A 144,179-nucleotide genomic window follows, 5' to 3' on the forward strand; every position below is an offset into this window, starting at 1 on the left:
ACGACGTAAGAGAATTAGACGGCCGCGCGTACCTTCGTGGATCGTCGTAAAAAGCTAATTTGCATACCCGACGTGGAAAACGATGCGAACTCCACCCAGCGGGCGGCGAAGTTTGCACCTACGATACGAAGCCGTACGCCTGTCGGATCGAAGCCAGAAGCCGTCGTATCTTGGTTTGAGGATTCAAACTAAAGATACGACGCGGGAAATTTGAAGGTACGCCGGAGTATCAGTAGATACGCCGGCGTACTCTCTTTCTGGATCTGGCCCTCGATTTTTAGCAAAGGGTTATGACAGTGCAAGTCTTGATCTTACCATAAAGGAGGTGGGGACAAGAGATCGTCAAACTCTTCTCCGTGAAAGATTACCCAATAGGGATACTAGAGAGGACTTTGGTTTGGCCCTTTTAACCATCTTTTCAAGCCAACATTGGGCCATCAAGCGTATCATCAAGAGACACTGGCCGGTGATTAAAAACGATAACATTTTGGGGCCACTCTTATCAGATAACCCTAGAGTTCTATTTAGGGGTGCCCCAAATCTTAGACATTCAATTGCACCGAATGTCCTAGATCCACCTTCACGCCCTGTCTTCTGTGGTGATCTCCAAGGGTTCTATCCTTGTAGGAAATGCAGGGCTTGTAAAATAAATGTTCCTCATGGTAGAAGGTTTACAGATTTTACCTCTACTAAGACAGGAGTGACGTACCCGATTACATCGTTTATCACATGCAGTACTAAATGTGCTGTATACTTTTTAAGGTGCCCCCGTGGGCTCGAATATGTTGGACGTACTCTCCGCAAACTTCAGGTCTGATGGGGTGAGCATATTTCTAACATCATAGCCGGTTTTGACAAACACAAAGGCCCGGATTCACAAAGCACTTACGCCGACGTATAACAAGTTACGCCGACGTAAGTGCAAATGTGCGCCGTCGTATCTGTGCGCCAGACCCACAAACAGACATGCGCCTAAAACCAGGCTACACCCCGCCGACGTAGCTTGCTCACGCCGGCGTAGGCTGGGCGCACATTTAGGCTGGGCGCATGTTTAGCCATTCAAATATGCAAATGAGGGAAATACGGCGATTCACGAACGTGCGTGTGCCCGGCGCATGCTACGCGAGATGCACGTAAGTTTTACATCCGGCGTAAAGTTATTCCCCATAAAGGAGGTGCAACCCGGCAACAGACATGCACAGGTCTGCACCAGGGAACACAAGCCGGCGTATTGTGCGTTGGACCTGTGTCTGGCTGGGCGTACGTTCTGTTCACGGCGTACAAAGTGATCCAGGGTAGCTTAGGCAGTTTTGCCGGCGTGGTTGTGGGCAGGCGCATGGCGGTGCGTCACGGCGCATTCACAGTTCGTGATACGTACCTGTCTGGCGCTTGGCCCATCATTTGCATTGGGTCACGCCTCATTTGCATGGGTTCACGCCCACTACCACCTACGCCGACGTGCGCCTTCGAAACCCACGCCACACTGGCGCAGCGTTGGGAGCACTGGCTTGCTGAACGCATTGCTTGCCTCTCTGCGCTGCGTTGGCGTAGCGTACAGTGTTTGCTCTACGGCGGCGTAATGTGCGCCCTGCTCTCTGTGAATCTGGGCCTATGTGTCCAAACATTATAACCTGAAGCACAATAGAGACCCAAAGGGTACGGTCTTTATAGCCCTGGAAAACGATGTGCCCCACTGGCGTGGAGGCAATGGCAAAAGGACTATTTCCAGGTCTGAAACCAGTTGGATTTATAGACTTGGGTGCCGCGTCCCAGGAGGCCTTAACCACTTAAGCCCTGGACCATTTTGTTGCTAAATGCCCAGGCCAGGTTTTGCGATTCGGCACTGCGTCGCTTTAACAGACAATTGCGCGGTCGTGCGACGTGGCTCCCAAACAAAATTGGCGTCCTTTTTGCCACAAATAGAGCTTTCTTTTGGTGGTATTTGATCACCTCTGCGGTTTTTATTTTTTGCGCTATAAACAAAAATAGAGCGACAATTTTGAAAAAATTCAATATTTTTTACTTTTTGCTATAATAAATATCCCCCAAAAACATACATATACATTTTGTTTTCCTCAGTTTAGGGCGATACGTATTCTTCTACCTATTTTTGGTAAAAAAATCGCAATAAGCGTTTATCGATTGGTTTGCGCAAAATTTATAGTGTTTACAAAATAGGGGATAGTTTTTTTTTTTTTTTTTTTTTTTTACTACTAATGGCGGCGATCAGCGATTTTCTCCGTGGCTGCGACATTATGGCGGACACTTTGGACAATTTTGACACATTTTTGGGACCATTGTCATTTTCACAGCAAAAAATGCATTTAAATTGCATTGTTTATTGTGAAAATGACAATTGCAGTTTGGGAGTTAACCACAGGTGGCGCTGTAGGAGTTAGGGTTCACCTAGTGTGTGTTTACAACTGTAGGGGGGTGTGGCTGTAGGAGTGACATCATCGATCGAGTCTCCCCTATTAAAGGGATCACACGATCGATACGCCGCCACAGTGAAGCACGGGGAAGCCGTGTTTACATATGGCTCTCCCCGTTCTTCAGCTGTAAGATGTAAGCCGCGCCCTCGTCCCGGATCGCCCCCCCCGCGGGTTACCGACCGCCGCATGTACCAGGGGGGTTCCCGATCGGACCCGCGGAAAGGCGGGGACGTACATGTACGCCCATATGCCTGTACGTGCCATTCTGTGGACGTATATGTACATGCGGCGGGCGTTAACCAGTTAATGTGGAATGGGACATCAACTGCTTTATTACCAATGGGTGATGTCCCCCCTTAGTAACGGTGTCTCCATTTTTTTCCCTTTTAACTTTCTAATGAATAATTAAAAAAAAATATCTTCTTAATAGGAATTTTTTGTTTATGGAATTCCTTATTTCTCCTCTTCATTTAGCAGCATTCTGCTATCTATCCACAAGATGTCACATGTGCTTCAGATCACTGATCAGCACTCTGGGCCCCATTCACGTACATCCGCGCAATTTTGTGCGGGCGTAACGTATCTAATTTACGTTACGCCTCCGCAACTTAGACGGGCAAGTGCAGTATTCTCAAAGCACTTGCTCCGTAAGTTGCGGCGGCCTAGCGTAAATCGTCCGGCGTAAGACCGCCTAATTCAAATTTGGATCGGGGGGGGCGTGTTTTATGTAAATCTACTATGACCCGACGTGATTGACGTTTTTCCCGAACGGCGCATGCGCCGTCCGTGGAATTTCCCAGTGTGCATTGCTCCAAAGTACGCCGCAAGGACGTCATTGGTTTCGACGTGAATGTAAATGACGTCCAGCCCCATTTTCAAATTTCGACGCGGGAACGACGGCCATACTTAACATTGTTACGCCGCACTTATGCCTCATATAGCAGGGGCAACTATACGCCAGGAAAAGCCTAACGTAAACGTCGTAACTTTACTGCGTCGGTCGGGCGTACGTTCGTGAATTCGCGTATCTAGCTGATTTACATATTTTGTACGCGTAAATCAGCTTACAAGCCCCTAGCGGTCAGCGGAAAAATGCAGTTACGATCCGACGGCGTAAGAGACTTACGCCTGTCGGATCTAATGGATATCTATGCGTAACTGATTCTAAGAATCAGGCGCATAGATACGACGGGTCGGATTAGAACTTACGACGGCGTACATGGCGCTGCACCCTGTCGTAAGTCCTTTCAGAATCTGGGCCTGTGTGTACATTTTCTATCTAGCTCCGTGGTTGGTCTGCTGTAGAACCAATGGATATGTTCCATTGGTGTCTTGGACTGCATAAAAGGCGCGTGCGCGGTCGCGTGTGCATGCCCCTGATGACGTCAGTGTGACGAAACGATCGTCGGGCATCACGCATGCGCAAATTTCCCTTAGGCTGACTGGCCTGGATTCAAGAAGCAATTGCGCCTGTGTAACCATAGGTTACACAGCGCAATTGCTTACTTGCCCCGGCGTAACGAATGCTCCTGATTCAGGAACCTCGTTACGCCGACTGCAGCCTAAGATATGCGCGGCATAAGGCTCTTATGCCCGCATATCTTAGGCTGCATTCTTGCGATGGCCGCTAGGTGGCGTTCCCGTTGTGCTCAGCGTATAGTATGCAAATTGCATACTAACACCGATTCACAACGTTGCGCGAGCCCTGCGTACGCAATTTACGTTGTTTCCGTACTGTGGTTTTTGCGTAAGGCTGCCCCTGCTATTAGCAGGGGCAGCCAATGTTACGTATACCCGTCGTTCCCGCGTCGCGAAATTTGAAATTTACGTAGTTTGCGGAAGTGAATCGTGAATGGCGCTGGACGCCATTCACATTCACTTTGAAGCAAATGACGTCCTTGCAACGTCATTTGCCGCAATGCACGTCGGGAAAGTTTCCCGACGGAGCATGCGCTCTATGATCGGCGCGGGAATGCGCCTAATTTAAATGATTCCCGCCCCCTACGGGATCATTTAAATTGCGCGTGCTTGCGCCGGGGAAATTTTGCCGGCGCGCCCGCGCAATTTACGGAGCTTCTGCTCCGTGAATCGAGGGCAGCGCAAAAAAATTGTGGGGGCGCAGGGCAAAAACGTTGCCCTGCGCCTCTGTAAAAAAAAGCGCAATTGTTACTGAATCCGGGCCACTGACGCCAAACAGAGCTGTTGTTTTTCTCCTTGCAAGGATTATTTTATCTCTCTTTTGCAGAGAGTGTCTGTATTTTAATATTGTTATAAATAACCCCTCCTCTTTTTTTGAACGCCTGCACTATGGGAATATTTTATTTTATTATCTCCATTGCGGCTTATTTACCATCACACTTTTGAGTGTACGCTCCATGGGGCAGATTCAGAAAGAGGTACGATGGTGTATCTCCTGATACGCCGTCGTATCTCTGAGTTCCGTCGGTCGGATCTATGCGCCTGATTCATAGAATCAGTTCCGCATAGATCTCCCTAAGATCCGCCAGGTGTAAGTAACTTACACCGTCGGATCTTAGGCTGCAATCTCACGCTGGCCGCTAGGTGGCGCTTCCGTTTGTATACGCGAGGAATATGCAAATGAGGAGTTATGCCGATTCAGAAACGAACGGCCGCCCGGCGCATTTTTTTTACGTCGTTTGCGTTCGGCTTTTTCCGGCGTATACTTACCCCTGCTATATGCGGCGTATCCTATGTTAAGTATGGCCGTCGTTCCCGGGTCGAATTTTTAATTTTTTACGTTGTTTGCGTAAGTCGTTCGCGAATACGGATGGACGTAATTTACGTTTCACGTCTAAACCAATGACGTCCTAGCGACGTCATTTGGAGCAATGCGCGCTGGGAAATTTAGCGGACGGCGCATGCGCCGTTCGTTCGGCGCGGGGACGCGAGCGCGCTCCCGTGATACATCGGCGGCCATAGCCGCCGACAGTATCACTCGGCCTGCCCCGCGGCGCGCCACGTCATCCGCATAGGTTGCATTAAGGTGAAAAAACTTTTACCTTTACAACCCCTTTAAGGTGTAATTTAATTTCCAGCGCTACACTGTTTTTACACATTATTCAAAGTGATAACACCAAAGACACCAACACGAAGTCACATAGACGCGTTTCACACAAACATCTTGTGCTTAATCATTAGGCTGCATTCACATCTAGACGGACGAAATCGCGGCGTTTTGTCGCCTCAAATCGCGGTAAAAATAGCGGCGTTTTGTACCGCGATTTGCGGCGACAAAACGCGGGTATTGTCCGCCTAGATGTGCCCCAAGATGACCCCCTCTATGGAGATGATTGCCATCTCCTAGCCGAACGCTCGAAGACGCCTGAAAAAAAGGTCCGGGACCTTTTTTCACGCCGCAGGCGACAGGCGTCCGGCGTTCGGCGTGGAGATGTGAACCATCTCCATAGAGGGACATGTATTTCCAGCCCTCTGGCGGCAGAGGCGTAGCGCTACAGGCGTAAAAACGCCTAGATGTGAATGGGGTCTTAAGCACAAGATGTTTGTGTGAAACGCGTCTACGTGACTTTGTGTTGGTGTCTTTGGTGTTATCACTTTGAACAATAAATAGCAAATCGGAATTCCTGGATGTGCAGCCATTTCTTTTCTTACAAGTTTCCCACGGAGGCGGGCCGGGGCTGGCACTCTATGAGATATTCCACCTCAGGTTATCAGCATACACCTGGAGCAGCGGCTCTTTTTCTTTGTATATTAGTGCACGTCACTGCTAGTCTATTTGAATGTATACATGTCTCTGATTGGTTCTTTTGTTGAATTCATGTATTGTATTGTATTAGCTGTATTTAATATATCCTTATATGGTCATCTGCTGGGTGGAGCTCACACCCTGTGAGCTCACTTCCTATGGAGGAGGTCACATGCTGTGACATCATTTCCTGCTGGGATTTTAATAAAAGATCGAGAGAGACGTCTCCCGGGCAGGTGATGCTGGGATGCTGAGAACATAACAGTCTGGTGATGATGTCTCTTTACTTAAACGAATGGTGAGTGAATTTTAGCCCAAGATGCATTATTGCATTAAGATGAAGTGTGTGCTTATTTGGAGAAATGGCGGTGTGCTCTGCAAACAAGCAATTCTTCCACATCAATGCTCAAGAGGGTTTAGGTCTGGAGACATGCTTGGCCAGTCCATCACCTTTACCCTCAGCTTCTTTGTTGCCAGCGGTTTAGACATGAATGGCTGTGTTGAGATATTTTGAGGGACAGCAAATTTACACTGTTATATTATACAAGCTGTACACTCACTACACAACATTGTAGCAAAGTGTAATTTATTCAGTGTTGTCACATGAAAAGATAGAATAAAATATTTACAAAAATGTGACTGAGGGGTGTACTTACTTTTGTGAGACCCTGTATTATCTGTGTTCCTCTGTATAAGGATTCCTATCACTCAATCTCAGCCCCTCCCATGTATTATCTGTGTTCCTCTGTATAAGGATTCCTATGACTACGTGTCTCAGTCTCAGCCCCTCCCATGTATTATCTGTGTTCCTCTGTATAAGGATTCCTATCACTCAGTCTCAGCCCCTCCCATGTATTATCTGTGTTCCTCTGTATAAGGATTCCTATGACTATGTGTCTCAGTCTCAGCCCCTCCCATGTATTATCTGTGTTCCTCTGTATAAGGATTCCTATGACTACGTGTCTCAGTCTCATCCCCTCCCATGTATTATCTGTGTTCCTGTGTATAAGGACTCCTATGACTATGTGTCTCAGTCTCAGCCCCTCCCTGTGTATAAGGATTCCTATGACTACGTGTCTCAGTCTCAGCCCCTCCCATGTATTATCTGTGTTCCTGTGTATAAGGACTCCTATGACTACGTGTCTCAGTCTCAGCCCCTCCCATGTATTATCTGTGTTCCTCTGTATGAGGATTCCTATGACTACGTGTCTCAGTCTCAGCCCCTCCCTGTGTAGGAATGTACAGAACTGGTTAATGAGTGTCAGAGACTTTAGTGTCATTTCTCTCTTCTGCTCTCAGCGATGGCGTCTGCTGATCTGAGGAAGGAGCTGGAATGTTCCGTCTGTCTGAACATTTATACAGATCCTGTGACCCTGAAATGTGGTCACAACTTCTGCCGGGACTGTATTGGTCGTGTGTGGGATACACAGGAGGGGTCTGGAGGTTATTCCTGTCCTGAATGTAGAGAAGAGTTCCAGGATCGGCCTGCACTGCACAGGAACATAACACTGCGTAACATAGTGGAGAATTTCCTGTCCACCCATCCAGATCAGGAGGAGTCCGGGGTCTTCTGTACTTACTGTATTCACACTCCTGTACCTGCTGTCATATCCTGTCTGCATTGTGAAGCTTCTCTGTGTGACAATCACCTGAGAGTCCACAGCAAGTCACCAGAACACGTCTTATGTGACCCCACCACCACTTCCCTGGAGAACAGGAAATGCTCCGTCCATAAGAAGATCCTGGAGTATTACTGCACTGAGGACTCCTCCTGTATCTGTGTGTCCTGCAGTTTGGCGGGAGAACATCGGGGACACCAGGTGGAGACTCTGGATGAGGCCTCTGAGATGAAGAAGAAGAAACTGAGGAATGTTCTGCAGAAACTGATGACAGAGAGAGAGGAGATGGAGAAAAGAGTCCAGAGTCTGGAGGAGCACAGGAGGAAAGTACAAGGAAAAGCAGATGATGAAACAGAGAGAGTCACTGTCCTGTTCAGAGACCTCAGGAGACGTCTGGAAGACCTGGAGAAGAGAGTCCTGAGGGAGATCTCCGGGCAGGCAGAGCGGATCTCCGTGTTAATCAATGATCTGCTCCAGGATCTGGAAATAAAGAAGGAGGAGCTGTCCAGGAAGATTGGGGACATTGAGGAGCTGTGTAACATGACGGATCCACTGACTGTCCTCCAGGAATCAGACACAGGTGACTTGTGTGATACTGAGGATGATGAGGAGAGAGAGAGACGTGATAATCTCCTCCATGATGGAGGGGATCTGGATGTGGCGGGGATCTCACACACATTACACACAGGTTTATCTGATATCATGTCTGGGGGAAATGTAGAGAAATGTACAGGCACACATGTCTATCCACACTCTACTACAGGGGGCAAAGGTCACACCAATGCTGAACCATGCAGACCACACCCCCAACCCTACACCACCATACAACCATCCGGGCCACACCCCCAACCCTCCTCCACCATACAACCATTCAGACCAGACCCCCAACCCTCCCCCACCATACAACCATCCAGACCACAGACCCAACCCTCCCCCACCATACAACCATCCAGACCACACCCCCAACCCTCCCCCACCATACAACCATCCAGACCACACCCCCAACCCTCCCCCACCATACAACCATCCAGGCCACACCCCCAACCCTCCCCCACCATACAACACTCACACCTCCAGGCTGGAGGACCAAATATTGGGGCTGTACAGCAAACATCGGGGGTGTCGGGGGTTACAGACATATTACTGGATGTGAGGACAGCTGGTAATTTTCTCCATATATCAGATGACAGGAAAACTGCATCCAAATCATCATCACATCAGAATCGCCCAGAAACACCAGAGAGATTTGAGTATTCTCAGGTGATGAGCAGTCAGAGGTTCTCCTCAGGGAGACATTACTGGGAAGTGGATGTCGGGGGGTCATTGTTCTGGAGAGTCGGGATGTGTTACCCCAGTATAGACAGGAGAGGAGATCAGACACTGATTGGATATAATAAGAAGTCCTGGGGTGTGGAGAGGTGGGGGGGTAATCAGTACTCAGTGATACATGACAGTAATCAGATCCCATTACCCGGCGGTGTCTCCAGTAAGAGAGTCAGGATAGATCTGGATTATGAGGCCGGGCGGATCTCCTTTTATGATCTGTGTGACCCGATCCGACATCTCCACACCTTCACCACCACCTTCACTGAGCCCCTCCATGCTGGGGTATATGTAGGGGGATGGGGATGGGAAGGTTCCTGTATAAAGATATGTGGGGGGAATCAGAAGTGAGAGATCTGCCCGGAGACATCACAAGGGGGATTATCTGATTGGTGATTGGTGCAATACTCATCCAATAGGAGGAAGCAGAGGACAGGAAACATGACTGATTTATTTATAAAGCTGCAGGTTCCGGGGCCGTCATCTTCATCCTAAACCTCACTTCACTACCTAGTGTGTCACTGACCAGGAACAAGCATGCAGGAGGGCAGATTGTTCAGCCTTCACTGGCTGCATGCTTGTTCTGGGTCAGTGACACACTACATAGTGTAGCCAGGATCAGGAGGACGGCCCTGGGGTCTCCACCATCACTGTGTATCTATAGAAGAAAGGTTTGTTTTCAGCTTTGGATGGAGTGGGGGAGGATTAGAACCTCTGTCAGATTTATTTCCTGCTATCTGGGGCTCCTTTATAGAGATTCCCCCTCACTTCCTGTCCTGATGACAACATTTCACCAGACAGGAAGTGAGGTGAACTCTCCAACAGCAACACAGACAGAAATAAAAATCCTTTTCTGTAGTAGAGTAGGGGAAGGATTAGAACCCCTGTCAGGTCTTTATTTCTGTCTGTGTCCCTGGTGTAGATTTTCCTTCATTTCCTGTCTGATAAAACGTTGTCACCAGGACAGGAAGTGAGGAGAAATCTCTCTAATGGAGTCCCGGATGGCAGTAAAAACCTGACAGGGGTTCTAATCCTCCCCCACTCCATCCAAATCTAGAACAATAGGATTTGTCTAGACACACACTTTAACCACTTCAGCCCCGGAAGATTTTACCCCCTTCCTGACCAGGCCATTTTTAGCGATTCGGCACTGCGTCGCTCTAACTGACAATTGCGCGGTCGTGCGACGTTGTACCCAAACAAAATTGATGTCCTTTTTCCCCACAAATAGAGATTTCTTTTGGTGGCATTTGATCACCTTTCAATTTTTTGCGCTATAAATAAAAAAATATATATTTTTTAACTTTTTGCTACAATAAATGTCCCAATTTTTTTTAAAAGACATTTTTTTCCTCAGTTTAGGCCGATATTTATTTTTCTACATATTTTTGGTTAAAAAAAAAATCTCAATAATTTTTGTATTTTCAAATTTTTTAATTTCCGAATTTTACTATTTCCAAATTTCAGAAATTCAGATTTTCGTAAATTTTTTATTTTTCAAATATTTAAATTTCTGAATTTTTAAAATTTCAATTTTTAAAATTTTCAAAATTCCGAATTTCTGAATAAAAAAAAATCGAAAATTCCGAATTTCGAAAATTCGGAATATTGGAATTTTGAAAATTCGAAAACTGAAAAATTGAAAAATTCGGAAAATGAAAAAATCGAAAATTCTGAATTTTTTCATTTTCACATTTTTTAATTTTCAAATATTTAATTTTTTAATTTTTAGAAATTCCGAATTTTCAAAATTACAAATTACGAACTTTCAATTTGTTAAATTTTCAAATTTTTTAATTTTCAATTTTTTAAAAAAACTTGAAAATTAAAAAATTAGAAATTTCAAAATCTGAAATTTCTGAATCTGAATTAGAATAGTATCGAATTTAAATGAATCAGAAATAATGAAATTCTAATTCAGACAAAATTTGATTTTGAATCGTTTTAAATAACTTTTGAATACTTTTTGGAATCGTATAGTTTTCTAATTTCCAAAGTGAATAAAATAGAAAAGAAAAGAAAGGAATAGAGTAGAAAAAAAATCTATTCTATTCCTTTATTTTCTATTCTATATTATTATTTTTGGAAATTGGAAAACTATTTGAATCCGAAAACTATTCCAAATCGATTTGAAAACGAATTCTGAAAAGGAATGAAACAAATTGATGTAAATAACGTAACAAAACAAATGATTGGGTTCTGCACATGTCTCCCTGGAGTCCACATGGTCGGTCCTCACGGTGTCCTGTATGTTGTGTTGCCACCTGCAGTATCAGTCATCTTCTGTACATGTTGTCTGTGTCTTGGATCCTCAGATGTACTTTCTGTGTGTCTTCGGGAGGCGGGGCCAGAGGTCCCCCAGCCTAATCAGGAGCCAGGACCCCACAAAGAACATCCTTGGTGTTTCAGGTATTCTCCCAGGGATATCACAGCCCTCAGGACGGGTCTTACTCCTCCAGGAACAAGAGAGAGACGTTCCAAGCCCCGGCCTATTTATACCCCTCTCAGCCCCCTGCTGGTCACTCACTCTCCTGACCAGGGATTGGCTGAAGAGGTATGAATATGCCGGCCAGGGTCAAAGTTCCTCCACCCCCTATATCCCAGAATTCAGTGGGATGTGGGGAAAGTAGTTGATCCTGCACCAGCTGACTATTAGATGTACGGTGTGACATGGGGGAGGAGTCCAATAATTAGAGCTGTTAGATGAACCCTGGTGTGCTTCTATACCTCTGTTTATTGGTGGCCACCTATGTATTTCTCACCTGTCTTGAACAGCTCCCTATCTGGATACTACAGGCACATCCACATTAGGTGGTCTCAGTGTATGCTGAACTGACCCCCGCTTGGTTGAGGCTCCACCCACCCCGCCTGCTCCACATCCAGGTGGGAATATGGGGGGGGTTATGGATGTGATGACAGTTGTACAACTTTGATGTTTTTACTGGTGTGACAGTTTGGGGGCAGTTTACTATATCCACACTATCTGCAGAGCTATCCCTGAGGGAGGAGCCAAGTGACTCCGAAACGCGTCGGGTATGACTATGCAACCTCTGCATGTAGATCCCAATACTGATACTGTGTGATTTTGTGCCATTGTGTCCCCTTCTTATTACTGTGTACTATTTCTGATAGATTTACTACCTTTTGTATGTAATTCTTTAATAATAAAACTTCAGTTTATAAATCTATGTTTCCTCTCTGAGCCTTTAAAGTCCCATTGAATGGGGGAACCCTCTTTTCTGTAGCAGATATTTACCCTCAAATTTCTGGCAGCAGAACCTAGAACAGGCACTAACAAACGATCACCGATCCCCCTGATTACAGGGAGGCCAAAAACGACATTTACCTAACACTAGTAGCCCACTGAGGGGCGCTACACTCCAATCACTATTGTCCCTTCAGTCCCGGGACCTCTATGATCCTTATGGGGCAGCACAATTGTTACACTTCCTGTATGGACATATTCATTGGATAAAAATAATGATCTGCTTTCCTAATGATGAAATCACATGACTAAGTGCTTATATGCTAATGTGAGGTTCTTTCTATAATAACAGCTTCTCTGTCTAGAATGACTTTACAGAAAGATGTTATTAGAGGAAATTGTTGATCTCCGGATCCTTGGAAGGTCTTGTTGGGGAACATAGAGACAGTTGGTCTCCTTCTTCTACAAGGAGGGATTTGGGAGTCTGGAGGAGGGACAAGCTGATAAGGTGTTCAGAGATAACAGAAATGAATGTCTCTTGTAATGAATTATTATTATTATACACGATTTATAGAGCGCCAACAGTTTTCGCAGCGCTTTGTAATGTAGAGGGGGGGCAACACAATTACAGTTCAGTACAGAAGGGACAGGAGGGCCCGGCTCGTAGAGCTTACATTCTAATGGGAGGGGGTGGTGGTACAAAAGGTAATAGCTGCAGAGAATGATTTGATGGGGTGGCTCGGGGACAGTTGTTAGGTGGGTGTGGCTTCCCTGAATACATGAGTTTTCAAGGATCACCTAAAGCTGGACAGGGTAGGGGCTGATCGGACATACCAGGGCAGGGAGTTCCAGAGGATAAGAGAGGCTCTGGAGAAGTCCTGAAGGCAAGCATGGGAGGAGGTAACAAGGGAGCTAGAGAGCAGGAGGTCCTGGGAGGAGGGGAGGGGACAAGTTGGGTGATATCTGTAGATGAGGTTGGTGATGTAGATGGGGGGCGATGTTGTGAATGGCCTTGTATGTTATGGTTAGCATTTTGAATTTTACACAGTGGGGGAGGGGAAGTCAGTGAAGGGATTGGCAGAGAGGAGCAGCAGTCACGGATCGGTTGGTGAGGTGTATGAGTCTAGCAGCAGAATTCATTATAGACTGAAGGGGGAGGAGCCTGTGTAAGGGTTGGCCATTAAGGAGAGAGTTGCAGTAGTCAAGGTGGGAAATAATCGCGGAGTGAATGAGTTGCTTTGTGGTGTCATTAGTCAGGAAGGTCGGATTCTGGAGATGTTGCGGAGGGTAAGGCGGCAGGATTTAGCCAGTGATTGGATGTGGGGGCTGAAGGAGAGGTCAGAGTCAAGGATTACACCCAGGACCCTCCCATGTGTGGAGGGACCAATGGTTGTGGTGTTGATATTAATGGTGAAGTCCCACTTCACCATTATGATATGTCATTCAGTAAGTTTGAGATCCGTGAGGAGATGGAGGGGGTGAGGTGAGGAGATGGAGGGGGTGAGTTGAGGAGATGGAGGGGGTGTGTTGAGGAGATGGAGGGGGTGAGTTGAGGAGATGGAGGGGGTGAGTTGAGGAGATGGAGGGGGTGAGTTGAGGAGATGGAGGGGGTAAGTTGAGGAGATGGAGGGGGCGAGTTGAGGAGAAGGAGGGGGCGAGTGAAGGAGATGGAGGGGGCGAGTGAAGGAGATGGAGGGGGCGAGTGGAGGAGATGGAGGGGGCGAGTGGAGGAGATGGAGGGGGCGAGTGGAGGAGATGGAGGGGGTGAGTTGAGGAGATGGAGGGGGTGAGTTTTGGAGATGGAGGGGGTGAGTTTTGGAGATGGAGGGGGTGTGTTGAGGAGATGGAGGGGGTGAGTTGAGGATTGGAGAGATAGATCTGGGTGTTGTCGGCATAGAGATGGTATTGGAATCCGTGGGAGGTTATCAACTGGCCCAGGGAAGAGGTATAGATTGAGAATAGGAGGGGCCCAAGGATGGAGCCTGGGGGGACCCCAAAAGAAAGAGGAGCGGAAGAGATGGAGTTGTGACACTGAAAGTGTGCTGAGATAGGTAGGAGGAGAACCAGTATGGAGAGGGAGTATGGAGAGGGAGTATGGAGGGGAGTATGGAGGGGAGTATGGAGAGGGAGTATGGAGAGGGGTATGGAGAGGGAGTATGGAGAGGGGTATGGAGAGGGAGTATGGAGAGGGAGTATGGAGAGGGAGTATGGAGAGGGAGTATGGAGAGGGAGTATGGAGAGGGAGTATGGAGAGGGAGTATGGAGAGGGAGTATGGAGAGAGAGTATGGAGAGGGATGGAGGGGAGTATGGAGAGGGAGTGTGGAGAGGGAGTATGGAGAGGAGTATGGAGAGGAGTATGAAGTAATGGGCATTGGTTTTAAAAAGCTGTCAAAATTCAGCATTGATGTCGGGAGTGGGCGGGACCCACCAGCTATCAAACACCAATCAATGGGATGGGGTCTGGGCGGGCCGCAGCGTGTATGTGGCCATGTCCCTTTCTTAAGCAGCCCAATCATTGGCTGGTGTTTGATAGCTGCTTGGTCCCGCCCACCCCGTCATCGACACAGAATTTTGACAGCTGGTCTCTCTCTGCATGCAGTTACATTACATGACAGTTTCACTAAGTGTCAATATCGGCTCAGTGTGAAACTCCCTCTCCTCTGCCAGTGTCAATCAGTGCCACATGTTAGTGTCACCTCTCAGTGCCAATCATTACCACCTGCCAGTGCCAATCAGTGCCACCTGTCAGTTCCAGTGCCAATCAGTGCCACCTGCAAGAGCCAATCAGTGCCATCTGCCAGTGCCAATCAGTGCCACCTGTTAGTTCCAATCAGTGCCACATGCCAGTGTCAATCAGTGCTACGTACCTGTCAGTGCCAATCAGTGTTTCCAATAAGTTCCACCTGTCAGTGCAAATCAGTGCTTCCAATTAGTGCCATCTGTCAGTGCCACCTGTCAGTACCAGTCAGTGCTAATCAGTGCTTCAAATCAGTGCCACCTACCAGTGCCAATCGGTTCCACCAATCAGTGCCAGTGATTCTAATCAGTGACATCTGTCAGTGCTGCCTATCAGTGCCCAGCGGGCCTGCCAATCAATGCCCATAAGTGCCACCTATCAGTGCCCATCAATGCTGCCAAACAGTGCCACTAAATGCTGCCAATCAGTGCCATTAGTGCTGCCAATCAGGGCCCATCAGCGCTGCCAATCAGTGCTTTCTATTAGTGCCAATCAGTGCCGCCTATCAGTGACAATCATTGCTGTCTGTCAGTGTTGCCTGTCAGTGCAATGAGTGCAGTGATGGGGAACTCTGCAGACAGGCACATTGTTCATGGGGGGGAAGGGCCGCCTTGTGGGGCACAACTGAAATCTGTTGATGTTTATTAACCACTTCAATACCGGGCACTTTCCCCCCTTCCTGCCCAGGACAGTTTTCAGCTTTCAGCACTGTCGCACTTTGAATGACAATTACTCAGTCATACAACACTGCACACAAACTACATTTGTATCATTTTCTTCCCACAAACAGAACTTTATTTCTGTGATATTTCATCACCTCTGCAGTTTTTATTTTTTGGTAAACAAACTAAAAAAGAACAACATTTATGAAAAAAAATAAAGTTTTCTTTGTTTCTGTTATAAAATTTTGCTTTGTCCTTCACTGACAGGCACTGAGGAGGCAGCACCAATGGGCACTGATGAGTCAGCACTGATGAGGAGGAACTGATGGGCACTGATGAGGAGGCACTGATATGTAGAATTGATGTGCACTAATAGGCAGCACTGATGGGCACTGACAGGTGGCATTGATGGACACTTATAGATGGCACTGATGGGCAGAACTGATTGGGCAGGTACTGGACAGGTGTTAATGCTGGATACTGATTGGCACTATGGTGGGCACTGATTTGCACTGTGGTGAGCACTGATTGGCACTGAGAGGGGGTTATGATGGGACACAGACTGGACACTGATGGGTACAATTGATGGGGGCTGTGCTGATAATCAATGTGCTGATTATCAGCACAGACCCCCCCCCTCTGACAAGGAGAGCCGCCAATTGTCTCTCTCTGTCAGTGTGAACCGAGGAATGTTGTTACCCGCACTTCCTGGTTCACGCTGTGATCAGCTGTAGGGATGAGCCGAACACCCCCCTGTTCAGTTCGCACCAGAACCTGCAAACACACCAAACGTTAGTGTGAACTTTAGAACCCTGTTAAAGTCTATGGGACTTGAACATTTGAAATCTAAAGTGCTAATTTTAAAGGCTAATATGCAAGTTATTGTCCTAAAAAGTGTTTGGGGACCCGGGTCCTGCCCCAGGGGAGTGTTTGGGGACCCGGGTCCTGCTCCAGGGGAGTGTTTGGGGACCCGGGTCCTGCCCCAGGGGAGTGTTTGGGGACCCGGGTCCTGCTCCAGGGGAGTGTTTGGGGACCCGGGTCCTGCTCCAGGGGAGTGTTTGGGGACCCGGGTCCTGCTCCAGGGGAGTGTTTGGGGACCCGGGTCCTGCTCCAGGGGAGTGTTTGGGGACCCGGGTCCTGCTCCAGGGGAGTGTTTGGGGACCCGGGTCCTGCCCCAGGGGAGTGTTTGGGGACCCGGGTCCTGCTCCAGGGGAGTGTTTGGGGACCCGGGTCCTGCTCCAGGGGAGTGTTTGGGGACCCGGGTCCTGCTCCAGGGGAGTGTTTGGGGACCCGGGTCCCGACTTCATTCAAAAAAAGTTTTTAAAAACAGACGTTTTTTCGAGAGCAGTGAATTTAATAATGCTAAAAGTGAAACAATAAAAGTGTAATATTACTTTAAATTTCGTACCTAGGGGGGTGTAAAGTCAGCATGTGAAATATCGCATGTTTCCCGTACATAGAACTGTCCCTGCACAAAGTGTCATTTCTGAAGGAAAAAAAGTCATTTAAAAATCACTCGCGGCTATAATGAATTGTCAGCTCTTTGAATTCAGAGAGAATTCATTCATAAAAATAAAAAAAATGACGTGGGGTTCCCCCCAAATTCAATTACCAGGCCCTTCAGGTCTGGTGTGGATTTTAAGGGAAACTCCACCCCAAATTTAAAAAAAAAATGGCGTGGAGTTCCCCCAAAAATCCACACCAGACCCCTTATCCGAGCACGTAAACTGGCCGCCCGCAGAAAAGAGGGGGGACAGAGAGCCCCCCCTCTCCTGAACCGCACCAGGCCACATGCCCTCAACATGGGGAGGATGTCCCCATGTTGATGGGGACAAGGGCCTCACCCCACAACCGTGGCCGGTGGTTGTGGGGGTCTGCGGGCAGGGGGCTTATCAGAATCTGGAAGACCCCTTTAACAAAGGGGACCCCCAGATCCTGCCCCCCCCCTATGTGAATTGGTAATGGGGTACATTGTACCCCTACCATTTCACGAAGGAAGCGTAAATAGTTGTAAAAAACACACACACACCCCATGGAAAAAATTCCTTTATTAAAAAGTAAAAATAAAAAAATCCAGCGGTGGTAATCCACTCTCGGTCCCCGCTCCAACGTTGTCTGTATCCAGCGACGGGTGATCTCCTCTTCGGTCCAGCGATGAGAAGATTGTCCGGGATCCAGAGCGCAGCATAGGAGACAGCCCGGCGAATGACGCTGCTGAAGCTGTGACATTTCTTTTATAGGTGAGGCGGGGCTACCCGCCACGTGACCCCGCCCCCTCTAACGCGAGGGGGAAGCCTGGGCTTCCCCAGTGACGTAGCAGAGGGTGTGTCAGAGGGGGACGGGGTCACGTGACGGGTAGCCCCGCCTCACCTATAAAAGAAATGTCACAGCTTCAGCAGCATCATACACCGGCTGTCCTTGGTGGAGGGAGGCGGCCAGCGATGCTGAGCTCTGGATCCCGGACGATCTTCTCATCGCTGGACCGGAGAGGAGATCACCCGTCGCTGGATCCCGACAACGTTGGAGCTTTATATTAATAAAGGACTTTTTTCCAGGGTGTGTGTGTGTGTGTTTTTTTACAACTATTTACACAATGTACCCCATTACCAATTCACATAGGGGGGGGCAGGATCTGGGGGTCCCCTTTGTTAAAGGGGTCTTCCAGATTCTGATAAGCCCCCCGCAGACCCCCACAACCACCGGCCAGGGTTGTGGGGATGAGGCCCTTGTCTCCATCAACATGGGGACATCCTCCCCATATTGAGGGCATGTGGCCTGGTACGGTTCAGGAGAGGGGGGGGCCGCTCTCTGTCCCCCCCTCTTTTCTGCGGCCGGCCAGGTTAACGTGCTCGGATAAGGGTCTGGTGTGGATTTTTGGGGGAACTCCACGCCATTTTTATTTGGGGTGGAGTTCCCCTTAAAATCCACACCAGACCAGAAGGGTTTGGAATGTATATTTGGGGGGAACCCCACGTCATTTTTTTATTTTTATTAATTCTCTCTGAATTGCCAGAGCCGACAATTCATTATAGCCGCAAGTCCGGTTTAAATGCCTTTTTTTCTTTCAGAAATGACACTGTGTAGAGACAGTTCTATGTACGGGAAACATGCGATATTTCACAGGCATACTTTACACCCCCCCCAAGGTACGAAATTTAAAGGAATATTTCACTTTTAGCATTATTAAAATCACTGCTCCTGAAAAAACAGCCGTTTAAAAAAAAAAAATGTAATTAATACATGGGACAGGACCCGGGTCCCCAAACACTTTTTAGGACAATAAATTGCATATTAGCCTTTAAAATTAACACTTTAGATTTCTCCCATAGACTTTTACAGGGTGTTCCGCGGCTTTTCGAATTTGCCGCGAACACCCCTAATTGTTCGTTGTTCGCCGGACAGGCAATGTTCGACTCGAACTCGAAGCTCATCCCTAATCAGCTGTGATTGGTCACAGCTGTGGTAAGAAGCCTCTGTCAGACTGACACACCGCACTCGCGATCGCCACTCTGCGCGCCCCCACGGGCACACGCCGGCACGTTATCCTGCCGGACATCATCATTTAACTGACTTCATTCATTATTTTCAGGTCATTTTAGCCAATCAGAATTCTGTAAAGAAAACACCAACAAGATGATGTAAGTAAAATTGAAGAGAAAAATGCCGGGACAGCCACACTCCAAAAACGTTCCTTTTATTAAAACTGGTCACAAAAATGACATGCCACAGCAAAAATTAGAACAGAACCTGACGCGTTTCGCACTGTACTTCAGTGCTTATTCATGAATACACACTTTGGGCCAGATTCAGAAAGATCAGCGGATCTTTCTGCGGGCGTAACGTATGTCATTTACGTTACGGCGCCGCAAGTTTTTCAGGCAACTGCTTTATTCACAAAGCACTTGCCTGTAAAGTTGCGGCGGCGTAGCGTAAATCACCCGGCGGAATTCAAATTCGACGGGTAGGGGGCGTGTATCATTTAAATGAAGCGCGTCCCCGCGCCGAACGGACTGCGCATGCGCCGGCCGCGACTGAATCCCAGTGCGCATGCTCCAAATGACGTCGGCAAATCGTCATGCTTTCGACGTGAACGTAAATTACGTCCAGCCGTATTCGCAAACTACGTAAAATTTTAAAACTCGGCGCGGGAACGACAGCCATACTTAACATTAGCTACGCCTCATATAGCAGGGGTAACTATACGCCGGAAAAAGCCGAACGCAAATTACGTAAAAAAAAAAGCGGCGGTCGTTCGTTTCTGAATTGCCGTAAATCCTAATTTGCATATTCCTCGCGTCAAACATATGGAAACGCCACCTGAAATTGCAGCCTAAGATCCGACGGTGTAAGTCACTTACACCTTTCGGGCCAGATTCACAAAGAGATACGACGGTGTATTATCTCCTGATATCTCCTGATCCCCCATCGTATCTCTGACTTACACTGGTCCTATCTATGCGCCTGATTCATAGAATCAGTTACGCATAGATAGGGCTAAGATCTGACAGCGTTACAATGTGTTACACTGTCGGATCTTTTTTTAAATTTAAAAATGGCGCCGGGGGCGTTCTCGCTGATTTACGATAAATAATATGTAAATCAGCGAGATACGCAAATTCACGAACGTACGCGGACCCGTCGCAGTGTTCTTACGTCGTTTCCGTAGCGGTTTTCCGTCGTATACTTACCCCTTCTTTTATCACGCGCAGCCAATGTTAAGTATAGCCGGCGTTCCCGCGTCGAATTTGAATTTTCCTACGTCGTTTGCGTACGCCGATTCACGAACACGGGCGTCGCAAGTCCCGCTCACGTCGCAACCACTGACGTCCTAGTGACGTCAGTGGGAGCAATGCAGGCCGGGAAATTCTACGGACGACGCATGCGCATTTAAATCGGCGCGGGAACGCGCCTGATTTAAATATGACACTCCCCTAGCCGCGGAATTTGAATTCCGCTGGGGGATTTAGGATCCGCCGTCGCAAGTTTGGAGGTAAGTGGTTTGTGAATTAGCCACTTGCCTCCTAAACTTGCGGGAGCGGATCTTAATTCACGTAGATCGAGCGGATCTATAGATCCGCTGAGCTACGTGAATCTGGCCCTTCGGATCTTAGGGAGATCTATGCAGAACCTGATTCTATGAATGTCGCATAGATACGACGGGCCGGACTCAGAGATACGACGGGCCGGACTCAGAGATACGACGGGCCGGACTCAGAGATACGACGGGCCGGACTCAGAGATACGACGGGCCGGACTCTGAGATACGACTGACGGAACTCAGAGATACGACGGCCGGACTCAGAGATACGACGGCCGGACTCAGAGATACGACGGCCGGACTCAGAGATACGACGGCCGGACTCAGAGATACGCCGGCCGGACTCAGAGATACGACGGCCGGACTCAGAGATACGACGGCCGGACTCAGAGATACGACGGCCGGACTCAGAGATACGACCGGCCGGACTCAGAGATACGACGGCGTATCTCTTTCTGAATCCGGCCCTTTGTGTATTGCAGTTCTTTGGGCCATCGCCTTGAACTGGAGATTCCCCTCGCAGTGGCGTAGCGTGGGTTGTCAGCGCCCGGGGCAAGGCAAGTAATTTGCGCCCCCTTAACCTGTGGACTTTTCACACTCCTAGTCCCTTCCCTTCCTACAATGGTACTGACCTACCTGATTCCTATACTGATCACTACACTGACCTCTACACAGACCTACCTGATTCCTACAATCGACCACTAACCTACCTGATTCCTACAATTGACCACTAACCTACCTGATTCCTACAATTGACCACTAACCTACCTGATTCCTACAATTGACCACTAACCTACCTGATTCCTATACTGATCACTACACTGACCTCTACACACACCTACCTGATTCCTATACTGCCCACTACACTATACAATACACTGACCAATCTCATTTCTATACTGACCCTTACACTAACCTACCTGATTCCTACATCGACCACTACACTACACACTGACCTACCTGATTCCTATACTTTTGTTTTCTTCTTTCTTTTTTGCTCTCATCTTTGGTTTACAGATGAAGGATGTATTAGCTCCTGCATATGTACGATCTGTGACTGATGTTTATTTCTTATGTCCTTTATTAGTTTTATGATTGTCTAGGATAGCCTATTGTCTATCTAATGATATTTTTCTGATGTCATTAGACATGTATTATGTTACGCATTCTTATATTGAACAGTAGTAAACCCCTGTGTTTTTATTTGTATCTCAATAAAAACTCTTTCAAGTACAAAAAAAAAAAGTGGAGCGCAGGGCCTGGCAGCCAAAGGGTTAAACTGTACGGAAACTTTCCAGTTTCGGGTTCCTGGAAAAAAACAATCATGTGACTTGTGAGAAATGAGAGCGTCTGATCGGCGAGTTTCATGTTCTCTACGTATGTACTTGTTATCCTGGGATTGGCTACAGTTCAGCCGCCTCCCTCTTGTGTCTTCTGGGGGAGATCTGATCCAGGAGAAGAGACACAAAGGTCTGCGGAAGATTTACCCCCCGGGGTATTATCAGAGGAACCCGACACCTCTGCACTCTAATATACCTTCTTACAGATTTCTACCAAACTTTACATCAACACCGGAATTTATAGTTCCCGACACCCGACCAATCCTGACACTTCTCTCCTACATGGAAAAATCATGAAAATCACACAGAACCTCCAAACACTATGGGCCAGATTCAGAAACAATTTATGGCGGCATATCTCCAGATACGCCGCCGTAATTTCAAATCTGCTCCGTTGTATCTTTACGCCGATTCTCAAAGGCAGATACGTTGCAAACATAGGCTTCCTCCGCCGACGTAACTTTCATACGCCGGTGTATAATTGTGTGCAATTTTACGCTGGCCGCTAGGGGTGCTTCCGTAGATTTTCCGCATCGAATGTGCAAATTACCTAAATACGCCGATTCAGAAACGTACGTGCGCCCGGTGCATTTATTTACGTCGTTTACGTAAGGCTTTTTTCGGCGTAAAGTTACCCCTGCTCTATGAGGCGTAGCCAATGTTAGGTATGGACGTTAGAACAGCGTCAAATTTTTCACGTTTTATGCCGTTTGCGTAAGTCGTCCGTGAATGGGGCTGGGCGTAAGTTACGTTCACGTAGAAAGCATGGAGTATTTGTGGCGTAATTTTGAGCATGCGCACTGGGATACGTCCACGGATGGCGCATGCACCGTTCGTAAGAAGCGTCATTTACGTGGGGTCACGAGTAATTACCATAAAACACGCCCACCTCTTCCACATTTGAATTGGACGGGCTTACGCCGGACAATTTACGCTACGCCACCGTAACTTAGGACGCAAGTGCTTTGTGAATACTGCACTTGCCTCTCTAAGTTGCGGCGGCGTAGCGTAAATAAGATACGCTACGGCCGCACAAAGATCCGCTCATGTCTCTGAATCTGGCGCTATATATGTTTTTTTTTTTTAGCAGAGACCCTAGAGAATACAATGGCGGTCATTTCAACTTTTTGAAGCAGCAATTCCTCAAACGAGTTTCTTTGAAAAAAAAAGTTTCACACTTTAAAAAAAAAAAAACAGTAAAGTTATCCCAATTTTTTGCATAATGTGAAAGATGAAGTTACGCCGAGTAAATAGATACCTAACATGTCACGCTTCAAAATTGCACACGCTCGTGGAATGGCGCCAAACTTCGGTACTTAGAAATCTCCATAGGCGACGCTTTACATTTTTTTCACTGGTTACATGTTTTGAGTTACAGAGGAGGTCTAGGGCTAGAATTATCGCTCTCGCTCTAACGTTCGCGGCGACACCTCACATGTGTGGTTTGAACACCGTTTTCATATGTGGGCGGGACTTACGTATGCGTGCGAGCACACGGGGACAGGGGCACTTTATGTATTTTTTTATTGTTCATTTTACTTAAAAAAAAAATTTTTTTGACACTTTAAAAAAAAAAAAATGTGATCACTTTTATTCCTATTACAAGAAATGTAAAGATCCCTTGTAATAGGAATATGACATGACAGGTCCTCTTTACAGTGAGATGTGGGGGAGGGGTCAGTATGACGTCACATCTCACCTCTAGGCTGGGAAGCCTAAAATAAAATAACGATCCTGGCTTCCCAGCCGAGGCGGCGCAGTTTTTCTGAATGCAGAGGCCGGGCGTGACGTCATAACATCGCACCCGGCCTCCGACGATCATAGAGACTCCGGCAACCATCTGGTCCTCCGGAAATCTCTATGGTCAAGTCGCGGGGCCCGCGGATCCGTTCTCCGACTCGCCGATCGCACAGGTGAGTCGGTAGAAGTGCCGGAACGATCGAGCGGTGGAAGAGCCGCTATGATCATTCCTATGGTGCGCAGAATCGCGGGGTGAAAATGGCGATCTCTGAATGATGCCGGTAGCCGCCCCCCGCCATTCAGATATCACCGCACAAAGCCCAGGCCGATCATTTATGGGCCGCGGTTGTTAAGTGGTTAATTGAGAGAAAATGGGCGGATCTCAGAACTGACAAGCGCTCTCGGGGGCAATAAAACAGATGAGAGAAAAATGAAGACATATAAAAAGTTCTACATAAAAATGAGTCGCCGACACTAATGATGGAAGCCCCTCCCTAAAATAAGATTTGTAAGAAACAAAAAACAAAGATGTATAATATATATAAAGGATGGGAGTGGCTGGCCGGGATGGAGCAGGGATGGGAGTGGCTGGCCGGGATGGAGCAGGGATGGGAGTGGCTGGCCAGGATGGAGCAGGGATGGGAGTGGCTGGCCGGGATGGAGCAGGGATCGGAGTGGCTGGCCGGGATCGAGCAGGGATGGGAGTGGCTGGCCGGGATGGAGCAGGGATGGGAGTGGCTGGCCGGGATCGAGCAGGGATCGGAGTGGCTGGCCGGGATGGAGCAGGGATGGGAGTGGCTGGCCAGGATGGAGCAGGGATGGGAGTGGCTGGCCGGGATGGGAGTGGCTGGCCGGGATGGAGCAGGGATCGGAGTGGCTGGCCGGGATGGAGCAGGGATGGGAGTGGCTGGCCGGGATGGAGCAGGGATGGGAGTGGCTGGCCGGGATGGAGCAGGGATGGGAGTGGCTGGCCGGGATGGAGCAGGGATGGGAGTGGCTGGCCGGGATGGAGCAGGGATCGGAGTGGCTGGCCGGGATGGAGCAGGGATCGGAGTGGCTGGCCGGGATGGAGCAGGGATCGGAGTGGCTAGCCGGGATGGAGCAGGGATGGGAGTGGCTGGCCGGGATGGAGCAGGGATGGGAGTGGCTGGCCGGGATGGAGCAGGGATGGGAGTGGCTGGCCGGGATGGAGCAGGGATCGGAGTGGCTGGCCGGGATGGAGCAGGGATCGGAGTGGCTGGCCGGGATGGAGCAGGGATGGGAGTGGCTGGCCAGGATGGAGCAGGGATGGGAGTGGCTGGCCGGGATCAAGCAGGGATGGGAGTGGCTGGCCGAGATGGAGCAGGGATCGGAGTGGCTGGCCGGGATGGAGCAGGGATGGGAGTGGCTGGCCGGGATCGAGCAGGGATCGGAGTGGCTGGCCGGGATGGGGCAGGGATGGGAGTGGCTGGCCGGGATGGAGCAGGGATGGGAGTGGCTGGCCGGGATGGAGCAGGGATCGGAGTGGCTGGCCGGGATGGAGTAGGGATGGGAGTGGCTGGCCGGGATGGAGCAGGGATGGGAGTGGCTGGCCGGGATGGAGCAGGGATGGGAGTGGCTGGCCGGGATGGAGCAGGGATGGGAGTGGCTGGCCGGGATGGAGCAGGGATCGGAGTGGCTGGCCGGGATGGAGCAGGGATGGGAGTGGCTGGCCGGGATGGAGCAGGGATGGGAGTGGCTGGCCGGGATGGAGCAGGGATCGGAGTGGCTGGCCGGGATGGAGCAGGGATGGGAGTGGCTGGCCGGGATGGAGCAGGGATGGGAGTGGCTGGCCGGGATGGAGCAGGGATTGGAGTGGCTGGCCGGGATGGAGCAGGGATGGGAGTGGCTGGCCGGGATGGAGCAGGGATTGGAGTGGCTGGCCGGGATGGAGCAGGGATGGGAGTGGCTGGCCGGGATGGAGCAGGGATGGGAGTGGCTGGCCGGGATGGAGCAGGGATGGGAGTGGCTGGCCGGGATCGAGCAGGGATCGGAGATACCCGGGGGGATCGCCTTTTCTCCAGTGACACACATGCTGATAACAGAGCTTTCTCTGGGAAGAACCAAGGGGGGATTCCCCTCCCCTCCTTCTCTATAAGTACACGTGTGTGGGGGGTAATTTCCCGGGGTCAGCAGGGTTTCTATCTGAGGGATTTAAGGAGCATTATTAGTTACAAAACGCACCTGTACATTTGTGTCTCCGGACATCACAGGATGGAGATTTATTGATGACATTACATGTGATGTGTGAAGGATTTCATATGTAGAAGCTCTGCCGGGGGGGTCTTATGTCACTTCTTTTATATAACATTACATGTCATAGCTGGAGGATGATGTCATAGTGAGGCTCCAGGCACAGCTCAGAAACCACTGAAACAACATTGGATATAAAATGCTGATATTTTGCGTTTTTCCAGCGTTTTCGCCGTGTTTAGGAGCTGAACAACGAACCCCATTGAAGTCTATGGGACCCAAACTGGAAAAATCTAAAGGGCCCATTTTGAAGTCTTATATGCAAGTTATTGGGCATCCGGCCAGCACCGGTCCATGGAGTCTGTGGACAGACCCGCTCTTTTATCGGTCACAAAACCTCCGCCCTTCAGAAATCACGCTGGATGGAGGGAGGCCCAGCACCTCCATTGCATACTAGACATGTTCTGGCCAGTGGTCTCTTCCCATGACCCAGAAACAGAGAGGATCAGGAACTGGAAAGCTCTCCATGTCTGTTTCCCCCCCTAGATAATCTCCCACCATATGATGCCGACGCTGCCGATGGGATGGGGAAGCTCACAGCCCTGGGTGCCAAGGACTAACAAATATGTAAAAGGCATCACTGAGGCGACCCCCTTTCTCCACCGCGCCTCTCCTACTTGACCAACAGAAGCCCCAAAACCACGTTTCCCACCCGACTGTAACCCACCAGAGTGTGGAAAGGTGTCACATAAACTCCTATTTAAGGTTTCCTCAAGATATTTCCTCCTCTGGTCCCTCTATGGGGACGGGATGACTTCCAAGACTTTCCCCTTGTAATGGGGGTCAAGGAGGGATGCCGACCAATAGAAATCCTTCTCCTGAAATGAGCCCCAAATTCTCAGGTCCTTTCTCAGGCTTTGAAGAATGAGGGAGGCCATGCACTGCTGAGGCATGAGAAGTAAAGTGTGAGGAACCCCGTCCTCCTGAGGAGTATGTCCGCCCGTATTAGCTTCCCTTGCCCGGTACCGGCACCATCCAAGACCCCTCAGAGCCCCCAGTCACTCGCTGTCACTCAGTGCAGGGGGGTGACAGCAGAAGTCTGGAGACCATCCCCCCTCCTTGTTGTCATAGAGACACAGGGTGGGATAAACTTTCCATCCAATCACATCAGGCACAGGAACATTGGACTTATCTACACACGCTATTGGTGCTATTTTTATATTCTACATTTTGGTGATGTTCTTGTAACATTTCTGCTATTTTATTATTAAATACATTTTGGAGTTTTTACACGAGAACTGAACAGATTTTCTTGGAACTTTCCTCATCAATATGAATTATTGATTATCGATTATTAATACAGTAATATATCAATTTTACACAGACTCCAGACATGCAGAAAAAGAGAAAACACCGGCGCCTATGTAATCAGAGACATATGGGTCCAGGGAACCATGCTAACGCCCGTCCAGGCTGTGTGTGACCCGCCCCCGCCTCCCATATCCTATGTAATCAGACACATATGGGTCCAGGGAACCATGCTAACGCCCGTCCAGGCTGTGTGTGACCCGCCCCCCGCCTCCCATATCCTATGTAATCAGAGACATATGGGTCCAGGGAACCATGCTAACGCCCGTCCAGGCTGTGTGTGACCCGCCCCCGCCTCCCGTATCCTATGTAATCAGACACATATGGGTCCAGGGAACCATGCTAACGCCCGTCCAGGCTGTGTGTGACCCGCCCCCGCCTCCCATATCCTATGTAATCAGACACATATGGGTCCAGGGAACCATGCTAACGCCCGTCCAGGCTGTGTGTGACCCGCCCCCGCCTCCCATATCCTATGTAATCAGACACATATGGGTCCAGGGAACCATGCTAACGCCCGTCCAGGCTGTGTGTGACCCGCCCCCGCCCCCCATATCCTATGTAATCAGAGACATATGGGTCCAGGGAACCATGCTAACGCCCGTCCAGGCTGTGTGTGACCCGCCCCCGCCCCCCATATCCTATGTAATCAGACACATATGGGTCCAGGGAACCATGCGAACGCCCATCCAGGCTGTGTGTGACCCGCCCCCGCCCCCCATATCCTATGTAATCAGACACATATGGGTCCAGGGAACCATGCTAACGCCCGTCCAGGCTGTGTGTGACCCGCCCCCGCCTCCCATATCCTATGTAATCAGAGACATATGGGTCCAGGGAACCATGCTAACGCCCGTCCAGGCTGTGTGTGACCCGCCCCCGCCTCCCATATCCTATGTAATCAGACACATACGGGTCCAGGGAACCATGCTAACGCCCGTCCAGGCTGTGTGTGACCCGCCCCCGCCCCCCATATCCTATGTAATCAGACACATATGGGTCCAGGGAACCATGCTAACGCCCGTCCAGGCTGTGTGTGACCCGCCCCCGCCCCCCATATCCTATGTAATCAGACACATATGGGTCCAGGGAACCATGCTAACGCCCGTCCAGGCTGTGTGTGACCCGCCCCCGCCCCCCATATCCTATGTAATCAGAGACATATGGGTCCAGGGAACCATGCTAACGCCCGTCCAGGCTGTGTGTGACCCGCCCCCGCCTCCCATATCCTATGTAATCAGACACATATGGGTCCAGGGAACCATGCTAACGCCCGTCCAGGCTGTGTGTGACCCGCCCCCGCCCCCCATATCCTATGTAATCAGACACATATGGGTCCAGGGAACCATGCTAACGCCCGTCCAGGCTGTGTGTGACCCGCCCCCGCCTCCCATATCCTATGTAATCAGACACATATGGGTCCAGGGAACCATGCTAACGCCCGTCCAGGCTGTGTGTGACCCGCCCCCGCCTCCCATATCCTATGTAATCAGACACATATGGGTCCAGGGAACCATGCTAACGCCAGTCCAGGCTGTGTGTGACCCGCCCCGCCTCCCGTATCCTATGTAATCAGACACATATGGGTCCAGGGAACCATGCTAACGCCCGTCCAGGCTGTGTGTGACCCGCCCCCGCCTCCCATATCCTATGTAATCAGACACATATGGGTCCAGGGAACCATGCTAACGCCCGTCCAGGCTGTGTGTGACCCGCCCCCGTCTCCCATATCCTATGTAATCAGACACATATGGGTCCAGGGAACCATGCTAACGCCCGTCCAGGCTGTGTGTGACCCGCCCCCGCCTCCCATATCCTATGTAATCAGACACATATGGGTCCAGGGAACCATGCTAACGCCCGTCCAGGCTGTGTGTGACCCGCCCCCGCCTCCCATATCCTATGTAATCAGACACATATGGGTCCAGGGTACCATGCTAACGCCCGTCCAGGCTGTGTGTGACCCGCCTCCCATGTCCTATGTAATCAGACACATATGGGTCCAGGGTACCATGCTAACGCCCGTCCAGGCTGTGTGTGACCCGCCCCCGCCCCCCATATCCTATGTAATCAGACACATATGGGTCCAGGGAACCATGCTAACGCCCGTCCAGGCTGTGTGTGACCCGCCCCCCATATCCTATGTAATCAGAGACATATGGGTCCAGGGAACCATGCTAACGCCCGTCCAGGCTGTGTGTGACCCGCCCCCGCCTCCCATATCCTATGTAATCAGAGACATATGGGTCCAGGGAACCATGCTAACGCCCGTCCAGGCTGTGTGTGACCCGCCCCCGCCCCCATATCCTATGTAATCAGACACATACGGGTCCAGGGAACCATGCTAACGCCCGTCCAGGCTGTGTGTGACCCGCCCCCGCCCCCCATATCCTATGTAATCAGACACATATGGGTCCAGGGAACCATGCTAACGCCCGTCCAGGCTGTGTGTGACCCGCCCCCCCCCCCCCATATCCTATGTAATCAGACACATATGGGTCCAGGGAACCATGCTAACGCCCGTCCAGGCTGTGTGTGACCCGCCCCCGCCCCCCATATCCTATGTAATCAGACACATATGGGTCCAGGGAACCATGCTAACGCCCGTCCAGGCTGTGTGTGACCCGCCCCCGCCCCCCATATCCTATGTAATCAGAGACATATGGGTCCAGGGAACCATGCTAACGCCCATCCAGGCTGTGTGTGACCCGCCCCCGCCTCCCATATCCTATGTAATCAGACACATATGGGTCCAGGGAACCATGCTAACGCCCGTCCAGGCTGTGTGTGACCCGCCCCCGCCCCCCATATCCTATGTAATCAGACACATATGGGTCCAGGGAACCATGCTAACGCCCGTCCAGGCTGTGTGTGACCCGCCCCCGCCTCCCATATCCTATGTAATCAGACACATATGGGTCCAGGGAACCATGCTAACGCCCGTCCAGGCTGTGTGTGACCCGCCCCCGCCTCCCATATCCTATGTAATCAGACACATATGGGTCCAGGGAACCATGCTAACGCCAGTCCAGGCTGTGTGTGACCCGCCCCGCCTCCCGTATCCTATGTAATCAGACACATATGGGTCCAGGGAACCATGCTAACGCCCGTCCAGGCTGTGTGTGACCCGCCCCCGCCTCCCATATCCTATGTAATCAGACACATATGGGTCCAGGGAACCATGCTAACGCCCGTCCAGGCTGTGTGTGACCCGCCCCCGTCTCCCATATCCTATCTAATCAGACACATATGGGTCCAGGGAACCATGCTAACGCCCGTCCAGGCTGTGTGTGACCCGCCCCCGCCTCCCATATCCTATGTAATCAGACACATATGGGTCCAGGGAACCATGCTAACGCCCGTCCAGGCTGTGTGTGACCCGCCCCCGCCTCCCATATCCTATGTAATCAGACACATATGGGTCCAGGGTACCATGCTAACGCCCGTCCAGGCTGTGTGTGACCCGCCTCCCATGTCCTATGTAATCAGACACATATGGGTCCAGGGTACCATGCTAACGCCCGTCCAGGCTGTGTGTGACCCGCCCCCCCCCCCCATATCCTATGTAATCAGACACATATGGGTCCAGGGAACCATGCTAACGCCCGTCCAGGCTGTGTGTGACCCGCCCCCCATATCCTATGTAATCAGAGACATATGGGTCCAGGGAACCATGCTAACGCCCGTCCAGGCTGTGTGTGACCCGCCCCCGCCTCCCATATCCTATGTAATCAGAGACATATGGGTCCAGGGAACCATGCTAACGCCCGTCCAGGCTGTGTGTGACCCGCCCCCCATATCCTATGTAATCAGAGACATATGGGTCCAGGGAACCATGCGAACGCCCGTCCAGGCTGTGTGTGACCCGCCCCCGCCCCCCGTATCCTATGTAATCAGACACATATGGGTCCAGGGAACCATGCTAACGCCCGTCCAGGCTGTGTGTGACCCGCCCCCGCCTCCCATATCCTATGTAATCAGACACATATGGGTCCAGGGAACCATGCTAACGCCCGTCCAGGCTGTGTGTGACCCGCCCCCGCCCCCCATATCCTATGTAATCAGACACATATGGGTCCAGGGAACCATGCTAACGCCCGTCCAGGCTGTGTGTGACCCGCCCCAGCCTCCCATATCCTATGTAATCAGACACATACGGGTCCAGGGAACCATGCTAACGCCCGTCCAGGCTGTGTGTGACCCGCCCCCGCCTCCCATATCCTATGTAATCAGACACATATGGGTCCAGGGAACCATGCTAACGCCCGTCCAGGCTGTGTGTGACCCGCCCCCGCCTCCCATATCCTATGTAATCAGACACATATGGGTCCAGGGAACCATGCTAACGCCCGTCCAGGCTGTGTGTGACCCGCCCCCCATATCCTATGTAATCAGAGACATATGGGTCCAGGGAACCATGCGAACGCCCGTCCAGGCTGTGTGTGACCCGCCCCCGCCCCCCGTATCCTATGTAATCAGACACATATGGGTCCAGGGAACCATGCTAACGCCCGTCCAGGCTGTGTGTGACCCGCCCCCGCCTCCCATATCCTATGTAATCAGACACATATGGGTCCAGGGAACCATGCTAACGCCCGTCCAGGCTGTGTGTGACCCGCCCCCGCCCCCCATATCCTATGTAATCAGACACATATGGGTCCAGGGAACCATGCTAACGCCCGTCCAGGCTGTGTGTGACCCGCCCCAGCCTCCCATATCCTATGTAATCAGACACATACGGGTCCAGGGAACCATGCTAACGCCCGTCCAGGCTGTGTGTGACCCGCCCCCGCCTCCCATATCCTATGTAATCAGACACATATGGGTTAGAGTGACCACGTGTCCCGGTCTACCCGGGATCGTCCCGTAATGTACATATTTGTCCCTGGTCCCGGACACCTTCATTGCGGGACAATACAGTGTCCCGCAATAGAAACTGGCAGTCTGGGAACAGGGGAGGACCGAGCCGCCATAGTTCTGGCTCTGCTTCCACCTGATCACTGGTTGCTATAGCCGCTTGGCGTCTGGCAACCAGTGACGTCACTGCCCACGTTGAAAGCAGAGGAGGATTTCACTTCTTCCTCCTCCTCCGCGCTAGTGCTGCTGGGGAGTCACTGCTGGTTCTGTCACCTCCGCTCCAGTGACTGGCTTGCTGCTTCTGTGAGGTGTTTCTGTTCCCACAGCTGTGAGGCATCTCTCCCTCTCACTTCCTCCCCCCTCCTGCCCTGCCCACCTCACACTAACACACGGACTGAAGCCCCCCTTCTCCTTGGCTCGGATGTCAGGAGGGAAGGAGGGGGAGGAGAATGAACACAGCACTCAGGAGGACGGGACATGCTGATCTGAGGTCAGTACACAAAATCTTAATGCTTGGCACTAGCAGGAGAAGGAGACACAGAGACAGGGGGCAAGTTGTCAAAAAATAATACTTGCAGTGATTTTGGGAGATAAGAGCATGCTGTATGTGATAGGGGGGCACTTTAGGAGGGGAGAGAAATTGTTTTTTATTCACCCCCCCCTTCCAGAACAAATTCTCTCCCCTCCCAAAGTGTGCCCCCCCTAGCACATACAGCATGCTCTTATCCCCAAAATCACTGCCAGTATTCTTCTTTGACAACTTGCCCCCTTCCCCATCTTCAAAGACAAGCTGTCTGCTATTCAGGGGGGAAACTTTGCTAGACATTCAGGGCAATTTCTCCAGGTGCCAGTGCCCCCCTGTCAGGCAAGTTAGTGAAGCCAAGTGCCTGACCTTTTTTCAGCAATGGGCTCCAAGACTCAGGACTGGTTCACACCACAAATCACATAGGAACACGCTCTGCGTTTCTTTGCGATTCAAGTGCCTTCCAGATTCTGTGCGATTTCAGCCCTTTCATTTGAATGGGCTGAAACCCATCGGTCTGTACCAAGAGCTGTGCATGCGCTACTTTACAAAACGCACAGCAACTGGATTGCATGGTACTGCTGATCATACAAACACTACATTTGCTACCTGCATTTGGGTAGTCATTAACCCCTTAGTACCAGCCACACACAAATATGCGGCTTCTCTGTGCCTGGGCCTTGGCACAGAGAGGTCACATATTTAAATGAATTGCGATCAGTAGCGCTGTGCCGAGAGCGCACTCCCTGAGCACCCCCTTCACAGTTACCGGCGTCTAAGTGAAAGCTTGCGATCGCTGCAATCGATCAGGAGTTTTTGAATCGTGTGTGCCAGGAGGTAAAGAGGTTAAGTTGACACCCACAACAGATCGCTATGGGACACAAAACGCAGGATTCCCTCACAGCATTCTGGTATAAACAGACCCTTAGTCCGGATACACAGGATTTCATTTGTATCTCAGAAAGGTCCCACCAAAATCTTGCACATGGGCCCGCTGATTTCATACGCCCCTGCCTCAAAAATCGGCAAAAAATATGTCAAAAATCATCTTTTTGTGGGGGGGGGGGGTGTCCCTGAATGGCAGTTTGGAAATGTGGTCACCCTAATATGGGTCCAGGGAACCATGCTAACGCCCGTCCAGGCTGTGTGTGACCCGCCCCCGCCCCCCATATCCTATGTAATCAGACACATACGGGTCCAGGGAACCATGCTAACGCCCGTCCAGGCTGTGTGTGACCCGCCCCCGCCCCCCATATCCTATGTAATCAGACACATATGGGTCCAGGGAACCATGCTAACGCCCGTCCAGGCTGTGTGTGACCCGCCCCCGCCTCCCATATCCTATGTAATCAGAGACATATGGGTCCAGGGAACCATGCTAACGCCCGTCCAGGCTGTGTGTGTGACCCGCCCCGCCCCCCATATCCTATATAATCAGACACATATGGGTCCAGGGAACCATGCTAACGCCCGTCCAGGCTGTGTGTGACCCGCCCCCGCCTCCCGTATCCTATGTAATCAGACACATATGGGTCCAGGGAACCATGCGAACGCCCGTCCAGGCTGTGTGTGACCCGCCCCCGCCTCCCATATCCTATGTAATCAGACACATATGGGTCCAGGGAACCATGCTAACGCCAGTCCAGGCTGTGTGTGACCCGCCCCGCCTCCCGTATCCTATGTAATCAGACACATATGGGTCCAGGGAACCATGCTAACGCCCGTCCAGGCTGTGTGTGACCCGCCCCCGCCTCCCATATCCTATGTAATCAGACACATATGGGTCCAGGGAACCATGCTAACGCCCGTCCAGGCTGTGTGTGACCCGCCCCCGCCTCCCATATCCTATGTAATCAGACACATATGGGTCCAGGGTACCATGCTAACGCCCGTCCAGGCTGTGTGTGACCCGCCCCCGCCCCCCATATCCTATGTAATCAGACACATATGGGTCCAGGGAACCATGCTAACGCCCGTCCAGGCTGTGTGTGACCCGCCCCCCATATCCTATGTAATCAGAGACATATGGGTCCAGGGAACCATGCTAACGCCCGTCCAGGCTGTGTGTGACCCGCCCCCGCCTCCCATATCCTATGTAATCAGAGACATATGGGTCCAGGGAACCATGCTAACGCCCGTCCAGGCTGTGTGTGACCCGCCCCCCATATCCTATGTAATCAGAGACATATGGGTCCAGGGAACCATGCGAACGCCCATCCAGGCTGTGTGTGACCCGCCCCCGCCCCCCGTATCCTATGTAATCAGACACATATGGGTCCAGGGAACCATGCTAACGCCCGTCCAGGCTGTGTGTGACCCGCCCCCGCCTCCCATATCCTATGTAATCAGACACATATGGGTCCAGGGAACCATGCTAACGCCCGTCCAGGCTGTGTGTGACCCGCCCCCGCCCCCCATATCCTATGTAATCAGACACATATGGGTCCAGGGAACCATGCTAACGCCCGTCCAGGCTGTGTGTGACCCGCCCCAGCCTCCCATATCCTATGTAATCAGACACATACGGGTCCAGGGAACCATGCTAACGCCCGTCCAGGCTGTGTGTGACCCGCCCCCGCCTCCCATATCCTATGTAATCAGACACATATGTGTCCAGGGAACCATGCTAACGCCCGTCCAGGCTGTGTGTGACCCGCCCCCGCCTCCCATATCCTATGTAATCAGACACATATGGGTCCAGGGAACCATGCTAACGCCCGTCCAGGCTGTGTGTGACCCGCCCCCGCCCCCCATATCCTATGTAATCAGACACATACGGGTCCAGGGAACCATGCTAACGCCCGTCCAGGCTGTGTGTGACCCGCCCCCCGCCTCCCATATCCTATGTAATCAGACACATATGGGTCCAGGGAACCATGCTAACGCCCGTCCAGGCTGTGTGTGACCCGCCCCCGCCTCCCATATCCTATGTAATCAGAGACATATGGGTCCAGGGAACCATGCTAACGCCCGTCCAGGCTGTGTGTGACCCGCCCCGCCCCCCATATCCTATATAATCAGACACATATGGGTCCAGGGAACCATGCTAACGGCCGTCCAGGCTGTGTGTGACCCGCCCCCGCCTCCCGTATCCTATGTAATCAGACACATATGGGTCCAGGGAACCATGCGAACGCCCGTCCAGGCTGTGTGTGACCCGCCCCCCGCCTCCCATATCCTATGTAATCAGACACATATGGGTCCAGGGAACCATGCTAACGCCCGTCCAGGCTGTGTGTGACCCGCCCCCGCCTCCCGTCTCCTATGTAATCAGACACATATGGGTCCAGGGAACCATGCTAACGCCCGTCCAGGCTGTGTGTGACCCGCCCCCACCTCCCATATCCTATGTAATCAGACACATATGTGTCCAGGGAACCATGCTAACGCCCGTCCAGGCTGTGTGTGACCCGCCCCCGCCCCACGTATCCTATGTAATCAGACACATATGGGTCCAGGGAACCATGCTAACGCCCGTCCAGGCTGTGTGTGACCCGCCCCGCCTCCCATATCCTATGTAATCAGACACATACGGGTCCAGGGAACCATGCTAACGCCCGTCCAGGCTGTGTGTGACCCGCCCCCCCCCCCCCATATCCTATGTAATCAGAGACATATGGGTCCAGGGAACCATGCTAACGCCCGTCCAGGCTGTGTGTGACCTGCCCCCGCCCCCCATATCCTATGTAATCAGACACATATGGGTCCAGGGAACCATGCTAACGCCCGTCCAGGCTGTGTGTGACCCGCCCCCGCCTCCCATATCCTATGTAATCAGAGACATATGGGTCCAGGGAACCATGCTAACGCCCGTCCAGGCTGTGTGTGACCCGCCCCCGCCTCCCATATCCTATGTAATCAGACACATATGGGTCCAGAGAACCATGCTAACGCCCGTCCAGGCTGTGTGTGACCCGCCCCCCGCCTTCCATATCCTATGTAATCAGACACATATGGGTCCAGGGAACCATGCTAACGCCCGTCCAGGCTGTGTGTGACCCGCCCCCGCCTCCCATATCCTATGTAATCAGACACATATGGGTCCAGGGAACCATGCTAACGCCCGTCCAGGCTGTGTGTGACCTGCCCCCGCCCCCCATATCCTATGTAATCAGACACATATGGGTCCAGAGAACCATGCTAACGCCCGTCCAGGCTGTGTGTGACCCGCCCCCGCCTTCCATATCCTATGTAATCAGACACATATGGGTCCAGGGAACCATGCTAACGCCCGTCCAGGCTGTGTGTGACCCGCCCCCGCCCCCCATATCCAGATGGTGGTGTTGGAAGTCCTGCCAGCAGGATAATGTGGCGCTTAAGCGGAATCCAAACCGAGGGTTGGAGAGCAGCTGAGGTCCGATGGAGAAGGCCGGACCGCAGCACTGGGCGTGATGACATCACTGGTGTGCTTGCGACGCGTTTCGGAGCATGCTCACTGGGGAGATGTACACAGTGCGCCCTCCTATGTCAAGCTGGGAACAGCCTTTTATGGGCCTTGTAGACGCTGCCATCTAGTGGAGAGAGTTAGTTTAATAATAATACTAGTATATAAACAATGTGTCCAGATATACAGTATCTGAAAAAAGTAAGTACACCCCTTAGTCACATTTTTCTAAATATTTTCTTCTATCTTTTTTCTTTTCATGTGACAACACTGAAGAAATTACACTTTGTATCTACAATGTTGTGTAGTGAGTGTACAGCTTGTATAACGGTGTAAATTTGCTGTCCCCTCAAAATAACTCAACACACAGCCATTAATGTCTAAACCGCTGGCAACAAAAGTGAGTATTTTGTGTGGCCACCATTATTTTCCAGCACTGCCTTAACCCTCTTGGGCATGGAGGTCACCAGAGCTTCACAGGCTGTCACTGGAGTCCTCTTCCCCTCCTCCATGAAGACATCACAGAGCTGGTGGGTGTTGGAGACCTTGCGCTCCTCCCCCTTCCCCCCCACAGATGATGAATAGGGTTTAGGTCTGGAGACATGATTGGCCAATCCATCACCTTTACCCTCAGCTTCTTTAGCAAGACAGTGGTGGTCTTGGAGGTGTGTTTGGGGTGGTTATCATGTTGGAATACTACCCTGCGGTCCAGTCTCTGAAGGGAAGGGATTATGCTCTGCTTCAGTAGGTCACAGTACATGTTGGCATTCATGGTCCCCTCAATGATCTGTAGCTCCCCAGTGCCGGCAGCACTCATGCAGCCCCAGACCATGACCCTCCCCCCACCATGCCTGACTGTAGGGAAGACACACTTGTCTTTGTCCTCCTCACCTGGTCTCCCCCCCCACACGCCTGACACCATCTGACACCAAATACATTTATCTTGTCTCATCAGACCACAGGACGTGGTTCCAGTAATCCATGTCCTTAGTCTGCTTGTCTTCAGCAAACTGTTTGTGGCTCTTTCTTGTGCATCATCTTTAGAAGAGGCTTCCTTCTGGAGACCAATTTGATGCAGTGTGTGGCGTATGGTCTGAGCACTGACAGGCTGACCCCTCCCACCCCTTCACCCTCTGCAGCAATGCTGGCAGCACTCATACGTCTATTTCCCAAAGACAACCTCTGGATATGACGCTGATCACGTGACCTCAACTTCCTCGGAGGACCATGGCGAGGCGGGGGGAGGGGAACCCGTCCTGTTATACTGCTGGATGGTCTTGGCCCCCGGGCTGCAGATCAGTTTCAGGGTCTTGGCGATCTTCTTATATCCCCGGCCATCTTTATGTAGAGACACAATTCTTTATATCAGATCCTCAGAGAGTTCTTTGCCATGAGGCGCCATGTTGTCCTTCCAGTGACCAGTATGAGAGAGTGAGAGCGATAACACCACATTTATCACACCTGAGACCTTGTAACACTAACCAGTCACATGACACCGGGGGAAGGGAAAATTACTAATTGGGGCCCAATTAGGACCTTTTCAGTTAGGGGTGTACTCACTTTTGTTGCCAGCGGTTTAGACATTAATGGCTGTGTGTTGAGTTATTTTGAGGGGACAGCAAATTTACACCGTTATACAAGCTGTACACTCACTACACAACATTGTAGATACAAAGTGTCATTTCTTCAGTGTTGTCACATGAAAAGATACAAGAAAAGTGACTGAGGGGTGTGCTTACTTTTGTGAGATGGTGTATTATCTGTGTTCCTCTGTATAAGGATTCCTATGACTACGTGTCTCAGTCTCAGCCCCTCCCATGTATTATCTGTGTTCCTCTGTATAAGGATTCCTATGACTACGTGTCTCAGTCTCAGCCCCTCCCATGTATTATCTGTGTTCCTGTGTATAAGGACTCCTATGACTACGTGTCTCAGTCTCAGCCCCTCCCATGTATTATCTGTGTTCCTCTGTATAAGGATTCCTATGACTACGTGTCTCAGTCTCAGCCCCTCCCATGTATTATCTGTGTTCCTCTGTATAAGGATTCCTATGACTACATGTCTCAGTCTCAGCCCCTCCCATGTATTATCTGTGTTCCTGTGTATAAGGATTCCTATGACTACGTGTCTCAGTTTCAGCCCCTCCCATGTATTATCTGTGTTCCTCTGTATAAGGATTCCTATGACTATGTGTCTCAGTCTCAGCCCCTCCCTGTGTAGGAGGATTCCTATGACTACGTGTCTCAGTCTCAGCCCCTCCCATGTATTATCTGTGTTCCTCTGTATAAGGATTCCTATGACTACGTGTCTCAGTCTCAACCCCTCCCATGTATTATCTGTGTTCCTCTGTATAAGGATTCCTATGACTACGTGTCTCAGTCTCAGCCCCTCCCATGTATTATCTGTGTTCCTGTGTATAAGGATTCCTATGACTACGTGTCTCAGTCTCAGCCCCTCCCATGTATTATCTGTATTCCTGTGTATAAGGATTCCTATGACTACGTGTCTCAGTCTCAGCCCCTCCCTGTGTAGGAGGATTCCTATGACTACGTGTCTCAGTCTCAGCCCCTCCCTGTGTAGGAATGTACAGAGCTGGTTAATGAGTGTCAGAGACTTTAGTTTCATTTCTCCCTTCTGCTTTCAGCAATGGCGTCTGCTGATCTGAGGAAGGAGCTGGAATGTTCCGTCTGTCTGAACATTTATACAGATCCTGTGACCCTGAAATGTGGACACAACTTCTGCCGGGACTGTATTGGTCGTGTGTGGGATACACAGGAGGGGTCTGGAGGTTATTCCTGTCCTGAATGTAGAGAAGAGTTCCAGGATCGGCCTGCACTGCACAGGAACATAACACTACGTAACATAGTGGAGAATTTCCTGTCCACCCATCCAGATCAGGAGGAGTCCGGGGTCTTCTGTACTTACTGTATTCACACTCCTGTACCTGCTGTCATATCCTGTCTGCATTGTGAAGCTTCTCTGTGTGACAATCACCTGAGAGTCCACAGCAAGTCACCAGAACACGTCTTATGTGACCCCACCACCACTTCCCTGGAGAACAGGAAATGCTCCGTCCATAAGAAGATCCTGGAGTATTACTGCACTGAGGACTCCTCCTGTATCTGTGTGTCTTGTTGTCTGATTGGAGATCACATCAACCATAAGAAGCAATCATTGGACGAGGCGTCTGAGATGAAGAAGAAGAAACTGAGGAATGTTCTGCAGAAACTGATGACAGAGAGAGAGGAGATGGAGAAAAGAGTCCAGAGTCTGGAGGAGCACAGGAGGAAAGTACAAGGAAAAGCAGATGATGAAACAGAGAGAGTCACTGTCCTGTTCAGAGACCTCAGGAGACGTCTGGAAGACCTGGAGAAGAGAGTCCGGAGGGACATCTCCGGGCAGGCAGAGCGGATCTCCGTGTTAATCAATGATCTGCTCCAGGATCTGGAAATAAAGAAGGAGGAGCTGTCCAGGAAGATGGGGGACATTGAGGAGCTGTGTAACATGACGGATCCACTGACTGTCCTCCAGGAATCAGACACAGGTGACTTGTGTGATACTGAGGATGATGAGGAGGACAGAGAGAGACGTGATAATCTCCTCCATGATGGAGGGGATCTGGATGTGGCGGGGATCTCACACACATTACACACAGGTTTATCTGATATCATGTCTGGGGTAAATGTAGAGAAATGTACAGGCACACATGTCTATCCACACTCTACTACAGGGGGCAAAGGTCACACCAATGCTGAACCATCCAGACCACACCCCCAACCCTACACCACCATACAACCATCCGGGCCACACCCCCAACCCTCCTCCACCATACAACCATTCAGACCAGACCCCCAACCCTCCCCCACCATACAACACTCACACCTCCAGGCTGGAGGACCAAATATTGGGGGTGTACAGCAAACATCGGGGGTGTCGGGGGTTACAGACATATTACTGGATGTGAGGACAGCTGGTAATCTTCTTCATATATCAGATGACAGGAAAACTGCATCCTTATCATTATCATATCAGAATCACCCAGAAACACCAGAGAGATTTCGTTGTTCTCAGGTGATGAGCAGTCAGAGGTTCTCCTCAGGGAGACATTACTGGGAAGTGGATGTCGGGGGGTCATGGAACTGGAGAGTCGGGATGTGTTACCCCAGTATAGACAGGACAGGAGGTCAGTCAGGGATTGGAGATAATAAGAAGTCCTGGGGATTGGAGAGGGGGGCGTGGTGGGGTAATCTGTGCTCAGTGATACATGACAGTAATACGATCCGATTCCCCGGCTGTGTCTCCAGTAAGAGAGTCAGGATAGATCTGGATTATGAGGCCGGGCGGATCTCCTTTTATGATCTGTGTGACCCGATCCGACATCTCCACACCTTCACCACCACCTTCACTGAGCCCCTTCATGCTGGGGTATATATAGGGGGATGGGAAGGTTGTATAAAGATATGTGGGGGGAATCAGAAGTGAGAGATCTGCCCGGAGACATCACAAGGGGGATTATCTGATTGGTGATTGGTGCAATACTCATCCAATAGGAGGAAGCAGAGGGCAGGAAACATGACTGATTTATTTATAAAGCTGCAGGTTCCGGGGCCGTCATCTTCATCCTAAACCTCACTTCACTACCTAGTGTGTCACTGACCAGGAACAAGCATGCAGGAGGTCAGATTGTTCATCCTTCACTGGCTGCATGCTTGTTCTGGGTCAGTGACACACTACATAGTGTAGCCAGGATCAGGAGGACGGCCCTGGGGTCTCCACCATCACTGTGTATCTATAGAAGAAAGAGTGTTTAAGCTTTGGATGGAGTGGGGGAGGGTTAGAACCTCTGTCAGATTTATTTCCTGCTATCTGGGGCTCCTTTATAGAGATTCCCCCTCACTTCCTGTCCTGATGACAACATTTCACCAGACAGGAAGTGAGGGGAACTCTCCAACAGCAACACAGACAGAAATAAAAATCCTTTTCTTTAGTAGAGTAGGGGAAGGATTAGAACCCCTGTCAGATCTTTATTTCTGTCTGTGTCCCTGGTGTAGATTTTCCTTCATTTCCTGTCTGATAAAACGTTGTCACCAGGACAGGAAGTGAGGAGAAATCTCTCTAATGGAGTCCCGGATGGCAGTAAAAACCTGACAGGAGTTCTAATCCTCCCCCACTCCATCCAAATCTAGAACAATAGGATTTGTCTAGACACACACTTTAACCACTTCAGCCCCGGAAGATTTTACCCCCTTCCTGACCAGGCCATTTTTAGCGATTCTGCACTGCGTCGCTCTAACTGACAATTGTGCGGTCGTGCGACGTTGTACCCAAACAAAATTGATGTCCTTTTTTCCCCACAAATAGAGATTTCTTTTGGTGTTATTTGATCACCTTTCTATTTTTTGCGCTATAAACAAAAAAGAGCGACAATTTTTAAAAAAATATATATTTTTTTACTTTTTGCTACAATAAATGTCCCAATTTTTTTAAATACATTTTTTCCTCAGTTTAGGCCGATATTTATTTTTCTACATATTTTTGGTTAAAAAAAAAAATCTCAATAATTTTTGTATTTTCAAATTTTTTAATTTCCGAATTTTACTATTTCCAAATTTCAGAAATTCGGATTTTCGTAAATTTTTTATTTTTCAAATATTTAAATTTCCGAATTTTGAAAATGTCAATTTTTTTAATTTTCAAACTTCCGAATTTCTGAATAAAAAAAAATCTAAAATTTCGAAAATTCGGAATATTGGAATTTTGAAAATTCGAAAACTGAAAAATTGAAAAATTCGGAAAATGAAAAAATCTAAAATTCCGAATTTTTTAATTTTCTAATTTTTTAATTTTCAAACTTCCGAATTTCTGAATAAAAAAAAATCTAAAATTTCGAAAATTCGGAATATTGGAATTTTGAAAATTCGAAAATTGAAAAATTCGAAAACGTAAATTTCCGAATTTTACTATTTCCAAATTTCAGAAATTCGGATTTTCGGAATTTTTTTATTTTTCAAATATTTTAATTTTACGAATTTTGAAAATTTCTATTTTTTTATTTTTCAAACTTCCGAATTTCTGAATAAAAAAAAATCGAAAATTTCGAAAATTCGGAATATTGGAATTTTGAAAATTCGAAACATTTTTTTATTTTTCAAATATTTTAATTTTACGAATTTTTTAATTTTCTATTTTTTTAATTTTCAAAATTCCAAATTTCTGAATACAAAAAAAATCGAAAATTCGGAATATTGGAATTTTTTTTAATTTTCACGTTTTTTAAAAAATTGAAAATTAAAAAATTTGGAAAATGAAAAATTTGAAAATTAAAAAATTCAGATTTTTCGAAATTCTGAATTTTCAAAATGACAAATTACGAACTTTCAAATTGTTAAATTTTCAATTTTTTTAATTTTCAATTTTTTTAAAAAACGTGAAAATTAAAAAATTTGAAATTTCAAAATCTGAAATTTCTGAATCTGAATTAGAATAGTATCGAATTTAAATGAATCAGAAATAATGAAATTCTAATTCAGACAAAATTTGATTTCGAATCGTTTTAAATAACTTTTGAATACTTTTTGGAATCGAATAGTTTTCTAATTTTCAGTGAATAAAATAGAAAATAAAATAAAGGAATAGAGTAGAAAAAAAAATCTATTCTATTCCTTTATCTTCTATATTATTATTTTTGGAAATTGGAAAATTATTTGAATCTGAAAACTATTCCAAATCGATTTGAAAACGAATTCTGAAAAGGAATGAAACAAATTGATGTAAATAACGTAACAAAACAAATGATTGGGTTCTGCACATGTCTCCCTGGAGTCCACATGGTCGCTCCTCACGGTGTCCTGTATGTTGTGTTGCCACCTGCAGTATCAGTCATCTTCTGTACATGTTGTCTGTGTCTTGGATCCTCAGATGTACTTTCTGTGTGTCTTCAGGAGGCGGGGCCAGAGGTCCCCCAGCCCAATCAGGAGCCAGGAGCCCACAAAGAACATCCTTGGTGTTTCAGGTATTCTCCCAGGGATATCACAGCCCTCAGGACGGGTCTTACTCCTCCAGGAACAAGAGAGAGACGTTCCAAGCCCCGGCCTATTTATACCCCTCTCAGCCCCCTGCTGGTCACTCACTCTCCTGACCAGGGATTGGCTGAAGAGGTATGAATATGCCGGCCAGGGTCAAAGTTCCTCCACCCCCTATATCCCAGAATTCAGTGGGATGAGGGGAAAGTAGTGGATCCTGCACCAGCTGACTATTAGATGTACGGTGTGACATGGGGGAGGAGTCCAATAATTAGAGCTGTTAGATGAACCCTGGTGTGCTTCTATACCTCTGTTTATTGGTGGCCACCTATGTATTTCTCACCTGTCTTGAACAGCTCCCTATCTGGATACTACAGGCACATCCACATCAGGTGGTCTCAGTGTATGCTGAACTGACCCCCGCTTGGTTGAGGCTCCACCCACCCCGCCTGCTCCACATCCAGGTGGGAATATGGGGGGGGTTATGGATGTGATGACAGTTGTACAACTTTGATGTTTTTACTGGTGTGACAGTTTGGGGGCACTTTACTATATCCCCACTATCTGCAGAGCTATCCCTGAGGGAGGAGCCAAGTGACTCCGAAACGCGTCGGATATGACTATGCAACCTCTGCATGTAGATACCAATACTGATACTGTGTGATTTTGTGCCATTGTGTACCCTTCTTATTACTGTGTACTATTTCTGATAGATTTACTACCTTTTGTATGTAATTCTTTAATAATAAAACTTCAGTTTATAAATCTATGTTTCCTCTCTGAGCCTTTAAAGTCCCATTGAATGGGGGAAACCTCTTTTCTGTAGCAGATATTTACCCTCAAATTTCTGGCAGCAGAACCTAGAACAGGCACTAACAAACGATCACCGATCCCCCTGATTACAGGGAGGCCAAAAACGACATTTACCTAACACTAGTAGCCCACTGAGGGGCGCTACACTACAATCACTATTGTCCCTTCAGTCCCGGGACCTCTATGATCCTTATGGGGCAGCACAATTGTTACATTTCCTGTATGGACATATTCATTGGATAAAAATAATGATCTGCTTCCTAATGATGAAATCACATGACTAGGACCCCTTTCACACTGGGGTGTTTTTCAGGCGCTTTAGCGCTAAAAAAAGTGCCTGTAAAGCGCCTGAAAGAAGCCTCATCTGCAATCCCAATGTGAAAGCACTGCCAGCGCCCGAAAACGCTGGTAAAGCGCTGCTAAAACTAGCAGTGCTTTACCAGCGTTTTTCGAGAGCTAGCGGGACACTTAACCCCCGCTAGTGGCCTAATAAAGGTTATAAAGCGCCCACAAAGTGCCGCTGCCAAGGCGTTTTGCAGGTGCTTCCCATTGATTTCAATGGGAAGGGGCACTTTAGGGGCGGTGTATTCACAGCTCCTAAAGCGCTGCAAAGAAGCTGCTTGCAGGATTTTTTTTGACGCCCTGCCAGCGCAGCGCCTCAGTGTGAAAGCACTCGGGATTTCACATTGGGATTGCAGATGCAGCTTCTTTCAGGCGCTTTTTTAACGCTAAAGCGCCCTAGTGTGAAAGGGGTATAAGTGTTTGGGGACTTGGGTCCTGCCCCAGGAAACATGTATCAATGCAAAAAAAAGTTTTAAAAACTGAAGTTTTTTCGGGAGCAGTGAATTTAATAATGCTAAAAGTAAAACAATAAAAGTGAAATATTCCTTTAAATTTCGTACCGAGGGGGGGTGGGGTGTAAAGTCAGCATGTGAAAAAGCGCATGTTTCCCGTACATAGAACTGTCCCTGCACAAAGTGTCATTTCTGAGAGAAAAAAAGCCATTTAAAACCGGACTTGTGGCTATAATGAATTGTCGGCTCTGGCAATACAGAGCGAATTCATTCATAAAAAAAAAAAAAAAAAATAGCGTGGGGTTCCCCCCAAATTCAATTACCAGGCCCTTCAGGTCTGGTGTGGATTTTAAGGGGAACTCCACCCCAAATTTAAATAAAAAGTGGCGTGGAGTTCCCCCAAAAATCCACACCAGACCCCTTATCCGAGCACGTTAACCTGGCCGGCCGCAGAAAAGAGGGGGGGACAGAGTGCGGCCCCCCTCCTGAACCGTACCAGGCCACATGCCCTCAACATGGGGAGGATGTCCCCATGTTGATGGGGACAAGGGCCTCATCCCCACAACCCTGGCCGGTGGTTGTGGGGGTCTGCGGGCAGGGGGCTTATCAGAATCTGGAAGACCCCTTTAACAAAGGGGACCCCCAGATCCTGCCCCCTCTATGTGAATTTGTAATGGGGTACATTGTACCCCTACCATTTCACGAAGGAGGTGTAAATAGTTGTAAAAAACACACACACACCCCATGGAAAAAAGTCCTTTATTAAAAAGTAAAAATAAAAAATCCAGCGGTGGTAATCCACTCTCAGTCCGGCTCCAACGTTGTCTGTATCCAGCGACGGGTGATCTCCTCTCCGGTCCAGCGATGAGAAGATTGTCTGGGATCCAGAGCGCAGCATAGGAGACAGCCCGGCGAATGACGCTGCTGAAGCTGTGACATTTCTTTTATAGGTGAGGCGGGGTCACGTGACCCCACCCCCTCTAACGTGAGGGGGAAGCCTGGGCTTCCCCAGTAACGTAGCAGAGGGTGCGTCAGAGGGGGACGGGGTCACGTGACGGGTAGCCTCGCCTCACCTATAAAAGAAATGTCACAGCTTCAGCAGCGTCATTCACCGGCTGTCCTTGGTGGAGGGAGGCGGCCAGCGATGCTGCGCTCTGGATCCCGGACGATCTTCTCATCGCTGGACCGGAGAGGAGATCACCCATCGCTGGATACCGACAACGTTGGAGTTTTATATTAATAATGGACTTTTTTCCACGGTGTGTGTGTGTGTTTTTTTACAACTATTTACACAATGTACCCCATTAACAATTAACATAGGGGGGCAGGATCTGGGGGTCCCCTTTGTTAAAGGGGTCTTCCAGATTCTGATAAGCCCCCTGCCCGCAAACCCCCACAACCACCGGCCAGGGTTGTGGGGATGAGGCCCTTGTCTCCATCAACATGGGGACATCCTCCCCATGTTGAGGGCATGTGGCCCGGTACAGTTCAGGAGAGGGGGGGCGCTCTCTGTCTTCTGTTTTCTGCGGCCGGCCAGGTTAACGTGCTCGGATAAGGGGTCTGGTGTGGATTTTTGGGGGAACTCCACGCCATTTTTTTTTAATTTGGGGTGGAGTTTCCCTTAAAATCCACACCAGACCTGAAGGGTTTGGAATGTATATTTGGGGGGACCCCACGTCATTTTTTTTTGTTTTTTGAATGAATTCTCTCTGAATTGCCAGAGCCGAAAAATTCATTAGAGCCGCAAGTCCGGTTTAAATGCCTTTTTTTCTTTCAGAAATGACACTTTGTGCAGGGACAGTTCTATGTACGGGAAACATGCGCTATTTCACAGGCATACTTTACACCCCCCCTAGGTATGAAATTTAAAGGAATATTACACTTTTATTGTTTCACTTTTAGCATTATTAAATTCACTGCTCCTGAAAAAACGGCCGTTTTTAAAACTTTTTTTTGCATTGATACATGTCCCCTGGGGCAGGACCCAGGTCCCCAAACACTCCCCTGGGACAGGACCCGGGTCCCCAAACACTCCCCTGGGGCAGGACCCGGGTCCCCAAACACTCCCCTGGGACAGGACCCGGGTCCCCAAACACTCCCCTGGGGCAGGACCCGGGTCCCCAAACACTCCCCTGGGACAGGACCCGGGTCCCCAAACACTCCCCTGGGACAGGACCCGGGTCCCCAAACACTTTTTAGGACAATAAATTGCATATTAGCCTTTAAAATTAGTACTTTAGATTTCTCCCATAGACTTTTACACGGTGTTCCGCGGCTTTTCGAATTTGACGCGAACACCCCTAATTATTCGTTGTTCGCTGAACAGGCAATGTTCGACTCGAACTCGCAGCTCATCCCTAATCAGCTGTGATTGGTCACAGCTGTGGTAAGAAGCCTCTGTCAGACTGACACACCGATCAGCGGATCTTTCTGCGGGCGTAACGTATGTCATTTACGTTACGCCGCCGCAAGTTTTTCAGGCAACTGCTTTATTCACAAAGCACTTGCCTGTAAAGTTGCGGCGGCGTAGCGTAAATCACCCGGCGGAATTCAAATTTGACGGGTAGGGGGCGTGTATCATTTAAATGAAGCGCGTCCTTGCGCCGAACGAACTGCGCATGCGCCGGCCGCGACTGAATCCCAGTGCGCATGCTCCAAATGACGTCGGCAAATCGTCATGCTTTCGACGTGAACGTAAGTTACGTCTAGCCGTATTCGCGAACGACTTACGCAAACGACGTAAAATTGTAAAACTCGGCGCGGGAACGACGGCCATACTTAACATTAGCTACGCCTTATATAGCAGGGGTAACTATACACCGGAAAAAGCCGAACGCAAACGACGTAAAAAAAAGCGCCGGGCGGTCGTTCGTTTCTGAATCGGAGTAAATCCTAATTTGCATATTCCTTGCGTCAAACATACGGAAGCGCCACCTAGCGGCCGGCCTGGAATTGCAGCCTAAGATCTGACACTTACACCTGGTGGATCTTAGGTAGATCTATGCGGAACCTGATTCTATGAATCAGACGACGGCCGGACTCAGAGATACGACGGCCGGACTCAGAGATACGACGGCCGGACTCAGAGATACGACGGCCGGACTCAGAGATACGACGGCCGGACTCAGAGATACGACCGGCCGGACTCAGAGATACGACCGGCCGGACTCAGAGATACGACGGCCGGACTCAGAGATACGACGGCCGGACTCAGAGATACGACTGCCGGACTCAGAGATACGACGGCCGGACTCAGAGATACGACCGGCCGGACTCAGAGATACGACCGGCCGGACTCAGAGATACGACGGCCGGACTCAGAGATACGACGGCCGGACTCAGAGATACGACGGCCGGACTCAGAGATACGACGGCCGGACTCAGAGATACGACGGCCGGACTCAGAGATACGACGTCGTATCTCTTTCTGAATCCGGCCCTTTGTGTATTGCAGTTCTTTGGGCCATCGCCTTGAACTGGAGATTCCCCTCGCAGTGGCGTAGCGTGGGTTGTCAGCGCCCGGGGCAAGGCAAGTAATTTGCGCCCCCTTCCCTTCCTACAATGGTACTGACCTACCTGATTCCTATACTGATCACTACACTGACCTCTACACACACCTACCTGATTCCTACAATCGACCACTAACCTACCTGATTCCTATACTGCCCACTACACTATACAATACACTGACCTATCTCATTCCTAGACTGACCCTTACACTAACCTACCTGATTCCTATACTGATCACTACACTACACACTAACCTACCTGATTCCTACACTGACCACTACACTACGCACTGACCTACCTGATTCCTATACTGAGTCTGACCACTAAACTACACAATACACAACACAATACACACTGACCGCTACACAATACACTACCCACAGACCGCTACATACCACACTAACCTACCTGATTCCTATACTGACCACTACACAATACACTACCCACAGACCGCTACACACCACACTACACCACAATAACCTACCTGATTCCTCTACTGACCACTACACAAACTACACAATACACTACCCACAGACCGCTACACACCACACTACACCACAATAACCTACCTGATTCCTATACTGACCACTACACAAACTACACAATACACTACACAATACTCTACCCACAGACCGCTACACACCACACTAATCTACCTTATTCCTATACTGACCACTACACAATACACTACCCACAGACCACTACACAATACACGCTGGCCGCTACACTAACCTACCATCACTCCTATACTGACCACTACACTACACAATACAATACACTACCCACAGACCGCTACACTAACCTACCTGACTCCTATACTGACCACTACACAAACTACACTACCCACTACACTCTACTCTACCTACAGACCAATACACATCACACTGACCACTACACTACACTAACCTACCTGACTCCTATACTGACCACTACACAATACACTGACCATTACACTATACTATACACTACACTAACCTACCTGAATCCTATACTGACCACTAAACTATACACTACACACAATACACTACACACAATACACACTGACCGCTACACAATACTCTACCCACAGTCCAATACACACCACACTACACAATACACCACACTGACCACTACACTAACCACTAAACAATACACTACACAAACTACACTATCCACTACACAATACACTGACCATTACACTATACTATACACTACACTAACCTACCTGAATCCTATACTGACCACTACACAATACCCTACCCACAGACCAATACATACCACACTAACCTACCTGATTCCTATACTGACCACTACACAAACTACACAATACACTACCCACAGACCGCTACACACCACACTACACAATACACCACAATGACCTACCTGATTCCTATACTGACCACTACACAAACTACACAATACACTACCCACAGACCGCTACACACCACACTACACAATACACCAAAATAACTTACCTGATTCCTATACTGACCACTACACGGACTACACTACCTACTACACTACACTCTACCTACAGACCAATACACATCACACTGACCACTACACTACACTAACCTACCTAACTCCTATACTGACCACTACACTACACAAACTACACAATACACTACCCACAGACCGACACTAACCTACCTGACTCCTATACTGACCACTACACTACACAAACTACACAATACACTACCCACAGACCGCTACACAATACATACTGACAGCTACACTAACCGACTTGACTCCTATACTGACCACTACACTACACAATACACACATACCACTACACAATACTCTACCCACAGACCAATACACACACCACACTACACAATACAGTACACTACCCACTACACTATACAATACACACAGACTGCTACACAAAACTCTATGCAGCCTGTAAATTATTAATCCTGCAGCAGTAGGAGGGGGGAGGCTTGGAGGGGGCTTTAGGCATGTAACTGTACTTAGGGACACAGGCATGATGCTGCGTGTGTGCTGGCTGGCAATAGCATAACAACGGCTGGCAATAGCATAACAACGGCTGGCAATAGCATAACAACGGCTGGCAATAGCATAACAACGGCTGGCAATAGCATAACAACGGCTGGCAATAGCATAACAACGGCTGGCAATAGCAAAACAACGGCTGGCAATGGCATTAGCAACAGCAGATGGCTTAAGGAAGCGTGTGTGGCAGGCGGCACTCCAGGAGCAGCCTTCACGCATGCCCCGCCCATGTTCAATGACTGGCCAGCCAGCCGCAGCACATGACCACATTTGCCCGATCCCAGGGCGCAAAATGGCGGCCGGGGTCCCAGTGACACAGTTAATGGAATTTCACAGAATTTCGAAACGTGACACAAACGGGTGCAGGATTTCGCCCCCCCCCCAATGGTTGCGCCCGGGGCCACGGCCCCCCTGGCCCCCCCCCCCACTCTACGCCACTGCCCCCTCGGTCCCTTTTGCTCAGGTGCTTTCCAGGATGGATCAGATCATGCTATCGGAGCAAATTTTCCATAAACTTCATGATACTATCCCTATCCATGATGCCAAATGGAATCCTTGGTGGGTGTTGCGTTTCCAAGAATGACCTGAATTTTTATTTCTTTGGTATTTGCTTTGTCTGAATATGACTGTATAAGTTTTGTTCTTTACACCTTTCCCTCTTTAATTATTTAATTTTGCTCTTTCCTTTACTTCTTCTTTTATTTTTTCTTTTTTCTTTTTTTGCTCTCATCTTTGGTTTACAGATTGAGGGCCAGATTCACAAAAGAGATACGACGGTGTATCTCCTGATCCCCCATCGTATCTCTGACTTACACTGGTCCTATCTATGCGCCTGGTTCATAGAATCAGTTACGCATAGATAGGACTAGATCTGACAGTGTTACACTGTGTTACACTGTCGGATCTTCTTTTCGATTTAAAAATGGCGCCGGGGGCGTTCCCGCTGATTTACCTTGAATAATATGTAAATCAGCGAGATACGCAAATTCACGAACATATGCGGACCCGACGCAGTCTTCTTACGACGTTTCTGTAGCGGCTTTCCCGGCGTATACTTACCCCTGCTTCTATCAGGCGCAGCCAATGTTAAGTATAGCCGGCGTTCCCGCGTCGAATTTTAATTTTCTAACGTCGTTTGCGTACGCCGATTCACAAACACGCGCGTCGCAAGTCACGCTCACGTCGAAACCACTGACGTCCTAGCTACGTCAGTGGGAGCAATGCACGCCGGGAAATTCCCCGGACGGCGCATGCGCATTTAAATCGGCGCGGGAACGCGCCTGATTTAAATAGTACACTCCCCCTAGCCGCGGAATTTAAATTCCGCCGGGGGATTTAGGATCCGCCGCCGCAAGTTTGGAGGTAAGTGGTTTGTGAATTAGCCACTTGCCTCTCAAACTTGCGGGAGCGGATCTTAAATCACGTAGATCGAGCGGATCTATAGATCCGCTGCGCTACGTGAATCTGGCCCGAAGGATGTATTAGCTCCTGCATATGTACGATCTGTGACTGATGTTTATTTCTTATGTCCTTTATTAGTTCAAGTTTTATGATTGTCTAGGATAGCCTATTGTCTATCTAATGATATTTTTCTGATGTCATTAGACATGTATTATGTTACGCATTCTTATATTGAACAGTAGTAAACCCCTGTGTTTTTATTTTTATCTCAATAAAAACTCTTTCAAGTACAAAAAAAAAAGTGGAGCGCAGGGCCTTGCAGCCAAAGGGTTAAACTGTACGGAAACTTTCCAGTTTCGGGTTCCTGGAAAAAAACAATCATGTGACTTGTGAGAAATGAGAGCGTCTGATCGGCGAGTTTCATGTTCTCTACGTATGTACTTGTTATCCTGGGATTGGCTACAGTTCAGCCGCCTCCCTCTTGTGTCTCCTGGGGGAGATCTGATCCAGGAGAAGAGACACAAAGGTCTGCGGAAGATTTACCCCCCGGGGTATTATCAGAGGAACCCGACACCTCTGCACTCTAATATACCTTCTTACAGATTTCTACCAAACTTTACATCAACACCGGAATTTATAGTTCCCGACACCCGGGCCAATCCTGACACTTCTCTCCTACATGGAAAAATCATGAAAATCACACAGAACCCCCAAACACTATATATGTATTTTTAGCAGAGACCCCAGAGAATACAATGGCGGTCATTCCAACTTTTTATCTCGCACGGTATTTGCGCAGCAATTCCTCAAACGAGTTTCTTTGAAAAAAAAAGGTTCACGCTTTAAAAAAAAAACAAAACAGTAAAGTTCGCCCAATGTTTTTGTAAAATGTGAAAGATGAAGTTACGCCGAGTAAATAGATACCTAACATGTCACGCTTCAAAATTGCACACGCTCGTGGAATGGCGCCAAACTTCGGTACTTAGAAATCTCCATAGGCGACGCTTTAATTTTTTTTCACTGGTTACATGTTTTGAGTTACAGAGGAGGTCTGGGGCTAGAATTATCGCTCTCGCTCTAACGTTCGCGGCGACACCTCACATGTGTGGTTTGAACACCGTTTTCATATGTGGGCGGGACTTACGTATGCGTGCGAGCACACGGCGACAGGGGCACTTTATGTATTTTTTTATTGTTCATTTTACTTAAAAAAAAATTTTTTGACACTTTAAAAAAAAAAAATGCGATCACTTTTATTCCTATTACAAGAAATGTAAAGATCCCTTGTAATAGGAATATGACATGACAGGTCCTCTTTACAGTGAGATATGGGGGAGGGGTCAGTGTGACGTCACATCTCACCTCTAGGCTGGGAAGACTAAAATAAAATAACGATCCTGGCTTCCCAGCCGAGGCGGCGCAGTTTTTCTGAATGCAGAGGCCGGGCGTGACGTCATAACATCGCACCCGGCCTCCGACGATCATAGAGACTCCGGCGACCATCTGGTCCTCCGGAAATCTCTATGGTCAAGACGCGGGGCCGGCGGATCCGTTCTCCGACTCGCCGATCGCACAGGTGAGACGGTAGAAGCGCCGGAACGATCGAGCGGTGGAACAGCCTCTATGGTGCGCAGAATCGCGGGGTGAAAATGGCGATCTCTGAATGATGCCGGTAGCCGCCCCCCGTCATTCAGATATCACCGCACAAAGCCCAGGCCGATCATTTATGGGCAGCGGTTGTTAAGTGGTTAATTGAGAGAAAATGGGCGGATCTCAGAACTGACAAGCGCTTTCGGGGGCAATAAAACAGATGAGAGAAAAATGAATACATATAAAAAGTTCTACATAAAAATGAGTCGCCGACACTAATGGCGGAAGCCCCTCCCTAAAATAAGATTTGTAAGAAACAAAAAACAAAGATTTATAATATATATAAAGGATGGGAGTGGCTGGCCGGGATGGAGCAGGGATCGGAGTGGCTGGCCGGGATGGAGCAGGGATCGGAGTGGCTGGCTGGGATGGAGCAGGGATGGGAGTGTCTGGCCGGGATCGAGCAGGGATGGGAGTGGCTGGCCGGGATCGAGCAGGGATGGGAGTGGCTGGCCGGGATCGAGCAGGGATGGGAGTGGCTGGCCGGGATCGAGCAGGGATGGGAGTGTCTGGCCGGGATGGAGCAGGGATCGGAGTGGCTGGCCGGGATGGAGCAGGGATCGGAGTGGCTGGCCGGGATGGAGCAGGGATGGGAGTGGCTGGCCGGGATGGAGCAGGGATGGGAGTGGCTGGCCGGGATGGAGCAGGGATGGGAGTGGCTGGCCGGGATGGAGCAGGGATCGGAGTGGCTGGCCGGGATGGAGCAGGGATGGGAGTGGCTGGCAGGGATGGAGCAGGGATGGGAGTGGCTGGCCGGGATGGAGCAGGGATGGGAGTGGCTGGCCGGGATGGAGCAGGGATGGGAGTGGCTGGCCGGGATGGAGCAGGGATCGGAGTGTCTGGCCGGGATGGAGCAGGGATGGGAGTGGCTGGCCGGGATGGAGCAGGGATCGGAGTGGCTGGCCGGGATGGAGCAGGGATGGGAGTGGCTGGCCGGGATCGAGCAGGGATGGGAGTGGCTGGCCGGGATGGAGCAGGGATTGGAGTGGCTGGCCGGGATGGAGCAGGGATCGGAGTGGCTGGCCGGAATGGAGCAGGGATCGGAGTGGCTGGCCGTGATAGAGCAGGGATCGGAGTGGCTGGCCGGGATGGGGCAGGGATGGGAGTGGCTGGCCGGGATGGAGCAGGGATGGGAGTGGCTGGCCGGGATGGAGCAGGGATGGGAGTGGCTGGCCGGGATCGAGCAGGGATGGGAGTGGCTGGCCGGGATCGAGCAGGGATGGGAGTGGCTGGCCGGGATCGAGCAGGGATGGGAGTGGCTGGCCGGGATCGAGCAGGGATGGGAGTGTCTGGCCGGGATGGAGCAGGGATCGGAGTGGCTGGCCGGGATGGAGCAGGGATTGGAGTGGCTGGCCGGGATGGAGCAGGGATGGGAGTGGCTGGCCGGGATGGAGCAGGGATGGGAGTGGCTGGCCGGGATGGAGCAGGGATGGGAGTGGCTGGCCGGGATGGAGCAGGGATGGGAGTGGCTGGCCGGGATGGAGCAGGGATCGGAGTGGCTGGCCGGGATGGAGCAGGGATGGGAGTGGCTGGCCGGGATGGAGCAGGGATGGGAGTGGCTGGCCGGGATGGAGCAGGGATGGGAGTGGCTGGCCGGGATGGAGCAGGGATGGGAGTGGCTGGCCGGGATGGAGCAGGGATCGGAGTGTCTGGCCGGGATGGAGCAGGGATGGGAGTGGCTGGCCGGGATGGAGCAGGGATCGGAGTGGCTGGCCGGGATGGAGCAGGGATGGGAGTGGCTGGCCGGGATCGAGCAGGGATGGGAGTGGCTGGCCGGGATCGAGCAGGGATTGGAGTGGCTGGCCGGGATGGAGCAGGGATCGGAGTGGCTGGCCGGAATGGAGCAGGGATCGGAGTGGCTGGCCGTGATAGAGCAGGGATCGGAGTGGCTGGCCGGGATGGGGCAGGGATGGGAGTGGCTGGCCGGGATGGAGCAGGGATGGGAGTGGCTGGCCGGGATGGAGCAGGGATGGGAGTGGCTGGCCGGGATGGAGCAGGGATGGGAGTGGCTGGCCGGGATGGAGCAGGGATGGGAGTGGCTGGCCGGGATGGAGCAGGGATGGGAGTGGCTGGCCGGGATGGAGCAGGGATCGGAGTGGCTGGCCGGGATGGGGCAGGGATGGGAGTGGCTGGCTGGGATGGAGCAGGGATTGGAGTGGCTGGCCGGGATGGAGCAGGGATGGGAGTGGCTGGCCGGGATGGAGCAGGGATAGGAGTGGCTGGCCGGGATGGAGCAGGGATGGGAGTGGCTGGCCGGGATGGAGCAGGGATGGGAGTGGCTGGCCGGGATGGAGCAGGGATGGGAGTGGCTGGCCGGGATGGAGCAGGGATGGGAGTGGCTGGCCGGGATGGAGCAGGGATCGGAGATACCCGGGGGGATCGCCTTTTCTCCAGTGACACACATGCTGATAACAGAGCTTTCTCTGGGAAGAACCAAGGGGGGATTCCCCTCCCCTCCTTCTCTATAAGTACACGTGTGGGGGGTAATTTCCCGGGGTCAGCAGGGTTTCTATCTGAGGGATTTAAGGACCATTATTAGTTACAAAACGCACCTGTACATTTGTGTCTCCGGACATCACAGGATGGAGATTTATTGATGACATTACATGTGATGTGTGAAGGATTTCATATGTAGAAGCTCTGCCGGGGGGGTCTTATGTCACTTCTTTTATATAACATTACATGTCATAGCTGGAGGATGATGTCATAGTGAGGCTCCAGGCACAGCTCAGAAACCATTGAAACAACATTGGATATAAAATGCTGATATTTAGCGTTTTTCCAGCGTTTTCGCCGTGTTTAGGAGCTGAACAACGAACCCCATTGAAGTCTATGGGACCCAAACTGGAAAAATCTAAAGGGCCCATTTTGAAGTCTTATATGCAAGTTATTGGGCATCCGGCCAGCACCGGTCCATGGAGTCTGTGGACAGACGCGCTCTTTTATCGGTCACAAAACCTCCGCCCTTCAGAAATCACGCTGGATGGAGGGAGGCCCAGCACCTCCATTGCATACTAGACATGTTCTGGCCAGTGGTCTCTTCTCATGACCCAGAAACAGAGAGGATCAGGAACTGGAAAGCTCTCCATGTCTGTTTCCCCCCCTAGATAATCTCCCACCATATGATGCCGACGCTGCCGATGGGATGGGGAAGCTGACAGCCCTGGGTGCCAAGCAGGGCCGGTGCTAGACTAGGCGAGACCAGCTACTTGCGCCCCCCCCCCCCCAATTTTTTTTTTTAAATGAATTACATTTTAGCACCACAACTGGTCCAGGTGGAGAAGGGGTTCAGCCAGGTGAAGGGATAGAGCCAGGTGGACAGGAGGGGGGGGGGGGGGCTGCAGGTAGGTGGAGAGGAGAGGTGGAGTGGAGAGGAGAGGTGCAGCCAGGTGGAGAGGAGAGGTGCAGCCAGGTGGGTCGGAGTGGAGAGGACAGGTGCAGCCAGGTGGGGTGGAGTGGAGAGGAGAGGTGCAGCCAGGTGGGGTGGAGTGGAGAGGACAGGTGCAGCCAGGTGGGGTGGAGTGGAGAGGAGAGGTGCAGCCAGGTGGGGTGGAGTGGAGAGGAGAGGTGCAGCCAGGTGGGGTGGAGTGGAGAGGAGAGGTGCAGCCAGGTGGAGTGGAGAGGAGAGGAGAGGTGCAGCCAGGTGGAGTGGAGAGGAGAGGTGCAGCCAGGTGGAGTGGAGAGGAGAGGAGAGGTGCAGCCAGGTGGAGAGGAGAGGTGCAGCCAGGTGGGGTGGAGTGGAGAGGAGAGGTGCAGCCAGGTGGGGTGGAGTGGAGAGGAGAGGTGCAGCCAGGTGGGGTGGAGTGGAGAGGAGAGGTGCAGCCAGGTGGGGTGGAGTGGAGAGGAGAGGTGCAGCCAGGTGGAGTGGAGAGGAGAGGAGAGGTGCAGCCAGGTGGAGTGGAGAGGAGAGGTGCAGCCAGGTGGAGTGGAGAGGAGAGGAGAGGTGCAGCCAGGTGGAGAGGAGAGGTGCAGCCAGGTGGGGTGGAGTGGAGAGGACAGGTGCAGCCAGGTGGGGTGGAGTGGAGAGGAGAGGTGCAGCCAGGTGGGGTGGAGTGGAGAGGAGAGGTGCAGCCAGGTGGAGTGGAGAGGAGAGGTGCAGCCAGGTGGAGTGGAGAGGAGAGGAGAGGTGCAGCCAGGTGGAGAGGAGAGGTGCAGCCAGGTGGGGTGGAGTGGAGAGGACAGGTGCAGCCAGGTGGGGTGGAGTGGAGAGGAGAGGTGCAGCCAGGTGGGGTGGAGTGGAGAGGAGAGGTGCAGCCAGGTGGGGTGGAGTGGAGAGGAGAGGTGCAGCCAGGTGGAGTGGAGAGGAGAGGTGCAGCCAGGTGGAGTGGAGAGGAGAGGAGAGGTGCAGCCAGGTGGAGAGGAGAGGGAGGGGGGGTGGAGAGCAGAGGGAGGGGGGGTGGAGAGCAGGGGGGGGTGGAGAGCAGAGGGAGGGGGGGTGGAGAGCAGAGGAGGGGGGGTGGAGAGCAGAGGGAGGGAGGGGGGGTGGAGAGCAGAGGGAGGGAGGGGGGGTGGAGAGCAGAGGAGGGGGGGTGGAGAGCAGAGGGAGGGAGGGGGGGGTGGAGAGCAGAGGGGGGGGTGGAGAGCAGAGGGAGGGGGGGTGGAGAGCAGAGGGGGGGGTGGAGAGCAGAGGGAGGGAGGGGGGGTGGAGAGCAGAGGGAGGGGGGGTGGAGAGCAGAGGAGGGGGGGTGGAGAGCAGAGGGGGGGGGGTGGAGAGCAGAGGAGGGGGGGTGGAGAGCAGAGGGAGGGGGGGTGGAGAGCAGAGGGAGGGGGGGTGGAGAGCAGAGGGGGGGGGTGCAGCGTGGTGGAGGGGGGGTGGAGAGCAGAGGGGGGGGGGGGGGTGGAGAGCAGAGGGAGGGGGGGTGGAGAGCAGAGGGAGGGGGGTGGAGAGCAGAGGAGGGGGGGGTGGAGAGCAGAGGGAGGGGGGGTGGAGAGCAGAGGGAGGGGGGGGTGGAGAGCAGAGGGGGGGGGGGGGAGAGCAGAGGGGGGGGGGTGGAGAGCAGAGGAGGGGGGGGTGGAGAGCAGAGGGAGGGGGGGTGGAGAGCAGAGGGAGGGGGGGTGGAGAGCAGAGGGGGGGGGGGGCAGCGTGGTGGAGGGGGGGTGGAGAGCAGAGGGGGGGGGGGGTGGAGAGCAGAGGGAGGGGGGGTGGAGAGCAGAGGGGGGGGTGCAGCGTGGTGGAGGGGGGGTGGAGAGCAGAGGGAGGGGGGGTGGAGAGCAGAGGGAGGGGGGGTGCAGCGTGGTGGAGAGCAGAGGGAGGGGGGGTGCAGCGTGGTGGTGGGAGAATATAGCAAAGTGGACAGCTAGGTGGATGGGTGCAGCCAAGTGGAGGGGGGGTCACACACCAGTGATAAGATCATCCCCAGCGCTTCCCCCACCACCTGACAAGTTCTTTCCATCTCCCTCCACATGTCACAGGCTGGGGAAGCTGCAGGATCAGCTTTGGGCTCCACACTCCTCCAGGACAAGTGGCTTCGGCCCAGCGTGTGGCCAGTCTAGGCCTGGGTGGATCCATACTGGGTGTCTATGCCCTGCTCCTCCAATGGTTGCACATCACCCAGAGAGGGAGGCGGGGCGGGCAGAGAGCTGACACCCACGGCTGCTGCTGCCTGCTGGACATCAGCATGGTCACCTCTGGCTTAGTGCAGCGAAGGGGACGATCTGTCTGCTTCTTCTCCCTGCCTAGTCACTGTGCAGCCAGCCATATAGAGCCCTTCCGCTGCACTCCGCATCAGTCACCATCGGCTGAGGAGGAACCGATCTTCTGTAGAAGACCCAGCAGCTGTGGCAGCGCTCCCTGGCGGCAGTGCACTCTAGGCGGCTGCCTAGTTCGCCTAGTGGGAGCGCCGGCCCTGGGTGCCAAGGACTAACAAATATGTAAAAGGCATCACTGAGGCGACCCCCTTTCTCCACCGCTCCTCTCCTACTTGACCAACAGAAGCCCCAAAACCACGTTTCCCACCCGACTGTAACCCACCAGAGTGTGGAAAGGGGTCACATAAACTCCTATTTAACCACTTCCCGCCCGGCCTATGGCCGATTTACGTCCGGGAAGTGGTTATGAAATCCTGACAGGACGTTCTAGAACGTCCTGCAGGATTTCATGCCGCGCGCGCCCGTGGGGGCGCGCATCGCGGCGATCGGTGATGCGGGGTGTCAGTCTGACACCCTGCATCTCCGATCTCGGTAAAGAGCTTCCGGCGGAGACTCTTTACCACGTGATCAGCCGTGTCCAATCACGGCTGATCACGATGTAAACAGGAAGAGCCGCCGATGGCTCTTCCTCACTCGCGTCTGACAGACGCGAGTAGAGGATAGCCGATCGGCGGCTCTCCTGACAGGGGGGGGTTCGCGCTGATTGTTTATCAGCGCAGCCCCCCCTCAGATCGCCACACTGGACCACCAGGGATGCCCACCCTGGAGCACCAGGGTGGGCAAAAAAAAAAAAAAGCCAGGAAAAAAAAAAAGTGTAAAAAATTAATAAAAAAAAAAACATAAAGAAAAAATGGGCATTGACTGGCAACAATCAGTGCTGCCACCCCAGTGTCCATCAGCGCCACCCCAGTGTCCATCAGCGCCACCCCAGTGTCCATCAGCGCCACCCCAGTGTCCATCAGTGCCACCCCACAGTGCCCATCCATGCCCAGTGCCCACCTAGCAGTGCCCATCTGTGCCACCCATAAGTATCCATCAGTGCCGCCCATGAGTGCCCATCTGTGCCGCCTATGAGTGCCCAGTGCCGCCCATGAGTGCCCATCAGTGCCGCCTATGTGTGCCCATCAGTGCCGCCTATGTGTGCCCATCAGTGCCGCCTATGTGTGCCCATCAGTGCCGCCTATGTGTGCCCATCAGTGTCGCATACCAGCGCCGCCAATCAGTGCCACCTCATCTGTGCCCGTCAGTACTACCTCATCGATGTCCATCAGTGCCATCTCATCGGTGCCCATTAGTGCCGCCATATCAGTGCCCGTAATTGAAAGAGAAAACTTATTTACAAAAAAATTAACAGAAAAAAATAAAAACGTATTTTTTTTTCCAAATTTTCAGCCTTTTTTTAGTTGTTGCGCAAAAAAAAAAATCGCAGAGGTGATCAAATACCACCAAAAGAAAGCTCTATTTGTGGGGAAAAAAGGACGCCAATTTTGTTTGGGTACAGTGTAGCATGACCGCGCAATTGCCATTCAAAGTGCGACAGTGCTGAAAGCTGAAAATTGGCTTGGGCGGGAAGCTGCGTAAGTGCCTGGTATGGAAGTGGTTAAGGTTTCCTCCAGATATTTCCTCCTCTGGTCCCTCTATGGGGACGGGATGAGTTCCAAGACTTTCCCCTTGTAATGGGGGTCAAGGAGGGATGCCGACCAATAGAAATCCTTCTCCTGAAATGAGCCCCAAATTCTCAGGTCCTTTCTCAGGCTTTGAAGAATGAGGGAGGCCATGCACTGCTGAGGCATGAGAAGTAAAGTGTGAGGAACCCCGTCCTCCTGAGGAGTATGTCCGCCCGTATTAGCTTCCCTTGCCCGGTACCGGCACCATCCAAGACCCCTCAGAGCCCCCAGTCACTCGCTGTCACTCAGTGCAGGGGGGTGACAGCAGAAGTCTGGAGACCATCCCCCCCTCCTTGTTGTCATAGAGACACAGGGTGGGATAAACTTTCCATCCAATCACATCAGGCACAGGAACATTGGACTTATCTACACACGCTATTGGTGCTATTTTTATATTCTACATTTTGGTGATGTTCTTGTAACATTTCTGCTATTTTATTATTAAATACATTTTGGAGTTTTTACACGAGAACTGAACGGATTTTCTTGGAACTTTCCTCATCAATATGAATTATTGATTATCGATTATTAATACAGTAAGATATCAATTTTACACAGACTCCAGACATGCAGAAAAAGAGAAAACACCGGCGCCTATGTAATCAGACACATATGGGTCCAGGGAACCATGCTAACGCCCATCCAGGCTGTGTGTGACCCGCCCCCGCCCCCCATATCCTATGTAATCAGAGACATATGGGTCCAGGGTACCATGCTAACGCCCGTCCAGGCTGTGTGTGACCCGCCCCCGCCTCCCGTATCCTATGTAATCAGACACATATGGGTCCAGGGAACCATGCTAACGCCCGTCCAGGCTGTGTGTGACCTGCCCCCGCCTCCCATATCCTATGTAATCAGACACATATGGGTCCAGGGAACCATGCTAACGCCCGTCCAGGCTGTGTGTGACCCGCCCCCGCCTCCCATATCCTATGTAATCAGACACATATGGGTCCAGGGAACCATGCTAACGCCCGTCCAGGCTGTGTGTGACCCGCCCCCGCCCCCCGTATCCTATGTAATCAGACACATATGGGTCCAGGGAACCATGCTAACGCCCGTCCAGGCTGTGTGTGACCCGCCCCCGCCCCCCATATCCTATGTAATCAGACACATATGGGTCCAGGGAACCATGCTAACGCCCGTCCAGGCTGTGTGTGACCCGCCCCCGCCTCCCATATCCTATGTAATCAGACACATATGGGTCCAGGGAACCATGCTAACGCCCGTCCAGGCTGTGTGTGACCCGCCCCCGCCTCCCATATCCTATGTAATCAGAGACATATGGGTCCAGGGAACCATGCTAACGCCCGTCCAGGCTGTGTGTGACCCGCCCCCGCCTCCCATATCCTATGTAATCAGACACATATGGGTCCAGGGAACCATGCTAACGCCAGTCCAGGCTGTGTGTGACCCGCCCCGCCTCCCGTATCCTATGTAATCAGACACATACGGGTCCAGGGAACCATGCTAACGCCCGTCCAGGCTGTGTGTGACCCGCCCCCGCCTCCCATATCCTATGTAATCAGACACATATGGGTCCAGGGAACCATGCTAACGCCCGTCCAGGCTGTGTGTGACCCGCCCCCCGCCTCCCATATCCTATGTAATCAGACACATATGGGTCCAGGGAACCATGCTAACGCCCGTCCAGGCTGTGTGTGACCCGCCCCCGCCTCCCATATCCTATGTAATCAGACACATATGGGTCCAGGGAACCATGCTAACGCCCATCCAGGCTGTGTGTGACCCGCCCCCGCCTCCCATATCCTATGTAATCAGACACATATGGGTCCAGGGAACCATGCTAACGCCCGTCCAGGCTGTGTGTGACCCGCCCCCGCCTCCCATATCCTATGTAATCAGACACATATGGGTCCAGGGAACCATGCTAACGCCCGTCCAGGCTGTGTGTGACCCGCCCCCGCCTCCCGTATCCTATGTAATCAGACACATATGGGTCCAGGGAACCATGCTAACGCCCGTCCAGGCTGTGTGTGACCCGCCCCCGCCTCCCGTATCCTATGTAATCAGACACATATGGGTCCAGGGAACCATGCTAACGCCCGTCCAGGCTGTGTGTGACCCGCCCCCGCCCCCCATATCCTATGTAATCAGACACATATGGGTCCAGGGAACCATGCTAACGCCCGTCCAGGCTGTGTGTGACCCGCCCCCCGCCCCCCATATCCTATGTAATCAGACACATATGGGTCCAGGGAACCATGCTAACGCCCGTCCAGGCTGTGTGTGACCCGCCCCCGCCTCTCGTATCCTATGTAATCAGACACATATGGGTCCAGGGAACCATGCTAACACCCGTCCAGGCTGTGTGTGACCCGTCCACGCTCCCCATATCCTATGTAATCAGACACATATGGGTCCAGGGAACCATGCTAACGCCCGTCCAGGCTGTGTGTGACCCGCCCCCCGCCCCCCATATCCTATGTAATCAGACACATATGTGTCCAGGGAACCATGCTAACGCCCGTCCAGGCTGTGTGTGACCCGCCCCCGCCCCCCATATCCTATGTAATCAGACACATATGTGTCCAGGGAACCATGCTAACGCCCGTCCAGGCTGTGTGTGACCCGCCCCCGCCTCTCGTATCCTATGTAATCAGACACATATGGGTCCAGGGAACCATGCTAACACCCGTCCAGGCTGTGTGTGACCCGCCCCCGCCCCCCATATCCTATGTAATCAGACACATATGGGTCCAGGGAACCATGCTAACGCCCGTCCAGGCTGTGTGTGACCCGCCCCCGCCTCCCATATCCTATGTAATCAGACACATACGGGTCCAGGGAACCATGCTAACGCCCGTCCAGGCTGTGTGTGACCCGCCCCCGCCTCCCATATCCTATGTAATCAGACACATATGGGTCCAGGGAACCATGCTAACGCCCGTCCAGGCTGTGTGTGTGACCCGCCCCCGCCTCCCATATCCTATGGAATCAGACACATATGGGTCCAGGGAACCATGCTAACGCCCGTCCAGGCTGTGTGTGACCCGCCCCCGCCTCCCGTATCCAGATGGTGGTGTTGGAAGTCGTGGCCAGCAGGATAATGTGGCGCTTAAGCGGGATCCAAACCGAGGGTTGGAGAGCAGCTGAGGTCCAATGGAGAAGGCTGGACCGAAGCGCTGGGCGTGATGGCGTCACTGGTTTGCTCATGACGCGTTTCGGAGCATGCTCACTGGGGAGATGTACACAGTGCGCCCTCCTATGTCAAGCTGGGAACAGCCTTTTATGGGCCTTGTAGACGCTGCCATCTAGTGGAGAGAGTTCATTAATACTAATACTAGTATATAAACAATGTGTCCTTATATACAGTATCTGAAAAAAGTAAGTACACCCCTTAGTCACATTTTTCTAAATTTTTTCTTCTATCTTTTTTCTTTTCATGTGACAACACTGAAGAAATTACACTTTGCTATAATGTTCTGTAAATTTTATGTCCCCTCAAAATAACTCAACACACAGCTATTAATGTCTTAACCGCTGGCAACAAAAGTGAGTATTTTGTGTGGCCACCATTATTTTCCAGCACTGCCTTAACCCTCTTGGGCATGGAGGTCACCAGAGCTTCACAGGTTGTCACTGGAGTCCTCTTCCCCTCCTCCATGATGATATCACAGAGCTGGTGGATGTTGGAGACCTTGCGCTCCTCCCCCTCCCCCCACAGATGATCAATAGGGTTTAGGTCTGGAGACATGATTGGCCAGTCCATCACCTTTACCCTCAGCTTCTTTAGCAAGACAGTGGTGGTCTTGGAGGTGTGTTTGGGGGCGGTTATCATGTTGGAATACTACCCTTTGGTCCAGTCTCTGAAGGGAGGGGATCATGCTCTGCTTCAGTATGTCACAGTACATGTTGGCATTCATGGTCCCCTCAATGATCTGTAGCTCCCCAGTGCCGGAAGCACTCATGCAGCCCGAGACCATGACTCCCCCCCACCATGCCTGACTGTAGGGAAGACACACTTGTCTTTGTCCTCCCCACCTGGCCCCTCCCCCCCACACGCCTGACACCATCTGACACCAAATACGTTTATCTTGTCTCATCACATCAGACCACAGGACGCGGTTCCAGTAATCCATGTCCTTAGTCTGCTTGTCTTTAGCAAACTGTTTGCGGCTCTTTCTTGTGCATCATCTTTAGAAGAGGCTTCCTTCTGGGACGACAGCCATGCAGACCAATTTGATGCAATGTGCGGCGTATGGTCTGAGAACTGACAGGCTGACCCCTCCCCCACCCCTTCACCCTCTGCAGCAATGCTGGCAGCACTCATACGTCTTTTTCCCAAAGACAACCTCTGGATATGACGCTGAGCACGTGACCTCAACTTCTTTGGTGGACCCTGGCGAGGCGGGGGAGGGGAACCCGTCCTGTTATACCGCTGGATGGTCTTGGCCCCCGCGCTGCAGATCAATTTCAGGGTTTTGGCGATCTTCTTATATCCTCGGCCATCTTTATGTAGAGACACAATTCTTTATATCAGATCCTCAGAGAGGTCTTTGCCATGAGGTGCCATGTTGTCCTTCCAGTGACCAGTATGAGAGAGTGAGAGCGATAACACCAAATTTATCACACCTGAGACCTTGTAACACTAACGAGTCACATGACACCGGGGAGGGAAAATGGTAATTGAGTCCAATTAGGACCTTTTCAGTTAGGGGTGTACTCACTTTTGTTGCCAGCGGTTTAGACATTAATGGCTGTGTGTTGAGTTATTTTGAGGGGACAGCAAATTTACACCGTTATACAAGCTGTACACTCACTACACAACATTGTAGATACAAAGTGTCATTTCTTCAGTGTTGTCACATGAAAAGATACAAGAAAAGTGACTGAGGGGTGTACTTACTTTTGTGAGATGGTGTATTATCTGTGTTCCTCTGTATAAGGATTCCTATCACTCAGTCTCAGCCCCTCCCATGTATTATCTGTGTTCCTCTGTATAAGGATTCCTATGACTACGTGTCTCAGTCTCAGCCCCTCCCATGTATTATCTTTGTTCCTCTGTATAAGGATTCCTATGACTACGTGTCTCAGTCTCAGCCCCTCCCATGTATTATCTGTGTTCCTCTGTATGAGGATTCCTATGACTACGTGTCTCAGTCTCAGCCCCTCCCATGTATTATCTGTGTTCCTCTGTATAAGGATTCCTATGACTACGTGTCTCAGTCTCAGCCCCTCCCATGTATTATCTGTGTTCCTCTGTATAAGGATTCCTATGACTACGTGTCTCAGTCTCAGTCCCTCCCATGTATTATCTGTGTTCCTGTGTATGAGGATTCCTATGACTACGTGTCTCAGTCTCAGCCCCTCCCATGTATTATCTGTGTTCCTGTGTATAAGGATTCCTATGACTACGTGTCTCAGTCTCAGCCCCTCCCTGTGTAGGAATGTACAGAGATGGTTAATGAGTGTCAGAGACTTTAGTGTCATTTCTCTCTTCTGCTCTCAGCGATGGCGTCTGCTGATCTGAGGAAGGAGCTGGAATGTTGCGTCTGTCTGAACATTTATACAGATCCTGTGACCCTGAAATGTGGTCACAACTTCTGCCGGGACTGTATTGGTCGTGTGTTGGATACACAGGAGGGGTCTGGAGGTTATTCCTGTCCTGAATGTAGAGAAGAGTTCCAGGATCGGCCTGCACTGCACAAGAACATAACACTACGTAACATAGTGGAGAATTTCCTGTCCACCCATCCAGATCAGGAGGAGTCCGGGGTCTTCTGTACTTACTGTATTCACACTCCTGTACCTGCTGTCATATCCTGTCTGATGTGTGACGCTTCTCTGTGTGACAATCACCTGAGAGTCCACAGCAAGTCACCAGAACACGTCTTATGTGACCCCACCACTTCCCTGGAGAACAGGAAATGCTCCGTCCATAAGAAGATCCTGGAGTATTACTGCACTGAGGACTCCTCCTGTATCTGTGTGTCCTGCAGGCTGGATGGAGAACATCGGGGACACCAGGTGGAGACTCTGGATGAGGCCTCTGAGATGAAGAAGAAACTGAGGAAAGTTCTGCAGAAACTGGTGACAGAGAGAGAGGAGATGGAGAAAAGAGTCCAGAGTCTGGAGGAGCACAGGAGGAAAGTACAAGGAAAAGCAGATGATGAAACAGAGAGAGTCACTGTCCTGTTCAGAGACCTCAGGAGACGTCTGGAAGACCTGGAGAAGAGAGTCCTGAGGGAGATCTCCGGGCAGGCAGAGCGGATCTCCGTGTTAATCAATGATCTGCTCCAGAATCTGGAAATAAAGAAGGAGGAGCTGTCCAGGAAGATGCAGGACATTGAGGAGCTGTGTAACATGACGGATCCACTGACTGTCCTCCAGGAATCAGACACAGGTGACTTGTGTGATACTGAGGATGATGAGGAGGACAGAGAGAGACGTGATAATCTCCTCCATGATGGAGGGGATCTGGATGTGGCGGGGATCTCACACACATTACACACAGGTTTATCTGATATCATGTCTGGGGGAAATGTAGAGAAATGTACAGGCACACATGTCTATCCACGCTCTACTACAGGGGGCAAAGGTCACACCAATGCTGAACCATCCAGACCACACCCACAACTCTCCCCCACCATACAACCATCCAGGCCACACCCCCAACCCTCCCCCACCATACAACCATCCAGACCACACCCCAAACCCTCCCCCACCATACAACCATCCAGGCCATACCCCCAGCCCTCCCCCACCGTACAACCATTCAGGCCACACCCCCAAACCTCCCCCATCATACAACCATCCAGACCACACCCCCAAGCCTCCCCCACCATACAACCCTCACACCTCCAGGCTGGAGGACCAAATATTGGGGCTGTACAGCAAACATCGGGGGTGTCGGGGGTTACAGACATATTACTGGATGTGAGGACAGCTGCTAATCGTCTCCATATATCAGATGACAGGAAAACTGCATCCTTCTCATCATCATCACATCAGAATCGCCCAGAAACACCAGAGAGATTTCTGTGTCCTCAGGTGATGAGCAGTCAGAGGTTCTCCTCAGGGAGACATTACTGGGAAGTGGATGTCGGGGGGTCATGGAACTGGAGAGTCGGGATGTGTTACCCCAGTATAGACAGGAGAGGAGAGCAGTCAGGGATTGGATGTAATAAGAAGTCCTGGTGTTTGGAGAGGTGGGGTACTCAGTACTCAGTGATACATGACAGTAATAAGATCCCATTACCCGGCGGAGTCTCCAGTAAGAGAGTCAGGATAGATCTGGATTATGAGGCCGGGCGGATCTCCTTTTATGATCTGTGTGACCCGATCCGACATCTCCACACCTTCACCACCACCTTCACTGAGCCCCTCCATGCTGGGGGATGGGTAGGGAGAGGTTGTATAAAGATATGTGGGGGGAATCAGAAGTGAGAGATCTGCCCGGAGACATCACAAGGTGGATTATCTGATTGGTGATTGGTGCAATACTCATCCAATAGGAGGAAGCAGAGGACAGGAAACATGACTGATTTATTTATAAAGCTGCAGGTTCCGGGGCCGTCATCTTCATCCTAAACCTCACTTCACTACCTAGTGTGTCACTGACCAGGAACAAGCATGCAGGAGGGCAGATTGTTCAGCCTTCACTGGCTGCATGCTTGTTCTGGGTCAGTGACACACTACATAGTGTAGCCAGGATCAGGAGGACGGCCCTGGGGTCTCCACCATCACTGTGTATCTATAGAAGAAAGAGTGTTTAAGCTTTGGATGGAGTGGGGGAGGGTTAGAACCTCTGTCAGATTTATTTCCTGCTATCTGGGGCTCCTTTATAGAGATTCCCCCTCACTTCCTGTCCTGATGACAACATTTCACCAGACAGGAAGTGAGGGGAACTCTCCAACAGCAACACAGACAGAAATAAAAATCCTTTTCTGTAGTAGAGTAGGGGAAGGATTAGAACCCCTGTCAGGTCTTTATTTCTGTCTGTGTCCCTGGTGTAGATTTTCCTTCATTTCCTGTCTGATAAAACGTTGTCACCAGGACAGGAAGTGAGGAGAAATCTCTCTAATGGAGTCCCGGATGGCAGTAAAAACCTGACAGGGGTTCTAATCCTCCCCCCACTCCATCCAAATCTAGAACAATAGGATTTGTCTAGACACACACTTTAACCACTTCAGCCCCGGAAGATTTTACCCCCTTCCTGACCAGGCCATTTTTAGCGATTCGGCACTGCGTCTTTCTAACTGACAATTGCGCGGTCGTGCGACGCTGTACCCAAACAAAATTGATGTCCTTTTTTTTCCCACAAATAGAGATTTATTTTGGTGTTATTTGATCACCTTTCTATTTTTTGCGCTATAAATAAAAAAAGAGCAACAATTTTGAAAAAAATATATATTTTTTAACTTTTTGCTACAATAAATGTCCCAATTTTTTTTAAAAGACATTTTTTTCCTCAGTTTAGGCCGATATTTATTTTTCTACATATTTTGGGTTAAAAAAAAAATCTCAATAATTTTTGTATTTTCAAATTTTTTAATTTCCGAATTTTACTATTTCCAAATTTCAGAAATTCGGATTTTCGTAAATTTTTTATTTTTTAAATATTTTAATTTCTGAATTTTTAAAATTTCAATTTTTTAAATTTTCAAAATTCCGAATTTCTGAATAAAAAAAATTGAAAATTCCGAATTTCGAAAATTCGGAATATTGGAATTTTGAAAATTCGAAAACTGAAAAATTGAAAAATTCGGAAAATGAAAAAATCGAAAATTCTGAATTTTTTTTAATTTTCAAATTTTTTAATTTTCAAAATTCCAAATTTCTAAATAAAAAAATCGAAAATTCGGAATTTCAAAAATTCTGAATATTGGAATTTTTAAAATTCGAAAACTGAAAAATTTTAAAATTTTAAAATTTTAAAATGAAAAAATTCGAAAATTGAAAAATTCGAAAACTTCAAAATTAAAAAATGTTAATTTTAAAATGTTAAAATGAAAAAATGTTAAAATGAAAAAATGTTAAAATGAAAAAATGTTAAAATTAAAAAATGTTAAAATTAAAAAATGTTAAAATTAAAAAATGTTAAAATTAAAAAATTTGGAAAATGAAAAATTCGAAAATTTTAAAAATCAGATTTTTCGAAATTCAGAATTTTCGAAATTACAAATTACGAACTTTCAAAAATTAAAAAAAATCTCAATAATTTTTGTATTTTCAAATTTTTTAATTTCCGAATTTTACTATTTCCAAATTTCAGAAATTCGGATTTTCTGAATTTTTTTCAAATATTTTAATTTTACGAATTTTGAAAATTTAAATTTTTTTAATTTTCAAAATTCCGAATTTCTGAATAAAAAAAAATCGAAAATTCTGAATTTCGAAAATTCAGAATATTGGAATTTTGAAAATTCAAAAACTGAAATATTGAAAAATTCGGAAAATGAAAAAATCGAAAATTCGGAATTTCAAAAATTCGGAATTTTTTGATTTTCAATTATTTTACTTTTCAAAATTCCAAATTTCTGAATAAAAAAAATCGAAAATTCGGAATATTGGAATTTTGAAAATTCGAAAACTGAAAAATTCGAAAAATTTTTAATTTTAAAATTGAAAAATTCGAAAATTGAAAATTTCGAAAACTTAAAAATTCAAAAATGTTAAAATTTGAAAATTCAAAAATGTTAAAATTTGAAAATTAAAAAATGTTCAAATTAAATAATTTGGAAAATGAAAAATTCGAAAATTAAAAAATTCAGATTTTTCAAAATTCCGAATTTTCAAAATTACAAATTACGAAATTTCAAATTGTTAAATGTTCAAATTTTTTAATTTTCAATTTTTTTAAAAAACGTGAAAATTTCAAAATTTGAAATTTCAAAATCTGAAATTTCTGAATCTGAATTAGAATAGTATCGAATTTAAATGAATCAGAAATAATGAAATTCTAATTCAGACAAAATTTGATTTCGAATCGTTTTAAATAACTTTTGAATACTTTTTGGAATCGTATAGTTTTCTAATTTCCAAAGTGAATAAAATAGAAAATAAAATAAAGGAATAGAGTAGAAAAAAATCTATTCTATTCCTTTATTTTCTATTCTATATTATTATTTTTGGAAATTGTAAAATTATTTGAATCTGAAAACTATTCCAAATCGATTTGAAAACGAATTCTGAAAAGGAATGAAACAAATTGATGTAAATAACGTAACAAAACAAATGATTGGGTTCTGCACATGTCTCCCTGGAGTCCACATGGTCGCTCCTCACGGTGTCCTGTATGTTGTGTTGCCACCTGCAGTATCAGTCATCTTCTGTACATGTGGTCTGTGTCTCGGATCCTCAGATGTACTTTCTGTGTGTCTTCGGGAGGCGGGGCCAGAGGTCCCTCAGCCCAATCAGGAGCCAGGACCCCACAAAGAACATCCTTGGTGTTTCAGGTATTCTCCCAGGGATATCACAGCCCTCAGGACGGGTCTTACTCCTCCAGGAACAAGAGAGAGACGTTCCAAGCCCCGGCCTATTTATACCCCTCTCAGCCCCCTGCTGGTCACTCACTCTCCTGACCAGGGATTGGCTGAAGAGGTATGAATATGCTGGCCAGGGTCAAAGTTCCTCCACCCCCTATATCCCAGAATTCAGTGGGATGTGGGGAAAGTAGTGGATCCTGCACCAGCTGACCATTAGATGTACGGTGTGACATGGGGGAGGAGTCCAATAATTAGAGCTGTTAGATGAACCCTGGTGTGCTTCTATACCTCTGTTTATTGGTGGCCACCTATGTATTTCTCACCTGTCTTGAACAGCTCCCTATCTGGATACTACAGGCACATCCACATTAGGTGGTCTCAGTGTATGCTGAACTGACCCCCGCTTGGTTGAGGCTCCACCCACCCCGCCTGCTCCACATCCAGGTGGGAATATGGGGGGGTTATGGATGTGATGACAGTTGTACAACTTTGATGTTTTTACTGGTGTGACAGTTTGGGGACACTTTACTATATCCCCACTATCTGCAGAGCTATCCCTGAGGGAGGAGCCAAGTGACTCCGAAACGCGTCGGATATGCCTATGCAACCTCTGCATGTAGATACCAATACTGATACTGTGTGATTTTGTGCCATTGTGTACCCTTCTTATTACTGTGTACTATTTCTGATAGATTTACTACCTTTTGTATGTAATTCTTTAATAATAAAACTTCAGTTTATAAATCTATGTTTCCTCTCTGAGCCTTTAAAGTCCCATTGAATGGGGGAAACCTCTTTTCTGTAGCAGATATTTACCCTCAAATTTCTGGCAGCAGAACCTAGAACAGGCACTAACAAACGATCACCGATCCCCCTGATTACAGGGAGGCCAAAAACGACATTTACCTAACACTAGTAGCCCACTGAGGGGCGCTACACTCCAATCACTATTGTCCCTTCAGTCCCGGGACCTCTATGATCCTTATGGGGCAGCACAATTCTTACATTTCCTGTATGGACATATTTATTGGATAAAAATAATGATCTGCTTTCCTAATGATGAAATCACATGACTAAGTGCTTATATGCTAATGTGAGGTTCTTTCTATAATAACAGCTTCTCTGTCTAGAATGACTTTACAGAAAGATGTTATTAGAGGAAATTGTTGTTCTCCGGATCCTTGGAAGGTCTTGTTGGGGAACATAGAGACAGTTGGTCTCCTTCTTCTACAAGGAGGGATTTGGGAGTCTGGAGGAGGGACAAGCTGATAAGGTGTTCAGAGATAACAGAAATGAATGTCTCTTGTAATGAATTATTATTATTTTACACGATTTATAGAGCGCCAGCAGGTTACGCAGCGCTTTGTAATGTAGAGGGGGGGCAACACAATTACAGTACAATACAGAAGGGACAGGAGGGCCCGGCTCGTAGAGCTTACATTCTAATGGGAGGGGGGGGGTGGTGGTACAAAAGGTAATAGCTGCAGAGAATGATTTGATGGGGTGGCTCGGGGACAGTTGTTAGGTGGGTGTGGCTTCCCTGAATACATGAGTTTTCAAGGATCACCTAAAGCTGGACAGGGTAGGGGCTGATCGGACATACCGGGGCAGTGAGTTCCAAAGGATAAGAGAGGCTCTGGAGAAGTCCTGAAGGCGAGCATGGGAGGAGGTAACAAGGGAGCTAGATAGCAGGAGGTCCTGGGAGGAGGGGAGGGGACAAGTTGGGTGATATCTGTAGATGAGGTTGGTGATGTAGATGGGGGGCGATGTTGTGAATGACCTTGTATGTTGTGGTTAGCATTTTGAATTTTACACAGTGGGGGAGGGGAAGTCAGTGAAGGGATTGGCAGAGAGGAGCAGCAGTCACGGATCGGTTAGTGAGGAGTATGAGTCTAGCAGCAGAATTCATTAGACTGAAGGGGGAGGAGCCTGTGTAAGGGTCGGCCATTAAGGAGAGAGTTGCAGTAGTCAAGGTGGGAAATAATCGCGGAGTGAATTAGTTGCTTTGTGGTGTCATTAGTCAGGAAGGTCGGATTCTGGAGATGTTGCGGAGGGTAAGGCGGCAGGATTTAGCCAGTGATTAGATGTGGGCTGAAGGAGAGGTCAGAGTCAAGGATTACACCCAGGACCCTCCCATGTGTGGAGGGACCAATGGAAGTGGTGTTGATATTAATGGTGAAGTCACACGGGGGGGGGGGGGCGGGAAGGAGGAAATATAAGAAACTCAGTTTTAGAAAGATTGAGTTTGAGGAAGTGGTGTGACATCCACACCGATATGTCATTCAGTAAGTTTGAGATCCGTGAGGAGATGGAGGGGGTGAGTTGAGGAGATGGAGGGGGTGAGTTGAGGAGATGGAGGGGGCGAGGTGAGGAGATGGAGGGGGTGAGTTGAGGAGATGGAGGGGGTGAGTTGAGGAGATGGAGAGGGTGTTTTGAGTAGATGGAGGGGGTGTGTTGAGTAGATGGAGGGGGCGAGTTGAGGAGATGGAGGGGGCAAGTTGAGGAGAATGAGGGGGCGAGGTGAGAAGATGGAGGGGGCGAGTTGAGGAGATGGAGGGGGCGAGTTGAGGAGATGGAGGGGGCAAGTTGAGGAGATGGAGGCGGCGAGTTGAGGAGATGGAGGGGGCGAGTTGAGGAGATGGAGGGGGCGAGTTGAGGAGATGGAGGGGGCGAGTTGAGGAGATGGAGGGGGCGAGTTGAGGAGATGGAGGGGGTGTGTTGAGGAGATGGAGGGGGTGTGTTGAGAAGATGGAAGGGGTGTGTTGAGGAGATGGAGGGGGCGAGTTGAGGAGATGGAGGGGGCGAGTTGAGGAGATGGAGGGGGCGTGTTGAGGAGATGGAGGGGGCGTGTTGAGGAGATGGAGGGGGCGTGTTGAGGAGATGGAGGGGGTGTGTTGAGGAGATGGAGGGGGTGTGTTGAGGAGATGGAGGGGGTGTGTTGAGGAGATGGAGGGGGTAAGTTGAGGAGATGGAGGGGGCGAGTTGAGAAGATGGAGGGGGCGAGTTGAGGAGATGGAGGGGGCGAGTTGAGGAGATGGAGGGGGCGGGTTAAGGAGAAGGAGGGGGTGTGTTGAGTAGATGGAGGGGGTGAGTTGAGGAGAAGGAGGGGGTGTGTTGAGGAGATGGAGGGGGTGTGTTGAGGAGATGGAGGGGGTGTGTTGAGGAGATGGAGGGGGTGTGTTGAGGAGATGGAGGGGGTGAGTTGAGGAGATGGAGGGGGTGTGTTGAGGAGATGGAGGGGGTGTGTTGAGGAGATGGAGGGGGTGAGTTGAGGAGATGGAGGGGGTGAGTTGAGGAGATGGAGGTGGTGTGTTGAGGAGATGGAGGGGGTGTGGTGAGGAGATGGAGGGGGTGAGTTGAGGAGATGGAGGGGGTGAGTTGAGGAGATGGAGGGGGTGAGTTGAGGAGATGGAGGGGGTGAGATGAGGAGATGGAGGGGGTGAGTTGAGGAGAAGGAGGGGTGTGTTGAGGAGATGGAGGGGGTAAGTTGAGGAGATGGAGTGGGTGTGTTGAGGAGATGGAGAGTGTTAGGTGAGGAGATGGAGGGGTGTGTTGAGGAGATGGAGGGGGTGTGTTGAGGAGATGGAGGGGGTGAGTTGAGGAGAAGGAGGGGGTAAGTTGAGGAGATGGAGTGGGTGTGTTGAGGAGATGGAGAGGGTTAGGTGAGGAGATGGAGGGGTGTGTTGAGGAGATGGAGGGGGTAAGTTGAGGAGATGGAGTGGGTGTGTTGAGGAGATGGAGAGTGTTAGGTGAGGAGATGGAGGGGTGTGTTGAGGAGATGGAGGGGGTGTGTTGAGGAGATGGAGGGGGTGAGTTGAGGAGAAGGAGGGGGTAAGTTGAGGAGATGGAGTGGGTGTGTTGAGGAGATGGAGAGGGTTAGGTGAGGAGATGGAGGGGTGTGTTGAGGAGATGGAGGGGGTGAGTTGAGGAGATAGAGGGGGTGAGTTGAGGATATGGAGGGGGTGTGTTGAGGAGATGGGGGTGAGTTGAGGAGATGGAGGGGGTGAGTTGAGGAGATGGAGGGGGCGAGTTGAGGAGATGGAGGGGGCGAGTTGAGGAGATGGAGGGGGTGTGTTGAGGAGATGGAGGGGGCGAGTTGAGGAGATGGAGGGGGCGAGTTGAGGAGATGGAGGGGGCGAGGTGAGGAGATGGAGGGGGTGAGTTGAGGAGATGGAGAGGGTGTTTTGAGTAGATGGAGGGGGTGTGTTGAGTAGATGGAGGGGGCGAGATGAGGAAATGGAGGGGGCAAGTTGAGGAGAATGAGGGGGCGAGGTGAGAAGATGGAGGGGGCGAGTTGAGGAGATGGAGGGGGCGAGTTGAGGAGATGGAGGGGGCGAGTTGAGGAGATGGAGGGGGCGAGTTGAGGAGATGGAGGCGGCGAGTTGAGGAGATGGAGGGGGCGAGTTGAGGAGATGGAGGGGGCGAGTTGAGGAGATGGAGGGGGCAAGTTGAGGAGATGGAGGGGGTGTGTTGAGGAGATGGAGGGGGTGTGTTGAGAAGATGGAAGGGGTGTGTTGAGGAGATGGAGGGGGCGAGTTGAGGAGATGAGGGGGGCGAGTAGAGGAGATGGAGGGGGCGTGTTGAGGAGATGGAGGGGGCGTGTTGAGGAGATGGAGGGGGTGTGTTGAGGAGATGGAGGGGGTGTGTTGAGGAGATGGAGGGGGCGAGTTGAGGAGATGGAGGGGGTGAGTTGAGGAGATGAAGGGGGCGAGTTGAGGAGATGGAGGGGGTGAGTTGAGGAGATGGAGGGGATGAGTTGAGGAGATGGAGGGATAGATCTGGGTGTTGTCATCATAGAGATGGTATTGGAAGCCGTGGGAGGTTATTAACTGGCCCAAGGAAGAGGTATAGAGTGAGAATAGGAGGGGCCCAAGGATGGAGCCTGGGGGGACCCCAAAAGAAACATGAGCGGAGGAGATGGAGTTGTAAGTGACACTGAAAGTGAGCTGAGATAGGTAGGAGGAGAACCAGGATAAAGCAGAATCACGGAGGCCAAGGGAGTGGAGTTTGCTGAGGAGGAGCAGGTGGTCAACTGTGTCAAAGGCAGCAGAGAGGTCTAAAGCCGCGTACACGCGGTCGGACCAAACCGATGTGACTGGTCCGTCGGACCGTTTTCATCGGTTCACCTCTGAAGTGGCCGTACGGCCTGATATGTGTACACACCGTCAGTCCAAAAACCGATCGGGTCTGAACGCGGTGACGTAAAACACACGACGTGCTGAATAAAACGAAGTTCAATGCTTCCAAGCATGCGTCGACTTGATTCTGAGCATGCGCGGGTTTTGATCCGATGGGGCAGCGGTCCATCGGTTCGGTTTTGAAGCATGTTTTAAAATTTTGGACCGATGGAAAACAGACCGATGGCCTATACACACGGTCAGTTTGGTCCGATGAAACTGAACTTCAGTTCATTCTCATCGGTTTGGTCCGACCGTGTGTACAAGGCCTAAGAGTATGAGTATGGAGAGGAGTATGGAGAGGAGTATGGAGAGGGGTATGGAGAGGGAGTATGGAGAGGGGTATGGAGAGGGGTATGGAGAGGGAGTATGGAGAGGAGTATGGAGAGGAGTATGGAGAGGGAGTATGGAGAGGGGTATGGAGAGGGGTATGGAGAGGGGTATGGAGAGGGGTATGGAGAGGGAGTATGGAGAGGGGTATGGAGAGGGAGTATGGAGAGGGGGTATGGAGAGGGAGTGTGGAGAGGGAGTATGGAGAGGGGTATGGAGAGGGGTATGGAGAGGGGTATGGAGAGGGAGTATGGAGAGGGGGTATGGAGAGGGAGTATGGAGAGGGAGTATGGAGAGGAGTATGGAGAGGAGTATGGAGGGGAGTATGGAGGGGAGTATGGAGAGGGAGTATGGAGAGGAGTGTGGAGAAGGAGTGTGGAGAGGGAGTGTGGAGAGAGAGTGTGGAGAGGGAGTGTGGAGAAGGAGTGTGGAGAGGGAGTGTGGAGAGGGAGTGTGGAGAGGGAGTATGGAGAGGGGAGTATGGAGAGGGGAGTATGGAGGGGGAGTATGGAGAGGGAGTATGGAGAGGGAGTATGGAGGGGGAGTATGGAGGGGGAGTATGGAGGGGGAGTATGGAGGGGGAGTATGGAGGGGGAGTATGGAGAGGGAGTATGGAGAGGGAGTATGGAGAGGGGAGTATGGAGAGGGGAGTATGGAGAGGGAGTATGGAGAGGAGTATGGAGGGGAGTATGGAGGGGGGGAGTATGGAGGGGAGTATGGAGGTGAGTATGGAGGGGGGGAGTATGGAGGGGGGAGTATGGAGAGGGGGAGTATGGAGGGGGAGTATGGAGAGGGGGTATGGAGTAATGGGCATTGGTTTTAAAAAGCTGTCAAAATTCAGCATTGATGTCAGGGGTGGGCGGGACCCACCATCAAACACAAACCAATGGGATGGGGTCTGGGCGGGCTGCATTGTGTATGTGGCCATGTCCCTTTCTTAAGCAGCCCAATCATTGGCTGGTGTTTGATAGCTGCTTGGTCCCGCCCACCCCAACATCAACGCTGAATTTTGACAGCTGGTATCTCTCTGCATGCAGTTACATTACATGACAGTTTCACTAAGTGTCAATATCGGCTCAGTGTGAAACTCTCTCTCTTCTGTCAGTGCCAATCAGTGCCACATGTTAGTGTCACCTATCAGTGCCAATCATTGCCACCTGCCAGTGCCAATCAGTGCCACCTGTCAGTTCCAGTGCCAATCAGTGCCACCTGCAAGAGCCAATCAGTGCCACCTGTTAGTTCCAATCAGTGCCACCTGCCAATGCCAATCAGTGCCACCTGTTAATGCCAATCAGTGCCACCTGTCAGTGCAAATCAGTGCTTCCAATTAGTGCCATCTGTCAGTGCCACCTGTCAGTACCAGTCAGTGCTAATCAGTGCTTCCAATCAGTGCCACCTACCAGTGCCAATCAGTTCCACCAATCAGTGCCAGTGATTCTAATCAGTGACATCTGTCAGTGCTGCCTATCAGTGCCCAGCGGGCCTGCCAATCAATGCCCATAAGTGCCACCTATCAGTGCCCATCAATGCTGCCAATCAGTGCCACTAAATGCTGCCAATCAGTGCCATTAGTGCTGCCAATAAGGGCCCATCAGCGCTGCCAATCAGTGCTTTCTATTAGTGCCAATCAGTGCCGCCTATCAGTGGCAATCATTGCTGTCTGTCAGTGTTGCCAATCAGTACAGTGATGGGGAACTCTGCAGACAGGCACATTGTTCATGGGGGGGGGGGAGGGGCCGCCTTGTGGGGCACAACTGAAATCTGTTGATGTTTATTAACCACTTCAATACCGGGCACTTTCCCCCCTTCCTGCCCAGGACAGTTTTCAGCTTTCAGCACTGTCGCACTTTGAATGACAATTACTCAGTCATACAACACTGCACACAAACTACGGGCCAGATCCTCAAAAGGGATACGCCGGCGTATCCCTGTTTCTATCTTTGGAACTGATCCACAGAATCAGTTTTCCATAGTTAGGCAGAAGATCCGACATGTGTAAGGGACTTACACTGCCGGATCTTAGGATGCAGTACCGCATCCGCCGCTGGGGGCATTTTGTGTCGAAATGCCGCCTCGGGTATGCAAATTAGCACTTACGGAGATCCACGAAGCTTTTCAGCTTTGTTTTTTCTCCGTAAGTTTTAGTTTGCATACGCAAAATTAGGGCTGCTTTTACAAAGTGTAAACCGTTTACACCTTGTAAAAGCAGACCCTTCTGTCCAGCGACGCGATTTTTTTTTTGTTTTGAAATTTTTTTTTTCGCCGTATCTTTTTTTTTCCCGACGCAACTTTATTGACCTGTCGCGATCCACAAAGCTCGGCGTAACGTAATTTCGCGCTATGCACGTCGGGAAAATGACGTCACGAGCATGCGCAGTACGGCCGGCGCGGGAGCGCGCCTAATTTAAATGGGAATCGCCCCCTTGAAAAGAGGAACGCCTTGCGCCGGCGGAATTTAAGTTACACAGCCAAAAATTTCTAGGTAAGTGCTTTGTGGATCGGGCACTTAGGTAGAAATTTTAAGGCAATGTAACTTAAATGGGAAAATTTAGGTTACGCCGGATCTTTGTGGATTACCCCCTACATTTGTATCATTTTCTTCCCACAAACAGAACTTTCTTTCTGTGATATTTCATCACCTCTGCGGTTTTTATTTTTTGGTAAACAAACTAAAAAAGAACAACATTTTTGAAAAAAATAAAGTTTTCTTTGTTTCTGTTATAAAATTTTGCTTTTTCCTTCACTGACAGGCACTGAGGAGGCGGCACCAATGGGCACTGATGAGTCAGCACTGATAGGCAGCACTGATGGGCACTGACAGGTGGCATTGATGGACACTTATAGATGACACTGATGGGCAGAACTGATTGGGCAGGTACTGGACAGGTGTTAATGCTGGATACTGATTGGCACTATGGTGGGCACTGATTTGCACTGTGGTGGGCACTGATTGGCACTGAGAGGGGGTTATGAAGGGACACAGACTGGACACTGATGGGTACAATTGATGGGGGCTGTGCTGATAATCAATGTGCTGATTATCAGCACAGACCCCCCCCCCCCCTCTGACAAGGAGAGCCGCCAATTGTCTCTCTCTGTCAGTGTGAACCGAGGAATGTTGTTACCCGCACTTCCTGGTTCACGCTGTGATCAGCTGTAAGGATGAGCCGAACACCCCCCTGTTCAGTTCACATCAGAACCTGCAAACACACCAAATGTTCGTGTGAACTTTAGAACCCCGTTAAAGTCTTTGGGACTCGAACATTTGAAATCTAAAGTGCTAATTTTAAAGGCTAATATGCAAGTTATTGTCCTAAAATGTGTTTGGGGACCCGGGTCCTGCTCCAGGGGAGTGTTTGGGGACCCGGGTCCTGCCCCAGGGGAGTGTTTGGGGACCCGGGTCCTGCTCCAGGGGAGTTTTTGGGGACCCGGGTCCTGCCCCAGGGGAGTGTTTGGGGACCCGGGTCCTGCCCCAGGGGAGTGTTTGGGGACCCGGGTCCTGCCCCAGGGGAGTGTTTGGGGACCCGGGTCCCCGACTTCATTCAAAAAAAGTTTTTAAAAACAGAAGTTTTTTCGGGAGCAGTGAATTTAATAATGCTAAAAGTGAAACAATAAAAGTGAAATATTCCTTTAAGCCCTGGTTCACACTGGGTACGATTTGGAACGATTTGAGATGCGATTTGACATGTCAAATCGCATCTCAAATCGGCGGCAATTGTCGGCAATGGCACTGTCCTAATCAGTGCGACGCCGCATCTACGATTTCAAAAAGTAGTTCCTGTACTACTTTTTGCGATTTCGGGCCGCGATTTACATTAAATTGCGGCCGAAATCGCGGCAAAATCGCGGCCGCGAAATCGCGGTAAAATCGCGCATTTTACCGCGATTTTGAATTCGCAGCAGTGTGAACCTAGGCTTAATTCCTTTTAATGTGAAATAGTGCATGTTTCCCGTACATAGAACTGTCCCTGCACAAAGTGTCATTTCTGAAAGGAAAAAAGTCATTTAAAAATCACTCGCGGCTATAATGAATTGTCGGCTCTTTGAATTCAGAGAGAATTCATTCATAAAAATAAAAAAAATTACGTGGGGTTCCCCCCAAATTCAATTACCAGGCCCTTCAGGTCTGGTGTGGATTTTAAGGGGAACTCCATCCCAAATTTAAAAAAAAATGGTGTGGAGTTCCCCCAAAAATCCACACCAGACCCCTTATCCGAGCACGTAACCTGGCCGCCCGCAGAAAAGAGGGGGGACAGAGAGCGGCCCCCCCCTCTCCTTAACCGTACCAGGCCACATGCCCTCAACATGGGGAGGATGTCCCCATGTTAATAGGGACAAGGGCCTCATCCCTACAACCCTGGCCGGTGGTTGTGCGGGTCTGCGGGCAGGGGGCTTATCAGAATCTGGAAGACCCCTTTAACAAAGGGGACCCCCAGATCCTGCCCCCCTCTATGTGAATTGGTAATGGGGTACATTGTACCCCTACCATTTCACGAAGGAAGTGTAAATAGTTGTAAAAAAACACACACACACCCCATGGAAAAAAGTCCTTTATTAAAAAGTAAAAATAAAAAAATCCAGCGGTGGTAATCCACTCTCGGTCCGGCTCCAACGTTGTCTGTATCCAGCGACGGGTGATCTCCTCTCCGGTCCAGCGATGAGAAGATTGTCCGGGATCCAGAGCGCAGCATAGGAGACAGCCCGGCGAATGACGCTGCTGAAGCTGTGACATTTCTTTTATAGGTGAGGCGGGGCCGCCCGTCACGTGACCCCGCCCCCTCTAACGCGAGGGGGAAGCCTGGGCTTCCCCAGTGACGTAGCAGAGGGTGTGTCAGAGGGGGGCGGGGGTCACGTGACGGGTAGCCCCGCCTCACCTATAAAAGAAATGTCACAGCTTCAGCAGCGTCATTCACCGGCTGTCCTTGGTGGAGGGAGGCGGCCAGCAATGCTGCGCTCTGGATCCCGGACGATCTTCTCATCGCTGGACCGGAGAGGAGATCACCCGTCGCTGGATACCGACAACGTTGGAGTTTTATATTAATAAAGGACTTTTTTCCACGGTGTGTCTGTGTGTTTTTTACAACTATTTACACAATGTACCCCATTACCAATTCACATAGGGGGGGGCAGGATCTGGGGGTCCCCTTTGTTAAAGGGGTCTTCCAGATTCTGATAAGCCCCCCGCCCGCAGACCCCCACAACCACCGGCCAGGGTTGTGGGGATGAGGCCCTTGTCTCCATCAACATGGGGACATCCTCCCCATGTTGAGGGCATGTGGCCTGGTACGGTTCAGGAGAGGGGGGGGGCCGCTCTCTGTCCCCCCCTCTTTTCTGCGGCCGGCCAGGTTAACGTGCTCGGATAAGGGGTTTGGTGTGGATTTTTGGGGGAACTCCACATCATTTTTTTTTTATTTGGGGTGGAGTTTCCCTTAAAATCCACACCAGACCTGAAGGGTTTGGAAGGTATATTTGGGGGGAACCCCACGTCATTTTTTTTTTGAATGAATTTGCTCTGTATTGCCAGAGCCGACAATTCATTAGAGCCGCAAGTCCGGTTTAAATGCCTTTTTTTCTTTCAGAAATGACACTTTGTGCAGAGACAGTTCTAAGTGCGGGAAACATGCGCTATTTCACAGGCATACTTTACACCCCCCCCCAGGTACGAAATTTAAAGGAATATTTTACTTTTATTGTTTCACTTTTAGCATTAATAAAATCACTGCTCCTGAAAAAACAGCAGTTTAAAAAAAAAACACGTATGTGCTGTTTAAAGTATGGTCGTCGTTCCCGCGTCGAATTTCAAAATGTTTTCTTCTTGCGTAAGACGTCCGGGAATACGAAAGTACGCTACGCACGTCGCCCGTCGAAAAAAATGACGTCACTTCGCGCAAAGCACGGCGGGAATTTCAAAACGGAGCATGCGCAGTAGGTCTGGCGCGGGAGCGTGCTTAATTTAAATGGCACACGCCCCTTTGAATTACACAGGCTTACGCCGGAGGCCGCCGGCGTAAGTTTTCTCGCAAGTGCTTTGTGAATCAGGCACTTGTGATGAAAACTTGCGGCGGTGTAACATATCTACGATACGTTACTCCGCCGCAATTCTACCTGAATCTGGCCCACTATCCCTATCCATGATGCCAAATGGAATCCTTGGTGGGTGTTTTGCGTTTCCAAGAATGACCTGAATTTTTATTTCTTTTGTATTTGCTTTGTCTGAATAGGACTGTATAAGTTTTGTTCTTTACACCTTTCCCTCTTTAATTATTTAATTTTGCTCTTTTCTTTACTTTTTTTTTTTTTCTTTTTTTTGCTCTCATCTTTGGTTTACAGATGAAGGATGTATTAGCTCCTGCATATGCACGATCTGTGACTGATGTTTATTTCTTATGTCCTTTATTAGTTCAAGTTTTATGATTGTCTAGGATAGCCTATTGTCTATCTAATGATATTTTTCTGATGTCATTAGACATGTATTATGTTACGCATTCTTATATTGAACACCGTTTTCTTTTTTTTTTTGTACTTGAAAGAGTTTTTATTGAGATAAAAATAAAAACACAGGGGTTTACAGAAGTGGAGCGCAGGGCCTTGCAGCCAAAGGGTTAAACTGTACGGAAACTTTCCAGTTTCGGGTTCCTGGAAAAAAACAATCATGTGACTTGTGAGAAATGAGAGCGTCTGATCGGCGAGTTTCATTTTCTCTACGTATGTACTTGTTATCCTGGGATTGGCTACAGTTCAGCCGCCTCCCTCTTGTGTCTCCTGGGGGAGATCTGACCCAGGAGAAGAGACACAAAGGTCTGCGGAAGATTTACCCCCCCCCGGGGTATTATCAGAGGAACCCGACACCTCTGCACTCTAATATACCTTCTTACAGATTTCTACCAAACTTTACATCAACACCGGAATTTATAGTTCCCGACACCCGGCCAATCCTGACACTTCTCTCCTACATGGAAAATTACACAGAACCTCCAAACACTGTATATGTTTTTTTTAGCAGAGACCCCAGAGAATACAATGGCGGTCATTCCAACTTTTTATCTCGCACGATATTTGCGCAGCAATTCCTCAAACACGTTTTTTTGGGAAAAAAAGTTTCATGCTTTAAAAAAAAACAGTAAAGTCAGCCCAATTTTTTTGCATAATGTGAAAGATGAAGTTACGCCGAGTAAATAGATACCTAACATGTCAAGCTTCAAAATCGCACACGCTCGTGGAATGGCGCCAAACTTCGGTACTTAAAAATCCCCATAGGCGACGCTTTAATTTCTTTTTACTGGTTACATGATTTGAGTTACAGAGGAGGTCTAGGGCTAGAATTATCGCTCTCGCTCTAACGTTCGCGGCGACACCTCACATGTGTGGTTTGAACACCGTTTTCATATGTGGGCGGGACTTACGTATGCGTGCGAGCACACGGCGACAGGGGCACATAAAGTGTATTTTTTTATTGTTCATTTTACTTAAAAAAAAAATAATTAATCACTTTTATTCCTATTACAAGAAATGTAAAGATCCCTTGTAATAGGAATATGACATGACAGGTCCTCTTTACAGTGAGATATGGGGGAGGGGTCAGTGTGACGTCACATCTCACCTCTAGGCTGGGAAGCCTGAAATAAAATAACGATCCTGGCTTCCCAGCCGAGGCGGCGCAGTTTTTCTGAATGCAGAGGCCGGGCGTGACGTCATAACATCGCACCCGGCCTCCGATGATCATAGAGACTCCGGCGACCATCTGGTCCTCCGGAAATCTCTATGGTCAAGACGCGGGGCCGGCGGATCCGTTCTCCGACTCGCCGATCGCACAGGTGAGTCGGTAGAAGCGCCGGAACGATCGAGCGGCGGAACAGCCGCAATGCTCATTCCTATGGTGCGCAGAATCGTGGGGTGAAAATGGCGATCTCTGAATGATGCCGGTAGCCGCCCCCCGCCATTCAGATATCACCGCACAAAGCCCAGGCCGATCATTTATGGGCAGCGGTTGTTAAGTGGTTAAATGAGAGAAAATGGGCGGATCTCAGAACTGACAAGCGCTCTCGGGGGCAATAAAACAGATGAGAGAAAAATGAATACATATAAAAAGTTCTACATAAAAATGAGTCGCCGACACAAATGGCGGAAGCCCCTCCCTAAAATAAGATTTGTAAGAAACAAAAAACAAAGATGTATAATATATATAAAGGATGGGAGTGGCTGGCCGGGATGGAGCAGGGATCGGAGTGGCTGGCCGGGATGGAGCAGGGATGGGAGTGGCTGGCCGGGATGGAGCAGGGATCGGAGTGGCTGGCCGGGATGGAGCAGGGATGGGAGTGGCTGGCCGGGATGGAGCAGGGATGGGAGTGGCTGGCCGGGATGGAGCAGGGATGGGAGTGGCTGGCTGGGATGGAGCAGGGATGGGAGTGGCTGGCCGGGATGGAGCAGGGATGGGAGTGGCTGGCTGGGATGGAGCAGGGATGGGAGTGGCTGGCCGGGATGGAGCAGGGATGGGAGTGGCTGGCCGGGATCGAGCAGGGATCGGAGTGGCTGGCCGGGATGGAGCAGGGATGGGAGTGGCTGGCCGGGATAGAGCAGGGATGGGAGTGGCTGGCCGGGATGGAGCAGGGATGGGAGTGGCTGGCCGGGATGGAGCAGGGATGGGAGTGGCTGGCTGGGATCGAGCAGGGATTGGAGTGGCTGGCCAGGATGGAGCAGGGATGGGAGTGGCTGGCCGGGATGGGAGTGGCTGGCCGGGATGGAGCAGGGATGGGAGTGGCTGGCCGGGATGGAGCAGGGATGGGAGTGGCTGGCCGGGATGGAGCAGGGATGGGAGTGGCTGGCCGGGATGGAGCAGGGATGGGAGTGGCTGGCCGGGATAGAGCAGGGATGGGAGTGGCTGGCCGGGATGGAGCAGGGATGGGAGTGGCTGGCCGGGATGGAGCAGGGATGGGAGTGGCTGGCTGGGATCGAGCAGGGATTGGAGTGGCTGGCCAGGATGGAGCAGGGATGGGAGTGGCTGGCCGGGATGGGAGTGGCTGGCCGGGATGGAGCAGGGATGGGAGTGGCTGGCCGGGATGGAGCAGGGATGGGAGTGGCTGGCCGGGATGGAGCAGGGATGGGAGTGGCTGGCCGGGATGGAGCAGGGATCGGAGTGGCTGGCCGGGATGGAGCAGGGATCGGAGTGGCTGGCCGGGATGGAGCAGGGATCGGAGTGGCTGGCCGGGATGGAGCAGGGATCGGAGTGGCTGGCCGGGATGGAGCAGGGATCGGAGTGGCTGGCCAGGATGGAGCAGGGATCGGAGTGGCTGGCCGGGATGGAGCAGGGATCGGAGTGGCTGGCCGGGATGGAGCAGGGATCGGAGTGGCTGGCCGGGATGGAGCAGGGATGGGAGTGGCTGGCCGGGATGGAGCAGGGATGGGAGTGGCTGGCCGGGATGGAGCAGGGATCGGAGTGGCTGGCCGGGATGGAGCAGGGATTGGAGTGGCTGGCCAGGATGGAGCAGGGATGGGAGTGGCTGGCCGGGATGGAGCAGGGATCGGAGTGGCTGGCCAGGATGGAGCAGGGATCGGAGTGGCTGGCCGGGATGGAGCAGGGATGGGAGTGGCTGGCCGGGATGGAGCAGGGATGGGAGTGGCTGGCCGGGATGGAGCAAGGATCGGAGTGTCTGGCCGGGATCGAGCAGGGATGGGAGTGGCTGGCCGGGATGGAGCAGGGATCGGAGTGGCTGGCCGGGATGGAGCAGGGATGGGAGTGGCTGGCCGGGATGGGGCAGGGATGGGAGTGGCTGGCCGGGATGGAGCAGGGATCGGAGTGGCTGGCCGGGATCGAGCAGGGATCGGAGATACCCGGGGGGATCGCCTTTTCTCCAGTGACACACATGCTGATAACAGAGCTTTCTCTGGGAAGAACCAAGGGGGGATTCCCCTCCCCCTCCTTCTCTATAAGTACACGTGTGTGGGGGGTAATTTCCCGGGGTCAGCAGGGTTTCTATCTGAGGGATTTAAGGGCCATTATTAGTTACAAAACGCACCTGTACATTTGTGTCTCCGGACATCACAGGATGGAGATTTATTGATGACATTACATGTGATGTGTGAAGGATTTCATATGTAGAAGCTCTGCCGGGGGGGTCTTATGTCACTTCTTTTATATAACATTACATGTCATAGCTGGAGGATGATGTCATAGTGAGGCTCCAGGCACAGCTCAGAAACCATTGAAACAACATTGGATATAAAATGCTGATATTTAGCGTTTTTTTCCAGCGTTTTCGCCGTGTTTAGGAGCTGAACAACGAACCCCATTGAAGTCTATGGGACCCAAACTGGAAAAATCTAAAGGGCCCATTTTGAAGTCTTATATGCAAGTTATTGGGCATCCGGCCAGCACCGGTCCATGGAGTCTGTGGACAGACGCGCTCTTTTATCGGTCACAAAACCTCCGCCCTTCAGAAATCACGCTGGATGGAGGGAGGCCCAGCACCTCCATTGCATACTAGACATGTTCTGGCCAGTGGTCTCTTCTCATGACCCAGAAAAAGAGAGGATCAGGAACTGGAAAGCTCTCCATGTCTGTTTCCCCCCCTAGATAATCTCCCACCATATGATGCCGACGCTGCCATTGGGATGGGGAAGCTGACAGCCCCGGGTGCCAAGGACTAACAAATATGTAAAAGGCATCACTGAGGCGACCCCCTTTCTCCACCGCTCCTCTCCTACTTGACCAACAGAAGCCCCAAAACCACGTTTCCCACCCGACTGTAACCCACCAGAGTGTGGAAAGGTGTCACATAAACTCCTATTTAAGGTTTCCTCAAGATATTTCCTCCTCTGGTCCCTCTATGGGGACGGGATGAGTTCCAAGACTTTCCCCTTGTAATGGGGGTCAAGGAGGGATGCCGACCAATAGAAATCCTTCTCCTGAAATGAGCCCCAAATTCTCAGGTCCTTTCTCAGGCTTTGAAGAATGAGGGAGGCCATGCACTGCTGAGGCATGAGAAGTAAAGTGTGAGGAACCCCGTCCTCCTGAGGAGTATGTCCGCCCGTATTAGCTTCCCTTACCCGGTACCGGCACCATCCAAGACCCCTCAGAGCCCCCAGTCACTCGCTGTAACTCAGTGACAGCAGAAGTCTGGAGACCATCCCCCCTCCTTGTTGTCATAGAGACACAGGGTGGGATAAACCATGCTAACGCCCGTCCAGGCTGTGTGTGACCCGCCCCCGCCTCCCATATCCTATGTAATCAGACACATATGGGTCCAGGGAACCATGCTAACGCCCGTCCAGGCTGTGTGTGACCCGCCCCCGCCCCCCCTATCCTATGTAATCAGACACATATGGGTCCAGGGAACCATGCTAACGCCCGTCCAGGCTGTGTGTGACCCGCCCCCGCCCCCCCTATCCTATGTAATCAGACACATATGGGTCCAGGGAACCATGCTAACGCCCGTCCAGGCTGTGTGTGACCCGCCCCCGCCCCCCATATCCTATGTAATCAGACACATATGTGTCCAGGGAACCATGCTAACGCCCGTCCAGGCTGTGTGTGACCCGCCCCCGCCTCTCGTATCCTATGTAATCAGACACATATGGGTCCAGGGAACCATGCTAACGCCCGTCCAGGCTGTGTGTGACCCGCCCCCGCCCCCCATATCCTATGTAATCAGACACATATGGGTCCAGGGAACCATGCTAACGCCCGTCCAGGCTGTGTGTGACCCGCCCCCGCCCCCCATATCCTATGTAATCAGACACATATGGGTCCAGGGAACCATGCTAACGCCCGTCCAGGCTGTGTGTGACCCGCCCCCGCCCCCCATATCCTATGTAATCAGACACATATGTGTCCAGGGAACCATGCTAACGCCCGTCCAGGCTGTGTGTGACCCGCCCCCGCCCCCCCTATCCTATGTAATCAGACACATATGGGTCCAGGGAACCATGCTAACGCCCGTCCAGGCTGTGTGTGACCCGCCCCCGCCCCCCATATCCTATGTAATCAGACACATATGGGTCCAGGGAACCATGCTAACGCCAGTCCAGGCTGTGTGTGACCCGCCCCCGCCTCTCGTATCCTATGTAATCAGACACATATGGGTCCAGGGAACCATGCTAACACCCGTCCAGGCTGTGTGTGACCCGCCCCCCCCCCCCCATATCCTATGTAATCAGACACATATGGGTCCAGGGAACCATGCTAACGCCCGTCCAGGCTGTGTGTGACCCGCCCCCGCCTCCCATATCCTATGTAATCAGACACATACGGGTCCAGGGAACCATGCTAACGCCCGTCCAGGCTGTGTGTGACCCGCCCCCGCCCCCCATATCCTATGTAATCAGACACATATGGGTCCAGGGAACCATGCTAACGCCCGTCCAGGCTGTGTGTGTGACCCGCCCCCGCCTCCCATATCCTATGGAATCAGACACATATGGGTCCAGGGAACCATGCTAACGCCCGTCCAGGCTGTGTGTGACCCGCCCCCGCCTCCCGTATCCAGATGGTGGTGTTGGAAGTCGTGGCCAGCAGGATAATGTGGCGCTTAAGCGGGATCCAAACCGAGGGTTGGAGAGCAGCTGAGGTCCAATGGAGAAGGCTGGACCGAAGCGCTGGGCGTGATGGCGTCACTGGTTTGCTCATGACGCGTTTCGGAGCATGCTCACTGGGGAGATGTACACAGTGCGCCCTCCTATGTCAAGCTGGGAACAGCCTTTTATGGGCCTTGTAGACGCTGCCATCTAGTGGAGAGAGTTCATTAATACTAATACTAGTATATAAACAATGTGTCCTTATATACAGTATCTGAAAAAAGTAAGTACACCCCTTAGTCACATTTTTCTAAATTTTTTCTTCTATCTTTTTTCTTTTCATGTGACAACACTGAAGAAATTACACTTTGCTATAATGTTCTGTAAATTTTATGTCCCCTCAAAATAACTCAACACACAGCTATTAATGTCTTAACCGCTGGCAACAAAAGTGAGTATTTTGTGTGGCCACCATTATTTTCCAGCACTGCCTTAACCCTCTTGGGCATGGAGGTCACCAGAGCTTCACAGGTTGTCACTGGAGTCCTCTTCCCCTCCTCCATGATGATATCACAGAGCTGGTGGATGTTGGAGACCTTGCGCTCCTCCCCCTCCCCCCACAGATGATCAATAGGGTTTAGGTCTGGAGACATGATTGGCCAGTCCATCACCTTTACCCTCAGCTTCTTTAGCAAGACAGTGGTGGTCTTGGAGGTGTGTTTGGGGGCGGTTATCATGTTGGAATACTACCCTTTGGTCCAGTCTCTGAAGGGAGGGGATCATGCTCTGCTTCAGTATGTCACAGTACATGTTGGCATTCATGGTCCCCTCAATGATCTGTAGCCCCCCAGTGCCGGAAGCACTCATGCAGCCCGAGACCATGACTCCCCCCCACCATGCCTGACTGTAGGGAAGACACACTTGTCTTTGTCCTCCCCACCTGGCCCCTCCCCCCCACACGCCTGACACCATCTGACACCAAATACGTTTATCTTGTCTCATCACATCAGACCACAGGACGCGGTTCCAGTAATCCATGTCCTTAGTCTGCTTGTCTTTAGCAAACTGTTTGCGGCTCTTTCTTGTGCATCATCTTTAGAAGAGGCTTCCTTCTGGGACGACAGCCATGCAGACCAATTTGATGCAATGTGCGGCGTATGGTCTGAGAACTGACAGGCTGACCCCTCCCCCACCCCTTCACCCTCTGCAGCAATGCTGGCAGCACTCATACGTCTTTTTCCCAAAGACAACCTCTGGATATGACGCTGAGCACGTGACCTCAACTTCTTTGGTGGACCCTGGCGAGGCGGGGGAGGGGAACCCGTCCTGTTATACCGCTGGATGGTCTTGGCCCCCGCGCTGCAGATCAATTTCAGGGTTTTGGCGATCTTCTTATATCCTCGGCCATCTTTATGTAGAGACACAATTCTTTATATCAGATCCTCAGAGAGGTCTTTGCCATGAGGTGCCATGTTGTCCTTCCAGTGACCAGTATGAGAGAGTGAGAGCGATAACACCAAATTTATCACACCTGAGACCTTGTAACACTAACGAGTCACATGACACCGGGGAGGGAAAATGGTAATTGAGTCCAATTAGGACCTTTTCAGTTAGGGGTGTACTCACTTTTGTTGCCAGCGGTTTAGACATTAATGGCTGTGTGTTGAGTTATTTTGAGGGGACAGCAAATTTACACCGTTATACAAGCTGTACACTCACTACACAACATTGTAGATACAAAGTGTCATTTCTTCAGTGTTGTCACATGAAAAGATACAAGAAAAGTGACTGAGGGGTGTACTTACTTTTGTGAGATGGTGTATTATCTGTGTTCCTCTGTATAAGGATTCCTATCACTCAGTCTCAGCCCCTCCCATGTATTATCTGTGTTCCTCTGTATAAGGATTCCTATGACTACGTGTCTCAGTCTCAGCCCCTCCCATGTATTATCTTTGTTCCTCTGTATAAGGATTCCTATGACTACGTGTCTCAGTCTCAGCCCCTCCCATGTATTATCTGTGTTCCTCTGTATGAGGATTCCTATGACTACGTGTCTCAGTCTCAGCCCCTCCCATGTATTATCTGTGTTCCTCTGTATAAGGATTCCTATGACTACGTGTCTCAGTCTCAGCCCCTCCCATGTATTATCTGTGTTCCTCTGTATAAGGATTCCTATGACTACGTGTCTCAGTCTCAGTCCCTCCCATGTATTATCTGTGTTCCTGTGTATGAGGATTCCTATGACTACGTGTCTCAGTCTCAGCCCCTCCCATGTATTATCTGTGTTCCTGTGTATAAGGATTCCTATGACTACGTGTCTCAGTCTCAGCCCCTCCCTGTGTAGGAATGTACAGAGATGGTTAATGAGTGTCAGAGACTTTAGTGTCATTTCTCTCTTCTGCTCTCAGCGATGGCGTCTGCTGATCTGAGGAAGGAGCTGGAATGTTGCGTCTGTCTGAACATTTATACAGATCCTGTGACCCTGAAATGTGGTCACAACTTCTGCCGGGACTGTATTGGTCGTGTGTTGGATACACAGGAGGGGTCTGGAGGTTATTCCTGTCCTGAATGTAGAGAAGAGTTCCAGGATCGGCCTGCACTGCACAAGAACATAACACTACGTAACATAGTGGAGAATTTCCTGTCCACCCATCCAGATCAGGAGGAGTCCGGGGTCTTCTGTACTTACTGTATTCACACTCCTGTACCTGCTGTCATATCCTGTCTGCATTGTGAAGCTTCTCTGTGTGACAATCACCTGAGAGTCCACAGCAAGTCACCAGAACACGTCTTATGTGACCCCACCACTTCCCTGGAGAACAGGAAATGCTCCGTCCATAAGAAGATCCTGGAGTATTACTGCACTGAGGACTCCTCCTGTATCTGTATGTCCTGCAGGCTGGATGGAGAACATCGGGGACACCAGGTGGAGACTCTGGATGAGGCCTCTGAGATGAAGAAGAAGAAACTGAGGAATGTTCTGCAGAAACTGATGACAGAGAGAGAGGAGATGGAGAAAAGAGTCCAGAGTCTGGAGGAGCACAGGAGGAAAGTACAAGGAAAAGCAGATGATGAAACAGAGAGAGTCACTGTCCTGTTCAGAGACCTCAGGAGACGTCTGGAAGACCTGGAGAAGAGAGTCCTGAGGGAGATCTCCGGGCAGGCAGAGCGGATCTCCGTGTTAATCAATGATCTGCTCCAGGATCTGGAAATAAAGAAGGAGGAGCTGTCCAGGAAGATGGGGGACATTGAGGAGCTGTGTAACATGACGGATCCACTGACTGTCCTCCAGGAATCAGACACAGGTGACTTGTGTGATACTGAGGATGATGAGGAGGACAGAGAGAGACGTGATAATCTCCTCCATGATGGAGGGGATCTGGATGTGGCGGGGATCTCACACACATTACACACAGGTTTATCTGATATCATGTCTGGGGGAAATGTAGAGAAATGTACAGGCACACATGTCTATCCACGCTCTACTACAGGGGGCAAAGGTCACACCAATGCTGAACCATCCAGACCACACCCACAACTCTCCCCCACCATACAACCATCCAGGCCACACCCCCAACCCTCCCCCACCATACAACCATCCAGACCACACCCCAAACCCTCCCCCACCATACAACCATCCAGGCCATACCCCCAGCCCTCCCCCACCGTACAACCATTCAGGCCACACCCCCAAACCTCCCCCATCATACAACCATCCAGACCACACCCCCAAGCCTCCCCCACCATACAACCCTCACACCTCCAGGCTGGAGGACCAAATATTGGGGCTGTACAGCAAACATCGGGGGTGTCGGGGGTTACAGACATATTACTGGATGTGAGGACAGCTGCTAATCGTCTCCATATATCAGATGACAGGAAAACTGCATCCTTCTCATCATCATCACATCAGAATCGCCCAGAAACACCAGAGAGATTTCTGTGTCCTCAGGTGATGAGCAGTCAGAGGTTCTCCTCAGGGAGACATTACTGGGAAGTGGATGTCGGGGGGGCATTGTTTTGTAGAGTCGGGATGTGTTACCCCAGTATAGACAGGAGAGGAGAGCAGTCAGGGATTGGATGTAATAAGAAGTCCTGGTGTTTGGAGAGGTGGGGTACTCAGTACTCAGTGATACATGACAGTAATAAGATCCCATTACCCGGCGGAGTCTCCAGTAAGAGAGTCAGGATAGATCTGGATTATGAGGCCGGGCGGATCTCCTTTTATGATCTGTGTGACCCGATCCGACATCTCCACACCTTCACCACCACCTTCACTGAGCCCCTCCATGCTGGGGGATGGGTAGGGAGAGGTTGTATAAAGATATGTGGGGGGAATCAGAAGTGAGAGATCTGCCCGGAGACATCACAAGGTGGATTATCTGATTGGTGATTGGTGCAATACTCATCCAATAGGAGGAAGCAGAGGACAGGAAACATGACTGATTTATTTATAAAGCTGCAGGTTCCGGGGCCGTCATCTTCATCCTAAACCTCACTTCACTACCTAGTGTGTCACTGACCAGGAACAAGCATGCAGGAGGGCAGATTGTTCAGCCTTCACTGGCTGCATGCTTGTTCTGGGTCAGTGACACACTACATAGTGTAGCCAGGATCAGGAGGACGGCCCTGGGGTCTCCACCATCACTGTGTATCTATAGAAGAAAGAGTGTTTAAGCTTTGGATGGAGTGGGGGAGGGTTAGAACCTCTGTCAGATTTATTTCCTGCTATCTGGGGCTCCTTTATAGAGATTCCCCCTCACTTCCTGTCCTGATGACAACATTTCACCAGACAGGAAGTGAGGGGAACTCTCCAACAGCAACACAGACAGAAATAAAAATCCTTTTCTGTAGTAGAGTAGGGGAAGGATTAGAACCCCTGTCAGGTCTTTATTTCTGTCTGTGTCCCTGGTGTAGATTTTCCTTCATTTCCTGTCTGATAAAACGTTGTCACCAGGACAGGAAGTGAGGAGAAATCTCTCTAATGGAGTCCCGGATGGCAGTAAAAACCTGACAGGGGTTCTAATCCTCCCCCCACTCCATCCAAATCTAGAACAATAGGATTTGTCTAGACACACACTTTAACCACTTCAGCCCCGGAAGATTTTACCCCCTTCCTGACCAGGCCATTTTTAGCGATTCGGCACTGCGTCTTTCTAACTGACAATTGCGCGGTCGTGCGACGCTGTACCCAAACAAAATTGATGTCCTTTTTTTTCCCACAAATAGAGATTTATTTTGGTGTTATTTGATCACCTTTCTATTTTTTGCGCTATAAATAAAAAAAGAGCAACAATTTTGAAAAAAATATATATTTTTTAACTTTTTGCTACAATAAATGTCCCAATTTTTTTTAAAAGACATTTTTTTCCTCAGTTTAGGCCGATATTTATTTTTCTACATATTTTGGGTTAAAAAAAAAATCTCAATAATTTTTGTATTTTCAAATTTTTTAATTTCCGAATTTTACTATTTCCAAATTTCAGAAATTCGGATTTTCGTAAATTTTTTATTTTTTAAATATTTTAATTTCTGAATTTTTAAAATTTCAATTTTTTAAATTTTCAAAATTCCGAATTTCTGAATAAAAAAAATTGAAAATTCCGAATTTCGAAAATTCGGAATATTGGAATTTTGAAAATTCGAAAACTGAAAAATTGAAAAATTCGGAAAATGAAAAAATCGAAAATTCTGAATTTTTTTTAATTTTCAAATTTTTTAATTTTCAAAATTCCAAATTTCTAAATAAAAAAATCGAAAATTCGGAATTTCAAAAATTCTGAATATTGGAATTTTTAAAATTCGAAAACTGAAAAATTTTAAAATTTTAAAATTTTAAAATGAAAAAATTCGAAAATTGAAAAATTCGAAAACTTCAAAATTAAAAAATGTTAATTTTAAAATGTTAAAATGAAAAAATGTTAAAATGAAAAAATGTTAAAATGAAAAAATGTTAAAATTAAAAAATGTTAAAATTAAAAAATGTTAAAATTAAAAAATGTTAAAATTAAAAAATGTTAAAATTAAAAAATTTGGAAAATGAAAAATTCGAAAATTTTAAAAATCAGATTTTTCGAAATTCAGAATTTTCGAAATTACAAATTACGAACTTTCAAAAATTAAAAAAAATCTCAATAATTTTTGTATTTTCAAATTTTTTAATTTCCGAATTTTACTATTTCCAAATTTCAGAAATTCGGATTTTCTGAATTTTTTTCAAATATTTTAATTTTACGAATTTTGAAAATTTAAATTTTTTTAATTTTCAAAATTCCGAATTTCTGAATAAAAAAAAAATCGAAAATTCTGAATTTCGAAAATTCAGAATATTGGAATTTTGAAAATTCAAAAACTGAAATATTGAAAAATTCGGAAAATGAAAAAATCGAAAATTCGGAATTTCAAAAATTCGGAATTTTTTGATTTTCAATTATTTTACTTTTCAAAATTCCAAATTTCTGAATAAAAAAAATCGAAAATTCGGAATATTGGAATTTTGAAAATTCGAAAACTGAAAAATTCGAAAAATTTTTAATTTTAAAATTGAAAAATTCGAAAATTGAAAATTTCGAAAACTTAAAAATTCAAAAATGTTAAAATTTGAAAATTCAAAAATGTTAAAATTTGAAAATTAAAAAATGTTCAAATTAAATAATTTGGAAAATGAAAAATTCGAAAATTAAAAAATTCAGATTTTTCAAAATTCCGAATTTTCAAAATTACAAATTACGAAATTTCAAATTGTTAAATGTTCAAATTTTTTAATTTTCAATTTTTTTAAAAAACGTGAAAATTTCAAAATTTGAAATTTCAAAATCTGAAATTTCTGAATCTGAATTAGAATAGTATCGAATTTAAATGAATCAGAAATAATGAAATTCTAATTCAGACAAAATTTGATTTCGAATCGTTTTAAATAACTTTTGAATACTTTTTGGAATCGTATAGTTTTCTAATTTCCAAAGTGAATAAAATAGAAAATAAAATAAAGGAATAGAGTAGAAAAAAATCTATTCTATTCCTTTATTTTCTATTCTATATTATTATTTTTGGAAATTGTAAAATTATTTGAATCTGAAAACTATTCCAAATCGATTTGAAAACGAATTCTGAAAAGGAATGAAACAAATTGATGTAAATAACGTAACAAAACAAATGATTGGGTTCTGCACATGTCTCCCTGGAGTCCACATGGTCGCTCCTCACGGTGTCCTGTATGTTGTGTTGCCACCTGCAGTATCAGTCATCTTCTGTACATGTGGTCTGTGTCTCGGATCCTCAGATGTACTTTCTGTGTGTCTTCGGGAGGCGGGGCCAGAGGTCCCTCAGCCCAATCAGGAGCCAGGACCCCACAAAGAACATCCTTGGTGTTTCAGGTATTCTCCCAGGGATATCACAGCCCTCAGGACGGGTCTTACTCCTCCAGGAACAAGAGAGAGACGTTCCAAGCCCCGGCCTATTTATACCCCTCTCAGCCCCCTGCTGGTCACTCACTCTCCTGACCAGGGATTGGCTGAAGAGGTATGAATATGCTGGCCAGGGTCAAAGTTCCTCCACCCCCTATATCCCAGAATTCAGTGGGATGTGGGGAAAGTAGTGGATCCTGCACCAGCTGACCATTAGATGTACGGTGTGACATGGGGGAGGAGTCCAATAATTAGAGCTGTTAGATGAACCCTGGTGTGCTTCTATACCTCTGTTTATTGGTGGCCACCTATGTATTTCTCACCTGTCTTGAACAGCTCCCTATCTGGATACTACAGGCACATCCACATTAGGTGGTCTCAGTGTATGCTGAACTGACCCCCGCTTGGTTGAGGCTCCACCCACCCCGCCTGCTCCACATCCAGGTGGGAATATGGGGGGTTATGGATGTGATGACAGTTGTACAACTTTGATGTTTTTACTGGTGTGACAGTTTGGGGACACTTTACTATATCCCCACTATCTGCAGAGCTATCCCTGAGGGAGGAGCCAAGTGACTCCGAAACGCGTCGGATATGCCTATGCAACCTCTGCATGTAGATACCAATACTGATACTGTGTGATTTTGTGCCATTGTGTACCCTTCTTATTACTGTGTACTATTTCTGATAGATTTACTACCTTTTGTATGTAATTCTTTAATAATAAAACTTCAGTTTATAAATCTATGTTTCCTCTCTGAGCCTTTAAAGTCCCATTGAATGGGGGAAACCTCTTTTCTGTAGCAGATATTTACCCTCAAATTTCTGGCAGCAGAACCTAGAACAGGCACTAACAAACGATCACCGATCCCCCTGATTACAGGGAGGCCAAAAACGACATTTACCTAACACTAGTAGCCCACTGAGGGGCGCTACACTCCAATCACTATTGTCCCTTCAGTCCCGGGACCTCTATGATCCTTATGGGGCAGCACAATTCTTACATTTCCTGTATGGACATATTTATTGGATAAAAATAATGATCTGCTTTCCTAATGATGAAATCACATGACTAAGTGCTTATATGCTAATGTGAGGTTCTTTCTATAATAACAGCTTCTCTGTCTAGAATGACTTTACAGAAAGATGTTATTAGAGGAAATTGTTGTTCTCCGGATCCTTGGAAGGTCTTGTTGGGGAACATAGAGACAGTTGGTCTCCTTCTTCTACAAGGAGGGATTTGGGAGTCTGGAGGAGGGACAAGCTGATAAGGTGTTCAGAGATAACAGAAATGAATGTCTCTTGTAATGAATTATTATTATTTTACACGATTTATAGAGCGCCAGCAGGTTACGCAGCGCTTTGTAATGTAGAGGGGGGGCAACACAATTACAGTACAATACAGAAGGGACAGGAGGGCCCGGCTCGTAGAGCTTACATTCTAATGGGAGGGGGGGGGTGGTGGTACAAAAGGTAATAGCTGCAGAGAATGATTTGATGGGGTGGCTCGGGGACAGTTGTTAGGTGGGTGTGGCTTCCCTGAATACATGAGTTTTCAAGGATCACCTAAAGCTGGACAGGGTAGGGGCTGATCGGACATACCGGGGCAGTGAGTTCCAAAGGATAAGAGAGGCTCTGGAGAAGTCCTGAAGGCGAGCATGGGAGGAGGTAACAAGGGAGCTAGATAGCAGGAGGTCCTGGGAGGAGGGGAGGGGACAAGTTGGGTGATATCTGTAGATGAGGTTGGTGATGTAGATGGGGGGCGATGTTGTGAATGACCTTGTATGTTGTGGTTAGCATTTTGAATTTTACACAGTGGGGGAGGGGAAGTCAGTGAAGGGATTGGCAGAGAGGAGCAGCAGTCACGGATCGGTTAGTGAGGAGTATGAGTCTAGCAGCAGAATTCATTAGACTGAAGGGGGAGGAGCCTGTGTAAGGGTCGGCCATTAAGGAGAGAGTTGCAGTAGTCAAGGTGGGAAATAATCGCGGAGTGAATTAGTTGCTTTGTGGTGTCATTAGTCAGGAAGGTCGGATTCTGGAGATGTTGCGGAGGGTAAGGCGGCAGGATTTAGCCAGTGATTAGATGTGGGCTGAAGGAGAGGTCAGAGTCAAGGATTACACCCAGGACCCTCCCATGTGTGGAGGGACCAATGGAAGTGGTGTTGATATTAATGGTGAAGTCACACGGGGGGGGGGGGGCGGGAAGGAGGAAATATAAGAAACTCAGTTTTAGAAAGATTGAGTTTGAGGAAGTGGTGTGACATCCACACCGATATGTCATTCAGTAAGTTTGAGATCCGTGAGGAGATGGAGGGGGTGAGTTGAGGAGATGGAGGGGGTGAGTTGAGGAGATGGAGGGGGCGAGGTGAGGAGATGGAGGGGGTGAGTTGAGGAGATGGAGGGGGTGAGTTGAGGAGATGGAGAGGGTGTTTTGAGTAGATGGAGGGGGTGTGTTGAGTAGATGGAGGGGGCGAGTTGAGGAGATGGAGGGGGCAAGTTGAGGAGAATGAGGGGGCGAGGTGAGAAGATGGAGGGGGCGAGTTGAGGAGATGGAGGGGGCGAGTTGAGGAGATGGAGGGGGCAAGTTGAGGAGATGGAGGCGGCGAGTTGAGGAGATCGAGGGGGCGAGTTGAGGAGATGGAGGGGGCGAGTTGAGGAGATGGAGGGGGCGAGTTGAGGAGATGGAGGGGGCGAGTTGAGGAGATGGAGGGGGTGTGTTGAGGAGATGGAGGGGGTGTGTTGAGAAGATGGAAGGGGTGTGTTGAGGAGATGGAGGGGGCGAGTTGAGGAGATGGAGGGGGCGAGTTGAGGAGATGGAGGGGGCGTGTTGAGGAGATGGAGGGGGCGTGTTGAGGAGATGGAGGGGGCGTGTTGAGGAGATGGAGGGGGTGTGTTGAGGAGATGGAGGGGGTGTGTTGAGGAGATGGAGGGGGTGTGTTGAGGAGATGGAGGGGGTAAGTTGAGGAGATGGAGGGGGCGAGTTGAGAAGATGGAGGGGGCGAGTTGAGGAGATGGAGGGGGCGAGTTGAGGAGATGGAGGGGGCGGGTTAAGGAGAAGGAGGGGGTGTGTTGAGTAGATGGAGGGGGTGAGTTGAGGAGAAGGAGGGGGTGTGTTGAGGAGATGGAGGGGGTGTGTTGAGGAGATGGAGGGGGTGTGTTGAGGAGATGGAGGGGGTGTGTTGAGGAGATGGAGGGGGTGAGTTGAGGAGATGGAGGGGGTGTGTTGAGGAGATGGAGGGGGTGTGTTGAGGAGATGGAGGGGGTGAGTTGAGGAGATGGAGGGGGTGAGTTGAGGAGATGGAGGTGGTGTGTTGAGGAGATGGAGGGGGTGTGGTGAGGAGATGGAGGGGGTGAGTTGAGGAGATGGAGGGGGTGAGTTGAGGAGATGGAGGGGGTGAGTTGAGGAGATGGAGGGGGTGAGATGAGGAGATGGAGGGGGTGAGTTGAGGAGAAGGAGGGGTGTGTTGAGGAGATGGAGGGGTGTGTTGAGGAGATGGAGTGGGTGTGTTGAGGAGATGGAGAGTGTTAGGTGAGGAGATGGAGGGGTGTGTTGAGGAGATGGAGGGGGTGTGTTGAGGAGATGGAGGGGGTGAGTTGAGGAGAAGGAGGGGGTAAGTTGAGGAGATGGAGTGGGTGTGTTGAGGAGATGGAGAGGGTTAGGTGAGGAGATGGAGGGGTGTGTTGAGGAGATGGAGGGGGTAAGTTGAGGAGATGGAGTGGGTGTGTTGAGGAGATGGAGAGTGTTAGGTGAGGAGATGGAGGGGTGTGTTGAGGAGATGGAGGGGGTGTGTTGAGGAGATGGAGGGGGTGAGTTGAGGAGAAGGAGGGGGTAAGTTGAGGAGATGGAGTGGGTGTGTTGAGGAGATGGAGAGGGTTAGGTGAGGAGATGGAGGGGTGTGTTGAGGAGATGGAGGGGGTGAGTTGAGGAGATAGAGGGGGTGAGTTGAGGATATGGAGGGGGTGTGTTGAGGAGATGGGGGTGAGTTGAGGAGATGGAGGGGGTGAGTTGAGGAGATGGAGGGGGCGAGTTGAGGAGATGGAGGGGGCGAGTTGAGGAGATGGAGGGGGTGTGTTGAGGAGATGGAGGGGGCGAGTTGAGGAGATGGAGGGGGCGAGTTGAGGAGATGGAGGGGGGCGAGGTGAGGAGATGGAGGGGGTGAGTTGAGGAGATGGAGAGGGTGTTTTGAGTAGATGGAGGGGGTGTGTTGAGTAGATGGAGGGGGCGAGATGAGGAAATGGAGGGGGCAAGTTGAGGAGAATGAGGGGGCGAGGTGAGAAGATGGAGGGGGCGAGTTGAGGAGATGGAGGGGGCGAGTTGAGGAGATGGAGGGGGCGAGTTGAGGAGATGGAGGGGGCGAGTTGAGGAGATGGAGGCGGCGAGTTGAGGAGATGGAGGGGGCGAGTTGAGGAGATGGAGGGGGCGAGTTGAGGAGATGGAGGGGGCAAGTTGAGGAGATGGAGGGGGTGTGTTGAGGAGATGGAGGGGGTGTGTTGAGAAGATGGAAGGGGTGTGTTGAGGAGATGGAGGGGGCGAGTTGAGGAGATGAGGGGGGCGAGTAGAGGAGATGGAGGGGGCGTGTTGAGGAGATGGAGGGGGCGTGTTGAGGAGATGGAGGGGGTGTGTTGAGGAGATGGAGGGGGTGTGTTGAGGAGATGGAGGGGGCGAGTTGAGGAGAAGGAGGGGGTGAGTTGAGGAGATGAAGGGGGCGAGTTGAGGAGATGGAGGGGGTGAGTTGAGGAGATGGAGGGGATGAGTTGAGGAGATGGAGGGATAGATCTGGGTGTTGTCATCATAGAGATGGTATTGGAAGCCGTGGGAGGTTATTAACTGGCCCAAGGAAGAGGTATAGAGTGAGAATAGGAGGGGCCCAAGGATGGAGCCTGGGGGGACCCCAAAAGAAACATGAGCGGAGGAGATGGAGTTGTAAGTGACACTGAAAGTGAGCTGAGATAGGTAGGAGGAGAACCAGGATAAAGCAGAATCACGGAGGCCAAGGGAGTGGAGTTTGCTGAGGAGGAGCAGGTGGTCAACTGTGTCAAAGGCAGCAGAGAGGTCTAAAGCCGCGTACACGCGGTCGGACCAAACCGATGTGACTGGTCCGTCGGACCGTTTTCATCGGTTCACCTCTGAAGTGGCCGTACGGCCTGATATGTGTACACACCGTCAGTCCAAAAACCGATCGGGTCTGAACGCGGTGACGTAAAACACACGACGTGCTGAATAAAACGAAGTTCAATGCTTCCAAGCATGCATCGACTTGATTCTGAGCATGCGCGGGTTTTGATCCGATGGGGCAGCGGTCCATCGGTTCGGTTTTGAAGCATGTTTTAAAATTTTGGACCGATGGAAAACAGACCGATGGCCTATACACACGGTCAGTTTGGTCCGATGAAACTGAACTTCAGTTCATTCTCATCGGTTTGGTCCGACCGTGTGTACAAGGCCTAAGAGTATGAGTATGGAGAGGAGTATGGAGAGGAGTATGGAGAGGGGTATGGAGAGGGAGTATGGAGAGGGGTATGGAGAGGGGTATGGAGAGGGAGTATGGAGAGGAGTATGGAGAGGAGTATGGAGAGGGAGTATGGAGAGGGGTATGGAGGGGGTGTGGAGAGGGGTATGGAGAGGGGTATGGAGAGGGAGTATGGAGAGGGGTATGGAGAGGGAGTATGGAGAGGGGGTATGGAGAGGGAGTGTGGAGAGGGAGTATGGAGAGGGGTATGGAGAGGGGTATGGAGAGGGGTATGGAGAGGGAGTATGGAGAGGGGGTATGGAGAGGGAGTATGGAGAGGGAGTATGGAGAGGAGTATGGAGAGGAGTATGGAGGGGAGTATGGAGGGGAGTATGGAGAGGGAGTATGGAGAGGAGTGTGGAGAAGGAGTGTGGAGAGGGAGTGTGGAGAGAGAGTGTGGAGAGGGAGTGTGGAGAAGGAGTGTGGAGAGGGAGTGTGGAGAGGGAGTGTGGAGAGGGAGTATGGAGAGGGGAGTATGGAGAGGGGAGTATGGAGGGGGAGTATGGAGAGGGAGTATGGAGAGGGAGTATGGAGGGGGAGTATGGAGGGGGAGTATGGAGGGGGAGTATGGAGGGGGAGTATGGAGGGGGAGTATGGAGAGGGAGTATGGAGAGGGAGTATGGAGAGGGGAGTATGGAGAGGGGAGTATGGAGAGGGAGTATGGAGAGGAGTATGGAGGGGAGTATGGAGGGGGGGAGTATGGAGGGGAGTATGGAGGTGAGTATGGAGGGGGGGAGTATGGAGGGGGGAGTATGGAGAGGGGGAGTATGGAGGGGGAGTATGGAGAGGGGGTATGGAGTAATGGGCATTGGTTTTAAAAAGCTGTCAAAATTCAGCATTGATGTCAGGGGTGGGCGGGACCCACCATCAAACACAAACCAATGGGATGGGGTCTGGGCGGGCTGCATTGTGTATGTGGCCATGTCCCTTTCTTAAGCAGCCCAATCATTGGCTGGTGTTTGATAGCTGCTTGGTCCCGCCCACCCCAACATCAACGCTGAATTTTGACAGCTGGTATCTCTCTGCATGCAGTTACATTACATGACAGTTTCACTAAGTGTCAATATCGGCTCAGTGTGAAACTCTCTCTCTTCTGTCAGTGCCAATCAGTGCCACATGTTAGTGTCACCTATCAGTGCCAATCATTGCCACCTGCCAGTGCCAATCAGTGCCACCTGTCAGTTCCAGTGCCAATCAGTGCCACCTGCAAGAGCCAATCAGTGCCACCTGTTAGTTCCAATCAGTGCCACCTGCCAATGCCAATCAGTGCCACCTGTTAATGCCAATCAGTGCCACCTGTCAGTGCAAATCAGTGCTTCCAATTAGTGCCATCTGTCAGTGCCACCTGTCAGTACCAGTCAGTGCTAATCAGTGCTTCCAATCAGTGCCACCTACCAGTGCCAATCAGTTCCACCAATCAGTGCCAGTGATTCTAATCAGTGACATCTGTCAGTGCTGCCTATCAGTGCCCAGCGGGCCTGCCAATCAATGCCCATAAGTGCCACCTATCAGTGCCCATCAATGCTGCCAATCAGTGCCACTAAATGCTGCCAATCAGTGCCATTAGTGCTGCCAATAAGGGCCCATCAGCGCTGCCAATCAGTGCTTTCTATTAGTGCCAATCAGTGCCGCCTATCAGTGGCAATCATTGCTGTCTGTCAGTGTTGCCAATCAGTACAGTGATGGGGAACTCTGCAGACAGGCACATTGTTCATGGGGGGGGGGGGGGGGGCCGCCTTGTGGGGCACAACTGAAATCTGTTGATGTTTATTAACCACTTCAATACCGGGCACTTTCCCCCCTTCCTGCCCAGGACAGTTTTCAGCTTTCAGCACTGTCGCACTTTGAATGACAATTACTCAGTCATACAACACTGCACACAAACTACGGGCCAGATCCTCAAAAGGGATACGCCGGCGTATCCCTGTTTCTATCTTTGGAACTGATCCACAGAATCAGTTTTCCATAGTTAGGCAGAAGATCCGACATGTGTAAGGGACTTACACTGCCGGATCTTAGGATGCAGTACCGCATCCGCCGCTGGGGGCATTTTGTGTCGAAATGCCGCCTCGGGTATGCAAATTAGCACTTACGGAGATCCACGAAGCTTTTCAGCTTTGTTTTTTCTCCGTAAGTTTTAGTTTGCATACGCAAAATTAGGGCTGCTTTTACAAAGTGTAAACCGTTTACACCTTGTAAAAGCAGACCCTTCTGTCCAGCGACGCGATTTTTTTTTTGTTTTGAAATTTTTTTTTTCGCCGTATCTTTTTTTTTCCCGACGCAACTTTATTGACCTGTCGCGATCCACAAAGCTCGGCGTAACGTAATTTCGCGCTATGCACGTCGGGAAAATGACGTCACGAGCATGCGCAGTACGGCCGGCGCGGGAGCGCGCCTAATTTAAATGGGAATCGCCCCCTTGAAAAGAGGAACGCCTTGCGCCGGCGGAATTTAAGTTACACAGCCAAAAATTTCTAGGTAAGTGCTTTGTGGATCGGGCACTTAGGTAGAAATTTTAAGGCAATGTAACTTAAATGGGAAAATTTAGGTTACGCCGGATCTTTGTGGATTACCCCCTACATTTGTATCATTTTCTTCCCACAAACAGAACTTTCTTTCTGTGATATTTCATCACCTCTGCGGTTTTTATTTTTTGGTAAACAAACTAAAAAAGAACAACATTTTTGAAAAAAAATAAAGTTTTCTTTGTTTCTGTTATAAAATTTTGCTTTTTCCTTCACTGACAGGCACTGAGGAGGCGGCACCAATGGGCACTGATGAGTCAGCACTGATAGGCAGCACTGATGGGCACTGACAGGTGGCATTGATGGACACTTATAGATGACACTGATGGGCAGAACTGATTGGGCAGGTACTGGACAGGTGTTAATGCTGGATACTGATTGGCACTATGGTGGGCACTGATTTGCACTGTGGTGGGCACTGATTGGCACTGAGAGGGGGTTATGAAGGGACACAGACTGGACACTGATGGGTACAATTAATGGGGGCTGTGCTGATAATCAATGTGCTGATTATCAGCACAGACCCCCCCCCCCCTCTGACAAGGAGAGCCGCCAATTGTCTCTCTCTGTCAGTGTGAACCGAGGAATGTTGTTACCCGCACTTCCTGGTTCACGCTGTGATCAGCTGTAAGGATGAGCCGAACACCCCCCTGTTCAGTTCACATCAGAACCTGCAAACACACCAAATGTTCGTGTGAACTTTAGAACCCCGTTAAAGTCTTTGGGACTCGAACATTTGAAATCTAAAGTGCTAATTTTAAAGGCTAATATGCAAGTTATTGTCCTAAAATGTGTTTGGGGACCCGGGTCCTGCTCCAGGGGAGTGTTTGGGGACCCGGGTCCTGCCCCAGGGGAGTGTTTGGGGACCCGGGTCCTGCTCCAGGGGAGTGTTTGGGGACCCGGGTCCTGCCCCAGGGGAGTGTTTGGGGACCCGGGTCCTGCCCCAGGGGAGTGTTTGGGGACCCGGGTCCTGCCCCAGGGGAGTGTTTGGGGACCCGGGTCCCCGACTTCATTCAAAAAAAGTTTTTAAAAACAGAAGTTTTTTCGGGAGCAGTGAATTTAATAATGCTAAAAGTGAAACAATAAAAGTGAAATATTCCTTTAAGCCCTGGTTCACACTGGGTACGATTTGGAACGATTTGAGATGCGATTTGACATGTCAAATCGCATCTCAAATCGGCGGCAATTGTCGGCAATGGCACTGTCCTAATCAGTGCGACGCCGCATCTACGATTTCAAAAAGTAGTTCCTGTACTACTTTTTGCGATTTCGGGCCGCGATTTACATTAAATTGCGGCCGAAATCGCGGCAAAATCGCGGCCGCGAAATCGCGGTAAAATCGCGCATTTTACCGCGATTTTGAATTCGCAGCAGTGTGAACCTAGGCTTAATTCCTTTTAATGTGAAATAGTGCATGTTTCCCGTACATAGAACTGTCCCTGCACAAAGTGTCATTTCTGAAAGGAAAAAAGTCATTTAAAAATCACTCGCGGCTATAATGAATTGTCGGCTCTTTGAATTCAGAGAGAATTCATTCATAAAAATAAAAAAAATTACGTGGGGTTCCCCCCAAATTCAATTACCAGGCCCTTCAGGTCTGGTGTGGATTTTAAGGGAAACTCCACCCCAAATTTAAAAAAAAAATGGTGTGGAGTTCCCCCAAAAATCCACACCAGACCCCTTATCCGAGCACGTAACCTGGCCGCCCGCAGAAAAGAGGGGGGACAGAGAGCGGCCCCCCCTCTCCTTAACCGTACCAGGCCACATGCCCTCAACATGGGGAGGATGTCCCCATGTTAATAGGGACAAGGGCCTCATCCCTACAACCCTGGCCGGTGGTTGTGCGGGTCTGCGGGCAGGGGGCTTATCAGAATCTGGAAGACCCCTTTAACAAAGGGGACCCCCAGATCCTGCCCCCCTCTATGTGAATTGGTAATGGGGTACATTGTACCCCTACCATTTCACGAAGGAAGTGTAAATAGTTGTAAAAAAACACACACACACCCCATGGAAAAAAGTCCTTTATTAAAAAGTAAAAATAAAAAAATCCAGCGGTGGTAATCCACTCTCGGTCCGGCTCCAACGTTGTCTGTATCCAGCGACGGGTGATCTCCTCTCCGGTCCAGCGATGAGAAGATTGTCTGGGATCCAGAGCGCAGCATAGGAGACAGCCCGGCGAATGACGCTGCTGAAGCTGTGACATTTCTTTTATAGGTGAGGCGGGGCCGCCCGTCACGTGACCCCGCCCCCTCTAACGCGAGGGGGAAGCCTGGGCTTCCCCAGTGACGTAGCAGAGGGTGTGTCAGAGGGGGGCGGGGGTCACGTGACGGGTAGCCCCGCCTCACCTATAAAAGAAATGTCACAGCTTCAGCAGCGTCATTCACCGGCTGTCCTTGGTGGAGGGAGGCGGCCAGCAATGCTGCGCTCTGGATCCCGGACGATCTTCTCATCGCTGGACCGGAGAGGAGATCACCCGTCGCTGGATACCGACAACGTTGGAGTTTTATATTAATAAAGGACTTTTTTCCACGGTGTGTCTGTGTGTTTTTTACAACTATTTACACAATGTACCCCATTACCAATTCACATAGGGGGGGGCAGGATCTGGGGGTCCCCTTTGTTAAAGGGGTCTTCCAGATTCTGATAAGCCCCCCGCCCGCAGACCCCCACAACCACCGGCCAGGGTTGTGGGGATGAGGCCCTTGTCTCCATCAACATGGGGACATCCTCCCCATGTTGAGGGCATGTGGCCTGGTACGGTTCAGGAGAGGGGGGGGGCCGCTCTCTGTCCCCCCCTCTTTTCTGCGGCCGGCCAGGTTAACGTGCTCGGATAAGGGGTTTGGTGTGGATTTTTGGGGGAACTCCACATCATTTTTTTTTTATTTGGGGTGGAGTTTCCCTTAAAATCCACACCAGACCTGAAGGGTTTGGAAGGTATATTTGGGGGGAACCCCACGTCATTTTTTTTTTGAATGAATTTGCTCTGTATTGCCAGAGCCGACAATTCATTAGAGCCGCAAGTCCGGTTTAAATGCCTTTTTTTCTTTCAGAAATGACACTTTGTGCAGAGACAGTTCTAAGTGCGGGAAACATGCGCTATTTCACAGGCATACTTTACACCCCCCCCCAGGTACGAAATTTAAAGGAATATTTTACTTTTATTGTTTCACTTTTAGCATTAATAAAATCACTGCTCCTGAAAAAACAGCAGTTTAAAAAAAAAACACGTATGTGCTGTTTAAAGTATGGTCGTCGTTCCCGCGTCGAATTTCAAAATGTTTTCTTCTTGCGTAAGACGTCCGGGAATACGAAAGTACGCTACGCACGTCGCCCGTCGAAAAAAATGACGTCACTTCGCGCAAAGCACGGCGGGAATTTCAAAACGGAGCATGCGCAGTAGGTCTGGCGCGGGAGCGTGCTTAATTTAAATGGCACACGCCCCTTTGAATTACACAGGCTTACGCCGGAGGCCGCCGGCGTAAGTTTTCTCGCAAGTGCTTTGTGAATCAGGCACTTGTGATGAAAACTTGCGGCGGTGTAACATATCTACGATACGTTACTCCGCCGCAATTCTACCTGAATCTGGCCCACTATCCCTATCCATGATGCCAAATGGAATCCTTGGTGGGTGTTTTGCGTTTCCAAGAATGACCTGAATTTTTATTTCTTTTGTATTTGCTTTGTCTGAATAGGACTGTATAAGTTTTGTTCTTTACACCTTTCCCTCTTTAATTATTTAATTTTGCTCTTTTCTTTACTTTTTTTTTTTTTCTTTTTTTTGCTCTCATCTTTGGTTTACAGATGAAGGATGTATTAGCTCCTGCATATGCACGATCTGTGACTGATGTTTATTTCTTATGTCCTTTATTAGTTCAAGTTTTATGATTGTCTAGGATAGCCTATTGTCTATCTAATGATATTTTTCTGATGTCATTAGACATGTATTATGTTACGCATTCTTATATTGAACACCGATTTCTTTTTTTTTTTGTACTTGAAAGAGTTTTTATTGAGATAAAAATAAAAACACAGGGGTTTACAGAAGTGGAGCGCAGGGCCTTGCAGCCAAAGGGTTAAACTGTACGGAAACTTTCCAGTTTCGGGTTCCTGGAAAAAAACAATCATGTGACTTGTGAGAAATGAGAGCGTCTGATCGGCGAGTTTCATTTTCTCTACGTATGTACTTGTTATCCTGGGATTGGCTACAGTTCAGCCGCCTCCCTCTTGTGTCTCCTGGGGGAGATCTGACCCAGGAGAAGAGACACAAAGGTCTGCGGAAGATTTACCCCCCCCGGGGTATTATCAGAGGAACCCGACACCTCTGCACTCTAATATACCTTCTTACAGATTTCTACCAAACTTTACATCAACACCGGAATTTATAGTTCCCGACACCCCGGCCAATCCTGACACTTCTCTCCTACATGGAAAATTACACAGAACCTCCAAACACTGTATATGTTTTTTTTAGCAGAGACCCCAGAGAATACAATGGCGGTCATTCCAACTTTTTATCTCGCACGATATTTGCGCAGCAATTCCTCAAACACGTTTTTTTGGGAAAAAAAGTTTCATGCTTTAAAAAAAAACAGTAAAGTCAGCCCAATTTTTTTGCATAATGTGAAAGATGAAGTTACGCCGAGTAAATAGATACCTAACATGTCAAGCTTCAAAATCGCACACGCTCGTGGAATGGCGCCAAACTTCGGTACTTAAAAATCCCCATAGGCGACGCTTTAATTTCTTTTTACTGGTTACATGATTTGAGTTACAGAGGAGGTCTGGGGCTAGAATTATCGCTCTCGCTCTAACGTTCGCGGCGACACCTCACATGTGTGGTTTGAACACCGTTTTCATATGTGGGCGGGACTTACGTATGCGTGCGAGCACACGGCGACAGGGGCACATAAAGTGTATTTTTTTATTGTTCATTTTACTTAAAAAAAAAATAATTAATCACTTTTATTCCTATTACAAGAAATGTAAAGATCCCTTGTAATAGGAATATGACATGACAGGTCCTCTTTACAGTGAGATATGGGGGAGGGGTCAGTGTGACGTCACATCTCACCTCTAGGCTGGGAAGCCTGAAATAAAATAACGATCCTGGCTTCCCAGCCGAGGCGGCGCAGTTTTTCTGAATGCAGAGGCCGGGCGTGACGTCATAACATCGCACCCGGCCTCCGATGATCATAGAGACTCCGGCGACCATCTGGTCCTCCGGAAATCTCTATGGTCAAGACGCGGGGCCGGCGGATCCGTTCTCCGACTCGCCGATCGCACAGGTGAGTCGGTAGAAGCGCCGGAACGATCGAGCGGCGGAACAGCCGCAATGCTCATTCCTATGGTGCGCAGAATCGTGGGGTGAAAATGGCGATCTCTGAATGATGCCGGTAGCCGCCCCCCGCCATTCAGATATCACCGCACAAAGCCCAGGCCGATCATTTATGGGCAGCGGTTGTTAAGTGGTTAAATGAGAGAAAATGGGCGGATCTCAGAACTGACAAGCGCTCTCGGGGGCAATAAAACAGATGAGAGAAAAATGAATACATATAAAAAGTTCTACATAAAAATGAGTCGCCGACACAAATGGCGGAAGCCCCTCCCTAAAATAAGATTTGTAAGAAACAAAAAACAAAGATGTATAATATATATAAAGGATGGGAGTGGCTGGCCGGGATGGAGCAGGGATCGGAGTGGCTGGCCGGGATGGAGCAGGGATGGGAGTGGCTGGCCGGGATGGAGCAGGGATCGGAGTGGCTGGCCGGGATGGAGCAGGGATGGGAGTGGCTGGCCGGGATGGAGCAGGGATGGGAGTGGCTGGCCGGGATGGAGCAGGGATGGGAGTGGCTGGCTGGGATGGAGCAGGGATGGGAGTGGCTGGCCGGGATGGAGCAGGGATGGGAGTGGCTGGCTGGGATGGAGCAGGGATGGGAGTGGCTGGCCGGGATGGAGCAGGGATGGGAGTGGCTGGCCGGGATCGAGCAGGGATCGGAGTGGCTGGCCGGGATGGAGCAGGGATGGGAGTGGCTGGCCGGGATAGAGCAGGGATGGGAGTGGCTGGCCGGGATGGAGCAGGGATGGGAGTGGCTGGCCGGGATGGAGCAGGGATGGGAGTGGCTGGCTGGGATCGAGCAGGGATTGGAGTGGCTGGCCAGGATGGAGCAGGGATGGGAGTGGCTGGCCGGGATGGGAGTGGCTGGCCGGGATGGAGCAGGGATGGGAGTGGCTGGCCGGGATGGAGCAGGGATGGGAGTGGCTGGCCGGGATGGAGCAGGGATGGGAGTGGCTGGCCGGGATGGAGCAGGGATGGGAGTGGCTGGCCGGGATAGAGCAGGGATGGGAGTGGCTGGCCGGGATGGAGCAGGGATGGGAGTGGCTGGCCGGGATGGAGCAGGGATGGGAGTGGCTGGCTGGGATCGAGCAGGGATTGGAGTGGCTGGCCAGGATGGAGCAGGGATGGGAGTGGCTGGCCGGGATGGGAGTGGCTGGCCGGGATGGAGCAGGGATGGGAGTGGCTGGCCGGGATGGAGCAGGGATGGGAGTGGCTGGCCGGGATGGAGCAGGGATGGGAGTGGCTGGCCGGGATGGAGCAGGGATCGGAGTGGCTGGCCGGGATGGAGCAGGGATCGGAGTGGCTGGCCGGGATGGAGCAGGGATCGGAGTGGCTGGCCGGGATGGAGCAGGGATCGGAGTGGCTGGCCGGGATGGAGCAGGGATCGGAGTGGCTGGCCAGGATGGAGCAGGGATCGGAGTGGCTGGCCGGGATGGAGCAGGGATCGGAGTGGCTGGCCGGGATGGAGCAGGGATCGGAGTGGCTGGCCGGGATGGAGCAGGGATGGGAGTGGCTGGCCGGGATGGAGCAGGGATGGGAGTGGCTGGCCGGGATGGAGCAGGGATCGGAGTGGCTGGCCGGGATGGAGCAGGGATTGGAGTGGCTGGCCAGGATGGAGCAGGGATGGGAGTGGCTGGCCGGGATGGAGCAGGGATCGGAGTGGCTGGCCAGGATGGAGCAGGGATCGGAGTGGCTGGCCGGGATGGAGCAGGGATGGGAGTGGCTGGCCGGGATGGAGCAGGGATGGGAGTGGCTGGCCGGGATGGAGCAAGGATCGGAGTGTCTGGCCGGGATCGAGCAGGGATGGGAGTGGCTGGCCGGGATGGAGCAGGGATCGGAGTGGCTGGCCGGGATGGAGCAGGGATGGGAGTGGCTGGCCGGGATGGGGCAGGGATGGGAGTGGCTGGCCGGGATGGAGCAGGGATCGGAGTGGCTGGCCGGGATCGAGCAGGGATCGGAGATACCCGGGGGGATCGCCTTTTCTCCAGTGACACACATGCTGATAACAGAGCTTTCTCTGGGAAGAACCAAGGGGGGATTCCCCTCCCCCTCCTTCTCTATAAGTACACGTGTGTGGGGGGTAATTTCCCGGGGTCAGCAGGGTTTCTATCTGAGGGATTTAAGGACCATTATTAGTTACAAAACGCACCTGTACATTTGTGTCTCCGGACATCACAGGATGGAGATTTATTGATGACATTACATGTGATGTGTGAAGGATTTCATATGTAGAAGCTCTGCCGGGGGGGTCTTATGTCACTTCTTTTATATAACATTACATGTCATAGCTGGAGGATGATGTCATAGTGAGGCTCCAGGCACAGCTCAGAAACCATTGAAACAACATTGGATATAAAATGCTGATATTTAGCGTTTTTTTCCAGCGTTTTCGCCGTGTTTAGGAGCTGAACAACGAACCCCATTGAAGTCTATGGGACCCAAACTGGAAAAATCTAAAGGGCCCATTTTGAAGTCTTATATGCAAGTTATTGGGCATCCGGCCAGCACCGGTCCATGGAGTCTGTGGACAGACGCGCTCTTTTATCGGTCACAAAACCTCCGCCCTTCAGAAATCACGCTGGATGGAGGGAGGCCCAGCACCTCCATTGCATACTAGACATGTTCTGGCCAGTGGTCTCTTCTCATGACCCAGAAAAAGAGAGGATCAGGAACTGGAAAGCTCTCCATGTCTGTTTCCCCCCCTAGATAATCTCCCACCATATGATGCCGACGCTGCCATTGGGATGGGGAAGCTGACAGCCCCGGGTGCCAAGGACTAACAAATATGTAAAAGGCATCACTGAGGCGACCCCCTTTCTCCACCGCTCCTCTCCTACTTGACCAACAGAAGCCCCAAAACCACGTTTCCCACCCGACTGTAACCCACCAGAGTGTGGAAAGGTGTCACATAAACTCCTATTTAAGGTTTCCTCCAGATATTTCCTCCTCTGGTCCCTCTATGGGGACGGGATGAGTTCCAAGACTTTCCCCTTGTAATGGGGGTCAAGGAGGGATGCCGACCAATAGAAATCCTTCTCCTGAAATGAGCCCCAAATTCTCAGGTCCTTTCTCAGGCTTTGAAGAATGAGGGAGGCCATGCACTGCTGAGGCATGAGAAGTAAAGTGTGAGGAACCCCGTCCTCCTGAGGAGTATGTCCGCCCGTATTAGCTTCCCTTACCCGGTACCGGCACCATCCAAGACCCCTCAGAGCCCCCAGTCACTCGCTGTAACTCAGTGACAGCAGAAGTCTGGAGACCATCCCCCCTCCTTGTTGTCATAGAGACACAGGGTGGGATAAACCATGCTAACGCCCGTCCAGGCTGTGTGTGACCCGCCCCCGCCTCCCATATCCTATGTAATCAGACACATATGGGTCCAGGGAACCATGCTAACGCCCGTCCAGGCTGTGTGTGACCCGCCCCCGCCCCCCATATCCTATGTAATCAGACACATATGGGTCCAGGGAACCATGCTAACGCCCGTCCAGGCTGTGTGTGACCCGCCCCCGCCCCCCATATCCTATGTAATCAGACACATATGGGTCCAGGGAACCATGCTAACGCCCGTCCAGGCTGTGTGTGACCCGCCCCCCCCCCCCCTATCCTATGTAATCAGACACATATGTGTCCAGGGAACCATGCTAACGCCCGTCCAGGCTGTGTGTGACCCGCCCCCCGCCTCTCGTATCCTATGTAATCAGACACATATGGGTCCAGGGAACCATGCTAACGCCCGTCCAGGCTGTGTGTGACCCGCCCCCGCCCCCCATATCCTATGTAATCAGACACATATGGGTCCAGGGAACCATGCTAACGCCCGTCCAGGCTGTGTGTGACCCGCCCCCGCCCCCCATATCCTATGTAATCAGACACATATGGGTCCAGGGAACCATGCTAACGCCCGTCCAGGCTGTGTGTGACCCGCCCCCGCCCCCCATATCCTATGTAATCAGACACATATGTGTCCAGGGAACCATGCTAACGCCCGTCCAGGCTGTGTGTGACCCGCCCCCGCCCCCCATATCCTATGTAATCAGACACATATGGGTCCAGGGAACCATGCTAACGCCCGTCCAGGCTGTGTGTGACCCGCCCCCGCCCCCCATATCCTATGTAATCAGACACATATGGGTCCAGGGAACCATGCTAACGCCAGTCCAGGCTGTGTGTGACCCGCCCCCCGCCTCTCGTATCCTATGTAATCAGACACATATGGGTCCAGGGAACCATGCTAACACCCGTCCAGGCTGTGTGTGACCCGCCCCCGCCCCCCATATCCTATGTAATCAGACACATATGGGTCCAGGGAACCATGCTAACGCCCGTCCAGGCTGTGTGTGACCCGCCCCCCGCCTCCCATATCCTATGTAATCAGACACATACGGGTCCAGGGAACCATGCTAACGCCCGTCCAGGCTGTGTGTGACCCGCCCCCGCCTCCCATATCCTATGTAATCAGACACATATGGGTCCAGGGAACCATGCTAACGCCCGTCCAGGCTGTGTGTGTGACCCGCCCCCGCCTCCCATATCCTATGTAATCAGACACATATGGGTCCAGGGAACCATGCTAACGCCCGTCCAGGCTGTGTGTGACCCGCCCCCGCCTCCCGTATCCAGATGGTGGTGTTGGAAGTCGTGGCCAGCAGGATAATGTGGCGCTTAAGCGGGATCCAAACCGAGGGTTGGAGAGCAGCTGAGGTCCAATGGAGAAGGCTGGACCGAAGCGCTGGGCGTGATGGCGTCACTGGTTTGCTCATGACGCGTTTCGGAGCATGCTCACTGGGGAGATGTACACAGTGCGCCCTCCTATGTCAAGCTGGGAACAGCCTTTTATGGGCCTTGTAGACGCTGCCATCTAGTGGAGAGAGTTCATTAATACTAATACTAGTATATAAACAATGTGTCCTTATATACAGTATCTGAAAAAAGTAAGTACACCCCTTAGTCACATTTTTCTAAATTTTTTCTTCTATCTTTTTTCTTTTCATGTGACAACACTGAAGAAATTACACTTTGCTATAATGTTCTGTAAATTTTATGTCCCCTCAAAATAACTCAACACACAGCTATTAATGTCTTAACCGCTGGCAACAAAAGTGAGTATTTTGTGTGGCCACCATTATTTTCCAGCACTGCCTTAACCCTCTTGGGCATGGAGGTCACCAGAGCTTCACAGGTTGTCACTGGAGTCCTCTTCCCCTCCTCCATGATGATATCACAGAGCTGGTGGATGTTGGAGACCTTGCGCTCCTCCCCCTCCCCCCACAGATGATCAATAGGGTTTAGGTCTGGAGACATGATTGGCCAGTCCATCACCTTTACCCTCAGCTTCTTTAGCAAGGCAGTGGTGGTCTTGGAGGTGTGTTTGGGGCGGTTATCATGTTGGAATACTACCCTTTGGTCCAGTCTCTGAAGGGAGGGGATCATGCTCTGCTTCAGTATGTCACAGTACATGTTGGCATTCATGGTCCCCTCAATGATCTGTAGCCCCCCAGTGCCGGAAGCACTCATGCAGCCCGAGACCATGACTCCCCCCCACCATGCCTGACTGTAGGGAAGACACACTTGTCTTTGTCCTCCCCACCTGGCCCCTCCCCCCCACACGCCTGACACCATATACGTTTATCTTGTCTCATCAGACCACAGGACGCGGTTCCAGTAATCCATGTCCTTAGTCTGCTTGTCTTTAGCAAACTGTTTGCGGCTCTTTCTTGTGCATCATCTTTAGAAGAGGCTTCCTTCTGGGACGACAGCCATGCAGACCAATTTGATGCAATGTGCGGCGTATGGTCTGAGAACTGACAGGCTGACCCCTCCCCCACCCCTTCACCCTCTGCAGCAATGCTGGCAGCACTCATACGTCTTTTTCCCAAAGACAACCTCTGGATATGACGCTGAGCACGTGACCTCAACTTCTTTGGTGGACCCTGGCGAGGCGGGGGAGGGGAACCCGTCCTGTTATACCGCTGGATGGTCTTGGCCCCCGCGCTGCAGATCAATTTCAGGGTTTTGGCGATCTTCTTATATCCTCGGCCATCTTTATGTAGAGACACAATTCTTTATATCAGATCCTCAGAGAGGTCTTTGCCATGAGGGGCCATGTTGTCCTTCCAGTGACCAGTATGAGAGAGTGAGAGCGATAACACCAAACTTATCACACCTGAGACCTTGTAACACTAACGAGTCACATGACACCGGGGGAGGGAAAATTACTAATTGGATCCAATTAGGACCTTTTCAGTTAGGGGTGTACTCACTTTTGTTGCCAGCGGTTTAGACATTAATGGCTGTGTGTTGAGTTATTTTGAGGGGACAGCAAATTTACACTGTTATACAAGCTGTACACTCACTACACAACATTGTAGATACAAAGTGTCATTTCTTCAGTGTTGTCACATGAAAAGATACAAGAAAAGAGACTGAGGGGTGTACTTACTTTTGTGAGATGGTGTATTATCTGTGTTTCTCTGTATAAGGATTCCTATGACTACGTGTCTCAGTCTCAGCCCCTCCCATGTATTATCTGTGTTCCTCTGTATGAGGATTCCTATGACTACGAGTCTCAGTCTCAGCCCCTCCCATGTATTATCTGTGTTCCTCTGTATAAGGACTCCTATGACTACGTGTCTCAGTCTCAGCCCCTCCCATGTATTATCTGTGTTCCTCTGTATAAGGATTCCTATGACTACGTGTCTCAGTCTCAGCCCCTCCCATGTATTATCTGTGTTCCTCTGTATGAGGATTCCTATGACTACGAGTCTCAGTCTCAGCCCCTCCCATGTATTATCTGTGTTCCTCTGTATAAGGATTCCTATGACTACGTGTCTCAGTCTCAGCCCTTCCCATGTATTATCTGTGTTCCTCTGTATAAGGATTCCTATGACTACATGTCTCAGCCCCTCCCATGTATTATCTGTGTTCCCCTGTATAAGGATTCCTATGACTACGAGTCTCAGTCTCAGCCCCTCCCATGTATTATCTGTGTTCCTCTGTATAAGGATTCCTATGACTCCGTGTCTCAGTCTCAGCCCCTCCCATGTATTATCTGTGTTCCTCTGTATAAGGATTCCTATGACTACATGTCTCAGTCTCAGCCCCTCCCATGTATTATCTGTGTTCCTCTGTATAAGGATTCCTATGACTCCGTGTCTCAGGCTCAGCCCCTCCCTGTGTAGGAATGTACAGAACTGGTTAATGAGTGTCAGAGACTTTAGTTTCATTTCTCTCTTCTGCTCTCAGCGATGGCGTCTGCTGATCTGAGGAAGGAGCTGGAATGTTCCGTCTGTCTGAACATTTATACAGATCCTGTGACCCTGAAATGTGGTCACAACTTCTGCCGGGACTGTATTGGTCGTGTGTGGGATACACAGGAGGGGTCTGGAGGTTATTCCTGTCCTGAATGTAGAGAAGAGTTCCAGGATCGGCCTGCACTGCACAGGAACATAACACTACGTAACATAGTGGAGAATTTCCTGTCCACCCATCCAGATCAGGAGGAGTCCAGGGTCTTCTGTACTTACTGTATTCACACTCCTGTACCTGCTGTCATATCCTGTCTGCATTGTGAAGCTTCTCTGTGTGACAATCACCTGAGAGTCCACAGCAAGTCACCAGAACACGTCTTATGTGACCCCACCACCACTTCCCTGGAGAACAGGAAATGCTCCGTCCATAAGAAGATCCTGGAGTATTACTGCACTGAGGACTCCTCCTGTATCTGTATGTCCTGCGGGTTCATTGGAGAACATCGGGGACACCAGGTGGAGACTCTGGATGAGGCCTCTGAGATGAAGAAGAAGAAACTGAGGAATGTTCTGCAGAAACTAATGACAGAGAGAGAGGAGATGGAGAAAAGAGTCCAGAGTCTGGAGGAGCACAGGAGGAAAGTACAAGGAAAAGCAGATGATGAAACAGAGAGAGTCACTGTCCTGTTCAGAGACCTCAGGAGACGTCTGGAAGACCTGGAGAAGAGAGTCCTGAGGGAGATCTCCGGGCAGGCAGAGCGGATCTCCGTGTTTATCAATGATCTGCTCCAGGATCTGGAAATAAAGAAGGAGGAGCTGTCCAGGAAGATGGGGGACATTGAGGAGCTGTGTAACATGACGGACCCACTGACTGTCCTCCAGGAATCAGACACAGGTGACTTGTGTGATACTGAGGATGATGAGGAGGACAGAGAGAGACGTGATAACCTCCTCCATGATGGAGGGGATCTGGATGTGGCGGGGATCTCACACACATTACACACAGGTTTATCTGATATCATGTCTGGGGGAAATGTAGAGAAATGTACAGGTACACATGTCTATCCACACTCTACTACAGGGGGCGAAGGTCACACCAATGCTGAACCATTCAGGCCACACCCACAACTCTCCCCCACCATACAACACTCACACCCCCAACCCTCCCCCACCATACAACCATCCAGGCCACACCCCCAGCCCTCCCCCACCATACAACCATTCAGGCCACACCCCCAAACCTCCCCCACCATACAACCATCCAGGCCACACCCCCAACCCTCCCCCACCATACAACACTCACACCTCCAGGCTGGAGGACCAAATATTGGGGCTGTACAGCAAACATCGGGGGTGTCGGGGGTTACAGACATATTACTGGATGTGAGGACAGCTGGTAATTTTCTCCATATATCAGATGACAGGAAAACTGCATCATCCTCATTATCACATCAGAATCGCCCAGAAACACCAGAGAGATTTGAGTATTGTCAGGTGATGAGCAGTCAGAGGTTCTCCTCAGGGAGACATTACTGGGAAGTGGATGTCGGGGGGTCATTGTTCTGGAGAGTCGGGATGTGTTACCCCAGTATAGACAGGAGAGGAGATCAGTCACTGATTGGATATAATAAGAAGTCCTGGTGTTTGGAGAGGGGGTTGTGGGGTAATCAGTACTCAGTGACACATGACAGTAATAAGATCCCATTACCCGGCGTTGTCTCCAGTAAGAGAGTCGGGATAGATCTGGATTATGAGGCCGGACGGATCTCCTTTTATGATCTGTGTGACCCGATCCGACATCTCCACACCTTCACCACCACCTTCACTGAGCCCCTCCATGCTGGGGTATGGGTATGGGTAGGGGGAGGTTGTATAAAGATATGTGGGGGGAATGAGAAGTGAGAGATCTGCCCGGAGACATCACAAGGGGGATTATCTGATTGGTGATTGGTGCAATACTCATCCAATAGGAGGAAGCAGAGGACAGGAAACATGACTGATTTATTTATAAAGCTGCAGGTTCCGGGGCCGTCATCTTCATCCTAAACCTCACTTCACTACCTAGTGTGTCACTGACCAGGAACAAGCATGCAGGAGGGCAGATTGTTCAGCCTTCACTGGCTGCATGCTTGTTCTGGGTCAGTGACACACTACATAGTGTAGCCAGGATCAGGAGGACGGCCCTGGGGTCTCCACCATCACTGTGTATCTATAGAAGAAAGAGTGTTTAAGCTTTGGATGGAGTGGGGGAGGATTAGAACCTCTGTCAGATTTATCTCCTGCTATCTGGGGCTCCTTTATAGAGATTCTCCCTCACTTCCTGTCCTGATGACAACATTTCACCAGACAGGAAGTGAGGGGAACTCTCCAACAGCAACACAGACAGAAATAAAAATCCTTTTCTTTAGTAGAGTAGGGGAAGGATTAGAACCCCTGTCAGGTCTTTATTTCTGTCTGTGTCCCTGGTGTAGATTTTCCTTCATTTCCTGTCTGATAAAACGTTGTCACCAGGACAGGAAGTGAGGTGAAATCTCTCTAATGGAGTCCCGGATGGCAGTAAAAACCTGACAGGGGTTCTAATCCTCCCCCACTCCATCCAAATCTAGAACAATAGGATTTGTCTAGACACACACTTTAACCACTTCAGCCCCGGAAGATTTTACCCCCTTCCTGACCAGGCCATTTTTAGCGATTCGGCACTGCGTCGATCTAACTGACAATTGCGCGGTCGTGCGACGTTGTACCCAAACAAAATTGATGTCCTTTTTTCCCCACAAATAGAGATTTATTTTGGTGGCATTTGATCACCTTTCTATTTTTTGCGCTATAAATAAAAAAAGAGCAACAATTTTGAAAAAAATATATATTTTTTACTTTTTGCTACAATAAATGTCCCAATTTTTTTCAAAAGACATTTTTTTCCTCAGTTTAGGCCGATATTTATTTTTCTACATATTTTTGGTTAAAAAAAAAATCTCAATTTTTGTATTTTCAAATTTTTTCATTTCCGAATTTTACTATTTCCAAATTTCAGAAATTCGGATTTTCGTAAATTTTTTATTTTTCAAATATTTTAATTTCCGAATTTTTAAAATTTCAATTTTTTAAATTTTCAAAATTCAGAATTTCTGAATAAAAAAAATCGAAAATTTCGAAAATTCGGAATATTGGAATTTTGAAAATTCAAAAACTGAAAAATTGAAAATTTCTGAAAATTAAAAAATCGAAAATTCGGAATTTCGAAAATTCGGAATATTGGAATTTTAAAAATTTGAAAACTGAAAAATTTTAAAATTTTAAAATTTTAAAATGGAAAAATTCGAAAATTAAAAAATTCGAAAACTTAATAAAAAAATGTTAATTTTAAAATTCAAAAATTTAAAAATGTTAAAATTAAAAAATGTTAAAATTAAAAAATGTTAAAATTAAAAAATGTTAAAATTAAAAAATGTTAAAATTAAAAAAATCGAAAAATTCGAAAATTTTAAAAATCAGATTTTTCGAAATTCAGATTTTTCGAAATTAGAAATTACGAACTTTCAAATTTTTCAAATTTTTCAAATTTTAAAAAAAAATTATTTTTTAATCTTCAATTTTGGTTAAAAAAATCTCAATAATTTTTGTATTTTCAAATTTTTTAAATTCCGAATTTTACTATTTCCAAATTTCAGAAATTCGGATTTTCGGAATTTTTTTTATTTTTCAAATATTTTAATTTTACGAATTTTGAAAAATTTCAATTTTTTTTATTTTCAAAATTCCAAATTTCTGAATAAAAAAAATCGAAAATTTCGAAAATTCAGAATATTGGAATTTTGAAAATTCGAAAACTGAAAAATTGAAAAATTGAAAAATTCGGAAAATGAAAAAAATCGAAAATTCGGAATTTCAAAAATTCGGATTTTTTTAATTTTAATATTTTTTTTAATTTTCAAAACTCCAAATTTCTGAATAAAAAATATCGAAAATTCGGAATATTAAACTTTTCAAATTTTAAAATTGAAAAATTCGAAAACTTAAAAATTAAAAAATTAAAAAATTTGAAAATTAAAAAAATTGAAAATTAAAAAAATTGAAAATTCAAAAATGTGAAAATTAAAAAATGTTCAAATTAAAAAATGTTCAAATTAAAAAATTTGGAAAATGAAAAATTCGAAAAATAAAAAATTCAGATTTTTAGAAATTCCGAATTTTCAAAATTACAAATTACGAACTTTCAAATTGTTAAATTTTCAAATTTTTTAATTTTCAATTTTTTTAAAAAACGTGAAAATTAAAAAATTTGAAATTTCAAAATCTGAAATTTCTGAATCTGAATTAGAATAGTATCTAATTTAAATGAATCAGACATAATGAAATTCTAATTCAGACAAAATTTGATTTCGAATCGTTTTAAATAACTTTTGAATACTTTTTGGAATCGTATAGTTTTCTAATTTCCAAAGTGAATAAAATAGAAAATAAAATAAAGGAATAGAGTAGAAAAAAAATCTATTCTATTCCTTTATTTTCTATTCTATATTATTATTTTTGGAAATTGGAAAATTATTTGAATCCGAAAACTATTCCAAATCGATTTGAAAACGAATTCTGAAAAGGAATGAAACAAATTGATGTAAATAACGTAACAAAACAAATGATTGGGTTCTGCACATGTCTCCCTGGAGTCCACATGGTCGGTCCTCACGGTGTCCTGTATGTTGTGTTGCCACCTGCAGTATCAGTCATCTTCTGTACATGTTGTCTGTGTCTTGGATCCTCAGATGTACTTTCTGTGTGTCTTCGGGAGGCGGGGCCAGAGGTCCCCCAGCCCAATCAGGAGCCAGGACCCCACAAAGAACATCCTTGGTGTTTCAGGTATTCTCCCAGGGATATCACAGCCCTCAGGACGGGTCTTACTCCTCCAGGAACAAGAGAGAGACGTTCCAAGCCCCGGCCTATTTATACCCCTCTCAGCCCCCTGCTGGTCACTCACTCTCCTGACCAGGGATTGGCTGAAGAGGTATGAATATGCCGGCCAGGGTCAAAGTTCCTCCACCCCCTATATCCCAGAATTCAGTGGGGTGTGGGGAAAGTAGTGGATCCTGCACCAGCTGATCATTAGATGTACGGTGTGACATGGGGGAGGAGTCCAATAATTAGAGCTGTTAGATGAACCCTGGTGTGCTTCTATACCTCTGTTTATTGGTGGCCACCTATGTATTTCTCACCTGTCTTGAACAGCTCCCTATCTGGATACTACAGGCACATCCACATTAGGTGGTCTCAGTGTATGCTGAACTGACCCCCGCTTGGTTGAGGCTCCACCCACCCCGCCTGCTCCACATCCAGGAGGGAATATGGGGGGGGTTATGGATGTGATGACAGTTGTACAACTTTGATGTTTTTACTGGTGTGACAGTTTGGGGGCACTTTACTATATCCACACTATCTGCAGAGCTATCCCTGAGGGAGGAGCCAAGTGACTCCGAAACGCGTCGGATATGACTATGCAACCTCTGCATGTAGATACCAATACTGATACTGTGTGATTTTGTGCCATTGTGTCCCCTTCTTATTACTGTGTACTATTTCTGATAGATTTACTACTTTTTGTATGTAATTCTTTAATAATAAAACTTCAGTTTATAAATCTATGTTTCCTCTCTGAGCCTTTAAAGTCCCATTGAATGGGGGAAACCTCTTTTCTGTAGCAGATATTTACCCTCAAATTTCTGGCAGCAGAACCTAGAACAGGCACTAACAAACGATCACCGATCCCCCTGATTACAGGGAGGCCAAAAACGACATTTACTTAACACTAGTAGCCCACTGAGGGGCGCTACACTCCAATCACTATTGTCCCTTCAGTCCCGGGACCTCTATGATCCTTATGGGGCAGCACAATTGTTACATTTCCTGTATGGACATATTCATTGGATAAAAATAATGATCTGCTTCCTAATGATGAAATCACATGACTAGGACCCCTTTCACACTGGGGTGTTTTTCAGGCGCTTTAGCGCTAAAAAAAGTGCCTGAAAGAAGCCTCATCTGCAATCCCAATGTGAAAGCACTGCCAGCGCCCGAAAACGCTGGTAAAGCGCTGCTAAAACTAGCAGTGCTTTACCAGCGTTTTTCGAGAGCTAGCGGGACACTTAACCCCCGCTAGTGGCCTAATAAAGGTTATAAAGTGCCCACAAAGTGCCACTGCCAAGGCGTTTTGCAGGTGCTTCCCATTGATTTCAATGGGAAGGGGCACTTTAGGGGCGGTGTATTCACAGCTCCTAAAGCGCTGCAAAGAAGCTGCTTGCAGGATTTTTTTTGACGCCCTGCCAGCGCAGCACCTCAGTGTGAAAGAACTCGGGATTTCACATTGGGATTGCAGATGCAGCTTCTTTCAGGCGCTTTTTTAACGCTAATGCGCCCTAGTGTGAAAGGGGTATAAGTGTTTGGGGACCCGGGTCCTGCCCCAGGGGACATGTATCAATGCAAAAAAAAGTTTTAAAAACTGAAGTTTTTTCGGGAGCAGTGAATTTAATAATGCTAAAAGTGAAACAATAAAAGTGAAATATTACTTTAAATTTCGTACCTAGGGGGGGGTGTAAAGTCAGCATGTGAAAAAGCGCATGTTTCCCGTACATAGAACTGTCCCTGCACAAAGTGTCATTTCTGAGAGAAAAAAAGGCATTTAAAACCGGACTTGTGGCTCTAATGAATTGTCAGCTCTGGCAATACAGAGCGAATTCATTCATAAAATAAAAAAGAAAAATAGCGTGGGGTTCCCCCCAAATTCAATTACCAGGCCCTTCAGGTCTGGTGTGGATTTTAAGGGGAACTCCACCCCAAATTTAAAAAAAAAATGGTGTGGAGTTCCCCCAAAAATCCACACCAGACCCCTTATCCGAGCACGTTAACCTGGCCGGCCGCAGAAAAGAGGGGGGGACAGAGAGCCCCCCCTCTCCTGAACCGTACCAGGCCACATGCCCTCAACATGGGCCTCATCCCTACAACCCTGGCCGGTGGTTGTGGGGGTCTGCGGGCGGGGGGCTTATCAGAATCTGGAAGACCCCTTTAACAAAGGGGACCCCCAGATCCTGCCCCCCCTATGTGAATTGGTAATGGGGTACATTGTACCCCTACCATTTCACAAAGGAAGTATAAATTGTTGTAAAAAACACACATACACACCGTGGAAAAAAGTCCTTTATTAAAAAGTAAAAATAAAAAAATCCAGCGGTGGTAATCTACTCTCGGTCCGGCTCCAGCGTTGTCTGTATCCAGCGACGGGTGATCTCCTCTTCGGTCCAGCGATGAGAAGATTGTCCGGGATCCAGAGCGCAGCATAGGAGACAGCCCGGCGAATGACGCTGCTGAAGCTGTGACATTTCTTTTATAGGTGAGGCGGGGCCACCCGTCACGTGACCCCGCCCCCTCTAACGCGAGGGGGAAGCCTGGGCTTCCCCAGTGACGTAGCAGAGGGTGTGTCAGAGGGTGACGGGGTCACGTGACGGGTAGCCCCGCCTCACCTATAAAAGAAATGTCACAGCTTCAGCAGCGTCATTCACCGGCTGTCCTTGGTGGAGGGAGGCGGCCAGCAATGCTGCGCTCTGGATCCCGGACGATCTTCTCATCGCTGGACCGGAGAGGAGATCACCCGTCGCTGGATACCGACAACGTTGGAGTTTTATATTAATAAAGGACTTTTTTCCACGGTGTGTGTGTGTGTTTTTTTACAACTATTTACACAATGTACCCCATTAACAATTAACATAGGGGGGCAGGATCTGGGGGTCCCCTTTGTTAAAGGGGTCTTCCAGATTCTGATAAGCCCCCCGCCCGCAGACCCCCACAACCACCGGCCAGGGTTGTGGGGATGAGGCCCTTGTCTCCATCAACATAGGGACATCCTCCCCATGTTGAGGGCATGTGGCCTGGTACGGTTCAGAAGAGGGGGGGCGCACTCTGTCCCCCCCTCTTTTCTGCGGCCGGCCAGGTCAACGTGCCCGGATAAGGGGTTTGGTGTGGATTTTTGGGGGAACTCCACGCCATTTTTTTTTATTTGGGTTGGAGTTCCCCTTAAAATCCACACTAGACCTGAAGTGTTTGTAACGGATATTTGGGGGGAACCCCACGTCATTTTTTTTTTTAATGAATTCTCTCTGAATTGCCAGAGCCAACAATTCATTAGAGCCGCAAGTCCGGTTTAAATGCCTTTTTTTCTTTCAGAAATGACACTTTGTGCAGGGACAGTTCTATGTACGGGAAACATGCGCTATTTCACAGGCATACTTTACACCCCCCCAGGTACGAAATTTAAAGGAATATTTCACTTTTAGCATTATTAAAATCACTGCTCCTGAAAAAACAGCCGTTTTAAAAAAAAAATGTAATTAATACATGTGACAGGACCCGGGTCCCCAAACACTCCCCTGGGGCAGGACCCGGGTCCCCAAACACTCCCCTGGGACAGGACCCGGGTCCCCAAACACTCCCCTGGGGCAGGACCCGGGTCCCCAAACACTTTTTAGTACAATAACTTGCATATTAGCCTTTAAAACTAGCACTTTAGATTTCTCCCATAGACTTTTACAGGGTGTTCCGCGGCTTTTCGAATTTGCCGCGAACACCCCAAATTGTTAGTTGTTCGCTGGACAGGCAATGTTCAACTCGAACTCGAAGCTCATCCCTAATCAGCTGTGATTGGTCACAGCTGTGGTAAGAAGCCTCTGTCAGACTGACACACCGCACTCGCGATCGCCACTCTGCGCGCCCCCACGGGCACACGCCGGCACGTTATCCTGCTGGACATCATCATATAACTGACTTCATTCATTATTTTCAGGTAATTTTAGCCAATCAGAATTCTGTAAAGAAAACACCAACAAGATGATGTAAGTAAAATTGAAGAGAAAAAGCCGGGACAGCCGCACTCCAAAAACGTTCCTTTTAATAAAACTGGTCACAAAAATTACATGCCACAGCAAAAATTAGAACAGAACTGACGCGTTTCGCACTGTACTTCAGTGCTTATTCATGAATACACACTTCGGGCCAGATTCAGAAAGATCAGCGGATCTTTCTGCTGGCGTGACGTAACTCATTTAAGGTACGCCGCCGCAAGTTTTTCAGGCAAGTGCCTTATTCACAAAGCACTTGCCTGTAAAGTTGCGGTGGCGTAGCGTAAATCACCCGGCGAAATTCAAATTCGGCGGGTAGGGGGCGTGTATCATTTAAATGAAGTGCGTCCCCGCGCAGAACGAACTGCGCATGCGCCGGCCGCGACTGAATCCCAGTGCGCATGCTCCAAATGACGTCGGCAAATCGCCATGCTTTGGACGTCAACGTAAATTACGTCCAGCCGTATTCGCGAACTACGTAAAATTATAAAACTCGGCGCGGGAAGGACGGCCATACTTAACATTAGCTACGCCTCATATAGCAGGGGTAACTATACGCCGGAAAAAGCCGAACGCAAACAACGTAAAAAAAAAGCACCGGGCGGTCGTTCGTTTCTGAATCGGCGTAAATCCTAATTTGCATATTCCTCGCGTCAAACATATGGAAGCGCCACCTAGCGGCCGGCCTGGAATTGCAGCCTAAGATCCGACGGTGTAAGACACTTACACCTGGCGGATCTTAGGGAGATCTATGCGGAACCTGATTCTATGAATGTCGCATAGGTACGACGGCCGGACTCAGAGATACGACGGCCGGACTCAGACATACGACGGCCGGACTCAGAGATACGACGGCCGGACTCAGAGATATGACCGGCCGGACTCAGAGATATGACCGGCCGGACTCAGAGATACCGGGGCAAGGCAAGTAATTTGCGCCCCTTTAACCTGTGGACTTTTCGCACTCCTAGTCCCTTCCCTTCCTACAATGGTACTGACCTACCTGATTCCTATACTGATCACTACACTATACAATACACTGACCTATCTCATTCCTATACTGACCCTTACACTAACCTACCTGATTCCTATACTGACCACTACACTACACACTGACCTACCTGATTCCTACATTGACCACTACACTACACACTGACCTACCTGATTCCTACATTGACCACTACACTACACACTGACCTACCTGATTCCTATACTGACCACTACACTACACACTGACCTACCTGATTCCTATACTGCCCATTACACTATACTATACACTGACCTATCTCATTCCTATACTGACCCTTACACTAACCTACCTGATTCCTATACTGACCACTACACTACACACTGACCACTACACTACACACTGACCTACCTGATTCCTACATTGACCACTACACTACACACTGACCTACCTGATTCCTATACTGCCCATTACACTATACTATACACTACACTAACCTACCTAATTCCTATACTGACCACTAAACTTCACAATACACAACACAATACACACTGACCGCTACACAACTCTACCCACAGACCAATACACACCACACTACACAATACACCACACTGACCACTACACAATACACTACACAAACTACACTATCCACTACACAATACCCTACCCACGGACCGCTACATACCACACTAACCTACCCGATTCCTCTACTGACCACTACACAAACTACACAATACACTACCCACAGACCGCTACACACCACACTACACCACAATAACCTACCTGATACCTATACTGACCACTACACAAACTACACAATACACTACACAACACTCTACCCACAGACCACTACACACCACACTAACCTACCTGATTCCTATACTGACCACTACACAATACACTACCCACAGACCACTACACAATACACGCTGGCCGCTACACTAGCCTACCATCACTCCTATACTGACCACTACACTACACAATACAATACACTACCCACAGACCGCTACACTAACCTACTTGACTGCTATACTGACCACTACACAAACTACACTACCCACTACACTCTACTCTACCTACAGACCAATACACATCACACTGACCACTACACTACACTAACCTACCTGACTCCTATACTGACCACTACACAATACACTGACCATTACACTAAACTATACACTACACTAACCTACCTGAATACTATACTGACCACTAAACTATACACTACACACAATACACAACACAATACACACTGACCGCTACACAATACTCTACCCACAGTCCAATACACACCACACTACACAATACACCACACTGACCACTACACTAACCACTACACAATACACTACACAAACTACACTATCCACTACACAATACCCTACCCACAGACCGCTACATACCACACTAACCTACCTGATTCCTATACTGACCACTACACAAACTACACAATACACTACCCACAGACCGATACACACCACACTACACAATACACTAAAATAATCTACCTGATTCCTATACTGACCACTACACGGACTACACTACCCACTACACTACACTCTACCTACAGACCAATACACATCACACTGACCACTACACTAACCTACCTAACTCCTATACTGACCACTACACAATACACTACCCACACACCGACACTAACCTATCTGACTCCTATACTGACCACTACACTACACAAACTACACAACACACTACCCACAGACCACTACACAATACTACGACAGCTACACTAACCGACTTGACTCCTATACTGACCACTACACTACACAATACACACATACCACTACACAATACTCTACCCACAGACCAATACACACACCACACTACACAATACATTACACTACCCACTACACTATACAATACACACAGACTGTTACACAAAACTCTATGCAGCCTGTAAATTATTAATCCTGCAGCAGTAGGAGGGGGGAGGCTTGGAGGGGGCTTTTGGCATGTAACTGTACTTAGGGACACAGGCATGATGCTGCGTGTGTGCTGGCTGGCAATAGAATAACAACGGCTGGCAATAGCATAACAACGGCTGGCAATAGCATAACAACGGCTGGCAATGGCATAACAACGGCTGGCAATGGCATAACAACGGCTGGCAATAGCATTAACAACGGCTGGCAATTCCATAACAACGGTTGGCAATAGCATAACAACGGCTGGCAATAGCATAACAACGGCTGGCAATGGCATTAGCAACAGCAACACCTGGCATGGCACGGCGGTGCAGTGGCGTGACTCTCCCTAACTGCAGTGCTGCTGACCGGCGGCTGCTCCCATGATCTGAGCTCCCTGCCTCACTCACAGTCTCACTCGTGACTCACCTCCGTTTTTTGCTGTCCATCGATCATCTTAAAATGACGGCGCGGTCAGGACTCAGGAGGGTGAAGGAGAAGATGGCTTAAGGAAGCGTGTGTGACAGGCGGCACTCCAGGAGCAGCCTTCACGCATGCCCCGCCCGTGTTCAATGACTGGCCAGCCAGCCGCAGCACATGACCTACATTTGCCCGATCCCAGGGCGCAAAATGGCGGCCGGGGTCTCAGTGACACAGTTAATGGAATTTCACAGAATTTCGAAACGTGACACAAATGGGTGCAGGATTTCGCCCCCCCATGTTGCGCCTGGGGCCACGGCCCCCTGGCCCCCCACGCTACGCCACTGCCCCCTCGGTCCCTTTTGCTCAGGTGCTTTCCAGGATGGATCAGCTCATGCTATCGGAGCAAATTTTCCATAAACTTCATGATACTATCCCTATCCATGATGCCAAATGGAATCCTTGGTGGGTGTTGCGTTTCCAAGAATGACCTGAATTTTTATTTCTTTGGTATTTGCTTTGTCTGAATATGACTGTCTAAGTTTTGTTCTTTACACCTTTCCCTCTTTAATTATTTAATTTTGCTCTTTCCTTTACTTCTTCTTTTTTCTTTTTTTGCTCTCATCTTTGGTTTACAGATTGAGGGCCAGATTCACAAAGAGATACAACGGTGTATCTCTGGCTTACACTGGTCCTATCTATGCGCCTGGTTCTTAGAATCAGTTACGCATAGATAGGGCTGAGATCCGACAGTGTTACACTGTGTTACACTGTCGGATCTTCTTTTCGATTTAAAAATGGCGCCGGGGGCGTTCCCGCTGATTTACCTTGAATAATATGTAAATCAGCGAGATACGCAAATTCACGAACATACGCGGACCCGACGCAGTCTTCTTACGATGTTTTCGTAGCGGCTTTCCCGGCGTATACTTACCCCTGCTTCTATCAGGCGCAGCCAATGTTAAGTATAGCCGGCGTTCCCGCGTCGAATTTGAATTTTCTAACGTCGTTTGCGTACGCCGATTCACAAACACGCGCGTCGCAAGTCACGCTCACGTCGAAACCACTGACGTCCTAGTGACGTCAGTGGGAGCAATGCACGCCGGGAAATTCCCCAGACGGCACATGCGCATTTAAATCGGCGCGGGAACGCGCCTGATTTAAATAGTACACTCCCCCTAGCCGCGGAATTTGAATTCCGCTGGGGGATTTAGGATCCGCCGCCTCAAGTTTGGAGGTAAGTGGTTTGTGAATTAGCCACTTGCCTCTCAAACTTGCGGGAGCGGATCTTAAATCACATAGATCGAGCGGATCTATAGATCCGCTGCGCTACGTGAATCTGGCCCGAAGGATGTATTAGCTCCTGCATATGCACCATCTGTGACTGATGTTTATTTCTTATGTCCTTTATTAGTTCAAGTTTTATGATTGTCTAGGATAGCCTATTGTCTATCTAATGATATTTTCCTGATGTCATTAGACATGTATTATGTTACGCATTCTTATATTGAACAGTAGTAAACCCCTGTGTTTTTATTTTTATCTCAATAAAAACTCTTTCAAGTACAAAAAAAAAGTGGAGCGCAGGGCCTGGCAGCCAAAGGGTTAAACTGTACGGAAACTTTCCAGTTTCGGGTTCCTGGAAAAAAACAATCATGTGACTTGTGAGAAATGAGAGCGTCTGATCGGCGAGTTTCATTTTCTCTACGTATGTACTTGTTATCCTGGGATTGGCTACAGTTCAGCCGCCTCCCTCTTGTGTCTTCTGGGGGAGATCTGATCCAGGAGAAGAGACACAAAGGTCTGCGGAAGATTTACCCCCCCCGGGGTATTATCAGAGGAACCCGACACCTCTGCACTCTAATATACCTTCTTACAGATTTCTACCAAACTTTACATCAACACAGGAATTTATAGTTCCCGACACCCGGCCAATCCTGACACTTCTCTCCTACATGGAAAAATCATGAAAATCACACAGAACCCCCAAACACTATATATGTTTTTTTTAGCAGAGACCCTAGAGAATACAATGGCGGTCATTTCAACTTTTTATCTCGCACGGTATTTGCGCAGCAATTCCTCAAACGAGTTTCTTTAAAAAAAAAAAGGTTCACACTTAAAAAAAAAAAAAAACAGTAAAGTTAGCCCAATTTTTTGCATAATGTGAAAGATGAAGTTACGCCGAGTAAATAGATACCTAACATGTCACGCTTCAAAATTGCACACGCTCGTGGAATGGCGCCAAACTTTGGTACTTAGAAATCTCCATAGGCGACGCTTTAAATTTTTTTCACTGGTTACATGTTTTGAGTTACAGAGGAGGTCTAGGGCTAGAATTATCGCTCTCGCTCTAACGTTCGCGGTGACGCCTCACATGTGTGGTTTGAACACCGTTTTCATATGTGGGCGGGACTTACGTATGCGTGCGAGCACACGGCGACAGGGGCACTTTATGTATTTTTTTATTGTTCATTTTACTTAAAAAAAATTTTTTTGACACTTTAAAAAAAAAAAATTGATCACTTTTATTCATATTACAAGAAATGTAATCATCCCTTGTAATAGGAATATGACATGACAGGTCCTCTTTACAGTGAGATATGGGGGAGGGGTCAGTATGATGTCACATCTCACCTCTAGGCTGGGAAGACTAAAATAAAATAACGATCCTGGCTTCCCAGCCGAGGCGGCGCAGTTTTTCTGAATGCAGAGGTCGGGCGTGATGTCATAACATCGCGCCCGGCCTCCGACGACCATAGAGACTCCGGAGACCATCTGATCCTCCGGAAATCTCTATGGTCAAGACGCGGGGGCCGGCGGATCCGTTCTCCGACTCGCCGATCGCACAGGTGAGACGGTAGAAGCGCCGGAACGATCAAGCGGTGGGACAGCCGCTATGCTCATTCCTATGGTGCGCAGAATCGCGGGGTGGAAATGGCGATCTCTGAATGATGCCGGTAGCCGCCCCCCCGTCATTCAGATATCACCGCACAAAGCCCAGGCCGATCATTTATGGGCAGCGGTTGTTAAGTGGTTAATTGAGAGAAAATGGGCGGATCTCAGAACTGACAAGCGCTCTCGGGGGCAATAAAACAGATGAGAGAAAAATGAATACATATAAAAAGTTCTACATAAAAATGAGTCGCCGACACGAATGGCGGAAGCCCCTCCCTAAAATAAGATTTGTAAGAAACAAAAAACAAAGATGTATAATATATATAAAGGATGGGAGTGGCTGGCCGGGATGGAGCAGGGATCGGAGTGGCTGGCCGGGATGGAGCAGGGATGGGAGTGGCTGGCCAGGATGGAGCAGGGATCGGAGTGGCTGGCCGGGATCGAGCAGGGATCGGAGTGGCTGGCTGGGATGGAGCAGGGATCGGAGTGGCTGGCCGGGATGGAGCAGGGATGGGAGTGGCTGGCCAGGATGGAGCAGGGATGGGAGTGGCTGGCCGGGATGGAGCAGAGATCGGAGTGGCTGGCCGGGATGGAGCAGGGATCGGAGTGGCTGGCCGGGATGGAGCAGGGATGGGAGTGGCTGGCCGGGATGGAGCAGGGATGGGAGTGGCAGGCCGGGATGGAGCAGGGATGGGAGTGGCTGGCCGGGATGGAGCAGGGATCGGAGTGGCTGGCCGGGATGGAGCAGGGATGGGAGTGGCTGGCCGGGATGGAGCAGGGATGGGAGTGGCTGGCCGGGATGGAGCAGGGATGGGAGTGGCTGGCCGGGATGGAGCAGGGATCAGAGTGGCTGGCCGGGATGGAGCAGGGATGGGAGTGGCTGGCCGGGATGGAGCAGGGATGGGAGTGGCTGGCCGGGATGGGGCAGGGATGGGAGTGGCTGGCTGGGATGGAGCAGGGATTGGAGTGGCTGGCCGGGATGGAGCAGGGATGGGAGTGGCTGGCCGGGATGGAGCAGGGATGGGAGTGGCTGGCCGGGATGGAGCAGGGATGGGAGTGGCTGGCCGGGATGGAGCAGGGATGGGAGTGGCTGGCCGGGATGGAGCAGGGATGGGAGTGGCTGGCCGGGATGGAGCAGGGATGGGAGTGGCTGGCCGGGATGGAGCAGGGATCGGAGATACCCGGGGGGATCGCCTTTTCTCCAGTGACACACATGCTGATAACAGAGCTTTATCTGGGAAGAACCAAGGGGGGATTCCCCTCCCCCTCCTTCTCTATAAGTACACGTGTGGGGGGTAATTTCCCGGGGTCAGCAGGGTTTCTATCTGAGGGATTTAAGGGCCATTATTAGTTACAAAACGCACCTGTACATTTGTGTCTCCGGACATCACAGGATGGAGATTTATTGATGACATTACATGTGATGTGTGAAGGATTTCATATGTAGAAGCTCTGCCGGGGGGGTCTTATGTCACTTCTTTTATATAACAATACATGTCATAGCTGGAGGATGATGTCATAGTGAGGCTCCAGGCACAGCTCAGAAACCACTGAAACACCATTGGATATAAAATGCTGATATTTAGCGTTTTTTCCAGCGTTTTCGCCGTGTTTAGGAGCTGAACAACGAACCCCATTGAAGTCTATGGGACCCAAACTGGAAAAATCTAAAGGGCCCATTTTGAAGTCTTATATGCAAGTTATTGGGCATCCGGCCAGCACCGGTCCATGGAGTCTGTGGACAGACGCGCTCTTTTATCGGTCACAAAACCTCCGCCCTTCAGAAATCACGCTGGATGGAGGGAGGCCCAGCACCTCCATTGCATACTAGACATGTTCTGGCCAGTGGTCTCTTCTCATGACCCAGAAACAGAGAGGATCAGGAACTGGAAAGCTCTCCATGTCTGTTTCCCCCCCTAGATAATCTCCCACCATATGATGCCGACGCTGCCGATGGGATGGGGAAGCTGACAGCCCCGGGTGCCAAGGACTAACAAATATGTAAAAGGCATCACTGAGGCGACCCCCTTTCTCCACCGCTCCTCTCCTACTTGACCAACAGAAGCCCCAAAACCACGTTTCCCACCCGACTGTAACCCACCAGAGTGTGGAAAGGTGTCACATAAACTCCTATTTAAGGTTTCCTCAAGATATTTCCTCCTCTGGTCCCTCTATGGGGACGGGATGAGTTCCAAGACTTTCCCCTTGTAATGGGGGTCAAGGAGGGATGCCGACCAATAGAAATCCTTCTCCTGAAATGAGCCCCAAATTCTCAGGTCCTTTCTCAGGCTTTGAAGAATGAGGGAGGCCATGCACTGCTGAGGCATGAGAAGTAAAGTGTGAGGAACCCCGTCCTCCTGAGGAGTATGTCCGCCCGTATTAGCTTCCCTTGCCCGGTACCGGCACCATCCAAGACCCCTCAGAGCCCCCAGTCACTCGCTGTAACTCAGTGCAGGGGGGTGACAGCAGAAGTCTGGAGACCATCCCCCCTCCTTGTTGTCATAGCGACACAGGGTGGGATAAACTTTCCATCCAATCACATCAGGCACAGGAACATTGGACTTATCTACACACGCTATTGGTGCTATTTTTATAATCTACATTTTGGTGATGTTCTTGTAACATTTCTGCTATTTTATTATTAAATCAATTTTGGAGTTTTTACACGAGAACTGAACAAATTTTCTTGGAACTTTCCTCATCAATATGAATTATTGATTATCGATTATTAATACAGTAATATATCAATTTTACACAGACTCCAGACATGCAGAAAAAGAGAAAACACAGGCGCCTATGTAATCAGACACATATGGGTCCAGGGAACCATGCTAACGCCCGTCCAGGCTGTGTGTGACCCGCCCCCGCCTCCCATATCCTATGTAATCAGAGACATATGGGTCCAGGGAACCATGCTAACGCCCGTCCAGGCTGTGTGTGACCCGCCCCCGCCCCCCGTATCCTATGTAATCAGACACATATGGGTCCAGGGAACCATGCTAACGCCCGTCCAGGCTGTGTGTGACCCGACCCGCCCCCCATATCCTATGTAATCAGACACATACGGGTCCAGGGAACCATGCTAACGCCAGTCCAGGCTGTGTTTGACCCGCCCCCGCCTCCCATATCCTATGTAATCAGACACATATGGGTCCAGGGAACCATGCTAACGCCCGTCCAGGCTGTGTGTGACCCGCCCCCGCCTCCCATATCCTATGTAATCAGAGACATATGGGTCCAGGGAACCATGCTAACGCCCGTCCAGGCTGTGTGTGACCCGCCCCCGCCCCCCGTATCCTATGTAATCAGACACGTATGGGTCCAGGGAACCATGCTAACGCCCGTCCAGGCTGTGTGTGACCCGCCCCCGCCCCCCGTATCCTATGTAATCAGACACATATGGGTCCAGGGAACCATGCTAACGCCCGTCCAGGCTGTGTGTGACCCGCCCCCGCCTCCCATATCCTATGTAATCAGACACATATGGGTCCAGGGAACCATGCTAACGCCCGCCCAGGCTGTGTGTGACCCGCCCCCGCCTCCCATATCCTATGTAATCAGACACATATGGGTCCAGGGAACCATGCTAACGCCCGTCCAGGCTGTGTGTGACCCGCCCCCGCCCCCCATATCCTATGTAATCAGACACATATGGGTCCAGGGAACCATGCTAACGCCCGTCCAGGCTGTGTGTGACCCACCCCCGCCTCCCGTATCCTATGTAATCAGACACATATGGGTCCAGGGAACCATGCTAACGCCCGTCCAGGCTGTGTGTGACCCGCCCCCGCCCCCCATATCCTATGTAATCAGACACATATGGGTCCAGGGAACCATGCTAACGCCCGTCCAGGCTGTGTGTGACCCGCCCCCGCCTCCCATATCCTATGTAATCAGACACATATGGGTCCAGGGAACCATGCTAACGCCCGTCCAGGCTGTGTGTGACCCGCCCCCACCTCCCATATCCTATGTAATCAGACACATATGGGTCCAGGGAACCATGCTAACGCCCGTCCAGGCTGTGTGTGACCCGCCCCCGCCTCCCATATCCTATGTAATCAGACACATATGGGTCCAGGGAACCATGCTAACGCCCGTCCAGGCTGTGTGTGACCCGCCCCCACCTCCCATATCCTATGTAATCAGACACATATGGGTCCAGGGAACCATGCTAACGCCCGTCCAGGCTGTGTGTGACCCACCCCCGCCTCCCGTATCCTATGTAATCAGACACATATGGGTCCAGGGAACCATGCTAACGCCCGTCCAGGCTGTGTGTGACCCGCCCCCCATATCCTATGTAATCAGACACATATGGGTCCAGGGAACCATGCTAACGCCCGTCCAGGCTGTGTGTGACCCGCCCCCGCCCCCCATATCCTATGTAATCAGACACATATGGGTCCAGGGAACCATGCTAACGCCCGTCCAGGCTGTGTGTGACCCGCCCCCGCCTCCCATATCCTATGTGATCAGACACATATGGGTCCAGGGAACCATGCTAACGCCCGTCCAGGCTGTGTGTGACCCGCCCCCGCCCCCCATATCCTATGTAATCAGACACATATGGGTCCAGGGAACCATGCTAACGCCCGTCCAGGCTGTGTGTGACCCGCCCCCCGTATCCTATGTAATCAGACACATATGGGTCCAGGGAACCATGCTAACGCCCGTCCAGGCTGTGTGTGACCCGCCCCCGCCTCCCATATCCTATGTAATCAGAGACATATGGGTCCAGGGAACCATGCTAACGCCCGCCCAGGCTGTGTGTGACCCGCCCCCGCCTCCCATATCCTATGTAATCAGACACATATGGGTCCAGGGAACCATGCTAACGCCCGTCCAGGCTGTGTGTGACCCGCCCCCGCCTCCCATATCCTATGTAATCAGACACATATGGGTCCAGGGAACCATGCTAACGCCCGTCCAGGCTGTGTGTGACCCACCCCCGCCTCCCGTATCCTATGTAATCAGACACATATGGGTCCAGGGAACCATGCTAACGCCCGTCCAGGCTGTGTGTGACCCGCCCCCGCCCCCCATATCCTATGTAATCAGACACATATGGGTCCAGGGAACCATGCTAACGCCCGTCCAGGCTGTGTGTGACCCGCCCCCGCCTCCCATATCCTATGTAATCATACACATATGGGTCCAGGGAACCATGCTAACGCCCGTCCAGGCTGTGTGTGACCCACCCCCGCCTCCCGTATCCTATGTAATCAGACACATATGGGTCCAGGGAACCATGCTAACGCCCGTCCAGGCTGTGTGTGACCCGCCCCCCATATCCTATGTAATCAGACACATATGGGTCCAGGGAACCATGCTAACGCCCGTCCAGGCTGTGTGTGACCCGCCCCCGCCCCCCATATCCTATGTAATCAGACACATATGGGTCCAGGGAACCATGCTAACGCCCGTCCAGGCTGTGTGTGACCCGCCCCCGCCTCCCATATCCTATGTGATCAGACACATATGGGTCCAGGGAACCATGCTAACGCCCGTCCAGGCTGTGTGTGACCCGCCCCTGCCCCCCATATCCTATGTAATCAGACACATATGGGTCCAGGGAACCATGCGAACGCCCGTCCAGGCTGTGTGTGACCCGCCCCCGCCTCCCATATCCTATGTAATCAGACACATATGGGTCCAGGGAACCATGCTAACGCCCGTACAGGCTGTGTGTGACCCGCCCCCGCCCCCCATATCCTATGTAATCAGACACATATGGGTCCAGGGAACCATGCTAATGCCAGTCCAGGCTGTGTGTGACCCGCCCCCCATATCCTATGTAATCAGAGACATATGGGTCCAGGGAACCATGCTAACGCCAATCCAGGCTGTGTGTGTGACCCGCCCCCGCCTCCCATATCCTATGTAATCAGAGACATATGGGTCCAGGAAACCATGCTAACGCCCGTCCAGGCTGTGTGTGACCCGCCCCCCATATCCTATGTAATCAGACACATATGGGTCCAGGGAACCATGCTAACGCCCGTCCAGGCTGTGTGTGACCCGCCCCCGCCCCCCATATCCTATGTAATCAGACACATATGGGTCCAGGGAACCATGCTAACGCCCGTCCAGGCTGTGTGTGACCCGCCTCTCGTATCCTATGTAATCAGACACATATGGGTCCAGGGAACCATGCTAACGCCCGTCCAGGCTGTGTGTGACCCGCCCCCGCCTCCCGTATCCTATGTAATCAGACACATATGGGTCCAGGGAACCATGCTAACGCCCGTCCAGGCTGTGTGTGACCCGCCCCCGCCCCCATATCCTATGTAATCAGACACATATGGGTCCAGGGAACCATGCTAACGCCCGTCCAGGCTGTGTGTGACCCGCCCCCGCCTCCCGTATCCTATGTAATCAGACACATATGGGTCCAGGGAACCATGCTAACGCCCATCCAGGCTGTGTGTGACCCGCCCCCGCCTCCCATATCCTATGTAATCAGACACATATGGGTCCAGGGAACCATGCTAACGCCCGTCCAGGCTGTGTGTGACCCGCCCCCGCCCCCCATATCCTATGTAATCAGACACATATGGGTCCAGGGAACCATGCTAACACCCGTCCAGGCTGTGTGTGACCCGCCCCCGCCCCCGTATCCTATGTAATCAGACACATATGGGTCCAGGGAACCATGCTAACGCCCATCCAGGCTGTGTGTGACCCGCCCCCGCCTCCCATATCCTATGTAATCAGACACATATGGGTCCAGGGAACCATGCTAACGCCCGTCCAGGCTGTGTGTGACCCGCCCCCGCCTCTCGTATCCTATGTAATCAGACAAATATGGGTCCAGGGAACCATGCTAACGCCTGTCCAGGCTGTGTGTGACCCGCCCCCGCCTCCCGTATCCTATGTAATCAGACACATATGGGTCCAGGGAACCATGCTAACGCCCGTCCAGGCTGTGTGTGACCCGCCCCCGCCCCCCATATCCTATGTAATCAGACACATATGGGTGCAGGGAACCATGCTAACGCCCGTCCAGGCTGTGTGTGACCCGCCCCCGCCTCCCATATCCTATGTAATCAGACACATATGGGTCCAGGGAACCATGCTAACGCCCGTCCAGGCTGTGTGTGACCCGCCCCCGCCCCCCATATCCTATGTAATCAGACACATGTGGGTCCAGGGAACCATGCTAACGCCCGTCCAGGCTGTGTGTGACCCGCCCCCGCCCCCCATATCCTATGTAATCAGACACATATGGGTCCAGGGAACCATGCTAACGCCCGTCCAGGCTGTGTGTGACCCGCCCCCGCCTCCCATATCCTATGTAATCAGAGACATATGGGTCCAGGGAACCATGCTAACGCTCGTCCAGGCTGTGTGTGACCCGCCCCCGTATCCTATGTAATCAGACACATATGGGTCCAGGGAACCATGCTAACGCCCGTCCAAGCTGTGTGTGACCCGCCCCCGCCCCCCGTATCCTATGTAATCAGACACATATGGGTCCAGGGAACCATGCTAACGCCCGTCCAGGCTGTGTGTGACCCGCCCCCGCCCCCGTATCCTATGTAATCAGACACATATGGGTCCAGGGAACCATGCTAACGCCCGTCCAGGCTGTGTGTGACCCCCCCCCCCCCTCCCATATCCTATGTAATCAGACACATATGGGTCCAGGGAACCATGCTAACGCCCGTCCAGGCTGTGTGTGACCCGCCCCCGCCCCCATATCCTATGTAATCAGACACATATGGGTCCAGGGAACCATGCTAACGCCAGTCCAGGCTGTGTGTGACCCGCCCCCCATATCCTATGTAATCAGACACATATGGGTCCAGGGAACCATGCTAATGCCAATCCAGGCTGTGTGTGTGACCCGCCCCCGCCTCCCATATCCTATGTAATCAGAGACATATGGGTCCAGGAAACCATGCTAACGCCCGTCCAGGCTGTGTGTGACCCGCCCCCGCCCCCCATATCCTATGTAATCAGACACATATGGGTCCAGGGAACCATGCTAACGCCCGTCCAGGCTGTGTGTGACCCGCCCCCGCCCCCCATATCCTATGTAATCAGACACATATGGGTCCAGGGAACCATGCTAACGCCCGTCCAGGCTGTGTGTGACCCGCCCCCGCCTCCCGTATCCTATGTAATCAGACACATATGGGTCCAGGGAACCATGCTAACGCCCGTCCAGGCTGTGTGTGACCCGCCCCCGCCCCCATATCCTATGTAATCAGACACATATGGGTCCAGGGAACCATGCTAACACCCGTCCAGGCTGTGTGTGACCCGCCCCCTCCCCCCGTATCCTATGTAATCAGACACATATGGGTCCAGGGAACCATGCTAACGCCCGTCCAGGCTGTGTGTGACCCGCCCCCGCCTCCCATATCCTATGTAATCAGACACATATGGGTCCAGGGAACCATGCTAACGCCCGTCCAGGCTGTGTGTGACCCGCCCCCGCCTCTCGTATCCTATGTAATCAGACAAATATGGGTCCAGGGAACCATGCTAACTCCCGTCCAGGCTGTGTGTGACCCGCCCCCGCCTCCCATATCCTATGTAATCAGACACATATGGGTCCAGGGAACCATGCTAACGCCCGTCCAGGCTGTGTGTGACCCGCCCCCCGTATCCTATGTAATCAGACACATATGGGTCCAGGGAACCATGCTAACGCCCGTCCAGGCTGTGTGTGACCCGCCCCCGCCCCCCATATCCTATGTAATCAGAGACACATGGGTCCAGGGAACCATGCTAACGCCCGTCCAGGCTGTGTGTGACCCGCCCCCGCCCCCGTATCCTATGTAATCAGACACATATGGGTCCAGGGAACCATGCTAACGCCCGTCCAGGCTGTGTGTGACCCGCCCCCGCCTCCCGTATCCTATGTAATCAGACACATATGGGTCCAGGGAACCATGCTAACGCCCGTCCAGGCTGTGTGTGACCCGCCCCCGCCCCCCATATCCTATGTAATCAGAGACACATGGGTCCAGGGAACCATGCTAACGCCCGTCCAGGCTGTGTGTGACCCGCCCCCGCCCCCGTATCCTATGTAATCAGACACATATGGGTCCAGGGAACCATGCTAACGCCCGTCCAGGCTGTGTGTGACCCGCCCCCGCCTCCCGTATCCTATGTAATCAGACACATATGGGTCCAGGGAACCATGCTAACGCCCGTCCAGGCTGTGTGTGACCCGCCCCCGCCTCCCGTATCCTATGTAATCAGACACATATGGGTCCAGGGAACCATGCTAACGCCAGTCCAGGCTGTGTGTGACCCGCCCCCGCCCCCCATATCCTATGTAATCAGAGACATATGGGTCCAGGGAACCATGCTAACGCCCGTCCAGGCTGTGTGTGACCCGCCCCCGCCTCCCGTATCCTATGTAATCAGACACATATGGGTCCAGGGAACCATGCTAACGCCCGTCCAGGCTGTGTGTGACCCGCCCCCGCCTCCCATATCCTATGTAATCAGACACATATGGGTCCAGGGAACCATGCTAACGCCCGTCCAGGCTGTGTGTGACCCGCCCCCGCCCCCCGTATCCAGATGGTGGTGTTGGAAGTCCTGGCCATGTCAGGGGATGCCCACGCAGGCATCCGAGTACTGGGTACAGGTCAATGGGCTGCACTAACGGAAACAGGCACCAAGATAGTGAAAAAATATATATATATGTTTATTAAGTTAAAGCACACGTGAAAAACAATCAATGAAAGCAAGCGTGACACAGCAACCAAAAACCACTAAGCAGGTAATGCAGGGATAAGACATAAGCAAGTCCGAGGTCCAAGCCAGGGGTCAAGGATAGGAGAGAGCAGCAAAGTCCAAAAATACAAGCCGGGGTCAATAAGCGACAGGGTCCAGGGCAGGGAGCGAAGCAGGAACAGATGGGCAACAGCTAACAGGTCAGGCAGGGAACAGGCTGACAAGCAAAATACTGAAGCCCTCAACTCCAGTTTAGGGCGGGCTTAAATACCTGTGCAAATCTGTATTGGGCGACACCTGCTGGAGGCCACCAGAACTGCACCCCTGTTACTGAAGAGAACAGTGCCACCAGCAGGTGACCAGAGTCATGACACAGATCATGACAGGCCAGCAGGATAATGTGGCACTTAAGTGGAATCCAAACCGAGGGTTGGAGAGCAGCTGAGGTCCGATGGAGAAGGCCGGACAGCAGCGCTGGGCGTGATGGCGTCACTGGTGTGCTCACGACGCGTTTCGAAGCATGCTCACTGGGGAGATGTACACAGTGCGCCCTCCTATGTCAAGCTGGGAACAGCCTTTTATGGGCCTTGTAGACACTGCCATCTAGTGGAGAGAGTTAATAAATACTAATACTAGTATATAAACAATGGGCCAGATTCTCAAAGGCGTTACAACGGCGCAACACCATTTGCGCCATCGTAAGTCCTAATCTGGCCCAGGGTATCTATGCGACTGATTCTTAGAATCAGTTACGCATAGATATCCATTAGATCTGACAGGCGTAAGGCTCTTACGCTGTCAGATCTTAAATGCAATTTTTTTTCCCGCCGCTAGGTGTCGCATCGTCGTTTTCCCCGTCGTCTATGCTAATTAGCTATTTACGCGAGATTCCCGAACGTACGCGCGGTCGATGCAGAGAATTTACAACGTTTCCGTAGCCTTTGCGACGCGTAAAGTTGCCCCTGGGTCTATGAGGCGCAGCCAATGTTAAGTATGGCCATCGTTCCCGCGTCGAAATTTAAAAAAGTACGTCGTTTGCGTAAGTCGTCCGTGAATGGCGCTGGACACCATTTACGTTAACGTCGAAACCAATGACGTCCATGCGACGTCATTTAGCGCAATGCACGTCGGGAAATTTTAGGGACGGCGCATGCGCAGTACGATCGACGCGAAAACGCGCCTAATTTAAATGATCCACGCCCCCTACCTGGATCATTTGAATTAGGCGGGCTTGCGCCGGAGAA

The 144,179-nt window shown here is 50.0% G+C and overlaps 3 protein-coding genes and 1 pseudogene across 3 annotated transcripts; all 4 read left to right on the forward strand.

Annotated features, from left to right (window-relative positions):
- Positions 1 to 7,222: 7,222 nt before the first annotated feature.
- Positions 7,223 to 69,551, forward strand: LOC120946168. The gene is made up of 8 exons (XM_040360984.1): positions 7,223 to 9,445; positions 11,508 to 11,652; positions 38,944 to 39,288; positions 39,385 to 39,625; positions 39,809 to 39,913; positions 44,083 to 44,321; positions 66,631 to 67,065; positions 67,111 to 69,551. Exons 1-8 carry the CDS (start codon positions 7,458 to 7,460, stop codon positions 69,070 to 69,072), a joined length of 5,460 nt encoding a protein of 1,819 aa, XP_040216918.1. The 5' UTR covers positions 7,223 to 7,457; the 3' UTR covers positions 69,073 to 69,551.
- On the forward strand, positions 39,781 to 42,126 carry LOC120924731 (E3 ubiquitin/ISG15 ligase TRIM25-like). The gene has a single exon (XM_040335746.1). The coding sequence runs from the start codon at positions 39,811 to 39,813 to the stop codon at positions 41,644 to 41,646; it is 1,836 nt and encodes a 611-aa protein (XP_040191680.1). The 5' UTR covers positions 39,781 to 39,810; the 3' UTR covers positions 41,647 to 42,126.
- A 22,957-nt stretch (positions 69,552 to 92,508) lies between the features above and the next one.
- LOC120924733 lies at positions 92,509 to 94,957 on the forward strand (annotated as a pseudogene).
- Positions 94,958 to 118,064: 23,107 nt separating this feature from the next.
- LOC120924734 (E3 ubiquitin/ISG15 ligase TRIM25-like) lies at positions 118,065 to 120,538 on the forward strand. Its single transcript, XM_040335747.1, has one exon. It carries the CDS (start codon positions 118,151 to 118,153, stop codon positions 120,053 to 120,055), a length of 1,905 nt encoding a protein of 634 aa, XP_040191681.1. The 5' UTR covers positions 118,065 to 118,150; the 3' UTR covers positions 120,056 to 120,538.
- The last annotated feature ends 23,641 nt before the right edge of the window (positions 120,539 to 144,179 follow it).

The sequence above is a fragment of the Rana temporaria genome, chromosome 1 (genome assembly GCF_905171775.1).
Source record: "Rana temporaria chromosome 1, aRanTem1.1, whole genome shotgun sequence".
NCBI classification, from domain to species: Eukaryota; Metazoa; Chordata; class Amphibia; order Anura; family Ranidae; genus Rana; species Rana temporaria.

Coding starts and splice junctions, on each gene's coding strand:
- LOC120946168 (XM_040360984.1), top strand. CDS start 7,458: ATGGCGTCTGCTGATCTGAGGAAGGAGCTGGAATGTTCCGTCTGTCTG. Junction 39,626..39,808: donor TCAGTCTCAGCCCCTCCCAT/GTATTATCTGTA, acceptor TTCTGCTTTCAG/CAATGGCGTCTGCTGATCTG. Junction 44,322..66,630: donor ACCAGGGATTGGCTGAAGAG/GTATGAATATGC, acceptor CCTCTGTATAAG/GATTCCTATGACTACGTGTC.
- LOC120924734 (XM_040335747.1), top strand. CDS start 118,151: ATGGCGTCTGCTGATCTGAGGAAGGAGCTGGAATGTTCCGTCTGTCTG.
- LOC120924731 (XM_040335746.1), top strand. CDS start 39,811: ATGGCGTCTGCTGATCTGAGGAAGGAGCTGGAATGTTCCGTCTGTCTG.